General features: G+C 47.2%; 4 protein-coding genes and 1 pseudogene across 6 annotated transcripts; 1 reads left to right on the plus strand and 4 right to left on the minus strand.

The window, feature by feature from the left end:
* Nucleotides 1-16,987: 16,987 nt before the first annotated feature.
* On the minus strand, nucleotides 16,988-18,927 carry LOC144326769 (uncharacterized). The gene has a single exon (XM_077923561.1). The coding sequence runs from the start codon at nucleotides 18,925-18,927 to the stop codon at nucleotides 17,608-17,610; it is 1,320 nt and encodes a 439-aa protein (XP_077779687.1). The 3' UTR covers nucleotides 16,988-17,607.
* A 46,601-nt stretch (nucleotides 18,928-65,528) lies between these two features.
* On the minus strand, nucleotides 65,529-94,173 carry LOC144326169 (uncharacterized). 2 transcript variants are annotated; one of them, XM_077922462.1, is made up of 3 exons: nucleotides 88,856-94,173; nucleotides 81,294-81,480; nucleotides 65,529-68,901 (listed from the first exon to the last, which is right to left on the minus strand). In XM_077922462.1, exons 2-3 carry the CDS (start codon nucleotides 81,391-81,393, stop codon nucleotides 67,739-67,741), a joined length of 1,263 nt encoding a protein of 420 aa, XP_077778588.1. In that variant the 5' UTR covers nucleotides 81,394-81,480; nucleotides 88,856-94,173; the 3' UTR covers nucleotides 65,529-67,738. The 2 variants fall into 2 exon arrangements, with proteins under 2 accessions (XP_077778588.1, XP_077778590.1); XM_077922464.1 differs by lacking the exons at nucleotides 81,294-81,480; nucleotides 88,856-94,173 and adding an exon at nucleotides 78,811-80,152.
* A 588-nt stretch (nucleotides 94,174-94,761) lies between these two features.
* Nucleotides 94,762-114,395, minus strand: LOC144326017 (uncharacterized). Of its 2 annotated transcripts, XM_077921623.1 has the most exons (3): nucleotides 114,180-114,365; nucleotides 110,494-110,680; nucleotides 94,762-98,786 (listed from the first exon to the last, which is right to left on the minus strand). In XM_077921623.1, exons 2-3 carry the CDS (start codon nucleotides 110,591-110,593, stop codon nucleotides 96,811-96,813), a joined length of 2,076 nt encoding a protein of 691 aa, XP_077777749.1. In that variant the 5' UTR covers nucleotides 110,594-110,680; nucleotides 114,180-114,365; the 3' UTR covers nucleotides 94,762-96,810. The 2 variants fall into 2 exon arrangements, 1 of the variants encoding a protein (XP_077777749.1); XR_013391185.1 differs by lacking the exons at nucleotides 94,762-98,786; nucleotides 110,494-110,680 and adding an exon at nucleotides 112,629-112,827 and having other exon boundaries at nucleotides 114,180-114,395.
* Nucleotides 103,083-109,786, plus strand: LOC144327060 (uncharacterized). Its single transcript, XM_077925263.1, is given in 2 exon segments — nucleotides 103,083-105,194; nucleotides 109,778-109,786. Coding segments are annotated over 2 exon segments (1,770 nt in total). The 5' UTR covers nucleotides 103,083-103,433.
* Nucleotides 114,396-114,859: 464 nt separating the features above from the next.
* On the minus strand, nucleotides 114,860-121,361 carry LOC144326188 (uncharacterized; annotated as a pseudogene).
* Between the last annotated feature and the right edge of the window lie 21,271 nt (nucleotides 121,362-142,632).

Here is a 142,632-nt window from a genome sequence, read left to right on the forward strand (position 1 = left end):
CAATTGGCTAGAAGGCTGGCGGGGGGAGAAGCCTGCTCCTCCCGTCGCCAGCCCCGCAAACTCGGGGGACAGCGGGAGAGGCGCAGCTCGCCCTTCCCGCTGCCCCCGACTTGGCTGGAAGGCTGGCGGGGGGGAGAAGCCTGCGCCTCCCCGTCGCCAGCCCCCGCAAACTCGGGGGACAGCGGGAGAGGCGCAGCTCGCCCTTCCCGCTGCCCCCCAAATTGGCTAGAAGGCTGGCGGGGGGAGAAGCCTGCGCCTCCCCATCGCCAGCCCCTGCAAACTCGGGGGACAGCGGGAGAGGCGCAGCTCGCCCTTCCCGCTGCCCCCCGACTTGGCTGGAAGGCTGGCGGGGGGAGAAGACTGCGCCTCCCCGTCGCCAGCCCCGCAAACTCGGGGGACAGCGGGAGAGGCGCAGCGCGCCATCCCGCTGTCTCCCGACATGGTTTGGAGGCTGGCGGAGGGCTTCCTCCTCCCCCAGCCCCGCAAGCTCCCAGAGCGATGCCAAAGCTGCGCGCAGCTTCGGCATGGCTCTGGGTCCCGTTCTGGGGGAGGGGGAAGCTCGGGCTTCCCCCGCCCCAGCCCCACGCCTGGCGGTGGGGGCATAATTTTTTTCCCCTTTATTCCCCCCCCGCCAATTTTCCCCGCGGCACACCAGGCAACGTCTCGCGGCACACTAGTGTGCCGCGGAACACCGGTTGGGAAACACTGCCCTAAAGGACCAGGTGCGCAGACTTGGAGTCATTTGGGATTTGCAGCTGTCAATGGAAGCGCAGGTCAATTCCGTTTACCAGCTCCATCTGGTACGCAGGCTGAGACCCTATCTGCCCGCAGACTGTTTTGCCAGAGCAGTGCAGGCTCCAGTTATCTCCCACTTGGACTACTTCAGTACGCTCTACGTGGGGCTACCTTTGAAGGTGATCCAGAAACTGCAATTAATCCAGAATGCGGCAGCTAGACTGGTGACTGGGAGTGGCCGCCGGGACCACATAACACTGGTATTGAAAGAACTATTGTATTTCAATATTTTGTTGGAAGCCACCTAGAGTGGCTGGGGAAATCCAGCCAGATGGGCGTGGTACAAATAAAAAATATTATTATTATTGAAACAAACACTGCCAATTCTTCATACATTTATATGGTTTCCCACCTGTGTGAATTATCTTATGAATATTAAGGTCTCTACTCCCCCTGAAGCTTTTTACACGTTTCATAAATCTGGTTTTCCCCATGTGAGTTAGCGGGTGTTTCCTAAGGTTCCATATTGACTTAAGCTTCTCCCCTGTGGGAGTTCGCCAATGTAATGTAAGTTTATCCTCCCTGTCGAAGCTCTTCCCACATTCAATATGCTCCAAAGGTTTCTCCCCCGTATGAGTTAGTTGGTGTATTCTAAGTGCTCTACTTTTGCTGAAGCTCCTTCCACATGCCATACATTAAAATAGTTTCTTGCCCGTGTGTTCGTTGGTGTCTTATAAGGTGTCGATATGGACTGAAGCTCTTTCCACATTCAGTACATTTAAATGGTTTCTCCTGTGTGAGTTCGCTGGTGTATTCTAAGTGTTACATATCGACTCAAGCTCTTTCCACATTCAGTACATTTAAATGGTTTCTCCCGTGTGAGTTTGTTGGTGTCTTCTAAGGTGTCCACTATCACTGAAGCACTTTCCACATTCAATACATTTAAATGGTTTATCCCCTGTGTGAGTTCGTTGATGTATTCTAAGGTGTCCATTTTTACTGAAGCTTTTTCCACATTCAATACATTTAAATGGTTTGTCCCCCGTGTGAATTCGTTGGTGTCTTCTAAGTGCTCCACTTTCACTGAAGCTCCTTCCACATTCAATACATTTAAATGGTTTCTCCCCTGTGTGAGTTCGTTGATGTATTCTAAGGTGTCCATTTCGACTGAAGCTCCTTCCACATTCAATACATTTAAATGGTTTCTCCCCTGTGTGAGTTCGTTGGTGTATTCTAAGGTTTCCATTTTGGTTGAAGCACTTTCCACATTCAATACATTTAAATGGTTTCTCCCCCGTGTGAGTTCGTTGGTGTCTTCTAAGTGCTGCACTTTCACTTAAACTCCTTCCACATTCAATACATTCAAACGGTTTCTCCCCCATGTGAATTCGTTGGTGTCTTCTAAGTGCTCCATATCGACTGAAGCACTTTCCACATTCAATACATTTAAATGGTTTCTCCCCTGTGTGAGTTCGTTGGTGTATTCTAAGTGTTCCGTTTTGACTGAAGCTTTTTCCACATTCAATACATTTAAATGGTTTCTCCCCCGTGTGAATTCGTTGGTGTATTCTAAAGTGTTCACTTCTACTGAAGCTCTTTCCACATTCAATACATTCAAATGGTTTCTCCCCTGTGTGAATTCGTTGATGTGTCCTCAGTCTTCCACTGTGACTAAAGAACATCCCACATTCCATGCATTGAAACTGTTTCTTTGTTCTTCTCAATGAATTCAAAGTTGGCTCCATAGAATTCTGGCCATCATCTTCCTCACCTGTTTGGGAGTGGGGGAGGGGGAAGAGACTCCTGTTAAGACTTTCAAGAAAGACAAAAAAGGAACTGAACACATGTCAGTCCCAGTATGCACCTTCTCCTATTTTAACACTGTCTCCTTTCTCCACTGTCCTCTCTATGTTCCAAACTTTTAGGAATGCAGGTGAGATAATGGCAAGAAAAACACATGATCACTCCATTCACACTTACTAAACTGCATTATTTTATAATCTGTGGTGGAATTGGCTTCTTAGACACATCTCGGTATTTCTCTTTTCCCAGGGAGGAAATGATCACAGGCTTGAGTAGCAGTCTCTCCTATGACTAAGAAGTAAAACTTTAGTGTTACTATGCCACATGTAACTGTAAAAATATTGCAGTATATTAGAACAGGCATCTCCAAACTTGGCCCTCCAGATGTTTTGGGACTACAAAACCCATAATCCCTGACCACTGGTCCTGTTAGCTAGGGACGTTGGGAGTTGCAGTCCCAAAACATCTGGAGGGCCAAGCTTGGGGATGCCTGTATTAGAACATAAGAAAAGCCTGCTCAATTGGGCAAAGGCCCATCTAGTCCAGCATCCTGTTCTCACAGTGGCCTACTAGATGCCTGTGGGAAACCAGCAAGCAGGATTTGTGTATAAGAGTTTTTTTGCTGCTGATTGCTTAAATTTTATCCTTCCCGATTGCTGCACAGCAAATTTAAGTCGCACCCCCATTGTAATTAAGGCTTTTTTCATCCCAGTTGCATCCTTGAGCAGCAAATTTAAGCCCCCCACCTTATCAATATTAAAGCCGTTACTGGTTGCAGTGTTCTGAGGTGACATTTGGTGCTTTAGTTTTTCCCCATTATTTCATTTTTGTTTGTGTGGCCTTTTCATTTTTGACTGTGGCTTGTTTTTTGTCTTAATTTTAATTTTTATCATCTACAATGCTGTCTTATTTATTTTATGGTACAGAACATTGATTATTGTTTTCATTTTATGGATCAATGATCTTGTTAGATAGTAAAATTCATGTTAAATTGCTGTTTTAGGGGTTGTTTTTAAAAGTCTGGAACGGATTCATCCATTTTGCATTACTTTCTATGGGAAAGCACGCCTTGGTTTTGGAATGCATTGATTTTGGAAAACTTCCGGAACCGATTATGTTTGAGAACCAAGGTATACCACTATAACGCCTAAGATTTAAAATCCTGGAGGAAGAAAATCTGCCCCCACTACAGTGATACCCCTGGTTACGTACTTAATTTGTTCCGGAGATCCGTTCTTAACCTGAAACTGTTCTTAACCTGAAGCACCACTTTAGCTAATGGGGTCTCCTGCTGCTGCTGCGCCGTAGGAGCACGATTTTTGTTCTCATCCTGAAGCAAAGTTCTTAACCCGAGGTACTATTTCTGGGTTAGCGGAGTCTGTAACCTGAAGCGTATGTAACCCGAGGTACCACTATACTTTATGAAAGGGATTCAAGAAACAAAGAGCTGCTTTGGAGAAGGCCTCACCCCCCTCCTCCTTAATATCATGAACTTCGTTCCATTTGTCTCCTCTCCATCTTTTCCTCTTTCTCCCTCCACCATCTATCCCTGTCCCCATCTCCTCTCCCTTGGAACTCACCAGATTTCTCCAAGGGTCCTGGGAGGGAATGCTCAGAGGTTGTGGGGAGGGATGCGGGAGACAGCCTGACCAGGTCAACCGTCCATCTTCCTCCTTCCATCCTGGCCAGGCTTGCAGGTTCAGTCTCAGCTAGGTTTGCAGGTTCAGCTTCCTGAGGAGCGCAGAATCCAGAGCAAGTTGCAGCTTCCTGGGAGGGAGGGAAGAAGAAGAAGCCAAGGGAGTCTGAGAGCCCCTGCAGGGATTCTCCTGCCCAAGACATTCTGCTGCCCCTGGAGAAGCCCCAATTGGGCAACCCCTTCCCAAGAGCCCCCACCCATTTTCAAACACCTTTGGCAATTCCTTTCACCTGCCTGTCCCGCCTCCCTTCCTAAGGCTGGCATGGTATGCACATTAGTGGCCTGAGAGTAGACCCCATAGAACTTAAGAGTTAATCTGCAAAGGACTGCTCTGAATACATGGGTGGCCCTTGCATGGAGAAGAAGGAAGCCCCTTGCTTGCATCTGGACCCCCTGGGAGAGGCGGTGGATCCGCCCACTGCTCCCTCTGCCCTCGCTGCCTCCTCCTCTGTCCTCCAAACACCCTTTGCTCTTGTTCCTCAGGGGAGAGAGGCAGGAAGAGCCTTCAAACCCATCCCTTTCCTCCTCTGCTGCCTTTTCTTGCAGCAGCCCAGTGAGAGGGGAAGGAGCTGCAGCGCCTGGTTCACTTCATGGTTTACTGGGATTGTGAATAAACACGTCCTCTGCCTTCCATGCGGTGGGAGTGGGGGGGTTAAAAGTGGTGAGGAGACCCCCCCCCGACCTTTTGGGAAACAGGAGCTTTGGTCAGGAGTAAACAACTTAGATGGCAAGTTCACAAGAGAAGCACTTTGGAGCACTGCTTGCTCCTACTATGTGTTTGGACCTAGAGGACAACATAGACGTTTACACCACACAATTCCTTAAAGAGGGCATTTCTTTCTATTTGAAGGCCATTTCTACAAAATGGAAGTATTCTGATGGCATCCCTGTAAAGGGAAGTTTTTAATGTTTTAATTTTTTGTGTGTTTTTGTTGGAAGCCGCCCAGAGTGGCTGAGGCAACACAGTCAGATGGGAAGGGTGCAAGTGATGAATTATTACTATTATTATTATTATTATTATTATTATTATTATTATTCCCTCCTAAGCCCATCCAGTTCTGCATGCTGATCAGAGACGGGTCTGCATAAAAGGCGGATCTACACGGATCCTCATGGATCCTCCACTTTTTTAGAAATAATTCCAACAAATGCAGTGTCAAATCACACCTAGAAGGCATGCCTACAAACTGGACTATAAAAAACGTGGATCCAACACTTTGCCGCGCTGCAGCACCACAAAAACATGGATCCGAGGCACGGATCCTCATGAATTCATATGATTTTTATATTGAAACAAAATAAAAACACCATGATACTGTAGACAACATCATAGTCGGTAGGAGGAACCAAAAAAATCACGCATCCACTGTTTCGTGGTGCCGCAATGGCGCAAAAACATGGTTAAAAAACATGGATCCTCATGAATCCTCATGATTTTTGCACTAGATCAGCCCAAACTCACTGTCAAATTACACATCATGTCCAGGGGCACAGCATCCACCACAGAAATCACGGATCCATGGCTTCCTGGCCATACCATGGCCAAAAACGTGGTTTTCAAGAATGGATCCTCATGGATCCTCACACTTTTTGCATTGGGCCAACCCAAACTCACTGTCAAATCACACATCATAGCCAGGGGCACAGCCTACACCACAGAAAACTCGGATCCACTCCTGCCTTGCCATACTGTGGCCCAAAAACGTGGTTCCGAAGCACAGATCCTAATGGATCCTCATGATTTTTGCACTAAATCAGCTGAAAGTCATCATCAGATCAAACATCATGGCCAGGAGCACAGCATGCAACGTGGTTTTCAAGAACGGATCCTCATGGATCCTCACGCTTTTTGCATTGGGCCAACCCAAACTCACTGTCAAATCACATATCATAGCCTGGGGCACAGCCTACACCACAAAAAACTCGGATCCACACCTGCCTGGCCATACCGTGGCCCAAAAACGTGGTTTTAAAGCACGGATCTTCATGGATCCTCACGCTTTTTGCATTGGGCCAACCCAAAATCACTGTCAAATCACATATCATAGCCAGGGGCACAGCCTACACCACAAAAAACTCGGATCCACACCTGCCTGGCCATACCGTGGCCCAAAAACGTGGTTCCGAAGCATGGATCCTCATGGATCCTCCTGATTTTTGCACAAGACCATCCCAAAGTCACTATCAGATCAAACATCATGGCCAGGGGCACAGCATCCACCACAAAAATCACGGATCCACAGCTTCCTGGCCATACCGTGGCCCAAAAACGTGGTTCCGGACCACGGATCCTCATGGATCTTCACGCTTTTTGCATTGGACCACCCCAAACTCACTGTCAAATCACACATCATAGCCAGGAGCACAGCCTACACCACAAAAGTCACGGATCCATGACTTCCTGAAAAATCCATGGCCTGAAAATGTGGTTTTGAAGCACGGATCCTCATGGATCCTCACGCTTTTTGCATTGAGCTACCCTAAACTCACCGTCAAATCACACATCATGTCCAGGGGCACAGCCTACACAACAAAAAACTCGGATCCACGGTTATCTGGCAACGCCATGGACCAAAAACGTGGTTTCGAAGCACGGATCCTCATGGGTCCTCATTATTTTTGAACTAGATCAGCCCAAAGTCACCATCAGATCAAACATCATGGCCAGGGGCACAGCATCCACCACAAAAATCATGGATCCACGGCTTCCTGGCCATACCGTGGCCCAAAAACGTGGTTTTCAAGAATGGATCCTCATGGATCCTAACGCTTTTTACATTGGGCCACCCCAAATTCACTGTCAAATAACACATCATGTCCAGGGGCACAGCCTGCACCACAAAAATCATGGATCCACGGCTTCCTGGCCATACCGTGGCCCAAAAACGTGGTTTTCAAGAATGGATCCTCATGGATCCTAACGCTTTTTACATTGGGCCACCCCAAATTCACTGTCAAATAACACATCATGTCCAGGGGCACAGCCTGCACCACAAAAATCATGGATCCACGGCTTCCTGGCCATACCGTGGCCCAAAAACGTGGTTTTAAAGCACGGATCTTCATGGATCCTCACGCTTTTTGCATTGGGCCAACCCAAAATCACTGTCAAATCACATATCATAGCCAGGGGCACAGCCTACACCACAAAAAACTCAGATCCACACCTGCCTGGCCATACCGTGCCCCAAAAACGTGGTTCCGAAGCATGGATCCTCATGGATCCTCCTGATTTTTGCACAAGACCAACCCAACGTCACTATCAGATCAAACATCATGGCCAGGGGCACAGCATCCACCACAAAAATCACGGATCCACGGCTTCCTGGCCATACCGTGGCCCAAAAACGTGGTTCCGGACCACAGATCCTCATGGATCTTCACGCTTTTTGCATTGGACCACCCCAAACTCACTGTCAAATCACACATCATAGCCAGGAGCACAGCCTACACCACAAAAGTCACGGATCCATGACTTCCTGGTAAATCCATGGCCCGAAAATGTGGTTTTGAAGCACGGATCCTCATGGATCCTCACGCTTTTTGCATTGAGCTACCCTAAACTCACCGTCAAATCACACATCATGTCCAGGGGCACAGCCTACACAACAAAAAACTCGGATCCACGGTTATCTGGCAACGCCATGGACCAAAAATGTGGTTTCGAAGCACGGATCCTCATGGGTCCTCATTATTTTTGAACTAGATCAGCCCAAAGTCACCATCAGATCAAACATCATGGCCAGGGGCACACCATCCACCACAAAAATGACGTATCCACGGCTTCCTGGCCATACCGTGGCCCAAAAACGTGGTTTTGAACGTCAGAGCCTCACGGATCCTAACGCTTTTTACATTGGGCCACCCCAAATTCACTGTCAAATAACACATCATGTCCAGGGGCACAGCCTGCACCACAGAAAACTCAGATCCACGGTCATCTGGCAACGGCATGGCCCAAAAACGTGGTTTTGAAGGTCGGATCTGCACGGATCCTAACGCTTTTTGCATTAGGCCACCCCAAATTCACTGTCATATCAAACATCATGTCCAGGGGCACAGCCTGCAGCACAGAAAACTCAGGTCCACGGTTATCTGGCAACGGCATGGCCCAAAGACGTGGTTTTGAAGCACGGATCCTCATGGATCCTCACGCTTTTCGCATTGGGCCAACCCAAACTCACCGTCAGATCACACGTCATAGCCAGGGGCACAGCCTGCACCACAAAAATCACGGATCCACGGCTTCCTGGTCATACCGTGGCCCAAAAACGTGGTTTTGAAGCACGGATCCTCATGGATCCTTACGCTTTTCGCATTGGGCCAGGCCAAACTCATCATAAAAGCTGTTTGACACCTAATCGTCTCCGCCTCTCATTGCGCGGGAGTCTCCTGCGCAGGGTGGGCGTGGGTAGCGGAGTGCCTGGGCTCTCTTCACTGACTTCCAGGGAAGAATCCCGGAGCCCTTCCACCTCCTCTTCCCATTGCTCTCCTGGACTCTTGGTGTCACGCGTATTTCCTTCCCCTTCCACCAAGCTGAGTCTCCCCCTTGTGCTAGGACCTTCACCTGCAGAATCTGAGACCCTCTCCCTCTCCCGTGTCTCTGATGTCAATTCCCTGACAGCTGCCATTAGACCCTGGATTGCAAAAGAAATAATACAGTACTGTAGGAAAAACTATTTTGAAAGACAAGACAAATATTTTCAAGTGGAAATTGATGCTGTTCCTCCCAAGAAGAGACAAATCTTGAACGAGAGTTATATTACTGTGTCTCGACCATGCCCAGAGGGATGGAAGGATACACTAACCTATTGCTCAGATATTTTACCTTCCTTGTTTGAAGGCTGCTGGCCACTATGTTTCTTGAAGGAAGGGTGCAGGAGGCCCAGTGGTGACCTAACTATGGTTTACTGTGAAGGAAACTGCAAGGACTGGTACCACTGCTTTCACATAGGCATTGATTCAAAAGATCTTCCAGAGGTTTTCGTGTGTCCAGACTGTCAATCCACTGTGGCCAAATAGATTTTGAAACTGCGAACTGTCATATTCCACAGGTTGGTATAATACAGCAAAATCCAAACATATAGTTTTCATCATCATGGCAGGGATGGTCCTTTTCCGTAGAATTCTTATTTATGGAGTTAGTTTTTATATCCTGCTTTTCTCTACTTGAAGAAGTCTCAAAGTGGCTAAAAATCTCCTTTCCCTTCCACCCCCACAACAGACACCTTGTGAGGTAGGTGGGGCTGAGAGAGTTCAGAGAGAAGTGTGACTAGCCCAAGGTCACCCAGCAGCTGCATGTGGAGGAGCGGGGAAGCGAACCCAGCTCACCAGATTAGAGTCCACCCCTCTTAATCACTACACCACAGAATCGTATCTCTTAAAACTCTGGAGCAAGCTGTTCAGTTCAGCCTTGTAGTGATACTGATTTGTGGAGGAAAGGTTGGTGATGAGCAAGATCTGTTCCCATTTCCCAACACAGAGACCATAGAGCAGTTTCTTTTGGGAGCTGATCCTGCAGAGTGTTTCTGTTCAGAATTTCCGTGGCAGAAATCGGCTAAGTGCCTTTATAAACATTCAGCTTCTCAAATTGGAGGTGGAGGGCAGAGAAGGTGCTAGTCCTTACCTTCCTCCTCCCAGCCCCATGATCCGTTGCCCAATGGGCTGAATTTCAGGGCTTTTGCATGCAAAGGGCAAGCTTGTTCTTTACTTGTTTAGATCTTTAAACTTGGGAACAGATATTTGGCTCCATGACCAAAAGGGTCAGCTTCTAGAGGACTGGAAAGATCATGATTGTACTTCCCCTACCCTCAGCCCTAACTCCGTTGAGTATTTTTTGTTATGAGACTGAGTGTTTGGGGCTGATGCCGTGGCATTCTTGTCCGGGGGCTTGATGGAAAAACAGAAAAGTGACCCTCACCTAACTCTCCAATGCCCTTCAGCAAGAATGCTGTAGGAAATATTGCTAAGCCCAAAGGGAGGCAATTTGCTTCAGCTCACCTTGTTAATGGCAGAGCAAAAGCTATGCGTGTGTCATTCTCAACCAGTCTACTTTCAGGACTGATTTTAGAACCCTCTTATATCAGGCCACATGGTCACTGGGGTGGCTCCATCATGCAACCATGACTATCCACACAGGGAAAATCTATTTTTGTTTTTTTCTGATACTGGATTTTAAGTTACAGTTACATCTTTTAAAACAGCTGTCAGTATATCACATTGTATTCCACTTGCCTTCCAAAGGAACACATGGCTCTCCCCACATAGCGGGCTAGGTTGAGACTGCTGATCCAAAGTGATCAGTAATTTTTACGGTAATTACAATCCTGCTTTCCCTTGTACCAGCTTACCTTGACTTTGGTAAGGCCTTTGAAAAGGTCCCCCATGATATTATTGCAAAACAACTAGTAAAATGTGGGCTAGACAAAGCTACCGTTAGGTGGATTTGTAATTGGTTGATGGGCTGAACCCAAAGAGTGCTCATCAGTGGCTCACCTTCATCCTGGGAAAAAATGACTATTGGGGTTCCACAAGGTTCTGTCCTGGGCCTGGTGCTAGTCAATATTTTTATAAATGATTTGGATGATGGAATAGAGGGCGTGCTAATCAAATTTGCAAATGACTGCAAACTGGGAGGGGTTGTGTAGTGGTTTGGAGTTACTCGTGCGTAAACCGACCCCGTTTGGGTGCTTGGTTGCCTGGTTAAATCCTTCGGACTGCACAGCCCATCTCTGCTTGACTGCCTCAGTCACTGACAGAATCTGTCTGTGGGCGTTTCTTAAACCTCTGCCAGCATAAAAGCTGTTTGACACCTAATCGTCTCCGCCTCTCATTGCGCGGGAGTCTCCTGCGCAGGGTGGGCGTGGGTAGCGGAGTGCCTGGGCTCTCTTCACTGACTTCCAGGGAAGAATCCCGGAGCCCTTCCACCTCCTCTTCCCCTTGCTCTCCTGGACTCTTGGTGTAACGCATATTTCCTTCCCCTTCCACCAAGCTGAGTCTCCCCCTTGTGCTAGGACCTTTACCTGCAGAGTCTGAGACCCTCTCCTTCTCCCGTGTCTCTGATGTCAGTTCCCTGACAGGTTGCTAATACACCAGAGGACAGGGTCAGAATTCAAAATGACCTGAATAGCCTAGAGAGCTGGGCCAAAACCAACAATATGGAGTTCAATAGGGAGAAATGTAAGGTACTACACCTGGATAGAAAAAATGAAATGCACAGGTGGGGGACACTTGGCTTGACAACAGTACCAGTGAAAGGGATCTGGGAGTCTTAGTTGACCACAAGCTGAATATGAGTCAACAGTGTGATGTGGCAGCTAAGAACGCCAATGCAATTCTGGGCTGCATCAATAGGAGTATAGTGTCTAGATCAATGCTACCACACTATTCTGGTTGGTCAGACCACACCTGAAATACTGTGTCCAGTTGAAGAAGGATATTGTCAAGCTGGAACATGTCCAGAGGAGGGTGACCAAAATGTAAAAGGTCTGGAATCCAAGCCCTATGAGGAGAGACTTAGGGAGCTGGATTTGTTTAATCTAGAGAAGATTAAGGAGTGACATGATAGCCATGTTTAAATATTTGAAGGGATGTCATGTTGAAGAGGGAGCAAGCTTGTTTTCTGCTGTTCTAGAGACTAGGATGCAGAATAATGGATTCAAACTATGGGAAAAGAGATTCCACCTGGGCGCGGTAATCCAGTCAGGGAAAAAGGGAGGCATACTATGTTTAGGGCACCATTTCCAGCCTCTTCTCCTTTTTGGGGTGAGCATAGTGGATCCTAAAAAGGGCTGCTCAGTCATGGATACAGCTGCTGAGCTGCTCAACTGCCTTATTCCTTGAGTCAGAACGACTGAACGCCCATGTGTCGGTTCATGACTAGGGGCTTCACATTCCTGCCCTTGTAGCCATTTAGTGATCGCCATGGGGGTTGGGTTTGGGGGGGTTGGGTTGGGTTTTTGGAAGATGCCTGTGCGTGAATTTGTTTTATGTGTGTAGATCAGTGCACACTGACCAACGCACAGCCTTCGCAGTAGGGCTCTGTTCTGATGGCATGAGTAGTCACGACGAACTGGTGGATCCTATCTCATGCAGCCTTCATCCGCCTTCACAGCTGTTGTAACACACTGCTTGTTATCACCCGCCTGTTCTGCCATTGAGGACTTCTTGGCTCATTCTTTATCTAGCTCCTTCCCTGTTATGTACTAAGCTTGGATCCTAGAACAATAGGCAAGTAGGATCCTAGAATGCAAGAATTGATTGGCTTGCAGGAAAGACCAATCAGGCTCCAGGAGGAAAGCAGAATCAGCCATTCAGACGGGACTCATTGTGTAAATAATGTATATAAAAGCCTGAGGTTTTGGGGGAAATTCAGTCACTGTTTTACAAGCTGCAATAAAGAGCATGAAATCACTACAGGACTCTGAGCATATTTAATTTTCTTTGACCTTACCACCTTGGGTGACCCTGCTGGGAGTACGAGATTCCCAATGGCTTCACTCACAAGGGTCATAGGAATGTGCAAGCCCACTCACCATGACAAGTGAGAGAACTGAGATAGATTGCACTGAGCCCTGGTCTCATTAGACAAAGTGTTCCACCAAAAAGGCTCTGGCTCTGGTTGAGGACAGCTGGATATGTTTTGGGCCAGGGACCACCAGTAGGTTGCTGTTAGATGAGCGTCACACTCATGGGGGTGTATTGGAAGATAATTCCCACGATAAGAAAGGTCACAGACTGTTTAGGGCTTTAAAAATTAGCACCAAAACATTGAACCTGATTTGATACTCCACCTGGAGCCAATCCAGCTGATTAACAACCAACTGAATGTGGGCTCTCCACAAAGTCCAAGAAAGAACTCATGCATCTGCATTTTAGACCATTTGGAGTTTCTGGAGCAGTCTCAAGGGTAGCCCTGCATATCTCTCTCTCTCTCTCTCTCTCTCTCTCTCTCTCTCTCTCTCTCTCACACACACACACACACACACACATTTAAACCCTGCGCTCAGGTGTATAGCAAGTTAAAGTAGTCTAGTACAGTGGTGCCTCGCAAGACAAAATTAATTCGTTACGCGAGTTTTGTCGTCTTGCGATTTTTTTCGTCTTGCGAAGCACGGTGTCGGAAAAGTTTTGGAAAAGCTTCAAAAATCACCAAAGTCTTCAAAAACCTCAAAAAAGGCTACCACACCGCGTGCTATGAGTTGCTCCTCGAAGTCAAGTCGCAACTGTATTAACGGTGTTAAGAAAAAGGAAACAAACTTGCAAGACGTTTCCGTCTTGCGAAGCAAGCCCATAGGGAAAATCGTCTTGCGAAGCAGCTCAAAAAACAAAAAACCCTTTCGTCTTCCAAGTTTTCCGTCTTGCGAGGCATTCGTCTTGCGAGGTACCATTGTATGCAGGTAACTACTGCATGGATCACCATGGCTAGGTTGGAAAGGGACAGGTACAGTGCCGATTGCCTAACCTGACATAGATTCAAAAATTCCAGTTTGACTACATTTGTGACCAATGCCTCCATAGAGACAGAAGCATTCAGGATCACACCAGGACTCCTGATGGCAGCTACAGGTGACTATTGCACCCCATGAAGAGCTGGGAGCTGGCAAACCAAACTGAAATTATTCTGGCCCAGCCATTGGACGCCCATCTTTAAAGGATAGAGATTCAGCCAACACTGTTTCCTCCATCCCAGCACACCCACCTAAAAATTGGCCAATATATCCAGGGTAGCATCTGGCCAGGGCCATGAAGCAGTAGATCCATGATGTTTGTGGTCACATCTGTGGTTATGTACAAGATATGTGAATAAAGGGTGAATTTGGGGTTCCCCAATGCAAAAAGTGTGATGATCCATGAGGATCCGTGCTTCAAAACCATGTTTTTGAGCCATGGAGTGGCCAGGAAGCCATGGATCCGTGATTTTTCTGGTGCAGGCTGTGCCCCTGGCCATGATGTGTGATTTGCCATTGAGTTTTGGTTGGCCCAATGAAAAAAGCGTTAGGATCCATGAGGATCCGACCTTCAAAACCACGTTTTTTGGCCATGGCGTTGCCAGATAACCGTGGATCCTAGTCTTTTGTGGTGCAGACTGTACCCCTGGACATGATGTGTGATTTGATGGTGAGTTTGGGGTAGCCCAATGCAAAAAGCGTTAGGATCCATGAGGATCCGTCCTTCAAAACCATGTTTTTGGGCCCTGCTGTTGCCAGGAAGCCGTGGATCCCAGTTTTTTGTGGTGTAAGCTGTGCCCCTGGACATGATGTGTGATTTGACAGTGAGTTTGGGTTAGCCCAATGTAAAATGCATGAGGATCCATGAGGATCCGTGCTTCAAAACCACGTTTTTGGGCCACAATATGGCCAGGAAGCCGTGGATCCGTGATTTTTGTGGTGCAGGCTGTGCCCCTGGCCATGATGTGTGATTTGACGGTGAGTTTGGGTTGGCCCAATGCAAAAAGCGTGAGGATCCATGAGGATCCATGCTTCGAAACCACGTTTTTGGGCCAGATAACCATGGATCTCAGTTTTTTGTGGTGGATGCTGTGCCCCTGGACATGATGTGTGATTTGACAGTGAGTTTGGGTTGGCCGAATGCAAAAATCGTGAGGATCCATGAGGATCCGTGCTTGTAAACCACGTTTTTGGGCCATGGAGTGGCCAGGAAGCCGTGGATCTCAGTTTTTTGTGGTGGATGCTGTGCCCCTGGACATGATGTGTGATTTGACAGTGAGTTTGGGTTGGCCCAATGCAAAAAGCGTGAGGATCCACGAGGATCCGAGCTTGAAAACCACGTTTTTGTCCATGGAGTGGCCAGGCAGGCGTGGATCCGAGTTTTTTGTGGTGCAGGCTGTGCCCCTGGCCATGATGTGTGATTTGACGGTGAGTTTGGGTTGGCCCAATGCAAAAAGCGTGAGGATCCATGAGGATCCGTGCTTCAAAACCACGTTTTGGGGGCATGGAGTGGCCAGGAAGCCGTGGATCCGTGATTTTTGTGGTGCAGGTTGTGCCACTGGGAATGATGTGTGATTTGACGGTGAGTTTGGAGTGGCCCAATGCAAAAAGTGTGAAGATCCATGAGGATCCGTGGTTCGGAACCAAGTTTTTGGGCCACGGTTTCGCCAGGAAATTGTGGATCCGTGATTTTTGTGTTGCATGCTATGCTGCTGGTCATGATGTTTGATCTGATGGTGACTTTGGGCTGATCTAGTGCAAAAATCATGAGGATTCATGAGGATCCGTGCTTCGGAACCACGTTTTTGGGGCACGGTATGGCCAGGCAGGTGTGGATCTGAGTTTTTTGTGGTGTAGGCTGTGCCCCTGACTATGATATGTGATTTGACGGTGAGTTTGGGTTGGCCCGATGCAAAAAGCGTGTGGATCCATGAAGATCCGTGCTTCAAAACCACGTTTTTGGGCCACGGTTTCGCCAGGAAGCCGTGGATCCATGATTTTTGTGGTGGATGCTGTGCCCATGGCCATGATGTTTGATCTGATGGTGACTTTGGGCTGATCTAGTGCAAAAATCATGAGGATCCATGAGGATCCATGTTTTTTAACCATGTTTTTGCGCCCCTGCGCCCCCCCTGAAACAGTGGGTGCGTGATTTTTTTGATGCTTTCTACAGAGTAAGACATGGTCTCCTGTATCATGGTGGTTTTATTTAATTTGAATGAAAAAATCATATGAATTCATGAGGATCCGTGTAGATCCGCCTTTTACCTTTTTCCATCAGGGACTTTGTCTGAATCCCCCCCCCCCCCTTGAACGCAAGAGGGCTTGCATAGCAGAGTAAGAAATAAAAACAACAACCCTCCCGCCCCCCCATGCAGGTGTGCAGTCCATAGATTGTTTTTAATGTGCGAAACGCCTGGGAGAAGAGCAATGCTTTCGCCTGTTGCCTAAAGATAAGGTCCTCCTCCGAGGGGTCTTCTGATGGGGTATAGATACTAAATTTAATAGTATTAAGACGATCCTGGCCAGCAATGCCCGCCCCTCACCCCTCGCCGGCCTCCTGCCTTTGCACCAGATCCCTGCAGGAGGAAGCTTCTCCCCCCCTCCCCTTCAAGGCCCCCTTTAAGGAAACAGCTCCCTTCCCTCCCTTCTCTTCTCCCCGCCCGGATCTTGTGCAGGGCCGCCTCTCCCCGTCCGGGGGCTTCTCATCCTGGACCCCCTCGCAAAGCCCCTTCCCTCCTTCCCCGCCATTGGCTTTGCACTCACCCGAAATCCTGGGCAGCGGGGGCGGGAATGGGAGCCCCCGCGTGGGAGGCAGGGAGTGAGGGCGCTTAATTAGGAGGCTTGATTAGGAAGAAGCCCCCTCCTCCGCCTCCGCACAATGCAGCCCCGCTTCCCGCCTCCTTCCCTCCCTCCTTTGCCAGCTCCGATTTTATCTCTGCTGGTGAAGCCGGAAGTGGAGGCAACTCGGAGGTGGAAGGAGAAGTTTCTCTCCACGCTCAGCCTCTTTATTTGATAATTGGGGGAAGGAAAACCTTGCAGCACCCAACCAATGGGAAGACGAGGGAGGGAACGTGTGCATGGGGAATATAAACTCATTCTGTGCCCCAGCTGGACTGTGCCTGCTTTGGAGCCCCATATTGTCCTCAATAAGGGACGCTGGTGGGCTGTGGGTTAAACCACAGAGCCTAGGGCTTGCCAATCAGAAGGTTGGCTGTTCGAATCCCCGTGAAGGGATGAGTCCAGTTGTTCTGTCTCTGTGTTGCAAGGATAAGGATCAAGCAGACGCAGCAATGGAGAATAAGAAGGTGAAGTTTATTGCCGGGCAATAAGGACCCAGTTGGAATCTTTTCCAAAGAACTGGGACCCCGATTGACAGAAACACAGGGGTCTTTATACCTGAGCAAATCACAGCAAATCATAGATCATCAGACAATCATGAAGGACTCATACTTGGTCAGCAAAAATATCAGCCAATCAGCAAGCAGTTGTCACGCTCCTAGCTACTGGTATAGCACTGGTCAAGCGCTGGGTTCCAGTTCCGCTTTCCAATGCTCCCAGTGACGCTCAGTCTAACCTTTCCCCTAGTTATGACAGGACAGGGAGCTTGGACATTTTGTGGTTTTGCTCTTCCTGTTCTGTGGATTTATTTAGCCTGTATCTGAGGGGAATTTTGTACCAGAATCTCTGATTCATGTCTTTGTCCGGGGTACACAGATGTTTCTAGGGGAAAGGTCGGTTCCTAACTTGCTGTTTCAAGCAGTTTGCAGCACAGCTTCCCTTTTGATTCAAGTGGATTTATAAAGTACTGTAATCCTTGATTTGTGTAAGCATATATGAATATATATTGATTATTGATAACTGGTTATATGGATAATATAGGGGTAGCCCTTCCTTCCTTGCCTCATTCCCCCCTTTTCAAGCTCAGAGAGAAGATTCATCTGACTCCTGAGCTTGAACACCACTCAGGACATCAGAGTAAACCGTTGCTTCCTGCAATGGGGCCTGTTCCTGCACTGGGACCTGTTCCCCAGGCATTGGGACCTGCTCCCTATGCATTCGCTCATAACCATCGTCTTCCTCTGGCTCATCTGGCACTGGGGGCAAAGCTCTGTATATTGCCATAATGTGAGGGTCAGTGAGATGCTTAACATTGCGGGCTATCATTCCCCTAAGCAAAGACAGACAACAAGGGATTACAGAAAGAAACAACAGAAAAACAATTCCTCCTATGGCTAAGGCGGTCAGAATGCCATGCACCCACCCCTCTCCTGGTATCCACGACCATACCTTTTCCCAGGGATTCTGGGTGGGTGTGTTGTCAGCTACCAGAGACTGCAGTTTTTGCAATTGGTCCTCAATTGTCTTGTTGAGGTCGTGGAATTTAACCTGGCACCGACCTTTTGGGACAATTTTACAAAAACCGCCTGCTCGTGCAAGGAGGTAGTCCAAAACCAATCTATGGGTCATTGTCAGTTGGTTCAAATCCTCAACCTCTGACTGCAAGGAGCGCAAGACATGGGTGGTGGCATTGATAGTTTTCTCCAGCCTGCATGTAAGAGCAAACAGTGCCTTTCTATTTTGCTCAGCAACTACTCCTGGGTAAATCCCCATTGAGAGGAATCCTATAAATCCACCCCCAACGCTCCCTACAGAATTTGCCAGATAAATTTCATCTTCACAGTGGTCGCCCAGGGCCGCCCTTTTCCGTCTGCTTGCAAGATGAGGTACCTTGTGATTGACCTCCACTGCAACCGGAAAGGTAAATGCCCCCACTCCAACACACTGGAAATTTCCTGGGTGGAAATTTGTTGCCAATCCATCATATAGAAACCAGAGGTTAGGATCTTTAATCATCCAACCAGAACAAATGGACCCTTGTCCGGTGAAATTAACCGAATATTGAGGAAAGTATGGGTACAGATCTGAAGAGGTAGTATTGCCCTGGTAGGAGGCATTGTGGGAGCCCCAAAGCCAAAATTTATCCGAGCATTGGGTATAATTTCCCAGCCATCCTTTGTCCATGTGGTACTTAACTTGGGGCCAATACTTCCATTTGGAATTCCATACTCCAGTGGCATGACAGCAAAAACATAGACCTTTTGTGGTTCTGGTGTATCTGAGATATCTGTAGGGGATGTCATTCATTTCAATAGGTGGGGCTGCAAAGAGACCACTCTGATTGTAAAGTAGGCCTGCCAGCACGACATCAGGATCCTTGATTAAACCAGGTATAAGGGACATGTCTGCTACCTTCCTTGGGTGTTCATAATATAGGGTAGCATTTTCCCCATATATCTGGAACATGTGTTCAGCATGGTTTATAAAAACATTACCTACTACCATTGGGCCTCTCTGGAGCCACAAGCACATCAAAATCAACAGAAGCTTCATTTTCATTTTCCCCATGTATACCTTCAAGGTTGAATCTTATTAGTTCTGGCTCTAGGTCAATGTTAATACGATGATCCTTCTTATATACACAAAATACAATGATTAGGACCAGAAGGAGTGAAATTGCAACAATTATATAAGGTAGCAGGTACCAGAACATACCCTTTAGTGAGATATATCCTCCCGCTCGGCCGCACCCAGTGGACTTATTAGTGGTCCCCAGGTTCTGGTCGAACTGGCGAGGTCAACTCACACTGTATACACTCTGCAACTGCTACCTTGAAGGGACCTGTGGGTGGTGGAGGAAAAACAGCTACAGTGACCAGTATGGCACCGGGAAATGCTCCTTGGGGAGGTGGGCAGGAGAAGCAACGTATGGCTCTCCTAGGTTCCCCTGGCATGTACTTTCCCTTGTATGTGAACTATTGTCGTGGACCTGGTTGTGCCCAATCTGGTATGTAGAACTCCCAAAGAAAGAAAGGAATGTAACAACCGTACGTAGTTACCCAATCCACCCACCTGTCATGAATGTCCCCCCTTTTGTTCACCCTTGTTATTGTTATTTGTACTAAGGGTTTATGAGCAAGGTCTGGCTGGAATCTGGGATTAACTGAAATTTTAACTGGTAGGGGTCCTCCCATACGCTGGTGCAGCTCCTCAATCTTCCGGTGTGCGTAGACTCACTGGCTTCCGGGGTGCAGTGAGAGCAGACCTGTAGTCCCGTTGCCCGTGCTCCTGCCCGCTTCCGGTGGGGCTAGGTGCAGGGGTTCCTGGTGAGTTTCAACTTCAGAGGGTTAGATGGGTTCAGCTCACAGTTCCAATGACCCTCAGACCGCTTCAGACGAGAATGATGAATCCACGGGGTTACTTCCGCAACTTTCACCGCAGTTGGTGTGGCCAGCAGAACCGTGTAGGGACCTTTCCACCGAGCCGTCAGCGGTTCGTCTTTCCAGTCTCGAACCCAAACTCGGTCTCCTGGCCGAAAAGGATGTACCGGTTCGGATAGGCAGATGGGAATGCGTTGGAGACACCACCTGTTTAAATCAAGAAAAATACGAGAAAGAGCCTGGATTTGTTCTGCAGTTATTTGCCCCCCCACTTGAGTCAAGTCTGCTGTTCTCCCCACTGCTATTGGAGGTGGTCTCCCATACAAAAGTTCAAACGGAGAAAGTTTCAGTCTCTTTGTTGGTGAACATCTGATCCTAAACAAAGCAATAGGCAACATGTCTACCCATTTACAATGAGTTTCCTGGCACAATTTTGCTAACTGCGCTTTAAGAGTCCGATTCATCCTTTCTGTTTTCCCTGAGCTTTGAGGTCTATAGGCCGCATGTAGCTTCCATTGTATTTGCAAGGCTTTGCATACACCATCCACTATTGATGCAATGAAAGCTGGACCATTGTCACTGCCTATACACCTTGGTAGACCAAACCTTGGAATGATTTCCGTTAAGAGGCGTTTTATAACCTCCTGGGCTTTTTCTGTCCTAGTAGGATAGACCTCAGGCCAACCTGTAAGAGAACATGTGAAGACCAAGAGAGCCTTGTAACCCTTTGCCCTTGGCATTTCCGTAAAATCCACTATTAAATTTTCCATTGGCATTAGGCCTGTTTGCTGTATTCCTGGTGGAGGAACTGGGCCTTGCTTGGGGTTGTTTTTTGCGCACAGAAGGCATGCACGTGATACTGCTTCTGCCAGCTGGGAAATCCTTGTTATGTAGAATTGCCTATTCAGGCTTTCCCGCAATGCTGTGGCCCCATAGTGAGTGGACTCATGATATTGCTTCACTATGTTCCTGCCTAAGGCTTCTGGAACAAATACTCGTTGGTCTGGGAGGATAAACCATCCATCCTGTGGTGGCATTCTGTATCCCCCTTCCTGTTGTGCCCATTCCTGTTCTGCCTCCGTGTAGATGGGCTTTATTTGCTCTAAATCAACTGCTGTAGGAAGAAGAGATGCTGTTATAGAGGCAGGTGGTGGTGGCAATAAAGCTGCCCGTTTTGCAGCCAGATCCGCCAATTGATTTCCCTTTGCTGCTTTTGTGGTTCCCTTGCTGTGGCCTCGGCAATGTATGACCGCAACCTTTCTCGGAGCCCACACAGCTTCCAAAAGCGTTTCCAATTCCGGGCCATATTTCAGTGCTTTCCCTTCTGCCCCTATGAGGCCCCTCTCTTTCCACAAAGCTCCGTGGGCATGTAGAGTTAAAAAAGCAAACTTTGAGTCTGTGTAGATATTCACGCTACAGCCTGCTGCTAGCTGAAGAGCTCTGGTTAAAGCCACGAGTTCCGCTTTCTGCGCTGAGGAAGAAATTGGCAGAGGCTGTGCTTCAATGACATCAGTTAGAGTAACCACAGAATATCCAGCCCTCCTTTGCCCCTCCTTCACAAAGCTGCTCCCGTCCGTAAAATATTCTATATCTGGGTTTTTTAACGGTTCATCCTGCAAATCTGGACGGCTAGAGTAAATTGAGTCCATTACTTGTATGCAATCATGAGGTTCATGATCCACTGACTCAGGAAGGGGTAACAAGGAAGCGGGGTTCAAGGTGTTTACAACTTGCAAATGTACTTGTGGGTTACCACACAAAAGCCCTTGGTAATTTGCCATGCGCTCGTTGGAAAGCCAATAACTTCCTTTGTATTCCATTAATGTCAACACAGCATGAGGCACATTCACATAAATCTCCTGTCCAAAGGTGAATTTAAATGCCTTTTTGACCAATAGGGCTGTTGCAGCTACTGATCGCATACAAGGTGGCCATCCTTTTGCCACTGCATCCAGTTGTTCTGACAAATAAGCTACAGGTCTTTTCCAACTTCCCAACACTTGAGTCAAGACCCCTGCTGCAATTCCAGATTTCTCATGAACGAAAAGATAAAAAGCTCTTTCTGGGTTTGGCAAAGCCAAGGCTGGAGCCTGCATCAGTTTAGACTTTAATGTATTGAAAGCTTTCCGTTGCTCTGCATGCCATTCAAAATGAGCATTTTCTCTGCCTTTTGTGCTCTCATATAGAGGCTTTGCTAGGGTGCTAAAATCAGGGATCCAAATTCGACAGAAGCTTGCGGCCCCCAAAAACCCCCGCAATTGCCTGCGGCTTGTGGGTTCCTTAATGACACAAATGGCTTCCTTCCTTTCGGATCCCAATGCCCTCTGCTGGTGAGAAATGTGAAAACCCAAATATTTCACTGTCTCTTGGCAAATTTGTGCCTTTTTCCGAGACACCTTGTATCCTGCCTCCCAAAGGAGATAAAGCAAATCCTCTGTGGCCTTTTTGCAAGTCTCATAGGTATCACAACTGATCAATAAGTCATCCAAAAATTGCAAAAGAATTGTTTTCCCAGGTACTGAAGGGAATTTAGACAAATCCTGGGCAAGGGCTGTTCCAAAAAGTGTTGGCGAATTCTTGTAGCCCTGGGGCAATCTTGTCCACGTTAATTGGGTTTTTGTCCCCTTGTAAGGATCCTCCCATTGAAATGCAAATATTGGCTGACTCTGGGAGGCAATCCGGCAACAGAAAAAAGCATCCTTTAAGTCCAATACTGTAAACACCCTGGCCTCTGATGGAATTAATCCTAGGAGATTGTAAGGATTGGGCAAACATGGATGCACAGTCTGAATTAAATTGTTAATCCTTTTCAGGTCTTGGACTGGGCGGAACTGGTCCGAATTTGGCTTGCGCACTGGGAAAAGTGGAGAATTCCAGCTGGACTGGCACTTTACCAAAAGCCCGTATTGCAAAAATTTGTCTATATGCATCTGCATTCCCTCTGCTGCTTGTCTTGGAATTGGGTATTGTCTGGTTGCTATTGGCTTTGCCCCTGGCTTTAGGTTTATTATGAATGGGGCTATATTCTTTGCCATGCCTGGTGGGTTGTCCTCTGCCCATACTCCAGGTGGGGCTCTCAGATTTATAGGAATCTGTGAAATGTCCTTTTGGGAGTCTGTTTTTGATAAAGCCCCCATCATTTTCCATGCCTGTTCCCTAGGCACCTCCACTGTGACAATCCCTGATGCAGCCTGGGGTAATTTCATTTCTGCCCCTTTTGGTGTGAAGGTGATCTGTGCTTGAACCTTTGACAGAAAGTCACGTCCCAGCAAGGGGATTGGGCATTCAGGGACATACAGAAATTGATGTGTAAGGGTTTTCCCCCCAATCTGGCATTCTTGAGGTTGCAAAAACGGTGTAAGGACCCTGTTGCCTGTGGCCCCCACAATTGTCACTGCTTGGTTGCTTTTCGCTTTTAACGGCTTCGTGAGCACCGAAAATTGCGCACCTGTGTCTATCATGAAATTTACTAAGCGGCTCCCCAGTTTAACCGAGACCATGGGCTCTTGGGAGCCTAAAGAAAGAGTTGAGCCCGGTCTGTCCTATGCATTCTCATTCTCATATTCCTCCAATTGCGCTAATCCAACAAAATCTCTGCTACTTCCTCTGTTCCTCACATATCTTCCAGCTTGCATCCTTCCTCTCTGCGATCCCCATCCACGTCCACGCTCCCTCTGTTCCCTGAATTCACCTTCTCCCTCTGTTTCCCTCGCTTCAGGGCACTCCTGTTTCCAATGACCTTCCTTTCTGCAAATTGCACACTGATTCCTTCCCAATGGCAATCCCCTTCCTCTTCCTCTTCCTCGTGCCCTACTGGAACCTCTCCCTTGGGCACCTGTGTCAAATGCTGAGCCTTGGCTGATGGCTGCAGCCAAAAACACTGCCTTTTGTTTCATTTCCCGCACTCTGTCCTTCTTAACCTCATTTTCTCTGTTCAAATAAACCCTTTGAGCGATTGCTAGGAGCTGATCCATTTGCAATGTTTCAAAAGCGTCTAACTTTTGCAATTTCCTCCTAATGTCCGTAGCACTTTGAGCCACAAATGCCGCATTCACCATTTGCTTACTTTCTGGGGCTTCTGGATCAAAGGGGGTGTAAATTCTATAAGCCTCCATTAAGCGTTCCAAATAATTTGAAGGAGATTCATCTTGGAATTGAAGAACCTCAGCCACCTTAGAAATATTTGTAGGCTTTCTGGCAGCACCCTTTATAGCCTTTATAACTTCCTGCCGATAATTGTCCAAGGCGTCCTTATCCCTTTCTGGGTCCCACCCTGGATCTGTGAGTGGATACCTTGCACGGACCCAAGCATCTGGATTGTTTTCAGAGTTTGGCACCTGAGCCTTAAGATTGTTGTCTGCAGTTGTATCTATCCTTCTCCTTTCCTCAGAGGTGAAAAGAGTCATCAAAAGATGCCTGCAATCTTGCCATGTAGGCAGATGAGTTACCATAATGGAAGCAACTAAATCCAGCATGGCCTGAGGTTTTTCTGAAAAGGGTACCGTATGCGTTTTCCAATTCAATAAATCCGTGGTTGTAAAAGGGACATATTGAAGTGTAACTGCCCTAGAAGGCCAAGGACCCGTTGGTCTCCCATTTGCATCCACTGGCCGTGGCTCTTGGGGCCCCAAAACAGCCCTTAGGGGAAGCATTGGCGCTGGTGCCCCCTTGTTATTACGTAAGTAATAGCCTCCTTTTGAAAGCTTAGGTGAGGCTGGGCTTTGAGATGTACTAGGCAAATCACTTTCTCTCATTTTAAGGACCAACTTTTGTCCAGAATCTGTAATTGCATCCATCAATTTCCATAATTTAGAACTGTCATGGCTTTCTGGGGTTCTCAATGAATTAGTTTGTTCCCCCCATGCTCCAGACATTTGAAATGCGCTGGTTCCCCCTCCCTCTCCCTCCGTCTGTGTTTGCAAGGCTGACATGTCCTGGTTGTATTTTTCCTCGGGAGGGGAGGGTAACGTGCTTTGATCTAGAGCAGCTGTTTGTTTTGGCTGGGAAGGCAATTCTGCGAGGCTAGGCACATCCAGCGATGCTCGAGAGGGTGGGGCTGCCTGCGAAGCACCATTTGTGGCTTGCGGGGCTTTATTCATTGCAGGCTGAGATTGGCTGGGCATAAGGATCTGTCCTGCCATTGCATTTTGGTCTGGCCATGCTTGCCTTGAAGGCGGCTGTATTGCTTGATTCCTGCTGCTATAATTGTATGGAGGGGGAGGGATTCCTTCCTCCTCTGAAGGACCCACATAAATTTTCCTGTCAGCTGCAGAAACTGTTAAGGGTTTTCTGGCTTCCTGCCTTACAGCGAAAATCTCGCAGCTGTCACTTCCTTTTTTCATCCAATCTGGATTTTTTAAACAAATAGCAGTCCACTTCGAAATGTAATAGTACTGCTCCCTAAACAAATCCGGATTTTTCATTATTGAATCCATAACTGCTTGACATCTCTCAATCCTAAAGGAGCCATTTTGTGGCCAGGATTTGACCTGTTGGGGCCATATCTGTTGACAATATTTCTTTAAAACTTCCTTACTTGGTCTGACCTCCCCTTGTTCTTCTGGGAAAACCTTCTTAAAATTTTCTAACATGCATTCTAAGGGTGTACAGGCTTGAGCTGGTTTTGAGCATTTCCCCCCCATAGTTCTGCAGAAACTTTCCCTCTTCACCAGACAAACACTTCCAGCTAGGCAGTTTCAAAAATAGAACAAGGGAAAACCACAGCACACTTCCTTTTTCAACTCAGTTCTTACACATTCACCCGGCGTCCCGGGACTTTCACACAGACAAACACAGCCCTTCCTCCCCCCTTCGCCTGCGGCGAACAACTTGGCAGAAATCACACACTTTCATACAGCGTTTTTCTCCCCTTTTTCTTCCCTCCCCCACAGCTGTTTTTCCCCAACTTTTCCCTGCAGAACCTCTTCCCTTCCTTTGGTTGACCCAGCTTCTCCTCCCTCACCTTTTAGGTGATCCTTTCCCTTTAACGGGAGGTTACTGGTGGGTCACCCTGAGTGTTGATCAGCACTCATTTTTATCTCAACTCACCGTGAGTTCCTGTCGTGGCGCGCCTTTCCTGTTGGCTCCCCTTCAGATTGTCCTTGTTCGGTCCTTGCCTCCGTCTTGTTGGGATTCCGCGCCGAAGGCGATTGCCTTCCTCCCTCGGAAATGATGTCCGATAGGCGCCTGGAGAGAAGCCAAAAATCCTCCGGCGGTTCTCCCCCCAAGAACCGGAGGCCGGCTCTTTTTGGGTAAAAAACCCCTACTGGCCTGTGTGATCCGAGTCACGGCACCAAATGTTGCAAGGATAAGGATCAAGCAGACGCAGCAATGGAGAATAAGAAGGTGAAGTTTATTGCCGGGCAATAAGGACCCAGTTGGAATCTTTTCCAAAGAACTGGGACCCCGATTGACAGAAACACAGGGGTCTTTATACCTGAGCAAATCACAGCAAATCATAGATCATCAGACAATCATGAAGGACTCATACTTGGTCAGCAAAAATATCAGCCAATCAGCAAGCAGTTGTCACGCTCCTAGCTACTGGTATAGCACTGGTCAAGCGCTGGGTTCCAGTTCCGCTTTCCAATGCTCCCAGTGACGCTCAGTCTAACCTTTCCCCTAGTTATGACAGGACAGGGAGCTTGGACATTTTGTGGTTTTGCTCTTCCTGTTCTGTGGATTTATTTAGCCTGTATCTGAGGGGAATTTTGTACCAGAATCTCTGATTCATGTCTTTGTCCGGGGTACACAGATGTTTCTAGGGGAAAGGTCGGTTCCTAACTTGCTGTTTCAAGCAGTTTGCAGCACAGCTTCCCTTTTGATTCAAGTGGATTTATAAAGTACTGTAATCCTTGATTTGTGTAAGCATATATGAATATATATTGATTATTGATAACTGGTTATATGGATAATATAGGGGTAGCCCTTCCTTCCTTGCCTCATTCTTATATACACAAAATACAATGATTAGGACCAGAAGGAGTGAAATTGCAACAATTATATAAGGTAGCAGGTACCAGAACATACCCTTTAGTGAGATATATCCTCCCGCTCGGCCGCACCCAGTGGACTTATTAGTGGTCCCCAGGTTCTGGTCGAACTGGCGAGGTCAACTCACACTGTATACACTCTGCAACTGCTACCTTGAAGGGACCTGTGGGTGGTGGAGGAAAAACAGCTACAGTGACCAGTATGGCACCGGGAAATGCTCCTTGGGGAGGTGGGCAGGAGAAGCAACGTATGGCTCTCCTAGGTGTTTGATCTGATGGTGACTTTGGGCTGATCTAGTGCAAAAATCATGAGGATCCATGAGGATCCATGTTTTTTAACCATGTTTTTGCGCCCCTGCGCCCCCCCTGAAACAGTGGATGCGTGATTTTTTTGATGCTTTCTACAGAGTAAGACATGGTCTCCTGTATCATGGTGGTTTTATTTAATTTGAATGAAAAAATCATATGAATTCATGAGGATCCGTGTAGATCCGCCTTTTACCTTTTTCCATCAGGGACTTTGTCTGAATCCCCCCCCCCCTTGAACGCAAGAGGGCTTGCATAGCAGAGTAAGAAATAAAAACAACAACCCTCCCGCCCCCCCATGCAGGTGTGCAGTCCATAGATTGTTTTTAATGTGCGAAACGCCTGGGAGAAGAGCAATGCTTTCGCCTGTTGCCTAAAGATAAGGTCCTCCTCCGAGGGGTCTTCTGATGGGGTATAGATACTAAATTTAATAGTATTAAGACGATCCTGGCCAGCAATGCCCGCCCCTCACCCCTCGCCGGCCTCCTGCCTTTGCACCAGATCCCTGCAGGAGGAAGCTTCTCCCCCCTCCCCTTCAAGGCCCCCTTTAAGGAAACAGCTCCCTTCCCTCCCTTCTCTTCTCCCCGCCCGGATCTTGTGCAGGGCCGCCTCTCCCCGTCCGGGGGCTTCTCATCCTGGACCCCCTCGCAAAGCCCCTTCCCTCCTTCCCCGCCATTGGCTTTGCACTCACCCGAAATCCTGGGCAGCGGGGGCGGGAATGGGAGCCCCCGCGTGGGAGGCAGGGAGTGAGGGCGCTTAATTAGGAGGCTTGATTAGGAAGAAGCCCCCTCCTCCGCCTCCGCACAATGCAGCCCCGCTTCCCGCCTCCTTCCTTCCCTCCCTCCTTTGCCAGCTCCGATTTTATCTCTGCTGGTGAAGCCGGAAGTGGAGGCAACTCGGAGGTGGAAGGAGAAGTTTCTCTCCACGCTCAGCCTCTTTATTTGATAATTGGGGGAAGGAAAACCTTGCAGCACCCAACCAATGGGAAGACGAGGGAGGGAACGTGTGCATGGGGAATATAAGCTCATTCTGTGCCCCAGCTGGACTGTGCCTGCTTTGGAGCCCCATATTGTCCTCAATAAGGGACGCTGGTGGGCTGTGGGTTAAACCACAGAGCCTAGGGCTTGCCAATCAGAAGGTTGGCTGTTCGAATCCCCGTGAAGGGATGAGTCCAGTTGTTCTGTCTCTGCTCCTGCCAACCTAGCAGTTCGAAAGCACATCAAACTGCAAGTAGATAAAGAGGTACCTGTTGTAGACAAAATCTGCCCTTATTCCCTTATGGGGGACACAAGAGCCGTTGTAGAGTCCTTTGCAGGTTTTCCATCAGTTGGAGAAAATAACAAGAGGCCAACCAGAGAATATTGAGAAGCAAAGCAGCTAATAAGACTGATCTTTATTGAACTGGTTGCTCCCCTCACACGCAGGAGAAAGGAGGACCCCGAACAAAGGTGTGCCTGCCCTTATATAGACCTTTTAAATTCCCTGCCCTAGAGCTCAAGACCACCCCTCCATACATCATACCTACATCACAGAAGGGGTGTAACCCAAGACCACCCTCCACAAACATCATACCTACATCACAGAAAAGGCGGTCTACAACAGAAATTTGAATTTTGTTGTTTTTCATGCTGCCAGGTTATGTGATAATGCCTTATCTGATTGCCTTTCCTGGTAGTCTGACCATTCCTTTGAGACGGTGATTACTCAATTCCTGAGACAATGGGAAGGTTCCCTCACCGCTCCCTCCTTGCAGAGAAAACATTTGGTCAGTTTTGGAGTCAAAATGGTTTCAGGGCGGTCTTCCTGTGCTGCTCCAGACATGTGGTCCACATATCTATGTACATGATTGGTTTGTACACTTATGAACATTCATTTTATATATATATATATATATATATATATATATTTGCTTTCGTAGATTTTCACGGGTACAGGAATGCAGGTTTTGGTGTCCTCGGGTGTCTTCCCGTGTAAAAGTTGGGGTGTCTAGGCGACGTTTCGACGAGGTCTCACTCGTCATCTTCAGGCTGGTGCTTTTGGCTTCTTGTTACTGGAACAGAGCAGGATCTCAGTGTTTGAGTTCCTATAAATACTGTTGAGGGGTGTGGTGTATAGCCTCCAATGTTCTGGGCAGAGAGGAAGTTCCCAGGCTAGTGTGCCTTTTCTTCTTTTGTTCCTTAATTGCTTGAGGGATATCTTGAGTGATTTCTTGAGTGATATCCTGAGTACCACTTAGGTGGGTCATTAGGTGTGGATTAGTTGCTAAAGCCTTTGTGTCTTGACCTCTTGAACTTTGTGAAGAGTTTTTCTGAGAAGATGGCTGTACTGCATTTAGTTGTGCTCTGGCTTGGCTTCGTGTATAGGGGCGAGCTGTGGTTTTGTGGCCTGTGCCAGCCAGATCTGTGTAGGGATTGCAGGGGGGTGCAGCATCCGGAGGTGCCACCATGGTTTGGCTACTGGATGGTGTCTGTAATTTATCTGTGGAGAGGGTCTGGGTTTGGGTCTGGTGTGGTTGATTGGTGATGGCGTTCTGTGTGCCTCTGGATCTGGTGTCAGTTTTTGTGGGGAGGGCTAATTTCCAGATGTCTGGCAAGCGGGATGTGTCGTCACGCTTGTTCATGTTGTGAGGGTGTTTCTCTATCTCGATGGCTTCCATGATTATTCTCTTGTGGTGATGTTCCATGTTGGAGAGCAATTTGGAATCTGCAAAATTAATTTCGTGTCCTGTTTCTTTCATGTGTTGGAAAAGAGAGGAAGTTTTTTCTTCTTTTTTGACGGCATTCTTGTGTTCTGCGATACGTGCATTTATTCGTCTGTTTGTTTGTCCAATGTACGTGGCTGGGCAGACTTTGCAGGGTATTTCATAGACCCCTTGGTTTTCCAACTGGATTTTATCCTTGGGGTTTCTGAGGATATTGGCTATTTTTTGGTTGGCGCAAAAGGCTGTTTTGATATTGTGTTTATGGAGGATTTTGCTAATTTTATCTGTAGTGCCCTTGATATAAGGAAGGAGGGCCATGCCATTGTTTTCTTCTGTGTCTTGGTTTTTGGGGGGTGTTTCTTTTTGGATTAGCTTCGTAACCCTGTTTTGCTGGTATCCATTGGCAATTAACACATTTGAGAGATTCTGTAACTCAGTTGTCAAGTGGTCTTTGTCAGCCAGGCGTTTGGTTCTGGAGATGAGAGTCTTGGCTACGGAGTTTATTTGTGCAGGGTGGTGGTGTGATTGTGCATGTAAGTAGCGGTTGGTGTGTGTTTTTTTCCGGTAGATAGTGTGTCCTAGGGAGCCATCAGGTTTTTTGTAGATTAGGACGTCAAGGAAGGGAAGTTGGTTGTTGGCTTCTATTTCCATAGTGAATTGTATTTTGGGGTGTAGGCTGTTGAGATGTGTGAGGAAACAATAAAGAAGCAAAACCTACATCCCAATGACCTACTTGTGAGCTTCGATGTTGTATCTCTCTTCACACAAGTGCCCATTAATGAAGCCTTGACAGCCATTCAAAACAAATACAATCCCCCCGAATACATCTTGGACCTGACCAACCACTGCCTAACCAACACGTACTTCATCCACAATGGACAAAGATACAAACAGATAGAAGGAGCACCTATGGGATCACCCCTCTCACCGGTCATCGCAAACCTGTACATGGAACACTTTGAAACCTATGCTTTAGACAAGTCAGAACACAAACCTAAACTTTGGCTCAGATATGTTGACGACACCTTTGTAATTTGGCCACACGGGAAGGAAAAACTGGACAGCTTCCTCACACATCTCAACAGCCTACACCCCAAAATACAATTCACTATGGAAATAGAAGCCAACAACCAACTTCCCTTCCTTGACGTCCTAATCTACAAAAAACCTGATGGCTCCCTAGGACACACTATCTACCGGAAAAAAACACACACCAACCGCTACTTACATGCACAATCACACCACCACCCTGCACAAATAAACTCCGTAGCCAAGACTCTCATCTCCAGAACCAAACGCCTGGCTGACAAAGACCACTTGACAACTGAGTTACAGAATCTCTCAAATGTGTTAATTGCCAATGGATACCAGCAAAACAGGGTTACGAAGCTAATCCAAAAAGAAACACCCCCCAAAAACCAAGACACAGAAGAAAACAATGGCATGGCCCTCCTTCCTTATATCAAGGGCACTACAGATAAAATTAGCAAAATCCTCCATAAACACAATATCAAAACAGCCTTTTGCGCCAACCAAAAAATAGCCAATATCCTCAGAAACCCCAAGGATAAAATCCAGTTGGAAAACCAAGGGGTCTATGAAATACCCTGCAAAGTCTGCCCAGCCACGTACATTGGACAAACAAACAGACGAATAAATGCACGTATCGCAGAACACAAGAATGCCGTCAAAAAAGAAGAAAAAACTTCCTCTCTTTTCCAACACATGAAAGAAACAGGACACGAAATTAATTTTGCAGATTCCAAATTGCTCTCCAACATGGAACATCACCACAAGAGAATAATCATGGAAGCCATCGAGATAGAGAAACACCCTCACAACATGAACAAGCGTGACGACACATCCCGCTTGCCAGACATCTGGAAATTAGCCCTCCCCACAAAAACTGACACCAGATCCAGAGGCACACAGAACGCCATCACCAATCAACCACACCAGACCCAAACCCAGACCCTCTCCACAGATAAATTACAGACACCATCCAGTAGCCAAACCATGGTGGCACCTCCGGATGCTGCACCCCCCTGCAATCCCTACACAGATCTGGCTGGCACAGGCCACAAAACCACAGCTCGCCCCTATACACGAAGCCAAGCCAGAGCACAACTAAATGCAGTACAGCCATCTTCTCAGAAAAACTCTTCACAAAGTTCAAGAGGTCAAGACACAAAGGCTTTAGCAACTAATCCACACCTAATGACCCACCTAAGTGGTACTCAGGATATCACTCAAGAAATCACTCAAGATATCCCTCAAGCAATTAAGGAACAAAAGAAGAAAAGGCACACTAGCCTGGGAACTTCCTCTCTGCCCAGAACATTGGAGGCTATACACCACACCCCTCAACAGTATTTATAGGAACTCAAACACTGAGATCCTGCTCTGTTCCAGTAACAAGAAGCCAAAAGCACCAGCCTGAAGATGACGAGTGAGACCTCGTCGAAACGTCGCCTAGACACCCCAACTTTTACACGGGAAGACACCCGAGGACACCAAAACCTGCATATATATATATATATATATATATGGGACTTTAAATGTTTTTATTACATACCACTCCAGCGGGCAGGTAAATGGCGTTTCCGTGCACTGCTCTGGTTCGCCAGAGACGGCTTAGTCATGCTGGCCACATGACCCGGAAGCTGTACGCAGGCCCCCTCGGCCAATAAAGCGAGATGAGCGCCGCAACCCCAGTCGTCCGCGACTGGATATAATGGTCAGGGGTCTCTTCACCTTTACCTTACCCAGATACTTAGGAATTGGTAAGTAATTTGAATCTGGGTGGACCTAGCAGACAACACAGAGATTTCTCCAAGTGGTTCTTTATAGTAAGCTGGAACTGAACTCAACAGCAAAGAGCTCAGCCGGCCTGCTTTTATAGGCAGCTGGCTGCCAACATTGTAACAACAACCACCTAGAGTTTCCCGCCTAAATTAACTGACGTGGACCTGAGTGAAAACTATATACACAATACCTCTGGTGGCCAGGGTGAGAACTTCAATACATAACACTTAGTCCCCACTTTCAGCTCAGCAAAGAAATTTTTATACAGAAATCTCCTGGACAGAAGTCTCCCTGTTTGCATTACAGGGTCTTTTGCAGTGTCCTGTATTCTCTTCAAAGAAACACTCCAGAGACACAGGAACAGTGACAGGCAGCAGCAGCTAGACAGATTAGCTGGGGATTTTGATCCAGAAAAGGAGCAGATGGGGAAAGGTTAAGCAGAACCCCCCCCCCCCCCGGTGTTGCCCTTAGGTGTGCTCAGTCTTCACCTGCTTCATGACTCCACCTTGCATGAGAAAGAAGGATGGAGCTCCAGGAAACAGAAAGAGGTCCTTCAACCAGCCAGGACATCTCACCATCACATACAGATCCAGTCTCCTGCTGGGGAGTGAAGAGTGGCCCTGGGATGGCAGAGAGAGGGGAGTGGCCATGGACAGAAGGAACGGCAGGACTCCAGATGCTCCCTTGGACCCCCCCCCCCTTGACACCAAGGGGAGCTCCTCTTCTGGGGCTGAAAGCATTGGCGTGGAGGTTTGGTTTTTGTCAGGATTGCAAGGAAGGGGGGAAAGGAAACGTAAAACACACCCACCCATGGACACACTAAGAACTGAATGAAAACAGGCCTGGCTGAAGGAATAGCTACTGGAGAGCATAATGTGGGGTGTAGCTATAATGCTCACCTGCCTCCCTGGACTGGTCTTTTCTTGGGGTCAGGGAGCTGGGGTGGTCGATCAACATGAAGTTCCCAGGTTACCTTTCCTTCTGGTCAGCTATTCCAGCTCTTGTCTCCCCCCCCCATTTCTTTCTTTATGGAGGGGCAAAGTCACTTTGTATAGATGTAACTACAACCAATATCTGGTATCTTCTGGGTGCACTTGTTGCAACGTGCAAAGGGTACCAGTGATCAATTAAGAAAGTTCAAGAATTGACAGACGCAGCAATTGGAGAAAAAGAAGGTGAGGTTTATTGCTGAGCAATAATTGACCCAGTTGGAATCCTTTCCAAAAGACTGGGCCCCGAGCTCTGTCGCTCTGGGGTTATATACCTGAGTGAATACATCACAGATCATGACATAATCAGATACATTTGCAGACAACAGCGAAAATTAAGCTAATGCACGCATCCCAGCCTTGCTCCTGACTGTACAAAGAGTTCTTCTCCCAACTTCTGCTTTTCTCAGTCTGTACGTCTGCCAACCTTTCCCACAGATTTTATCGGTGCAGAATAGAAACTTAAGGCAAGGAGGAACTCTGACTGCTACTCCCCAACGGCCATCTGTTCATTTAAGGACATTTGCGGTTACCACGTTCCTGGTTCGTCTGGACGGGGGGGGGAGAGAGATGTACCAGCATCTCCTGATTTATCGCTTCCCCTCTCGTAGAGAGCAAGAAAGCACTGGGACAGAGTTCATCTAAACTTTGCAGATTCAGGCAATTTGCTGTTAAGCTAAGCAGAAGCTTTCATGATTCAAATATGGTTTATAAAATCACTGTAAAAATCTCTGGTTATATGTGAATATATTGATAACTGATTAACTGGATAACTGGTTATGTGAAAAGCATAAGGGTAAAATTCCTCCAGAACCTGCTTCACACTGAGCTCCCCCCACCCCAGATAGTATAGATTCCTTCAGCATCTTGCCCCACCTCCCAGAAGGCAAGTTTTTCTGGTTAAAGTGTTTGTTTGGGACAGCATTATATTGTATGCAAAATCACCTTATTTCTCTGAAGGATAGACTCTTTATATCAGCAGTAATAAATATATTAACTGGGTTATGAATAACAGTTTTGATACTGTCAACATGAACTTAGTCTGAGGTTTCAGACATCCCATTTCGTTCAAGAAAAGATGCAGAAAATACTTTTCCTTTTTTATTCTGGGCACTTGACTTCTCCCATCCTGCTACCATCAAGGCAAATGTTTGGGGCAGATATCCAGGGCCCCACTCATCAGAAGCAACAGGGGGAGGGGGAGGCCCCACAAACATTTCCCACATTTTGAAGTTAAATGATACAAAGCCCCCTCAAGAATCGACAGAAGCTTACCAGGGTACCTTTCCTTCTGTTCAGCTATTCAGGCTCCTCATTCCTCCCCATTTCTCTATGGAGGGTCAAAGGCTATGCACTTTGTATAGATGTAACTACAACCCCTTCATGGATCACTGCCTTGCCGTGGCGAAGGGGCTTGAATAACTCAGAGAAGCTATGAACTATGCCGAGCAGGGCACCCAAGATAGACAGGTCATAGTGGAGAGTTTTGACGAAACGTGTTCCACCTGGAGGAGAAACCGGCAAGCCACTCCAGTATCCCTGCCAAGAAAACTCCATGGACAAAGACAACAGGCATATAAAAGTTATGACACTGGAAGATGAGCCCCTCAAGTCGGAAGGCGTCCAACATGCTACTGAGGAAGAGCGGAGGACAAGTACAAGTAGATTCAGAGCTGATGAAGCAGAAGTTGGGAGAAGAACTCTTTGTACGGTCAGGAGCAAGGCTGGGATGCACACATTAGCTTAATTTTCACGCTCAGTTGCGGATATGCCTGGAAGCGAAAGGAAAGTCCAATGCTGTAAAGAAAAATATTGCATAGGAACCTGGAATGTAAGAACCATGAACCTGGGTAAGTTGGATGTGGTCAAAAATGAGATGGCAAGAATAAATATTGACATCCTGGGCATCGGTGAACTAAAATGGACGGGAAAGGGCGAATTTAGTTCGGATGACTATCATATCTACTACTGTGGGCAAGAATCCTGTAAAAGAAATGGAGTGGCCCTCATAGTCAACAAAAGAGTAGCGAAAGCCGTACTGGGTGGAAGCATCGAAATCAGATTGATTATATTCTCTGCAGCCAAAGATGGAGAAGCTCTATACAAAAACAAAACCTGGAGCTGACTGTGGCTTAGATCATCAGCTTCAAATCCCTTATGAATACACAGTGGAAGTGAGGAACAGGTTTAAGGATTTAGATTTGCTGGACAGAGTGCCTGAAGAACTATGGGTGGAGGCTCGCAACATTCTACAGGAGGCAGCAACGAAAACCATCCCAATGAAAAAGAAATGCAAGAAAGCAAAGTGGCTGTCCAACGAAGCCTTACAAATAGTGGGGGAGAGAAGGCAAGCAAAATGCGAGGGAGATAGTGAAAGATACAGGAAATTGAATGCAGATTTCCAAAAAATAGCAAGGAGCGACAAGAAAGCCTTCTTAAACGAGCAATGCAAAGAAATAGAGGAAAACAACAGAATGGGGAGAACCAGAGATCTGTTCAAGAAAATTGGAGATATGAAAGGAACATTTTATTCAAAGATTACCATAATAAAGGACAAAAGTGGAAAAGACCTAACAGAAGCAGAAGACATCAAGAAGAGGTGGCAAGAATACACAGAGGAATTATACCAGAAATATATGGATGGCTCATACACCCCAGGTAGTGTGGTTGCTGACCTTGAGCCAGACATCCTGGAGAGTGAAGTCAAATGGGCCTTAGAAAGCACTGTAAATAACAAGGCCAGTGGAAGTGATGGTATTCCAGCTGAACTATTTAAAATTTTAAAAGATGATGCTGTTAAGATGCTACACTCAATATGCCAGCAAGTTTGGAAAACTCAGCAGTGGCCAGAGGATTGGAGAAGATCAGTCTACATCCCAATCCCAAAGAAGGGCACTGACAAAGAATGCTCCAACTACCACACAATTGCACTCATTTCACACGCTAGCAAGGTTATGCTTAAAATTCTACAAGGTAGGCTCAAGCAGTATGTGGACCGAGAACTCCCAGAAGTGCAAGCTGGATTTAGAAGAGGCAGAGGAACCAGAGACCAAATTGCAAACATGCGCTGTATTATGGAGAAAGCTAGAGAGTTCCAGAAAGACATCTACTTCTGCTTCATTGACTATGAAACCACTTTGACTGTGTCGACCACAGAAAACTATGGCAAGTTCTTAAAGAAATGGGAGTGCCTGATCACCTCATCTGTCTCCTGAGAAATCTCTATGTGGGACAAGAAGCTACAGTTAGAACTGGATATGGAACAACTGATTGGTTCAAAATTGGGAAAGGAGTACGGCAAGGCTGTATATTGTCTCCCTGCTTATTTAACTTATATGCAGAATTCATCAGGCGAAAGGCTGGACTGGATGAATCCCAAGCCAGAATTAAGATTGCCAGAAGAAATATCAACAACCTCAGATATGCAGATGACACAACCTTGATGGCAGAAAGTGAGGAGGAATTAACTTCTTAATGAGGGTGAGAGAGGAGAGCGCAAAATATGGTCTGAAGCTCAACATCAAAAAACGAAGATCATGGCTACTGGTCCCATCACCTCCTGGCAAATAGAAGGGGAAGAAATGGAGGCAGTGAGAGATTTTACTTTCTTGGGCTCCATGATCACTGCAGATGGTGACAGCAGCAACGAAATTAAAAGAGGCCTGCTTCTTGGGAGAAAAGCAATGACAAACCTAGACAGCATCTTAAAAAACAGAGAAAGCAGAGACCTTGCTAACAAAGGTCCATATAGTAAAAGCTATGGTTTTCCCAGTAGTGATGTATGGAAGTGAAAGCTGGACCATAAAGAAAGCTGATTGCCAAAGAATTGATGATTTTGAATTATGGTGCTGGAGGAGACTCTTGAGAGTCCCATGGACTGCAAGAAGATCAAACCTATCCATTCTGAAGGAAATCAGCCCTGAGTGCTCACTGGAAGGATAGATCGTAAAGCTGAGTGTGCTGGTCCCGGGGGGGGGGGGGAGTTACCGTGAGGCGTGGTCAAAGTCCGGTCCTGGGCCGAGGGTCTGGAGATTGTCCACCAAGGGGGAAGCTGGGTTCAAAGCAAAAAGCCGGGCGTGGTAGGGAACTCCGGAAAGACAGGTCTGGGTGCTGGCAGAAACAGGTTTCCAACGTCATTGCTCCCGCATCCTGGGACCAGGCTGACTGGCCTTTATCTCCTCTGAGGCCAGGGGCTGTCCCGGCCCACAGGTGACCCGCCTCTCCTGGCCTTAAGGCAAGCACTCCTCCTGAGAGAAACCAGTTCCCTCCGCCTCTCTGTCCTGAGCCTCTGCAGCTTAGGAGAAGCTGGAGGGTTACTGGACCCGGGGGAGGCTCACCTTCCCCTGACAGGGCTGGGAGAGGCGCACCTGTAGGCAATGTGTTATGTACTGAATTGAATAGGATCCAAACTGCAGCAGTCTGATTGGTCCTAGAACAATAGGATCCAAAAGGCAGCAGTCTGATTGGTCCTAGAACAATAGGATTCAGAATGCAGCAGTCTGGTTGGTCTTAGAACAATGCAGCAGTATGATTGGTTGGCAGGAACCACCCAATCATGCTCCAGATAGAAGTGAATCCACAACCTGATTGGCTTACAGTAGAATTCCAGAATTAGCCAATCATGTGCAGCCCATTGTGTAAATAATGTATATAAAGCAGACCCCTCAGACATTCATTCATTCCTCCTCACCACTATGAGCTGAATAAAGAGCATGAAATCACTTTGCGACTCTGAGTATATTTCACTGGCGACGAAGGTGGGATCCCGCTGAGCTGACTGCCACACACAGCACCGCAGCACCGCCACCTGCCGCACCGCTGCCTCGCACCGTGTAACCAGGCTTCAGCTCCGGGACACAAGGAACTCAGAATGGCAACCGACAGCAGCTTCTCGCCTTTCAACCCAGCATCTGGAGACTGGGAAGCGTACGCCTCCCGTTTCACCTTCCTCCTAGAAGCCAAAGGGGTCACCGATGCAGAAGACGCCAAGAAGAGGGCAATATTCTTAAGTGTCTGCGGAGAGGAGACGTTTGAAATCGCCCGGGCTCTCCTTGCACCTGAAGACGTCGCTACTGTTCCATACAAAACAATAATGGAACAGCTGAAGGGGCACTTTTCGCCACAGCCCTCAGTCGTGGCTTGTCGAAATGCCTTCTACGCAAAGCGGCAAGCCCCTGGGGAAACCATAACTGGGTTTGTGACCTCTCTCCGCCAAGCTGCCCGGTTCTGCAACTTCTCAGAGCTGGAGAACATGCTTCGTGACCGCCTCGTCGGTGGCCTGAAGGATGAGAAGCTGCAACGACGCCTCTACGCTAAGAAGAACCTAACGTTCCAGGTCGCTCTGGAGGAGGCCCTGGCAATGGAAGCTGCCGAGAGGTCAACGCAAGAGGCACGGCCGAGCCAGCCGTCCCAACCGAGGGTCCACCACGAAGACCTCACCGACGACTCAGGATCCGACAGGGAGGAGGTGCACAGAGTACAGCAGCGCACTCAAGCAGCCCACATACCACAGCTGCCTCGACGAGAAGGAGGGAACTGCGCAAGCTGTGGAGAAAGTCACGAGAGGAGGACCTGCCGTTTCCGCAACACAGAGTGCAGGCAGTGCAGAAAATTGGGACACATCACCCAGGTGTGTCGGGCTCGGCCCACCCGACGCCAGGCACCAGATGACCAATCCAAGAGCCCCAGGTCCCGGGCCCCAACGCACCAAGGCAACTCAACGGAGCTCACGGACTTCCAGGTATACCAGTTGCCCCACCCCAACGTAGAGAAAATTTATGTAGAGGTACAGATAGAGGGGGCCCCATGCCGCATGGAGCTTGACACGGGTTCAACTCTATCCATAATCTCGGCAAGGACCTTAAGGAAACTGTGTCCTACTGGGGGTCCCAAACTCAGGCCAGCCCCATTCACCCTCCGGGACTTCCAGAAACGTAAGGTCCCCACAATGGGGGTGGGGACCTTCAGGGTGCAATACCGAGGGCGGACGCGGCAACTGGACTTGCTTGTGGTCAAGGGCCCCTACATTAGCTTACTGGGATTGGCATGGTTTGGACCACTGGGGCTAGCCATCACCGGGGTGAACCACATGAGCTTACAAGTGGACATGGACGCCATATGCAAGGAATTTCCGGGGGTTTTCGATGGGAAATTGGGACAGTATACGGGGCCCCCCATTGCTCTACAGCTTGACCCCGCAGTACGACCGGTCAGGCTCAAAGCCCGCCGGGTCCCGTTCGCCCTGAAACCCCGTATAGATGAGGAATTGGACTGACTCGTGGAGCAAGGAGTGCTGGAGCCGGTGCCTAATGCCCCCTGGGAAACCCCAATCGTCACACCCGTCAAGCCTAATGGTTCGGTCCGCATCTGCGCAGGCTACAAATGTACCATAAACAAGGCCCTCACGGCCCATGCATACCCAGTGCCAGTGGTCAGCCATGTCCTTGCCACCCTGGCTGGGTCGAAAATTTTTGGCAAGCTGGACTTGGCCCAAGCATATCAACAGCTGCCAGTAGATGAGGCTACAGCAGAGGCACAGACGATTGTGACGCACAGAGGAGCGTTCAGGGTAAAGCGGCTGCAATTCGGGGTCAGCGTGGCACCAGGCATATTCCAGAATCTAATGGACTCTCTCCTTAAAGGGATTCCTGGTGTCACCCCCTTCTTCGATGATGTGTTGATTGCCGGGCCCACACCAGAGGAGTTTGAGGACCGCCTCCGCACCGTTCTGCACCGTTTCCAGACGGCGGGTCTCAAGGTGAAGCGGGAAAAATGTCTACTAGGAGTGCCTCAGGTGGACTTTCTGGGATTTATGGTGGACGCAGAAGGGGTCCACCCGACTGGGGACAAGGTACGGGCCATTTGTGATGCCCCAGCGCCCAAGAACAAGACTGAACTTCAGGCCTTCTTGGGACTATTGAACTTTTACCATTCCTTCCTTCCCCACAAGGCGGCGGTAGCGGAGCCCCTACACAGACTCCTGGACAAGCGGGCCCCTTGGGTGTGGGGCCAGCGTCAGGAGGCCGCATTCCAGGCAGTCAAGGACTTGCTTGTCTCAAACTCTGTCTTGGCACACTTCGACGAGAGGCTGCCGGTGGTGCTAGCATGTGACGCCTCACCCTATGGCATTGGCGCTGTCCTGGGACACCAACTCCCAGATGGAAGAGAGGTACCAGTGGCATACTTTTCCCAGACACTCAACGCAACCGAGCGGAACTACTCGCAAATCGACAAGGAGGGTCTGGCAATCGTGAAGGGAGTAAAAAAATCCCATGATTTCTTGTACGGGCGGCCCTTCACCGTGGTGACTGACCACAAGCCGTTGCTTGGCTTGTTTGCCCCTGAAAAGCAGACCCCCCAAGTGCTGTCTCCTCGCGTCCTCAGGTGGTCAATTTTCCTTGCCAGCTACCAGTATGCACTGATTCACCGCCCTGGGAAGGCGATGGGCCATGCGGACGCCCTCAGCAGGCTACCACTACCGGAAACAGGCCCCGACCCAGCACCTGCACAAGAGGTTATGAGCCTGGAGCTGCTTCCCGACCGCCCCATTCAGGCACAAGAAGCCGCACACCATTCCAAGAAAGATAGGGTCATCTCTCGGGTCCTGGACTGGGTGTGGAGGGGATGGCCCAGCAGCAGCCCCGGGCCAGAATTCGCCGGCTACACAACCCGCAAACATGAACTGTCAGCCCACAAGGGGTGCCTGTTATGGGGAAGCAGGGTCGTTGTTCCCCAGCCCCTCCGCAAAAGGGTCCTCACAGCCCTACACGAGACACACCCAGGGGTAGTAAGAATGAAAGCCCTTGCCAGGAGTTATGTGTGGTGGCCGGGGATCGACGGAGAGATAGAGGCCTGGGTCAAACACTGCCAGGCCTGCCAAGAATCCCGCCCACATCCCCCAAGGGCCCCAGTCCAGTCCTGGGAGTCCGCCCGAGCACCATGGTCACACCTGCATGTGGACTTCGCTGGCCCCTTTCAGGGGAAAACATTCTTCATAGTGGTGGACTCCTACACCAAATGGCTGGAAGTCGCACTGGTACCGTCCACTTCTACGTCCGCAGCCATCCGGGTACTACGCAGGCTGTTTGCAACCCACGGGCTCCCTGACACTCTCGTCTCAGACAACGGGACTGCATTTACGTCAGGAGAATTCCAAACCTTCACAGCGCAGAACGCCATCCGCCACATCCGTTCAGCGCCATTCCACCCTGCCACCAATGGCCAAGCAGAACGCATGGTGCGGACCACCAAGGACACCCTTCGCCGCATGACGCAAGGGGATTGGGAGTACCGCCTTGCCACATTCCTTCTAGCACAGCACAGCACCCCCAGCTCAACGACTGGCCGGAGCCCCGCTGAACTACTAATGGGTCGGCGCCTTGCAATCAGATTGGACCGCCTTCACCCCGATAGAGCTCAGGATGAGGTAGGGGTGGGGGAAGGCAGGAACCCCCGGACCTTCGAGGCCCAGGACCCAGTGTACGCAAAGAATTTGGGGGCAGGCCCTGCATGGGTACCCGCCACAGTCACCAGGGTCACTGGCCCCGTGTCGTACGAGGTGCTAACAGATGGGGGGCAATGCTGGCGCCGCCACTGCGACCAGATACGGCGACGATTCCCGGGAGAAAACCAGGAGGAGGAGGACAGGTCAAAGGAGTCCCAAGGGAACAGTGGGGCAGTGAGGCCCATAGAGCAGCAAGGGCAAGCAGGAGAGGCAGAATCAGTAAATACAGAGAGGACCCGTGAGGCCGAAAGGACACCGGAACCAGAACTACGACTGAGCGAGCAGGTTGCACCAGACCAAACAGCCCCATCACAGCCAGCATCCTTGGAACGCGAGCCAGAACCTGAACCCCAGACCAGGGAACACCCCAGGCCGCAACACACACGTAGGCTGCCGGCGTACCTTGAGGACTATGAATGCTACCTCCCGGGCAGGACTGGAACTTAGAGGGGAGGGGTGTTATGTACTGAATTGAATAGGATCCAAACTGCAGCAGTCTGATTGGTCCTAGAACAATAGGATCCAAAAGGCAGCAGTCTGATTGGTCCTAGAACAATAGGATTCAGAATGCAGCAGTCTGGTTGGTCTTAGAACAATGCAGCAGTATGATTGGTTGGCAGGAACCACCCAATCATGCTCCAGATAGAAGTGAATCCACAACCTGATTGGCTTACAGTAGAATTCCAGAATTAGCCAATCATGTGCAGCCCATTGTGTAAATAATGTATATAAAGCAGACCCCTCAGACATTCATTCATTCCTCCTCACCACTATGAGCTGAATAAAGAGCATGAAATCACTTTGCGACTCTGAGTATATTTCACAATGGGTCCTCAATCACCTCCGGAGCCAGAGTGGATTCATCTGGTGTCTGCTCCTGAGGATCCGGCACAGGTGCAGGTGCTTCAGATTCAAGGCCCTGCCCCAGCTCAGCCGGCCCTGGAGGCGGGGACTCCTGTGCAGGCTGGGATTCCTCCGGTTCAGCCTCTGAATCAGATTCCCAGGCCATCACACTGAGGCTCCAATACTTTGGCCACCTCATGAGAAGAGAAGACTCCCTAGAAAAGACCCTGATGTTGGGAAAGATGGAGGGCACAAGGAGAAGGGGATGATAGAGGACGAGATGGTTGGATAGTGTTCACGAAGCTACGAACATGAGTTTGACCAAACTGCGAGAGGCAGAGGAAGACAGGAGTGCCTGGCGTGCTCTGGTCCATGGGTTCACGAAGAGTCGGAAACGACTAAACGACTAAACAACAACAAACTACAACCAATATCTGGTATCTTCTGGGTGCACCAAGGTGGCCTCCTTCTGCATTGTCAGCAAGTGAGAACTGTCATGGAACAATCCCCATTGTATCTACAGAAAATTTTACTGATGGGCTTGTAGGGGCAGGGGAGAGAGGCAGTCTGCTAGGTGGATAGGGTTGTGGGATAGAAATGTCAATAACCAAAGACTGAACTGGAATAAATGTGTAACCTCCCTCAAGATTCTTTCTGGTTGTTTTGTGCTTTTACATTAACTAAATCTGCTGCAAAACAACAACAGAAATGGAAATGAGCTGGAAGAACTTGAAGAAAAAATAGGATTTTTTTTTTATAAACAATAGACTGGCAAAAATAAGAGAAAGAATAGAAATACTTAAATGCCCCTATTAATATTAATGAAATAAAAGAAGGAATTGTGACTTCTAAGAATGGTAAAGTCCCTGGTCCAGATAGTATATCTATAATGAATTACAAAAAATTGGAAGAGACCATATTACCGGTGTTAGAAAAAATAATGAACAAACTTTTAGAAGGAGGACAAGTGCCAGAATCATGGCAAGAGGCCCTAACTACATTGATACTGAAATATGGATCCAATTTAGAGTAAATAAAAAATTATAGACCAATCTCATTTCTAAATTCAGATTATAAATTATTTGCAAAAATTTTAGCCAATAAATTAAAAAAGATCCTGGCAAGATTAATAAAGAAATAAATCAGTCAGGCTTCCTATGCAGAAGACAAATTCATGTAAGACAAATTTACAGCAACGTAAGATTCACAGTAGATACAATAGAATACCTAGAAATGAGACCAAATAAAAAGGCTGCCCTGATCTTGGTGGATGCGGAGAAAGCATTGGATCATGTTTCGGGGGCATTCATGCAAAAAACTTTGGAAATGATGAGTTTGGGTGAGAAAATATGTAGTAGTATAAAAGCGATTTATAATTGGACTGTGTTGCATTTAAAATAACTCTGAAGATAATTGATACTGTGGCTTCTTAGGAGACATGGGGGATTTTTAAAGAATACTTTTGTTTCAAAAATTGTAAAGTGAAGCTGGAGATTTCTTCCCCTAGAGGAGACTTTGTTGCAACAATAATAACTGAGCCACTAGCTGCTGAGCCATTGGAAAATTCCTATTCAAAACAATTTTACAGGCGTGAGACTGACCTTGGCTTGGCATGAGAGTGTTATGGCAGATGGTAAAGGGAAAGTAGAGCTACAGGAAAAAGGTCTTAGATCCGGCAGACAATACAAGACTGATATCTTACAACAAAGAAGGGCCTCAACATCCGGAGGCACAGGAGCAGCTGCTGCCTCGCAAATAAAATCAAAAACGATGTCATCTGAAGGCGCACTGGCAAAGGCACTTGGCAAAATTAATGAATCTTTGGAATATTTAACGAAACAAGGGGCAGAGACAAGTAATCAAGTTGCAGAAACTAACAAGCAAATAGCAGAAACTAACAAGCAAGTAGCTGAGGTCTCAGCAAAAATTGACTTAAATACCACAAGTATAAATGAACTCGGAAAGAAGGTGAATTCTAACACAGAGACTATTGAAAAACTTCTAGAGGAATCGGCTACAACTCGAAAGATTGCAGAGGAGGCAAAAGAAATTGCAATTACTACCCAGGAGAAAATTCCACCGGTCTTTAAGAAATTGGAGGACCATGATCTGACACTGTCCATGATTGATTTGCAAAGAAAAGAGAGAAATCTAAGAATTAGAGCAGTACCTGAAAGTGAAAAGGATACTTTGGCGGACTTTCTTACAAAATAATTTTCGGACTTTTGGCAACAGGGCCTAGAGAAGGAAGAATTCAAGATAGTGAGTGCATTTAGACTCAGCACAAGACAAAGAAGGAACAAGGCAAGAGACTGTTTGATAACTTTAAGATCAAAAGAAGAAAGAGACAAAATTCTGAATTTGCACTACCAAAAAACACTGGAAATTGAAGACTCTTATGTGGAGATCTTCAAAGATATACCGAAACACATTTTGGATGTAAGAACCCACTACAGAGATCTGGTTGTTCTACTGAAAAGAAACAGCATACTTTTCAGGTGGGAGTTCCCACAAGGCCTATCCTTTAAATACAAAGGAAGGAAAATAAGAATAAGGACAGTGAGTGATAAAGACAAGTTTTTGAGAGACCACGAAGAGGATCTTCAGAAAGAGGCGGAATCTGGAGAGGAGCCAATCTCATCAGGAAAAGGAATACTGGACATAGCAAATTTATCATTTGGACTGCAACCACCGACAGAAGAAGAACAATTACTTGGAGCAGTAGGAGGGAAAAGTAAATAATCCCATCATGGCTCTGCAACTTCTAAGTTGGAATTGTAATGGTCTGAATATACCCCGGAAGAGAAAAAGCGTTTTTCATATATTAAAGAAAGAACAATTGGACTTGATTTGCTTACAAGAGACACATGTGATGAGGTCACATAGGAAAATACTTATTAATAAAAGATTGGGACAAGAATTCATTTCATCTGACAGAGTAAAAAAAAGAGGAGTGGTGATATATGCAAAGGAAAGATTGCTGCCGAAATTAATTTTTAAAGATGACCAAGGAAGATTCTTGGCAATTGAAATTTAAGTTCAAGGAGAGAAATTTTTGATTGTAAGAATTTATGCACCGAATGAGGGGAAATCTGAATTTTTTAAGAAGTTGCATGAGATTTTGTTGGATTATCTGGACTATAACTTAATTTTGATGGGAGATATGAATGGAGTAGTATCTACAAATATGGACAAAGCGCAAAGACAGGTAGTTACTAAAGATGGAAGACTACCAAAAACTTTCTTTGAAATGACTGACAATATGGACTTGGTTGATATTTGGAGAACAAAAAACCCTCTTGAGAGAGAGGGAACCTTCTTCTCTGAAGCCAAAATAACATGGACTAGAATTGACCAAATATGGGTTACTAGAGGAATGGCACCAAAGATAAAAAAAGTTGAAATCTGCCCAAAAACTTGCTCCGACCACAATGCCGTAAAGATGGAGATGAAGCAAATAACAGCTGGCTCCTTCAGATGGAGGATGAATGACACCTTATTTAGAGATGAAGAAGTATACAAAAAGGCCCAAAAAACTTTGAGAGACTATTTTGAAATAAATATGAAGACCAATGTTGAAAAAAGAGTAATCTGGGACGCAAGTAAAGCCGTTATGCGAGGATTCTTGATACAACAAAATGCAATAAAGAAGAGAAGCCAAAATGAGAAGAAAGACAAGATTTTGGAGAAGATAAAAGAAGGGGAAAGGAAATTAAGATCAAAACCAAAGTCTCATGAGATTCTGAGAGAAATTAAGTTATATCAAACACAATACATGGAATTGATGAATCAAGAAATAGAATGGAAAATTAAACAAATGAGACAAAAGACTTTTGAATCAGCAGATAAATGTGGTAAATTATTGGCTTGGCAAATGAGGAAAAGACAAAAACTGAATACGGTTACAAATTTAGAAGTGGAAGGAAATAACATTTACAACCCAATTGAGATTAGAAACTGCTTCCAGAGATATTTTAAACAACTATATTCACAAGGGCCGCAGAAAGAACTGGACATAGAACAATTTATTGAGAAAAATGGATTAAAAAAAATCTCTCATGAAAGTAAAATAGTTTTGAATCAGAAAATAACTGAACAGGAAATAGAAGGTGCCATTCAAAACATGCAATTGGGTAAATCTCCGGGACCGGATGGGCTGACTTCCAGATACTATAAAGCTTTGAAGGAAATCTGCAATGAAATTTTGGAGGGGAAAAGGGCACCAGAATCGTGGAAAGAGGCTTTTATTACACTTATACCGAAGACAGAGACTGAAAAGACTCAACTTAAGAACTACCGCCCTATTTCTTTCTAAATGTGGATTACAAAATCTTTGCTGACATTCTGGCTAAGAGACTGAAAAAAGTTTTGATGGAGGAGATTCACAGAGATCAAGTGGGCTTTCTCCCAAGAAGACATTTGTCAGATAATGTAAGGAATATAATTGACATTTTGGAAAAACTAGAAGTGAATATAAACACTAAAGCAGTTTTGATATTCGTGGACGCAGAGAAAGCCTTTGACAACATTTATTGGAGTTTTATGAGAAAGAATCTCCGGGGGATGGGGGTAGGCCAAGGGTTTGAAAATGGTATAGGTGCAATATACTCTAAACAAAAAGCAAAGTTAATTGTAAACAATGTGGTTACGGAAGAATTTAAGATAGAAAAAGGGACACGACAAGGCTGCCCAATTTCCCCATTGCTTTTTATATCAGTCCTGGAGGTTTTGCTGAACATGATTAGAAGGGACCAGCTGGTTAAAGGGGTACAGGTCGGAGCTAAACAGTACAAACTGAGAGCATTTGCAGATGATCTGGTACTTACATTACAAGAGCCTGAATCTAGCACTAAAAGGGTCTTAGAATTAATTCAAGAGTTTGGTCAAGTAGCAGGATTTAAATTGAATAAGTTAAAAACTAAGGTATTGGAGAAAAACTTAACAGCTATTGAAAAAGAGAGGTTTCAGAATGAGACAGGATTAACTGTGGTTAAGAAAGTGAAATATTTGGGGATAAATATGACAGCTAAAAATGTGAATTTATTTAAAGATAACTATGAGAAATGTTGGACAGAAGTGAAAAAAGATTTAGAAATATGGTCAAATTTGAAGCTTTCCATGTCTGGTCGAATTGCGGTTCTAAAGATGAATGTATTGCCTAGAATGTTGTTTTTGTTCCAAACATTGCAAATTGTGGACAAGATGGACTGTTTCAAGAAGTGGCAGAAAGATATTTCGAAATTTGTCTGGCAGGGCAAGAAACCCAGAATAAAATTTAAGATTTTAACTGATGCAAAGGAAAGGGGGGGATTTGCCCTGCCAGACTTTAAACTATACTATGAATCGGCAGCTTTCTGCTGGTTGAAAGACTGGCTGCTTCTTGAGAACACAGACATTTTGGACTTAGAAGGTTTTAACAATACTTTTGGGTGGCATGCATATTTGTGGTATGACAAGGTTAAAGCTCACAAAGCCTTTAAAAATCATATTGTCAGGAAAGCATTATATAATGTCTGGATTAGATATAAAGACTTGCTGGAAAATAAAACCCCAAGGTGGTTGTCGCCAATGGAGGCAAAGGCTGTGAAAAGGCTCAATATGGAATCCAAATGGCCGAAATATTGGGAAATTTTGGAACAAGAAGGGGACAAACTGAAATTGCAGAGTTTTGAGAAACTAAAAGATAAAGTGCGAGACTGGCTTCATTATTATCAAATAATGGAGGTTTACAAGTTGGACAGGAAAAGTGGCTTCCAGGTGGAAAAATCAAAATTGGAAACAGAATTGTTAGAACCCAATACTAAAAATTTGTCAAAAATGTATAACTTGCTGTTGAAATAGAATACGCAGGATGAAACGGTGAAATCAGCCATGATTAAGTGGGCACAAGATATTGGTCATAACATTATGTTTGCTGACTGGGAAAAGTTGTGGACCACCGGTATGAAATTTACGGCATGTAATGCCCTAAGAGAGAATATTATGAAAATGATTTATAGGTGGTACATGACCGCAGTCAAACTTGCAAAAATTTACCACTTGCCTGATAATAAATGTTGGAAGTGTAAAGAAAATGAAGGTACATTCTTTCACCTTTGGTGGACGTGCCCAAAGATTAAGGCGTTCTGGGAAATGATATATAATGAACTGAAAAAGGTATTTAAATATACCTTTCTGAAGAAACCAGAGGCCTTTCTCTTGGGTATTGTCGGCCAATTGGTGCCAAAGAAGGATAGAACATTCTTTATGTATGCTACAACAGCAGCAAGAATACTCATCGCAAAGTATTGGAAGACACAAGATCTACCCACCTTGGAAGAATGGCAGATGAAGGTGATAGACTATATGGGACTGGCAGAAATGACTGGCAGAATCCGAGACCAGGGGAGAGAGACAGCGGAAGAAGACTGGAAGAAATTTAAGGACTATCTTAAGAAACATTGCAAAATTAATGAATGTTAGAATGACGTTGGTTTATAAATTACGTGGTTTCCAGCTGTAATGGATAAGTAAAATGAAAAGAAAGGTCAAAAATTAAATGAAAAACAAGGGAAAAGAATTTGCTGAATTATTAAATTAGAAATTGGAATACAGAAAGGGGAGGTATGAGGAAGTCGGGGAAGTAAGTTATAAGAAAATAAGGGATTGAAATTATACTTGTTTTTGTTTTTTGTTTGTTTGTATTTTTGTTTTGTTTTTATATAAATCTCTGAAACTTCAATAAAAATCTTTTAAAAAAAGAGAAAATATGTAGTAGTATAAAACGATTTATAATTCCCAAAAAGTCAGACTAATTATAAATGGTGAAACATCAGAAGCTTTTAATATCTCTAAGGGAACAAGACAGGGCTGCCCTCTTTCTCCTCTGCTCTTTATCACACTTTTGGAAGTATATTTGAAAGCAGTAAGAGAAGACCTTAGAATAGAAGGAATTAAAGTTGGACAAAGGGCCTATAAGGTCAGAGCCTTTTCAGACAATCTAATATTTACAACAGAAAACCCTCTAGAGCAGCGGTTCTCAACCTGTGGGTCCCCAGATGTTGTTGGACTACAACTCCCATCATCCCTGAGCTCTGGTCTTGCTAGCTAGGGGTGATGGGAGTTGTAGTTCAGCAACATCTGGGGGCCCACAGGTTGAGAAAGGCTGCTCTAGAGAGTACTATACACTGGTACCTCGGGTTACATACGCTTCAGGTTACATAAGTGTCAGGTTACAGACTCCGCTAACCCAGAAATAGTACCTTGGGTTAAGAACTTCGCTTCAGGATGAGAACAGAAATCGTGTTCTGGCGGCGGGGCAGCAGCAGGAGCCCCCATTAGCTACAGTGGTGCTTCAGGTTAAGAACAGTTTCAGGTTAAGAACAGACCTCCGGAACAAATTAAATACTTAACCCGAGGTACCACTGTAGTAATCTTGGAAAAAACAAGACCAAGTATAAAATACAAAATACTTACAGACTTAAAAGAAAGGGGAGGCTTTTCCCTTCCAGATCTCAAAATTTACTATGAAGCAGCTTGTCTTACTTGGATTCAGGATTGGATTAAATTGGAGAAAGAAGAGGCAATAGAACTGGAAGGACATGACAACAGATTTGCTTGGCATGCATATTTGTGGTATGGGAAAACAAAAGCACACAAAGGATTCCACAATCCTCTAATAAGAAAGTCTTTAATAAAGATATGGGGAAAATACAAAGATTTATTGGAACCCCAAACTCCGTGGTGGCTATCACCCATTGAAGCATTATCACTTAATACGTCAACAATGAAAGGAATATGGCCAACATACAGCGAATTACTAATAGAACAAGAAGGAATTACTAATAGAACAAGAATTGAAAGACTATGATGAGATATAGGAATGTTTAGTGATGGTGATGGATATTTGTTGTAAGAAAGAAAATCAATAATAATTATTACAAAAAGGCAAAGGAAAAGAGAAAGGCGTTTGGTCAATTATCATGATTCAAAATTAATAAAGAAAAAACAAAACTCCTGGTAAAATAATTAGATATACAAGAAAAAGAAAACTTAGAAATAGAAACAGGACTTAAAATTACTAACAGAGCAAAGTATTTCGGAATTTGGATAACCAAGGAAAGACTTAGAAATCTGGAGTAAATGAAAACTCATGTTGTGGGGAAGAATTTCTACAATCAAGATGGTAGTTTTACCAAAAATGCAGTTCCTTTTTCAATCAATTCTGGTTCTTAATGGCTTAAATTGTTTTAAAGAATGGCACAGGTATTTGGCGAAATACCTTTGGCAGGGCAAAAAAACCAGAATTAAATGTAAATTATTAACAGAAACCAAAAACAAAGGAGGGTTTGGAATGCCAGATTTTAGGATCTACTACGAAGCTGCCTGCCTGGACTGGCTCAAGGAATGGATGATCTTGAAGAATACTAAATTATTGGATATTGAGGGCTGGGATAATATAGTGGGGTGGTACGGCTACCTGGGTTATAATAAAGCAAAAATCCACAAGGGATTCCTAAATCACATTATTAGGAAAGCCTAATAATGAATAATATATGAAGTTTGGGAAAGGAACAAAAAATTATTAGAACCAAGAACCCCATGGTGGTTGTCACCAATGGAGGCAGAGGCAGTAAAAAGAAAAAAATATGGATTCAAATTGGTTGACAAATAAAGTAGAGGAAGTAAATAATAGATTACAAATGAAAAATATATATGAAACAATCAGACATACAGGAATAGGCTGGTTTCAATACCATCAATTAAATGCAATTTTTGAGGAAGACAAGAAAGTAAATGGATTTGATACAAAATTATTTGAAATAGACAAAGAATTGATTATAAATGATGATAAGCCATTGCTTCCCTGTTTCAGGTGGTTAATGTGCTTTAAAATGTCCTCAAGCAGTCGGTGGCAATTTAAATTTTTATTTCTTTTTTCCCTTTTTTCCTTTGTTGGGGGTGGGTGGGATGGATATTTGGTTGGGGATTAATTTTAGTATAATCGTTCTGTTCCTTTTGTTGTTGTTGTTGTTTATTGGTTCTGTATAGTTTGTGTTTTGTTTTTAAGGGGCGGTATCAGGGCTGCCTGGGAGTGGGGCCCCAGCCAACACGATGGCTGGGACAAGTTCCACAGGGGGGGAAGCACTGGGACATCCGATCTCGGTGATCATGGGCAGGAGGCGGAGTTGCGCTAAGACCAGACCGTGTCATTACCTAGGAGGCAGGTTTAGTCGTTGTTTTTGAGGACTATCCCTGCCTCTGGGTCTGGTTTGGTTGTCCTAGGGGATTTTAACATCCATGCCGACATGACCTTACAAGGGGCCGCTCGGAACTTCGTGGAAAGCATGGCCTCCATGGGGCTGTCCCTGAATAAGTTTGGCCCAACTCATAGTCATGGACATGCCTTAGACCTGGTGTTCACCTCTAGTGACGTGGGTGATCTGACACTAAGTAAAAGTGAAACAAAAGAAGTGCCATGGTCAGATCACTTCCTGGTGCAACTGGACTTCTCCGCGACCCTTCCCCTCTGCAGGGAGGTGGGACCAATTCGGATGGTCAGCCCCCGCCACTTAATGGATCCAAATGGTTTCCAGAGAGTGGTAGGGGATGCTTTATCCCATGTTGATGTCCTTTCAGCTGATTCCCTGGTGGCCCGCTGGAATGCGGAGTTAACCAGGGCTATCGACTGTCTGGCTCCGAAGCGCCCTCTCTGATTGCATGGAGCCCGGACAGCCCCATGGTTTTCTTCGGAGCTGAGGGCGATGAAACAATCGCTGAGACGGCTAGAGCGTCAGTGGCAAAAAACTCACTCCGAATCTGACCGGACAGAGGTTAGAGCTCAACGTCGAGCCTACCAAGTGGCGATAGCGACGGCGAAGAAGACTTTCTATTGCATCTGCAGAAAATAGTAGCAGGAGACTCTTTCAGGTGGTTCGCAATTTAACGGAACCACCTTTACCACCGGGGCCTTGTAAAGACCCCAAGATCTGCAACGATTTTGCAGTGTTTTTTGCAGATAAAATCACTCCTATTCGGAAGGAGCTAGACACCACCGTGGGAGCAGGGCTGGGGCGGGAGAGTGCTAGAGCTCTGTCTGGTCAAGTTGCATGGAATCAATTTCAATCCGTTACCCCCGAGGATGTGGACAGGCTGCTTGGACGCATGAAACCAACCACCTGTCTCCTTGATCCTTGCCCATCCTGGCTAATAAAAGCAAGCCGGGAAGGGCTGGGCGATGGGCTCTGCGTGGTGGTGAATGCTTCCCTCTGTGAGGGAACATTCCCAGATCCGCTGAAAGAGGCGGTCATTAAACCGCTTCTTTAAAAACCATCTTTAGACCCGGACAGTATGGCCAACTATCACCCAGTCTCAAATCTTCCATTCTTGGGCAAGGTGATTGAGTGCATGGTTGCTGAACAACTCCAGGCACGCCTGGAGGATGCGGACCATTTGGATCCCTTCCAATCGGAATTCAGGCCTCATCATGGGACTGAAACTGCCTTGGTCGCACTGGTTGATGATATCCGGCGAGCTAGGGACAAAGGTGAGAGCTGCTTCCTAGTTCTGCTGGATCTCTCAGTGGCCTTTGATACAATCGACCATAACATCCTTCTGGACCGTCTAGAGGGGCTGGGAGCTGGGGGCACTGTTATGCAGTGGTTTCGCTCCTTCCTCCTGGGCCGCGTTCAGAAAGTGGTGGTGGGGGATGAGTGTTCAGACCCCTGGGCCCTCACTTGTGGGGTGCCTCAGGGTTCCGTCCTCTCCCCCATGCTTTTTAACATCTATATTGTGGGAGTCATAGCCACGGTAAAGGCTTGTAATATTGCAGGGTGCCCCCTGACCTCGGCTGACCAGCACTCTGAGCTTTACAATGCATTGGAATGCATTGACCTTATAAGGAGTTATGTTCCCCCCCTCTGGGGAGTGTAACCCTATATTGTTTGTGGGTGGGTTAAAGCTTGACCGGATGAGGTAACGTGAGACATTGGAATGCAGCCATGCGGCTGGAGAGGAACAAAGAGTAATAAAAAGTGACCGGAGAGGAGAGAAGTCTGAAATGAGCTGTCCTCCGTCCATGGGAATATTGTTGGCCTCTGTGTCTTTATTTTATGCTAAAAAGCACCATTTGTAACGGCGGGCTCCGACACTATATGAAGCCGCTGGGAGAGATCATCAGGGGGTTTGGACTGGGTGTCCATCAATATGCAGATGATACCCAGCTCTACCTCTCTTTCAAATCAGAACCAGTGAAGGCGGTGAAGGTCCTGTGTGAGTGCCTGGAGGCAGTTGGAGGATGGATGGCGGCTAATGGATTGAGGTTGAATCCTGACAAGACAGAAGTACTGTTTTTGGGGGACAGGCTGGTGTGGAGGACTCCCTGGTCCTGAATGGGGTAACTGTGCCCCTGAAGGACCAGGTGCGCAGCCTGGGAGTCATTTTGGACTCACAGCTGTCCATGGAGGCGCAGGTCAATTCTGTATCCAGGGCAGCTGTCTACCAACTCCACCTGGTACGCAGGCTGAGACCCTACCTGCCCGCGGACTGTCTCGCCAGAGTGGTGCATGCTCTGGTTATCTCCCGCTTGGACTACTGCAATGCGCTCTACGTGTGGCTACCTTTGAAGGTGACTCGGAACTACAACTAATCCAGAATGCGGCAGCTAGACTGGTGACTGGGGGCGGCCGCCGAGACCACATAACACCGGTCTTGAAAGACCTACATTGGCTCCCAGTACGTTTCCGAGCACAATTCAAAGTGCTGGTGTTGACCTTTAAAGCCCTAAATGGCCTCGGCCCAGTATACCTGAAGGAGCGTCTTCACCCCCATCATTCTGCCCGGATGCTGAGGTCCAGCTCTGAGGGCCTTCTGGCGGTTCCCTCATTGCGAGAAGCAAAGCTACAGGGTACCAGGCAGAGGGCCTTCTCGGTAGTGGCGCCTGCCCTGTGGAACGCCCTCCCATCAGATGTCAAAGCGATAAATAACTACCTGACATTCAGAATACATCTTAAGGCTTCTGTTCAGGGAAGTTTTTAATCTGTGATATTTTAGTGTATTTTTGGTTTCTATGGAAGCCGCCCCAGAGTGGCTGGGGAAACCCAGCCAGATGGGCGGGGTACAAATAATAAATTATTATTATTATTATTATAAAAATTTATCCAAAATGTATAAACCATTATTAAATTGGCACTTAAGAGACAAAGAGATTAAAGATGTCATGGTCAAATGGGCACAATATTTCGGTCATACAATTGATTTAGAAAAATGGGAAAACTTATGGAAAAGAGACATAAGATTTACAGCATGTTATACAATAAAATATTTTTTTTTAAAAAAAAATGATGTACAGATGGTATCTTAAACCCTCGAAATTGGCTAAAATGTACCAAAACACCAGTGGAAAGTGTTGGAGGTGCAAACTTAAAGAAGAGAATTTATTCCATATGTGGTGGACGTGCCCTAAAATTAAATAATTTTGGGATACCCTTAATGAAGAATTAAATAAAATGTTAAGACATACTTTCCCCAAAAAAACAGAAATGTTTTTTGGGGGCTATTAACAACAGACATCCCAAAAGAAACCAAAAGAATATTTTTGTATGCAGTAATGGCGGCCAGGATAGTAATTGCTAAAAATTGGAAAAGTAACATAACACAAACAAAAGACGAAAGAGTTCTTAAATTGTCAGATTTCCAGATTCTTACTTGATTAGTTTAGAATAAAAATCTCACAGTTAATTAGAATCATTCTCCAAAAAATCAATCATTACAGACAACCAGTGATATGAAGAATAAAGAGCCACATGGAGTTACAGTAGTTAGAAGTCATTTCCCCCCTTTCTTTTTCTTCTTTTTTGGTGTTTTTCGTTCTTTTTCCTTATTGGGGGAGAATATAATGTTTTGTATTTTTGATTGCATATTATGTTTAGATCCTTGTAATTTTGTTTTGGCATTTTCTTCTCTTTTCTATTGTTTGTTCGTTTTATTCAATGCTTGTTTGTGTGATGTAGAAGTATAAATGAATAAAAAAAGAAAAAAAAGGGTCACCAAATAGCATGGCCCCCCCATTTCAGTTTGAGGACTATCCCTGCCTCTGGGTCTGGTGTCACTTGGAAGGATACTGAAATCAGCAAGGGAGACCCACATGACCCGAAGGTGCTGCTGTGCAATGCCAGGTCAATGATTCATAAGACCACTGCCACCCATGACTTGATCGTGGATGGAGAACTTGACCTGGCATGTGTAACAGAGACTTGGTGGGATGAAGCAGGTGGACCTGTCCTTGCCGCTGCTTGTCCACCAGGTTTCTCTTATGCACAGCAACCCAAGTCATGTGGGCAAAGGGGTGGGTGGTTTGCAGTGATTTGTAGGAAGTCATTAATTTGCACCAGGTGTCCTATTGGGAAGACCCAGTTCTCTGAGTGCATGTTCTTGAAGTTGGACAATAGGGGCAGTACAGGATTCCTTTTGGTGTACCGACCACACCGCTGCACCAAGGATTCCCTGCCCAAGCTGCTTCAGGTCGTGGCAGATGTTCTCCTGGAGAGACCTAATTCGGTTGCCCTGGGAGATTTTAACATTCACGCCGACACAACCTTACAAGGGGCTGATTGGGACTTTGTGGAAAGCATGGCCTCCATGGGCTGTCCCTAAATAAGTTTGGCCCAACTTATAGTCGCAGAAATGCCTTAGACCTGTTTTTTCTCCTCTATGGATGCTGGTGATCTGACACTAAGTAAAAGCGAAACTAAATAAGTGCCATGGTCAGATCACTTCCTGGTGCAACTGGACTTCTCCACAACCCTTCCCCTCTGCAGGGAGGTGGGTTCAATTTGGATGGTCCGCCACCGCCATTTAATGGATCCAAATGGTTTCCAGAGAGTGGCAGGTGATGTTTTATCCCATGTTGATGGCCTTTCAGCTGATTCCCTGGTGGCCCGCTGGAATGTGGAGTTAACCAGGGCTATTGAGTATCTGGCTCCAAAAAGCCCACTCCGATTGCATGGAGACCGGACAGCCCCATGGTTTTCCAAGGATCTGAGGGCAACGAGACGGCTAGAGCGCCAGTGGCAGAAACCTCATTCTGAATCTGACCGGACACGGGTTAGAGCTCAACGTTGAGCCTACCAAATGGAGATAGCGAAGGTGAAGAAAACCTTCTTCACCCCCTCTATTGCATCTGCAGAAAACAGCAGGAGGAGACTTTTTCAGGTGGTTTGCAATTTAATGGAACCATCTCTCTGTGAAGAGAATCAGAACTTACAGGGTTAAACAGTTCTGAGTGACGTCTCACATTCTGAGGCGTGGCTATGTTCACAGAGGGGAGTGTTTCTCTGTCTTTTTTCCTTTCGCTTTTGCGGCGAGGCAGCAAGATGTGCGCTCTCTCGCCGGGGTGATTTAAGATGTTTTTCTACACGATTAAAGACTGTTGGAGTTAAGCAAGAACACTTGCGTGCAGTCTGATTTATTACACACACATTGCAATAGTTTCTACCGCTGCGAGGACTCTGCTACAGGAAGCTGACGGAGAGCTATCCACGGGAGTCCAGTGGGGCACAGGGAAGCCTGCTGGACCCCATCCAACAGCCACACTGTCCAATGGCCCGGTACAGGCCACATGATCTCCTGAAATGATTTTGCAGTTTTTTGCAGATAAAGTCGCTCAGATTCAGAGAGGTAAGACTCCCCCATGGGAGCAGGGCGGGGGCTGGTGAGTGCTAGAGTCCCGTCTAGTAAAGTTGTTATGTCCGAGGATGTGGACAGGCTGCTTGGATGAGTGAAACCAACCACCTGTCTCCTTGATCCTTGCCCATCCTGACTCATAAAATCTAGCCGGGAAGGGCTGGGCGATGGGCTCCATGCGGTGGTAAATGCTTCTCTCTGTGAGGGACCCTTCCCAGACACACTGAAAGAGGCAGTTACAGTGGTACCTCAGGTTAAGAACTTAATTTGTTCTGGAGATCTGTTCTTAACGTGAAACTGTTCTTCACCAAAAGCACCACTTTAGCTAATCGGGCCTCCTGCTGCCGCTGTACGATTTCTGTTCTCATCCTGAAGCAAAGTTCTTAACCCAAGGTAATATTTATGGGTTAGCAAAGTCTGTAACCTGAAGCGTATGTAACCCAAGGCACCACTGTATTAAACTGCTTCTTAAAAAAAATATCTTTAGACCCAGCCAATACGGCCAACTATCGCCCAGTCTCAAATCTTCCATTCTTTGGCAAGGTGAATGAGTGGGTGGTTGTTGAACAAGTCCAGGGACGCCTGGAAGATGTGGACCATTTGGATCCTTTCCAGTTGGGATTCAGGCCTCATCATGGGATTGAAACTGACCTGGACACGATAATTTCCGGCGGGCTAGGGACAAAGGTGAGAGTTATTTCCTAGATCTGCTGGATCTTTCAGAGGCTTTTGACACCATTGGCCATAACATCCTTCTGGACCAACTAGAGGGGCTGGGAGCTGGAGGAACTGTTATACACTGGGCCGTGTTCAGAAAGTGGTGTTGGGGGTTGAGTGTTCAGACCCCTGAGCTCTCACTTGTGGGGTGCCTCAGGGTTCCGTCCTCTCCCCATGCTTTTCAGATTTCTACATGAAGCCGCTGGGAGAGATCAGGGGGTTTGGGCTGGATGTTCATCAGTATGCGGATACCCAGCTCTACTTCTCTTTCAAATCAGAACCAGTGAAGATGATGAAGGTCCTGTGTGAGTGTCTGGAGGCGGTTGGAGGATGGATGGCAGCTAACATATTAAAGTTGAATGCTGACAAGGTAGATGTCCTGTTTTTGGGAGACAGGAGGCAGGCAGGTGTGGAGAACTCCCTGGTCCTGAATGGGGTAACCGTGCCCCCAAAGGACCAGGTGCACAGCCTGGCGGTCATTTTGGATTTGCAGCTGTCAATGGAAGCACAGGTCAATTCTGTGTCCAGGGCAGCTGTTTACCAGCTCAATCTGGTATGCAGGCTAAGACCCTATCTGCCCTCAGACTGTCTTGCCAGAGTAGTGTATGCTCCAGATCTCTCCTGTTTGGACTACTGCAATGCGCTCTACATGGGGCTACCTTTGTAAGTGGTCCGGAAACTGCAACTAATGTAGAATGCAGCAGCTGGTGACGGGGTGCAGCCACCAAGACCACATAACACTGGTATTGAAAAACCAACATAGGCTCCCATTGCATTTCTGAGCACAAATCAAAGTGTTGGTGCTGACCTTTAAAGCGCTAAACGGCCTCGATCCAGTATACCTGAAGTAGAGTCTCCACCCCCATCGTTCTGCCTGGACATGGAGGTCCAGCACCAAGAGCCTTCTGGCGGTTACCTCACTGCGAGAAGTGAAGTTACAGGGAACCAAGCAGAAAACCAGATGTCAAAGGAAAAAACAGCCAGCAGACTTTAAGAGACATCTGAAGGCTGCCCTGCTTAGGGAAGCTTTTAATATCTGAAGGACTATTGTATTTCAATATTTTGTTGGAAGCAACCAAGAGTGGCTGTGCCGCGGGGGAAATCCAGCCTGATGGGTGTGGTATAAATTATATTATTATTATTGTTGTTGCTGTTGCTATTATTATTATTGAAAAAAACACTGCCAAATTCTTTTCTGTAGACTTGACAGTAATCTTCACTTCCCAGGAAATCTGGTAAAACCTGAGTGGAAAACTCCATACATTTATATGGTTTCCTGCCTGTGTGAATTTTCTTATGAATATTAAGGTTTCCACTCCCTCTGAAGCTTTTTCCACGTTTCATAAATCTGGTTTTCCCCATGTGAGTTAGCGGATGTTTGCTAAGCTTCCATATTGACTTAAGCTTCTCCCCTTTGGGAGTTCGCCAATGTAATGTAAGTTTATCCTTCCTGTTGAAGCTCTTCCCACATTAAATACGTTCCAATGGTTTCTCCCCTGTATGAGTTAGTTGGTGTATTCTAAGTGTTCTACTTTTGCTGAAGCTCCTTTCACATGCCATACAGTATAGAATGGGGTTTGGGGTTGCTTGTGTGTAAACCTCCAGCTGTTCCCAACTGATTGGGGTGGTTGCGTTTCTCCCCCTGGCTGAGCAGCCCTCTTGCGCGGCTGGCTCAGTCACTGCTAGAATCCGTCAGTGGGCGGTGCTTAAACTTTCTCCAACATAAAAATTCCTTAATGGACAACCTCCTGCGCGCCTCCCTGCGTGGAAGCCTCCTGTGCAGAGTGGGCGTGCCCAGAGGTGGTCCTCCACTCTGCTCACTGACTTCACTGGAAGAGTCTCGGAGCCTCCCCTCCGAAGTGCTCTCTACCTCTCCCTTCTTCCTGGTGTCACCTGAATTTCTTTCCCCAGAGGACGTTCTCGCTCTTCTCTGGACGGTGACGCAGGAAACCCCTTGAAGGAACTCTCCCCTTCATCTGATGATTCAAACACTTCTCCCCATCGGCTGCTGTCTCCTCTCGCTCCCCACTCTCCCCAGTCGGATTCTTCTTCTTCTTCAGATAATTCCCCTCCTTCCGCTTCGGAAGCGGGAAACCCCACAAACTCCTCCTCCTCGTCGGTGGTGCCAAATTGCTCCCCCCAAAACATGTCAGGTGGTTTGGGCTTTCTCGGATATCTGTTATGAAACTCCTCCTGCAGATACTCCTCCCTCATTTCTTCTGCTGGGACCCATGTGTTCTCCTCTGTTGGCTCCCCCTCCCACGCCACTAAATATTCCACTCGACCCCCTCTCCACCTGGAATCGAGAATTTCAGCTGCATGTCCACTGAATTCCCTCTCCTCTATCTGAGGATGCACAGGTGTTTCTCTTTGCTGACCCAGAAGTTCCCTTCCCTCCCTGTACGGTGAAAGTAAGGACCTGTGGAAAACTGGGTGCAGTTTCATGTGTGATGGCAGTTTGAGCCTGAAGGCCACCGTATTTACTTGCTGAGCTACTTCGAACGGTCCCAGCCTCTTAGGTCGTAGTTTCTTACACCCTCCTTTGAATGGTAACCCCTTAGTAGACAACCACACCTGGTCCCCCACTCTTATGTTTTCCCCTTCTCTGCGGTGTTTGTCTGCCTGCTTCTTATACTCTTCCTTTGCCCTTTCTAGGTTGATCTTAAGCTGTTGGTGTAACGCCTGCATTTCTTCCACAAATTGTTCAGCCACGGGAACACTCCACCTTCCCTCTCCTTCCCCGGGGAAAGCTCTGGGGTGACATCCGTAATTCGCCATAAACGGACTCATCCCCGTTGACACATGTTCAGCGTTATTGTACGCAAACTCAGCCAGCGCTAATTTGTCCACCCAATCAGTCTCCCTCTCGTTGACGTAACAGCGAAGGTATTGTTGTAATATGCTATTGGCTCTCTCTGCCTGCCCATTGGTCTCTGGATGTCTGGCCGTTGAGAAGCTCACTTCGACATCAAGCAGATTCATCAGCTTCCTCCAGAATCTGGAAGTAAATTGCTGGCCTCTGTCGGATAAAATCCTCAAGGGGGCGCCATGCAACCTGAAAACATGCTCTACAAACAGTTTTGCGGTGTCTTCTGCCGACGCCGCATGCGAGCATGCAATAAAATGGCACATTTTGGTCATCAAGTCCACCACCACCATAACTGCCGTTTTACCCTTGGCCTTGGGTAAATCAGTCATGAAATCAATTGATACCACTTCCCATGGTCTCTCTGGTGTGGGTAAGGGCTCTAGTAACCCCGCAGGTGCTGCTCTCTCCCCTTTGGCTCTCTGGCAGCGCTGGCACCCACGTACGTATTCCCTCACATCCTCCCTCACCAGTGGCCACCAGAACTGCCTGGTGACCAGTAACATTGTCTTGTGTTGTCCAAAATGTCCCGCCGTGGGCTTGTCATGTAATTGTTTGAGTATCCTCCCCCTCAAATCCCCCTCCGGTATGTACAAGGCACCCTTATAGTACAATGCCCCATCTTTCACTTCAAAATCCCCTTGATCTTCCTCCTGACTTCTGATTTCCCTCATCTTGGTTTGTGCATACTGGTCTTCCCTCGTCAAACCGGCTAGCTCTTGCTTTCCTACTAACACTCCCCCACACACCCATCGGTCCTCAGGTATGACATAACGTGCTTCTGGTCCTCCCTCCCCTTCTGCGTACTCAGGTTTGTGGGAGAGGGCGTTGGCTCGGACGTTTTCCTTTCCCGGCACATACCTAATTTCAAAATTAAACTTGGAAAACTCCTGTGCCCACCGCACCTGTCTTTGGTTCAGAACTCTCGCCGTTCTCCAATATTCCAGGTTCTTATGGTCTGTGCATACCTGGATCTTGTGCTGCGCACCTATAAGAAAATGTCGCCAGCGTCGAAAGGCCTCGTGAATAGCTAGCAGTTCCCGATCATACACCGTGTAGTTTTGCTCTGACTGGTTCAGCTTCCTGGAAAAGAAGGCACACGGCTTCCACCCCCCCGCGTCAGGCTGGAGCAATATGCTTCCTATAGCTCTATCTGATGCGTCAGTCTCCAGCCGCATTGGCCTACACAAATCCACATGTAGGAGCTGCTCTTTCGAAGCGAAAGCCCTCTTCAGCTTTTCAAAGGACCGCTGGGCCTCCTCCGTCCATTGGAACTTCTTCTTGCTGCTGAGACAATCCGTGATGTGTGCCGTTAGATGGGCGAAGTTCTTGATGAACTTCCTGTAGAAATTTGCAAACCCCAAGAACCTCTGCACGACCTTCCGGTTCTTGGGAGGCTTCCATTCTAGCACTGCTTGCACCTTCCCCAGGTCCATGGCCAAACCCTTGTCCGACAACCGATAACCAAGGAACTCCACCTCTCGCGCGTAGAATTGGCACTTCTCCAGATTGACCCACAGCCGGTGCTCCTGCAGTCTCTTCAGCACTTCCCTGACGTCCTTTACATGCTGCTCCTCACTTTCTGAGTAAATTAGGACGTCGTCCAAGAACGCTACACAATTCTTGTAAAGCAGAGACCCCAGCACATGGTGCATGAAGCTTTGAAATGTGGCGGAGCCTGATTGTAGTCCGAAGGGCATAACTAAGTACTCAAAGGCTCCCAGAGGGGTGAACATGGTGGTTTTCCATTCATCCCCCTCCCTCATCCTTATCAAGTTGTACGCCCCTCGAAGGTCCAGCTTGGTAAAAATCTTTCCCTTCCTTACCCTGGTTAAAATGTCATCGATTCTGGGCATTGGGAAGGTCACTGGTTCCGACACTTTGTTCAAGCCCCTGAAGTCTACGACCAGCCTGGGCTCCTTGGAGTCCCGCTTGTCCACAAAGAACACTGGACTGCCTCCCACTGCCCTGGATTCCCGTATGAACCCACGCTTCAGATTCTTGTCGATAAACTTCCGCAGTTCCTGCATCTCCCTATCTGACATAGCATACAGCTTACCCACTGGCAGCTGAGTGTCTGGGAGTAAATTGATCTGACAGTCAAAGGGCCTGTGGGGGGGTAACCTATCCGCCTCCTTCTCACTGAAGACTTCTTCCAAGTCCGCATACTGAGGTGGTACCTTCCCCTTTTCCTCTGCTGCCACCCCTGCCACCCTGGCTACTGCCATCCTCAGGTTTTCCCCTCCATGGCAGTGTTCTACGCAGTGGGCTGACCCAAAGGTGACTGTCCGCTGATGCCATCCCACGACTGGGTCGTGCAATGCCAGCCAACTCATTCCCAGTATGATGGGTGGTCCTGCCAGGGTTGCTACGTGAAAGGCAATCTCAGTGTGTCTGGAGACTGTCATTTTCATGGGTGGGGTCTGGTGGGTCACTTCCCCTCCCAAGAGTTCTCTCCCATCAATAGTAGTTACTTGCAGGGGCTGTTGTAAAGGCACAACCTGTAGCTGGTGTTCTAGCGCAAACTCCTTGCTAAAAAAGTTGCAAGAGCTGCCAGAATCCAGCAGCGCCTTCACCTTGATGGAGTGTCCATTTGGGAGCTCTAGCACCACCTCTAAGGCGATGGCTGCTCGGGGAGGGTCTGGTTTGGGCACTTCTACTGGTTGCTCGCCTGGCTGCTGTGCCAGCCTTCCTGCAGCCAAGCACTCCCGTTTCCCGCCAGCTCCTTCCTCTCCTCCTCACTCCCTACTGCCCCCACCATTCCTTGCCACGCCTTCTTCTGGGTACATACTCTGGCAAAATGCCCCAGCTGCTGGCATAGGAAACACTTCTTACTTGTCTTTCCCTCCTTCTTACGCACCTCGCTGGAGTTTGAAACCTCACGCGCGCGCGCTCCTCCGATCTCCATTGGCTCCGGGGGAGGCACCGTTGACGCTCGCACGTCTGGAATGCGGTAGTCCTGCCAACACTCTGCTCGCCCTTCCCGCCTTTCCAGAGCACGCGTTTCTTGTCGGACTCCTACAGCGAGCGCCAACTTGGTCAGCTGGTCCATTGACTCCGGGCGGGGTGAGCGGGCAAGTTTGTCTCTCACCCAAGGGGATAACCCCTCCTCAAATAGCATTTGAACGGGTTCGGAACTCAGATCCCACCCAAGTTTATGAATCAACATCGCAAATCTCGACCAGTACTCTCTCACTGACTGGTTCCCTTGTTTGCACCCCATCAGTTCTTTGCGCGTCACACTATGTTCCACATCGCTCGAGAACATGTGGTCCATGGCGCTAAAAAACTTTCTTACGTCCTTCAAAGCCGCGTTCTCCGCCGCCATTAAGGGTCGAACCCAGTCTCTGGCCCGCCCTTCGAGGTGCCCCACCACGAAAGCAACTCTCCCCCCATCGTCGGCAAAGTCATCATACTGCAGATCCAGCGCGTACTGCACCTCTGTCTTAAAAGCGTTGTAATCTCTGGGGTTCCCCCCAAACTTCTGCACGAGTCCCGGTACCTTTCTTGCGATGGGGGTAATCTTTCCCTGGGCGTCATGGGTCCTCCTTTCATCCAGCCGCGCCGCTAGTAGAGCCAGTTGCTGTTCCAAGTCTCGGTTTCTCTCCTCCAGACTCTGTCCGCCTTTGGCTCCCTCTCCTGCGCCGGCTCCTCCGGTCTGACTCATGACTGTGCCCCTCTCCTCTTGCACACAAGCAATGTAAAGGACTGACGGATGGCTATCATGGGGTTTGGGGTTGCTTGTGTGTAAACCTCCAGCTGTTCCCAACTGATTGGGGTGGTTGCGTTTCTCCCCCTGGCTGAGCAGCCCTCTTGCGCGGCTGGCTCAGTCACTGCTAGAATCCGTCAGTGGGCGGCGCTTAAACTTTCTCAAACATAAAAGTTCCTTAACGGACAACCTCCTGCGCGCCTCCCTGCGTGGAAGCCTCCTGCGCAGAGTGGGCGTGCCCAGCGGTGGTCCTCCACTCTGCTCACTGACTTCACTGGAAGAGTCTCGGAGCCTCCCCTCCGAAGTGCTCTCTACCTCTCCCTTCTTCCTGGTGTCACCTGAATTTCTTTCCCCAGAGGACGTTCTCACTCTTCCCTTACTTGTCCCCTCTCCGGCAGAACCTGGGAGCCTTGCCTCTCCTTTCTGCTCCGATGTCAGTTCCCTGACACAGTAAAATGATTTCTTCCCCATGTGTTAGGTGGTGTCTTAGAAGGTGTCTATATGGATGGAAGCACTTTCCATATTCAGTACATTATTTTTTTTTTATAAATATTTTATTAGGTTTTCAAATACAAAATTAGAAACATACACTGAAGAAAAAAGTAAAAGAACAGAAAAAAGAAGAAAAGAATAAAGAGTAAAAACCAACCATTCAACAAATTTTTTATATAACTAACTGAACTTCCTCACATCTCCCTTACCCTGCATTCTTTATAATAAAAATATCAGCAAATTATTACCTTGTTTCATACCTTATTTTGTACTTTTCAAATACTATACCTCTAAGATTAGCATACTTTTCATCAATTACTTATATCTTAAATTAAACATAGTATTACCTTAGATTTTAACCTTTTCTTACTTAAAATATAATTTCCTATTTCCCAGTTTTAATTGCTGAAGCTATAGTTTCCGAATCGTGTAAATTTTTAACATTCATACAACTTATATTGTTTTTGTAAATAGTCCTTAAATTTTTTCCATTCCTCTTCCGTTGTTTCTTCTCCCAAATCTTGGATTCTGCCAGTCATTTCAGCCAGTTCCATGTAGTCCATCAATTGCGTCTGCCACTCTTCCAGTGTGGGCAAATCTTGTGTCTTCCAATATTTTGTGATAAGTATTCTTGCTGCTGTAGTTGCATACATAAAGAAAATTCTATCCTTCTTTAACACTTTCTGGTCAACAATGCCCAAGAGGAAGGCCTCTGGTTTCTTAAGAAAGGTATACTTAAATACCTTTTTTAACTCATTATAGATCATTTCCCAAAAGGCCTTCACTCTTGGACAGGTCCACCAGAGGTGAAAGAATGTCCCTTCAGCCTCCTTACATTTCCAACATTTATTATCAGACAGGTGATATATTTTTGCAAGCTTGACTGGGGTCATGTACCACCTATATATCATTTTCATAATATTTTCTTTCAAGGCATTACATGCCGTGAATTTCATTCCGGTGGTCCATAACCTTTCCCAGTCCTCAAACATGATGTTATACCCAATATCCTGAGCCCATTTTATCATGGCTGATTTGACTGTCTCATCCTGAGTGTTCCATTTAAGCAGCAAGTTATACATTCTTGAAAGTACCTTAGTCTTGGGTTCTAACAGTTCTGTCTCTAGTTTCGATTTTTCCACCTGGAATCCTGTTTTTTTGTCCAATTTAAAAACCTCTTGAATTTGGGCGTAATGAAACCAATCTTGCACTTTATTCTTTAATTTTTCAAAGCTCTGCAACCTCCAATTGTCTCCAATTTTTTCTATTATTTCCCAATATTTCGGCCAACCGGCCTCCATATTGGGTCTTTTTCGAGCCTTAGCCTCCACTGGTGATAGCCATCTCGGGGTCTTACCTTCTAATAAGTCTTTATATTTTGTCCAGACAATAAATATTGCTTTTCTGACAATATGGTTTTTGAACATTTTATGAACCTTTACCTTGTCGTACCACAAGTATGCATGCCATCCAAAAGCATTATTGAACCCTTCCAGATCTAGGACATCAGTGTTCTCAAGAAGTAACCAATCTTTCATCCAGCAGAAGGCCGCAGCTTCATAATATAACTTTAAGTCTGGCAGGGCAAACCCCCCTCTTTCTTTTGCATCAGTTAGTATTTTAAATTTTATTCGGGGCTTTTTGCCCTGCCAGACAAACTTATAGATATCTTTCTGCCACTTTCCAAAACATTCCACTCTGTCCACGATCTGTAGGGTTTGAAACAAAAACAACCTCTTCGGCAATACATTCATTTTTATAGCTGCAATTCGACCCAACAAGGAAAGTTTCAATCTTGACTAAGTTTCTAAATCCTTTTTAATTTCTGACCAACATTTTTCATAATTGTCTTTAAATAAATTCAAGTTTTTAGCAGACAAATTAACCCCTAGGTATTTCACCTTTTTGACCACATTTAACTCTGTCTCTTTCTGAAACCCCTCTGCTTCTAAAGGTGTCAGATTTTTCTCCAAAACCTTAGTTTTTTGCTTGTTCAATTTGAACCCCGCCACCCGACCAAACTCATAAATTAATTCTAAAACTCTCTTCGTACTAGATTCTGGCTCCTGTAATGTTAAAACCAAATCATCTGCAAAAGCTTTCAGTTTATATTGTTTCTCTCCGACCTGTATTCCTTGCACCAACCGGTCCTCCCTAATCATATTCAAAAGCACCTCCAGGACAGAAATAAATAACAGAGGGGATAGGGGACAACCTTGTCGTGTTCCTTTTTCAACATATTCAGTACATTTAAATGGTTTCTGCCGTGTGAGTTCGTTGATGTTTCCTAAGGTGTCCATTTTGACTGAAGCCTTTTCCACATTCAGTACATTCAAATAGTTTCTCCCCCGTGTGAGTTCGTTGGTGTATTCTAAGTGCTCCACTTCTAATGAAGCTCTTTCCACATTCAATACATTTAAATGGTTTCTCCCCCGTGTGAGTTCGTTGGTGTATTCTAAGGTGTTCACTTCTACTAAAGCTATTTCCACATTCAATACATTTATATGGTTTCTCCCCTGTGTGAGTTCGTTGATGTTTTCTAAGTGTTCCATTTTGACTGAAGCACTTTCCACATTCAATACATTCAAATGGTTTCTCCCCCGTGTGAGTTCGTTGGTGTCTTCTAAGTGCTCCATTTTCACTGAAGCACTTTCCACATTCAATACATTCAAATGGTTTCTCCCCCGTGTGAGTTCGTTGGTGTCTTCTAAGTGCTCCATTTTCACTGAAGCTCCTTCCACATTCAATACATTTAAATGGAGCCTCCCCCGTGTGAGTTCGTTGATGTTTTCTAAGGTTTCCACTATCATTGAAGCTTTTTCCACATTCAATACATTCAAATGGTTTCTCCCCCGTGTGATTTCGTTGGTGTATTCTAAGGTGTTCACTTCTACTAAAGCTCTTTCCACATTCAATACATTTAAATGGTTTCTCCCCCGTGTGAGTTCGTTGGTGTATTCTAAGTGTTTCATATCGACTGAAGCACTTTCCACATTCAATACATTCAAATGGTTTCTCCCCCGTGTGAGTTCGTTGGTGTCTTGTAAGTGCTCCATTTTGACTGAAGCTCCTTCCACATTCAATACATTTAAATGGAGCCTCCCCCGTGTGAGTTCGTTGATGTTTTCTAAGGTTTCCACTATCATTGAAGCTTTTTCCACATTCAAGACATTCAAATGGTTTCTCCCCCGTGTGAGTTCGTTGATGTTGTCTAAGAGTTCCATTTTCCCTGAATCTCTTTCGATAGTCAGTACATTTAAATGGTTTCTCCTCTATGTGAATTCGTTGATGTGTCCTCAGTCTTCCACTGTGACTAAAACACATCCCACATTCCATGCATTTAAACTGTTTCTTTGTTCTTCCCAATGAATTCACAGATGACTCCATAGAATTTTGGCCATCATCTTCCTCACCTATTTGGGAGTGGGGGAGGGGGAAGAGAATCCTGTTAAGACTTTCAGGAAAGACAAGAAAGGAACTGAACACATTTCAATCCCAGTATGCACCTTCTCTTATTTTAACACAGAAAGCAATTTTTTTTTTATTAATGGAGAGTTTGGAGAAGAAATCAACATCTTTAAAGGTACTAGACAACGATGCCCCCTATCCCCAATGTTATTTACAATAGTATTAGAGGTTCTATTAAAGAAAATAAGGCAGGACAACCAAATAAGAGGAATAGCAGTTGGTGAAAAAAGATACAAGAGCCTTTGCAGATGATGTTATGATCACAACAGAAAATCCCCTACAATGTACACCTAGAATATTGGAATGCATAAACAAATATGGCAGATTAGCAGGATACAAATTAAACTATGGGAAAAGCAAAATACTAGTGAAAAATATGGAAGAAAAAAATAAATTTAACAACACTATAGACTTAAGTAATGAGAACTATGGGAAAACATGGAATGAAATAAAAAATGACTTGCAAGTATGGGGGAAATTAAATCTTTCCTTACTAGGGAAAATATCGGTAATAAAGATGAACATATTACCAAGGATGATGTTTTTATTTCAAAGTATCTCAATACTAGGAGGAGATAAATGTTTTAATAAGTGGAAAAGAGATTTGGCTAAATTCGTATGGTCAGGGAAAAAGCCAAGAATAAAACACAAAATGATGATAGATAAGAAGGAGAGAGGAGGATTTGGTCTCCCAGACATGGAGTTATATCATGATTCGGTGGGTCTGACCTGGCTAAAAGAATGGATCAAATTAGTTGACTCGGATGTACTGGATTTAGACGGAGTAGAGACGAGATTTGGATGGCATGCCTATCTAATAGATGAAAAAGTCAAAGTACATAAAGGCTTCCTAGGGCATATAGTCAGAAAGTCTATATATAAAATATGGGAGAAATATACAAGACTCCTAGAACCGAAAACTCCCTGGTGGGCATCGCAAGCAGAAATTGTCGCAGTGAAAAAATTAAATATGAAAGAAAATTGGGTTACCTATGAAACTGTATTAAAGGAAGAAAACGGAGAATTGGAATTAAAGGATTATACAGAAATTAAAACTCATATTAGTGATTGGTTTCAATATATTCAAATTAAGTATAGATTAGCGAAAGACAAAATGCTAGGATTTGAAAAAGAAATATCAAAATTCGATAAATATTTAATACAAGAAAAATCAAATAATATTTCTAAATTGTATAATCTGATTTTAGAGTGGGAAACTGTAATGGTTCTAGGGGTTGCTCGTGCGTAAGCCGGTGCCAACACCTGGCTGGGTTGCCGTCAGTGGGCGTTTCTTGCACTTCTTCCAGCAAAGAAGCTCTTTGACGCCTAGTCTCCTCCTACTCTCCCTGCGCGGAAGCCTTCTGCGCAAGGAGGGTGTAGGCAGCAGAGGACCCTTACTCTCCCCGCTGGTCCCCGGCAAGGAGTCATGGGACCGCCTCACCGATTCCCCCATCTGCCCCCCTTCTCCACTGGTGCTACGCTGATTCTTTTCCCCAGAAGCTGGGCTGCCTCTCCCCATCCTGGGACGCTCTCTGGAATCCCTCTGGAGCCCGCTCTCTCCCTCCAGCACTGATGGCACTTCCCTGACATCCACCTCCTCCTCAGGACCCCCCCACCCCGGCACGATTTTCTGATACAACCTCCTCTCCTCAGCCGACGATGCGGGGAATCCCCTGAAGGAGCTGTCATCATCTTCTGAGGATTCAAAACCCGCTTCCCACCTGCTCTGATCTCTTCCCGCGGGGTGGGCCTCCCAGTCTGATTCTTCTCCCTCTGACGCCTCCCCTCCCTCCTCTTCGGAGGCAGGAAAACCCACAAAGTCCCCTTCGTCGTCTGTGGGTCCAAATTCTTCCTCCCAGAATCTAGCTAGTGGTTTGGGCTTATCTGGGAACAAACTGTGGAATTTTTCCACCAGATACCCGTCATTGATTGATTCAGCGGGGACCCACGTGTTTTCCGACCTAGGTTCTCCCTCCCAGGCTACCAAGTACTCTACCTGGCGACCTCGCCACCTTGAATCAAGTATTTCCGTGGCTTGGTTACAGTGTTCCCTCTCCTCTACCTGCGGGTGGGTGGTAACCCCTCCCTCTTGTCCCGGGAATTCCCACCCCTCCCTGTAAGGTGAAAGTAGGGACCTATGGAACACCAGATGTATCTTCATGCTGTCAGGCAACTTGAGTTTAAATGCCACTGGGTTAACCTGCTGTATTACCTCAAAAGGCCCCAGCCGCCTCGGCTGCAGCTTCTTGCACCCTCCCTTTAGGGGCAACCCTTGGGATGACAACCACACCCGGTCTCCCACCCGTATGGCCTCCCCCTCTCGACGGTGCCTGTCTGCCTGCCTCTTGTAAACTTACTTGGCCCACTCCAAGTTCAACCTGAGTTGCTGGTGCAAGGCCTCCATTTCCTCCACAAATTGCTCAGCCGCAGGTACACTCCATCCTTCCTCCCCCTGCCCCGGGAAGGCCCTGGGGTGACAGCCGTAATCGGCCATGAAAGGGCTCATTCCCGTGGACACGTGTTCAGCATTATTGTATTCAAATTCAGCCAAAGCTAATTTCTTTACCCAGTCGTTCTGTCTCTCGCTGACATAGCAACATAGGTATTGCTGGAGTATACCGTTCGCTCTTTCGGTTTGTCCGTTGGTGCCTCGTTGTCGAGAAGCTCACCTCGACCTGTAGCAAGCTCATGAGCTTCCTCCAGAACCGGGAAGTAAATTGTTTCCCGCGATCTGAGATTACCCTCAAGGGAGCTCCATTCAGTCTAAAAATGTGATCCATAAACAGCCTGGCTGTCTCCTCTGCCGTTGCTGCATGTGAGCAAGCTACGAAATGGCACATTTTAGTCAGTAGATCGACTACCACCATGACTGCTGTCTTCCCCCTTGACCTGGGCAGATCTGTCATAAAATCAATGGACACCACCTCCCAGGGCTTTCCTGGTGTAGGTAAGGGTTTCAGTAACCCCACGGGGGCAGCCCTTTCCCCCTTAGCCCTCTGGCATCAGTCGCACCCTCGTACATATTCTTGTACGTCTTCCCTCACCTTTGGCCACCAGAACTGCCTGGTGACAAGCAGCATGGTCTTGTGCTGTCCAAAGTGCCCAGCTGTTGGGTTGTCGTGGAGTTCTTTAAGTACCTTCCCCCTCAAAGTCTCCCCCGGTACATACAGCGCCCCCTTATAGTACAGTAGCCCTTCCTTTTCCTCAAACCCTCCATTGTCTTCCTTTCCGTCCCGGAGTTCCCTGATTTTTGTCTGAGCGAACGCGTCGTCTCTGGTGAGCCCTGCCAGTTCTCGTTTCCCAACCAACGCTCCCCCACACCCCCACCGGTCCTTGGGGAACATGTGCCTGGTCTCCGGTGGTCCCTCTCCTTCCATGTACTCCGGTTTCCGGGAGAGAGCATCTGCCCTTACGTTTTCTTCTCCCGGCATGTATCGGATCTCGAAGGAAAACTTGGCGAACTCCTGGGACCATTGGATCTGTCTCTGGTTGAGCACTCACGCGGTCCGCCAGTATTCCAAGTTCTTGTGGTCAGTTTGGACCTGGATCTTGTGCCGCGCCCCTATCAATAGATGTCTCCATTGCCGAAACGTCGCATAGATCGCAAGCAGTTCTCGGTCATACACTGTGTAGTTTTGCTCTGACTTGCTCAGCTTCCTTGAGAAAAAGGCACAGCTCTGCTTAGCCCCGGGCTGCAAAAGGACCGCTCCAATGGCGCGGTCGGACGCATCCGTCTCCAGTCTCATGGGCTTCTCCAGATCCACATGCAGGAGCTGCTCTTCCGAAGCAAACGCCTTCTTCAGTCTTTCAAAGGATTGCTGTGCACCCTCTGTCCATGCGGTCTTCTTTTTGCTACTAAGACAATCCGTTATGGGCGCTGTCAAGTGAGCGAAGTTCTTTATGAACTTCCTGTAGAAGTTGCTGAAGCCTAGGAACCTCTGCACATCCTTTCTGTTTTGGGGGGCTTTCCTTTCCAGCACTGCCTTCACTTTGCCCTGGTCCATAGCTAGTCTTTTGTCTGACAACCTGTACCCCAGGAACTCGACCTCCCTGGCGTGGAATTGGCATTTTTCCAGCTTGACCCACAACTGATGCTTCTGCAATCCCTGCAGCACCTCCCTGACGTGTTGCTTCTCATTGTCCGAATAGATTAAGATGTCATCCAAAAAGGCTACGCAATTCTTGTACAGCAGTGGTCCCAACACATGGTGCATGAAGGCTTGAAAGCAGGCGGACCCCGATTATAATCCAAATGGCATGACTAAGTACTCAAAACCCCCCGGGGGGTGAACATGGTTGTTTTCCATTCGTCCCCCTCCCTTATCCTAATCAGATTGTATGTTCCCCTGAGGTCCAGCTTGGTAAAAATCTTCCCCTGCCTCACACGTGTTAAAATGTCATCAATCCTGGGCATTGGGAAAGTCACAGGTTCTGACACCAGCTTTAGGGCCCAGTAATCCACGACTAATCTGGGCTGATTAGTCTCTTTTTTGTCCACAAAGAACACCGGACTGCCCCCCACCGCCTTTGATTCCCTTATGAAACCTCTCTTCAGGTTCTTGTCAATAAACTGCCGCAACTCCTGAATCTCCCGGTCGGACATGGCATACAGCTTACCCACCGGCAACTGAGCCCCTGGGAGCAGGTTGATTTGGCAGTCAAAGGGCCTGTGGGGAGGTAGTCTATCTGCCTCCCTCTTGCTGAAGACCTCCTTCAAGTCAGCATATTGTGGTGGCACCTCCCCTTTTTGCTCCAGGGCCAACCCAGCCACCCTGGCCACAGTCATTCTTGGTTCCTTCCCTCCCAGTGTTCTAAGCAGTAAGCTGACCCAAAGGTGACCGACCGCTGATGCCATGACACCACTGGGTCATGTATTGCCAGCTAGCTCATTCCCAGTATTATTGGGGGTCATGCCAGCATGGCCACATGAAAGGCAATGGTTTCCATGTGCCTGGAGACCCTCATTCACATTGGCGGTGTCTGGTGTGTCACTTCCCCTCTCAGGAGTTCCCTGCCATCGATGGTGGTCACTTGCAAGGGAAAATCTAGTGGTAACAGGTGGAGTTGGTGCTCCAGATCAAAGTCTCTGCTGAAGAAATTACACGAGCTGCCAGAATCTAGCAGTCCCTCCAGTTTGACGGGGTGCCCATTTGGGAGTTCTAGCACCACCTCTATCGCTATAGCTGCCTTGGGGGAGTCAAGCTGGGGCACTTCTATTGGTCGCTGGCCTGGCTGCTGCCCCTGCTGGTTGGCAGCCAGGCGTTGTCATTTCCCTGCACCGGCCCTTCTTCCCCCTTCTGGTCATGGCCTGCAGCCCCCATCATGCCTTGCCAGGCTTTTCGTTGAGGGCAGACCTTAGCAAAATGTCCCGGTCGCTGACAGAGGAAACACTTCTTGGTAGTTTTCCACTCCTTTCCCTCCCTTTTCCGACCTTCACCAGCGTTTGAAACTGTGCGTGCGCGCTCCATCAATTTCCATCGGATCCGCCTCCTGGGAAGGCTCCCTCGGCATCTCCGGAATGCGGTTGTCATGGAAACGTTCCGCCCTTATCTCCCGCTTCTCCTGAGCCCGTGCTTCCAGGTGTACACCGATCGCAAGCAGTCTTTGTGAGTTCGTCCATCGACCGCGGGCGGGGTGCTCAGGACAACTCGTCTTTCACTTCGGGGGATAAACCCACTTCAAACAACATTTGCATTGGTTCAGAGTCCAGATCCCACCCGAGCTTGTGGACTAACATCGCAAAACGCGACCAGTAGTTTCTGACGGACAGGCCCCCCTGCTTGCACCCCATCAGTTCCCGCCGTGTCACGCTTTGCTCAACCTCGCTGGAGAACATCGCGTCCATTCCCTGGTAGAATTTCTTAAGATCCTTCAATGCATCATTCTGCGTCGCCATTGAGGCCTGATCCATTGGCGCGCCCCATCCTGCAGATGTCCCACAATGTAAGCCACCCTCTCCCCGTCATCAGCAAAGTCATTTTTCTGCATTTCCAAAGCGTACTGAAATTCCATTCGGAAAGCATTGTAGTCTTGGGGCTTTCCCCCAAACTTGTGTACCAGCCCCGGGACCTTCCTCCCTATCGGGGTGGCTCTGACCTGTGCATCCTGAGCCCCTTTCCTCCAGCCGCGCAGACAGGGTAGCTACATGCGCCTCCAGGTCTCGGTTCCTCTCGACCAGACCTCGCACCAAGGCTTCTTGCTCTGTCTCTCTGGCTGGCCCTGTTTGGCTCATTGTGCTGCCTCTCCGGGGCTGCGCACAAGCAACGTCAGGGACTGACGGATTGCTGTAATGGTTCTAGGGGTTGTCCGTGCGTAAGCCAGTGCCAACACCTGGCTGGGTTGCTTGAGTGAACCTTTTCTGTCCGGACAGCCACTCACCCGTGGCTCTCTCAATCGCTGGCAGAATCCGTCAGTGGGTGTTTCTTGAGCTTCTTCCAGCAAAGAAGCTCTTTGACGCCTAGTCTCCTCCTACTCTCTCTGTGCAGACGCCTTCTGCGCAAGGAGGGTGTAGGCAGCAGAGGACCCTTACTCTCCCCGCTGGTCCCTGGCAAGGAGTCATGGGACCGCCTCGCCGATTCCCCCATCTGCCCCCCTTCTCCACTGGTGCTACGCTGATTCTCTTCCGCAGAAGATGGGCTGCCTCTCCCCATCCCGGGACGCTCTCTGGAATCCCTCTGGAGCCCGCTCTCTCCCTCCGGCACTGATGGCACTTCCCTGACAGAAACAAAGGATGAATTGGTTAAAGCATCAATGATTAAATGGGCGCAAGATATTGGGATAAATATTATGTTCGAACAATGGGAAAAATTGTGGAAAGAAGATATGAAATTCACTATGTGTTATATACTGAAAGAAAATTACCTCAAAATACAACATAGATGGTATTTAACACCTGAAAGAATAACAAAAATGAATAAAAATTGTAGCGATGTCTGTTGGCGATGCAACACTGGAAAAGGTACTATGATACATATATAGTGGAATTGTTTAAACATCAAACAATTTTGGGAAATAATATATAACGAAATGAAAAAAAAATGTTTAGATATTCATTTAGGAAAACACCAGAAGGTTTTCTATTGGGAATACTACCAGGAAGCCTAAAGGAAGAAGACAAGATCTTATATTTATACGCAACAGTAGCCGCAAGGCTATTGAGTGCAAAAAACTGGAAAAGTGGTATTGTACTGACAAAAATAGAGTGGCTTGCCAAATTATTGGAGTCCTACAATATATCCAAAACAATGGGAGAAATTGGAAGGACCTCAAAAGAGAAGATAGATAGGGACTGGAAGGTGTTTAAAAGATACTTGAAAAACCATATCGAAAAATCAGAACTCCTATTAGAATAAACAAGTTCCGTTTCAAACACTGAAATACTAAATAAGATGGATTACAATGTGTAATAGAAAAAGAAGTATGCAATTAGGCTAAAGGTATGTGAAAGAAAGTAATAGAAGTGGAAAGAAATTGCAATTGAGTAGATTGGAAGTCTAACACAAAGGTGGGGTGAGGGGTGGTGGATGGTGATGGGAAAAGGAATTATTTGTGGGATTGAGTGTAAGTACCGTACTTTTCGGACCATAACACGCAGTCCCCCCCCCCAAAGATAAAGGGAAATGTGTGTGCGTGTTATGGAGCGAATGCAGGCAGGAGGAGCCGCTCTTGCTGGCTTTACAGCAGCCTCTCCTCTCCTCCTCCGTCGCTGGGAGGTAAGCCGGCAACAGCTGAGCGCAGCCTCTGCCTGCTTGCTGGCTTTTCTGCAGCCTCTCCTCTCCTCCTCCGTCGCTGGGAGGGAAGCCGGCAACAGCTGAGCACAGCCTCTGCCTGGTTGCTGGCTTTTCTGCAGCCTCTCCTCTCCTCCTCCGTAGCTGGGAGGGAAGCCGGCAACAGCTGAGCGCAGCCTGTCTGCCTGGTTGCTGGCTTTTCTGCAGCCTCTCCTCTCCTCCTCCGTAGCTGGGAGGGAAGCTGGCAACAGCTGAGCGCAGCCTCTGCCTGCTTGCTGGCTTTTCTGCAGCCCTTCCTCTCCTCCTCCGTCGCTGGGAGGGAAGCCGGCAACAGCTGAGCGCAGCCTGTCTGCCGGCTTGTCTACTCTATGGCTTTTCTGCAGCCTCTCCTCTCCTCCTCCGTCGCTGGGAGGGAAGCCGGCAACAGCTGAGCACATTCAGATTCTCAGTGTCTGCCTGCTCTATGGCTCTCCCTTACACACATGTAAGCGGCTCTGCTTTCTTTACAATGAGCCGGAAGGAGGGACAAAGAGGGCATCCCCTTCCGTCCATCCCCCAGCACCTCACCGGTAAATTCAAACAAAGCGGCATACAAGGCTTGTGTCCCTGTGTCTCCTCCTCCTCTTTTTGCTCCCGTTCGAGGCAAGGCAGCTGCACAAATGTGAGTTCCCCCTCTCTCTTCCTTCCCTCCCTCCCTTCCTCTTCCAACTTCAAACAATATTGGGGGGCAGCCAGGTAAGCCCCACCTCACATACCACAATGGGGGGTAGGGGATGACTCCCTCAAATATTTAATGGGGGGTGAAGGCACCTAGGCCCATAGGAGTTGGCTGCTTTGCCTAGGACAAATGTGAGCTCTCCCTCTTCCAACTTCAATAAAATATGGGGGGGGGGCAGGTACAGGTAAGCCCCATCTCACAGACTGCAATGATCTCAAGACAAAGTGCATGCACACTGGTACCTTATATGAATGGCAATGCCCATCGACATGGGGGGAGGATGACTCCCTCAAATATTAATGGGGGGGGGAGGCACCTAGGCCTATAGGAGTTGGCTGCTTTGCCTAGGAGAAATTTGAGCTCCCCCCCCCCTTCCTTCATCACTGTATTGGAGATACCATACATTACTGACAGTTCCTTCATCATTTTCTTGAAAAAAACTGTACCAGTATTTTCTTGCAGAAAACCTCCCCCGTTCTGATAAGGATGATAAAGCAGAGAAGACTAGCATATAAGATTCCTTTTAAACTAGAGGTAGTAAAATATGCTAAGGAGCATGGAAACAGAGCAGCAGAGAGACATTTTGGGCCACCTCCAACAGAAAGAATGATAAGAGATTGGAGGAAACAGGAGGATCAGCTGCAAAAAGCAGATAAAAATAAGCACACTTTTCGTGGACATGCTGCAAAGTGGCCACAGTTGGACGTGGCCATGAAAGAATGGATCACACATCACCGCAATAATGGCTTCACAGTCTCCACAAAAATGATAATATATGAAGCCAAACGCATTGCTTTAGAGAAAGGCATTCATGATTTTACTGGCTCACCATCATGGTGCTACAGATTTATGAAGCGATGTGGCCTTGCTATGCGCACGAAAACTAGAATTGCACAAAAAATGCCAGAAGAATATGAATCTAAGATTCTGTCTTTTCATAAATTTGTAATTGATGCTAGGAAGAGAAATGGATTTGAAATTGGCCAGATTGGGAATATGGATGAGGTCCCGCTAACCTTTGATGTGCCATCTAATAGGACTGTTGATCTGAAAGGTGCCAAAACTATTGCTGTGAAAACCTCCGAACATGAGAAAACCCATTACACGGTTGTGTTGTCTTGCTGTGCAGACGGCACCAAATTGCCACCCATGTTAATTTTCAAAAGGAAAACATTTCCAAAAGAAGTGATTCCACGAGGAATTGTTGTACATGTTCATGAGAAAGGATGGATGGACGAAAATGGAATGAGAGTATGGGTTGAAAAAGTGTGGTCCAAACGTCCTGGAGGGCTTTTGAAAAAACCTGCCTTATTAGTACTGGACCAGTTTAGAGCGCATATTAGCGAAACTACAAAAAAGTGCTTTAAAGAAGCAAAGACTCATCTAGCTGTAATTCCTGGAGGTCTTACCAGCCAGTTGCAACCTCTCGACGTTTCCATCAACAAGCCATTTAAGGTCTTTATGCGAGAAGAGTGGAACAAATGGATGGCTGCTGGTAATCATGATCTGACACCTACAGGACGAATGAAGAGGCCCACTATCACTCAAGTTTGTGAATGGGTGAAAACATCATGGCACTCGGTGAAGGAGGAAATCGTTGCACAGTCATTCAAGAAATGTGGCATTAGCAATGGTTTGGATGCAAAAGAAGATGAGATTTTATATGAAGATGGCGAAGAAAGTGATGCCAGTGATTGTGAGCAGCTGAACTTCATAGATTCTGACTCTAGCACTGATGAGTTCTTGGGGTTCACAGAAGACTAGAAGAGTACTCGAACCTAAAATTCTCTCTTCATTTGTTAATGACAGTGATGATGGTTCTTAATGCCACTGTTGACTGCTGTTCACTTTACATGGTTGTAATATGATTCTGATATACCGGTTGTTTATTAAATAGTTTAGTACAACACTTGATTCAGAATATTTTTTTTCTTGTTTTCCTCCTCTAAAAACTACGTGCGTGTTATGGTCAGGTGCGTGTTATAGAGCGAAAAATATGGTATGTTTGAACACTTTTAAGGATTGTATGAGATATATGTTTGTATGCTTGTATATCTGTAATATATGTGGATTAATGATGAACTATTTTAACAATAATTTTTTTAAAAAAAATTAAAATAAAAAAAGGTTTTAGTTATGAGACATCACAATTTCAAAAAGAATTCTTAGGAAGTAACATTAAAAAATCTGTCTAAAATGTATAACTTGCTCCTAGAATGGCATACAAGGATGAACAGGTCACTTCAAAGAAGAAGTGGGTACCTTTTGCTATATGTGGTGGTTATGTAAAATAACAGTATCATTTTGGGAAATGGTATATAATGAATTGGAAAAAAATGTTTAAAATAAATTTTGTTAAGAAACCAGAAGTTTATTTCTTTGGAATTACAAGTACTGAGATCCCAAAAGACCAGGAAAGACTATGTATGCGACAACAGCTGCACAGATGTTATTATCTCAAAGATGGGAAGATGCAATAATCCGAACTAGGGAAGAATGGTGAGCTAAACTGCTGGACTCTGCCGAAATGGCAAAATTAGCCATGAGACTCAGGAATCAAGAAAACAAGGACTTTAAAAAAGAATGGGGAAATTTTATAATTTACCTATGAGATTACTGCACGCATATCAAAACGTTAGCTGGACTTTAGGAATCACTTGTAAATAAGTTTATGGACACTTTAGATAAATGAGAACTGTGGAGAATGTATCTATACAGTGGTACCTCATGTTACGTAACCCTCTGGTATTTTTACGGGTTTCGCCACTCGCACGTGTAGAAGCACTCTATTGCGCCGTGTGCAGAAGCGATCCTCTGGTTTGCAAAAACCTCGGGATCTGTCATTTAAAATGCTATAAAAACATTATATAAATGTCTTTGATATAAACTTGCATTTGTAAAAACCAATAAAAATATTTCAAAAAAAGGGGAAGCCCATAGATTGACTATGCTTCTGTTGATTCATCATTTGCAAACCCAGAAATAGGTGTTCCTGTTTTTGAAGTTTGCCGCGGAAACCGAACGTGCTCCTGAGCTCCATTTTTACTGTTGCGCAGCAAATTTAAGTGCCCCCATCCTAATTAATGCTTTTTTTCATTCCGTTTTACCCTTGAGCAGCTAATTTAAGTCGTCTCCATCGTAATCAAGGTTTTTTTCATCCCATTCGTTCCCTTGGACAGCTAATTTAAGGCCCCCCCATCAATATTCAAGCCGTTTCTGGTTGCAGTGTTCTGAGGTGACATTTGGTGCTTTAGTTTTTTCCTATTTTTTGCATTTTTGTTTGTGTGGCTTTTTCATTTTTGACTGAGGCTTAGTTTTTTGTTTTATGATTGATTGATTGACTGACTGTGGAAAGGGATAAAAGCTCCCCATTCAAACAATGACTATCATCAATGCAGGTACGAAAAAAAATAATTTTAATTTTTATCATCTACAATACTGTCTTATTTATTTTATGGTACAGAACATTGATTATTGCTTTCTTTTTATAGATCAATGGTCTTGTTAGATAGTAAAATTCATGTTAAATTGCTGTTTTAGGGGTTGTTTTTAAAAGTCTGGAATGGATTAATCCATTTTGCATTACTTTCTACGGGACAGCACACCTTGGTTTTGGAACGCTTTGGTTTTGGAAGACTTCCGGAACCGATTAAGTTTGAGAACCGAGGTACCACTGTAACTCCTAAGATTTAAAATCCTGGAGGGAGAAAATCTGCCCCCACTACTTTATGAAAGGGATTCAAGAACCAAAGAGCTGCTTTGGAGAAGGCCTCACACCCCTTCCTTCTTCCAGTCAGGAACTTCCTTCCATTTGTCTCCTCTCCATATTTTCCTCTTTCTCCCTCCACCATCCATCTATCCCTCTCCCCATCTCCTCTCCCCTGGAACTCACCAGATTTCTCCAAGGGTCCTGGGAGGGAATGCTCAGAGTTTGTGGGGAGGGATGCGGGAGAGAGCCTGACCAGGTCACCTGTCCATCTTCCTCCTTCCATCCTGGCCAGGGTTGCAGGTTCAGTCTCAGCTAGGTTTGCAGCTTCAGCTTTCTGAGGAGTGCAGAAGCCAGAGCAAGTTGCAGCTTCCTGGGAGGGAGGGAAGAAGAAGCCATGGGAGTCTGAGAGCCCCTGCAGGGATTCTCCTGCCCAAGACATTCTGCTGCCCCTGGAGAAGCCCCAATTGGGCACCCCCTTCCCAAGAGCCTCCAACCATTTTCGATCACCCTTGGCAATTCCTTTCATCACCTCCTTTCCTTTTTTATTTATTTTATTATGTTTATTCAATCTTTATTGGTTTAAAATCAACACACACACACACCAAAAGCTTATAAATAGGAAAAGAAACAAAACAAAAAAGCACAATACATTTCTTACAAAAAGAAATAGAACCATACATCACGAATGCACAAAATTATTCCAGCCATCAACTTCCGACTTCCTTGATATAGGTTATTTATTTTCTTAATTAGGTAAAGGTACCCCTGACCATTAGGTCCAGTCACGGATGACTCTGGGGTTGCGGCGCTCATCTCGCTTTACTGGCCGAGGGAGCCGGCGTTTGTCCGCACTCAGCTTCCGGGTCATGTGGCCAGCATGACTAAGCCGCTTCTGGCGAATGCTGGTGAACGGAAACGCTGTTTACCTTCCCGCCGGAGCGGTACCTATTCATCTACTTTTGATGTGCTTTCGAACTGCTAGGTTGGCAATTTTCTTAATTACTTGCCTCTATTTTTCAATAAACTTTATCTTTGTTAAATCTTGTCTGAATTCTTTGTACCTTATTCAATTGTGAGAGTTATTCAAAGCATTTTAAAGTTTTTATAAGGGGACACTGTTCTTTTAAATATTATCTATAGCTTTCTCATTCCCTTTTAAACTTTTGGGTCGATCGATTTCTTATCTTTTCCGTCATCTGTGCTACTTCTATATATTGAAGGATTTTTACTTGCCACTCCTCTTCTGATGGAATTTTATCTCCTTTCTATCCCTTGGCAATCAGCATCCTCACTGCAGTTGTTGCATAGAAAAAGACCCCTTCCCAAGAGCCCCCGCCCATTTTCAAACACCTTTGGCAATTCCTTTCACCTGCCTGTCCCACCTCCCTTCCTAAGGCTGGCATGGTATGCACATTAGTGGCCTAAGAGTAGATCCCTTGGAACTTAAGAGTTCATCTGCAAAGGACTGCTCTGAATACATGTGTTATGTACTGAGTTGAATAGGATCCAAACTGCAGCAGTCTGATTGGTCCTAGAACAATAGGATCCAAAAGGCAGCAGTCTGATTGGTCCTAGAACAATAGGATTCAGAATGCAGCAGTCTGATTGGTCCTAGAACAATGCAGCAGTATGAATGGTTGGCAGGAACTACCCAATCATGGTCCAGATAGAAGTGAATCTACAACCTGATTGGCTTACAGTAGAATTCCAGAATTAGCCAATCATGTGCAGCCCATTGTGTAAATAATGTATATAAAGCAGATACTTTGAGGGGACATTCATTCATTCCTCCTCACCACTATGAGCTGAATAAAGAGCATGAAATCACTTTGCGACTCTGAGTATATTTCACTGGCGATGAAGGTGGGATCCCGCTGAGCTGACTGCCACACACAGCACCGCAGCACCGCCACCTGCCGCACCGCTGCCTCGCACCGTGTATCCAGGCTTCAGCTCCGGGACACAAGGAACTCAGAATGGCAACCGACAACAGCTTCTCACCATTCAACCCAGCATCTGGAGACTGGGAAGCGTACGCCTCCCGTTTCACCTTCCTCCTAGAAGCCAAAGGGGTCACCGACGAAGAAGACGCCAAGAAGAGGGCGATATTCTTCAGCGTCTGCGGAGAGGAGACGTTTGAAATCGCCCGGGCTCTCCTTGCGCCTGAAGACGTCGCTACTGTTCCATACAAAACAATAATGGAACAGCTGAAGGGGCACTTTTCGCCACAGCCCTCAGTGGTGGCTCGTCGAAATGCCTTCTACGCAAAGCGGCAAGCCCCTGGGGAAACCATAACTGGGTTTGTGACCTCTCTCCGCCAAGCCGCCCGGTTCTGCAACTTCTCAGAGCTGGAGAACATGCTTCGTGACCGCCTCGTCGGTGGCCTGAAGGATGAGAAGCTTCAACGACGCCTCTACGCTAAGAAGGACCTAATGTTCCAGGTCGCTCTGGAGGAGGCCCTGGCAACGGAAGCTGCCGAGAGGTCGACGCAAGAGGCACGGCCGAACCAGCCATCCCAACCAAGGGTCCACCACGAAGACCTCACCGACGACTCAGGATCCAACAGGGAGGAGGTGCACCAAGTACAGCAGCGCACTCAAGCAGCCCGCACAACACAGCTGCCTCGACGAGAAGGAGGGAACTGCGCAAGCTGTGGAGAAAGTCACAAGAGGAAGACCTGCCGTTTCCGCAACGCAGAGTGCAGGCAGTGCAGAAAATCGGGACACATTGCCCGGGTGTGTCGGGCTCGGCCCACCCAACGCCAGGCATCAGATGACCAATCCAAGAGCCCCAGGTCCCGGGCCCCAACACACCAAGGCAACTCGACAGAGCTCACAGACTTCCAGGTATACCAGTTGCCCTACCCCAACGTAGAGAAAATTTATGTAGAGGTACAGATAGAGGGGGCCCCATGCCGCATGGAGCTTGACACGGGTTCAACTCTATCCATAATCTCGGCAAGGACCTTAAGGAAACTGTGTCCTACTGGGGGTCCTAAACTCAGGCCGGCCCCATTCACCCTCCGGGACTTCCAGAAACGTAAGGTCCCCACAATGGGGGTGGGGACCTTCAGGGTGCAATACCGAGGGCGGACGCGGCAACTGGACTTGCTGGTGGTCAAGGGCCCCTACATTAGCTTACTGGGATTGGCATGGTTTGGACCACTGGGGCTAGCCGTCACCGGGGTGAACCACACTAGCTTACAAGTGGACGCGGACGCCATATGCAAGGAATGTCCGGGGGTTTTCGATGGGAAATTGGGACAGTATACGGCCCCCCCCATTGCTCTACAGCTTGACCCCGCAGTACGACCGGTCAGGCTCAAGGCCCGCCGGGTCCCGTTCGCCCTGAAACCCCGTATAGACGAGGAATTAGACCGGCTTGTGGAGCAAGGAGTGCTGGAGCCGGTGCCTAATGCCCCCTGGGAAACCCCAATCGTCACACCCGTCAAGCCTAATGGTTCGGTCCGCATTTGCGCAGACTACAAATGTACCATCAACAAGGCCCTCACGGCCCATGCATACCCAGTGCCAGTGGTCAGCCATGTTCTTGCCACCCTGGCTGGGTCAAAAAATTTTGGCAAGCTGGACTTGGCCCAAGCATATCAACAGCTGCCAGTAGATGAGGCCACAGCAGAGGCACAGACGATTGTGACGCACAGAGGAGCATTCAGGGTAAAGCGGCTGCAATTCGGTGTCAGCGTGGCACCAGGCATATTCCAGAATCTAATGGACTCTCAACTTAAAGGGATCCCTGGTGTCACCCCCTTCTTTGATGATGTGTTGATTGCCGGGCCCACACCAGAGGAGTTTGAGGACCGCCTCCACACCGTTCTGCACCGTTTCCAGACGGCGGGTCTCAAGGTGAAGCGGGAAAAATGTCTACTAGGAGTGCCTCAGGTGGACTTTCTGGGATTTATGGTGGACGCAGAAGGGGTCCACCCAACTGGGGACAAGGTACGGGCCATTTGTGATGCCCCAGCGCCCAAGAACAAGACTGAACTTCAGGCCTTCTTGGGACTATTGAACTTTTACCATTCCTTCCTTCCCCACAAGGCGGCGGTAGCGGAGCCCCTACACAGACTCCTGGACAAGCGGGCCCCTTGGGTGTGGGGCCAGCGCCAGGAGGACGCATTCCAGGCAGTCAAGGACTTGCTTGTCTCAAACTCGGTCTTGGCACACTTCGACGAGAGGCTGCCGGTGGTGCTAGCGTGCGACGCCTCGCCCTATGGAATTGGCGCTGTCCTGGGACACCAACTCCCGGATGGAAGAGAGGTACCAGTGGCATACTTTTCCCAGACACTCAACGCAACCGAGCGAAACTACTCGCAAATCGACAAGGAGGGTCTGGCAATCGTGAAGGGAGTAAAAAAATTCCATGATTTCTTGTATGGGCGGCCCTTCACCGTGGTGACTGAACACAAGCCGTTGCTTGGCTTGTTTGCCCCTGAAAAGCAGACCCCCCAAGTGCTGTCTCCTCGCGTCCTCAGGTGGTCAATTTTACTTGCCAGCTACCAGTATGCACTGATTCACCGTCCGGGGAAGGCGATGGGCCATGCGGACGCTCTCAGCAGGCTACCACTACCGGAAACAGGCCCCGACCCAGCACCGGCACAAGAGGTTATGAGCCTGGAGCTGCTTCCCGACCGCCCCATTCAGGCACAAGAAGTTGCACACCATTCCAAGAAAGATAGGGTCATCTCCCGGGTCCTGGACTGGGTGTGGAGGGGATGGCCCAGCAGCAGCCCCGGGCCAGAATTCGCCGGCTACACAACCTGCAAACATGAACTGTCGGCCCACAAGGGGTGCCTGTTATGGGGAAGCAGGGTCGTTGTTCCCCAGCCCCTCCGCAAAAGGGTCCTAACAGCCCTACACGAGACACACCCAGGGGTAGTAAGAATGAAGGCCCTTGCCAGGAGTTATGTGTGGTGGCCGGGGATCGACGGAGAGATAGAGGCCTGGGTCAAACACTGCCAGGCCTGCCAAGAATCCCGCCCAGATCCCCCAAGGGCCCCAGTCCAGTCCTGGGAGTCCGCCCGAGCACCATGGTCACACCTGCATGTGGACTTCGCTGGCCCCTTTCAGGGGAAAACATTCTTCATAGTGGTGGACTCCTACACCAAATGGCTGGAAGTCGCACTGGTACCGTCCACTTCTACGTCCGCAGCCATCCGGGTACTACGCAGGCTGTTTGCAACCCACGGGCTCCCGGACACTCTCGTCTCAGACAACGGGACTGCATTTACGTCAGGAGAATTCCAAACCTTCACAGCACAGAACGCCATCCGCCACATCCGTTCAGCTCCATTCCACCCTGCCACCAATGGCCAAGCAGAACGCATGGTGCGGACCACTAAGGACACTCTTCGCCGCATGACGCAAGGGGATTGGGAGTACCGCCTTGCCACATTCCTTCTAGCACAGCACAGCACCCCCAGCTCAACAACTGCCCGGAGCCCCGCTGAACTACTAATGGGTCGGCGCCTTGCAATCAGATTGGACCGCCTTCACCCCGATAGGGCTCAGGATGAGGTAGTGGTGGGGGAAGGCAAGAACCCCCGGACCTTCGTGGCCCAGGACCCAGTGTACGCAAAGAATTTTGGGGCAGGCCCAGCATGGGTACCCGCCACAGTCACCAGGGTCACTGGCCCCATGTCGTATGAGGTGCTAACAGATGGGGGGCAATGCTGGCGCCGCCACTGCGACCAGATACGGCGACGATTCCTGGGAGAAAACCAGGAGGAGGAAAGGGCAGAGGAGTCCCAAGGGAACAGAGGGGCAGTGAGGCCCATAGAGCACGAGGGGCCAGCAGGAGAGGCAGAATCAGTAAATACAGAGAGGACCTGCGAGGCCGAAAGGACACCGGAACCAGAACCACAACTGAGCGAGCCGGTTGCGCCAGACCAAACAGCCCCATCACAGCCAGCATCCTTGGAACACGAGCCAGAACCTGAACCCCGGACCAGGGAACACCCCAGGCCGCAACGCACACGTAGGCCGCCGGCGTACATCGAGGACTATGAATGCGACCTCCCGGGCAGGACTGGGGCTTAGAGGGGAGGGGTGTTATGTACTGAGTTGAATAGGATCCAAACTGCAGCAGTCTGATTGGTCCTAGAACAATAGGATCCAAAAGGCAGCAGTCTGATTGGTCCTAGAACAATAGGATTCAGAATGCAGCAGTCTGATTGGTCCTAGAACAATTCAGCAGTATGATTGGTTGGCAGGAACTACCCAATCATGGTCCAGATAGAAGTGAATCCACAACCTGATTGGCTTACAGTAGAATTCCAGAATTAGCCAATCATGTGCAGCCCATTGTGTAAATAATGTATATAAAGCAGATACTTTGAGGGGACATTCATTCATTCCTCCTCACCACTATGAGCTGAATAAAGAGCATGAAATCACTTTGCGACTCTGAGTATATTTCAACATGGGTGGCCCTTGCATGGAGAAGGAAGCCCCTTGCTTGCATCAGGACCCCATGGGAGAGGCGGGGGATCCGCCCACTGCTCCCTCCGCCCTCGCTGCCTCCTCCTCTGCCCTCCTGCCCTGCAAACACCCTTTGCTCTTGTTCCTCAGGGGAGAGAGGCAGGAAGAGCCTTCAAACCCATCCCTTTCCTCCTCTGCTGCCTTTTCTTGCAGCAGCCCAGTGAGAGGGGAAGGAGCTGCAGTTCACTTCAGATACACACATTGTTTACTGGGATTGTGAATAAACACGTCCTCTGCCTTCCATGCGGTGGGAGTGGGGGGGGGGTTAAAAGTGGTGAGGAGACCCCCCCCCCCGACCTTTTGGGAAACAGGAGCTTTGGTCAGGAGTAAACAACTTAGATGGCAAGTTCACAAGAGAAGCACTTTGGAGCACTGCTTGCTCTTACTATGTGTTTGGACCTAGAGGACAAGATACACGTTTACACCACAGAATTCCTTAAAGAGGGCATTTCTTTATATTTGAGGGCCATTTCTACAAAACAGTAGTCTTACGATGGCAGCCCTGTACAGGAAAGTTTTCGATGTTTTAAATTTTTTGGTGTTTTTGATGGAAATCGCCCAGTGGCTGAGGCAACACAGTCAGATGGGCAGGGGGCAAGCAATGAATTATTTATTTTTATTTTACTCTTATTCTTATTAGTATTATTCCCTCCTAAGCCCATCCTGTTATGCATGCTGATCAATGACTTTGTCCCAACCCCCCCCCCCCTTGAACGCAAGAGGGCTTCCTATTTTTACAGCTATTCTTCACATTTCTATACTGCCCTTCCTCCAAAGATCACAGGGCAGCTTACAAGAGAAAAACACAGAGATGCATAGCAGAGTAAAAAATAAAAACAACACCCCCCACCCCCCCCAATTCAGTTGTGAAGTCCATAGATTGTTTAATGAGCCAAACGCCTGGGAGAAGAGCAAGGCTTTCGCCTGTTGCCTAAAGATAAGGTCCTCCTCTGAGGGGCCTTCTGCTGGGGTATAGATATTAAAATTAAAACTATTATTAAGGCGATCCTGGCCAGCAATGCCCACCCCTCTCCCCTCGCCCGCCTCCTCCCTTTGTACCAGATCCCTGCAGGAGGAAGCTTCTCCCCCCTCCCCTTCAAGGCCCCCTTTAAGGAAACAGCTCCCTTTCCTCCCTTCTCTTCTCCCCGCCCGGATCTTGTGCAGGGCCCCCTCTCCCGTCCCGGGGCTTCTCATCCTGGACTCCCTCGCAAAGCCCCTTCCCTCCTTCCCCGCCATTGGCTTTGCACTCACCCGACATCCTGGGCTGCGGGGGCGGGAATGGGAGCCCCCGCGTGGGAGACAGGGAGTGAGGGCGCTTAATTAGGAGGCTTGATTAGGAAGAAGCCCCCTCCTCCTCCTCCGCAGGATGCAGCCCCGCTTCCCGCCTCCTTCCCTCCCTCCTTTGCAAGCCCCAATTTATCTCTGCTGGTGAAGCCGGAAGTGGAGGCAACTCTGAGGAGGAAGGAGGTTCTCTCCACGCTCAGCCTCTTGTCTGTTATTCGATAATTGGGGGAAGGAAAACCTTGTAGCACCCAACCAATGGGAAGGCGAGGGAGGGAACGTGTGCAGAGGGAATAAAAGCTCATTCTTTGCTCCCGCTGGACTGTGCCTGCTTTGGACCCCCGCTTTTGCAAGAACGTATTGTCCTCAATAGGGACGCGGGTGGCGCTGTGGGTAAATCCTCAGCGCCTAGGGCTTGCCAATCAGAAGGTTGGCTGTTCGAATCCCCGAGAAGGGGTGAGTCCTGTTGCTCTGTCTCTGCTCCTGCCAACCTAGCAGTTCGAAAGCACATCAAACTGCAAGTAGATAAAGAGGTACCTGTTGTAGACAAAATCTGCCCATATTCCCTTATGGGGGACACAAGAGCCTTTACAGAGTCCTTTGCAGGTTCTCCATCAGTTGGAGAAAATAACAGAGGCCAACCAGAGAATATTGAGAAGCAAAGCAGCCAGTAAGCCTGATCTTTATTGAACTGTTGCAACAGGGTGCTCCCCTCACACGCAGGAGAACGGAGGAGGACCCAGAACAAAGGTGTGCCTGCCATTATATAGCCCTTTTAAATTCCCGGCCCTCAAGACCACCCCTCCATACAGCATACATACATCACAGAAAAGTCGGTCTTCAACAGAAATTTGAATATTGTTGCTTTTCCTGTACTGCTCCAGACATGTGGTCCACATATCTATGTATGTGCTTGGTTGGTACATTTATGAACATTTATTATATATATATATATAAAAGACCTTAATTTTTTTTATTACATACCGCTCCAGTGGGAAGTTAAATGGCGTTTCCGTGCACTGCGCTGGTTCAGAAGCGGCTTAGTCATGCTGGCCACATGACCCGGAAGCTGTACGCCGGCTCCCTCGGCCAGTAAAGTGAGATGAGCGCCGCAACCCCAGAGTCGTCCGCAACTGGACCTAATGGTTAGGGGTCCCTTTACCTTTAGTCCTCAATAAACTCTTTACTGCTTCACCAATTTTGTTCAGATGGTGTTTTAAGGAAGGGGATCAAGGGTCTCAGGACCCACTTCTTACAATGTATGAAGTAGTTTACGGCAAAAAATAACTCTTCTCGGTAACTGAATAAATTATTTTAATAAATATTTAAATGGAGAACATATTTTGCCTTCTCATGTTCATGTAAACATGGTTCCACTCCATCCTCACTTAGTATTAAATTGTTGGTGGACATATCAGACGACACAGAGATTTCTCCAAGTGGTTGTTTATACTAAGCTGGAACTGAACTGGTCTAAAACAGCTCAGCCGGCCTGCTTTTATAGGTAGCTGGCTGCCAACATTGTAACAACAACAAGAAGCCAGGGTCTCCCGCCGAAATTAACTGATATGGACCTGAGTGAAAACTATATACACAATACGTCTGGTGGCCAGGATGAGAACTTCAATACATAACACTTGGTCCCCCCTTTCCACCTCAGCAAAGAATTTTTGATACAGAAATCTCCTGGACAGAAGTCTCCCTGTTCGCATTACAGGGAGGGCTCCGCCTCTGTCTACCTTATTGCACACTCATTACACACAATGTCTTTTGCAGTGTCCTCTATTCTCCTCAAAGAAACACTCCAGAGACACAGGAACAGTGACATGCAGCAGCAGCAGCAGCAGGAGCTAGACAGATTAGCTGGGGAGTTTGATCCAAAAAAGGAGCAGATGGGAAAGGTTAAGCAGAACCCCCCCCCCATGTCACCCTTAGGTGTGCTCAGTCTTCACCTGCTCCATGACTCCACCTTGCAAGGGAAAGAAGGATGGAGCTCCAGGAAACAGGAAGTGGTCCTTCAACCGGCCAGGACATCTCACCATCACAGACAGATCCAGTCTCCTGCTGGGGAGTCAAGAGTGGCCCTGGGATGGCAGAGAGGAAGGGAAGGGACCAGCGCCAGAAGGAATGGCAGGGCTCCAGATGCTCCCTTGGACCCCCCTCCCTTGACACCAAGGGGAGCTCCTCTTCTGGGGCTGAAAGCATTGGCGTGGAGGTTTGATTTTTGTCAGGACTGCAAGGAAGGGGGGAAAGGAAACCTAAAACACACCCACCCATGGACACACTGGAGACTGAATGAAAATAGGCCTGTCTGAAGGAATAGCTGCTGGAGAACATAATGTGGGGTTTAGCTGTAATGCTCACCTGCCTCCCTGGACTGGTCTTTTCTTGGGGTCAGGGAGCTGGGGTGGTCGATCAACATGAAGTTCCCAGGTTACCTTTCCTTCTACTCAGCTATTCCAGCTCTTGTCTCCCCCCCATTTCTTTCTTTATGGAGGGGCAAAGGCTGTGCACTTTGTATAGATGCAACTACAACCCACAACTGGAATCTTCTGGGGGCACTGTGCTCCCCCCCCAGATAGAATAGATTCCCCTCTGCAGGGAGGTGGGTTCTATTTGTATGGTCCGCCCCTGCCACTTAATGGATCCAAATTGTTTCCAGAGGGATGTTTTATCCCATGCTGATTTATCCCATGCTGTAGGGGATGTTTTATCCCATGCTGATGGCCTTTCAGCTGATTCCCTAGTGGCCCGTTGGAATGTGGAGTTAACCAGGGCTATTGCCTGTCTGGTTCTGAAGAGCCCTCTCCGATTGCATGGAGCCCGGACAGCCCCATGGTTTTCCATGGATCTGAGGGCAACGAGACAGCTAGAGCACCAGTGGCAGAAACCTCATTCTGAATCTGACCAGACACAGGTTAGAGCTCAACGTTGAGCCTACCAAATGGTGATAGCGAAGGTGAAGAAAACCTTCTTCACCCCCTCTATTGCATCTGCAGAAAACAGCAGCAGGAGACTCTTTCAGGTGGTTAGCAATTTAATGGAACCAACTCTCCAATTGAGTGCGGTACAGGCCACATGATCTCCTGCAATGATTTTGCAAAGTTTTTTTTTGCAGATAAAGTCACTCAGATTCAGAGAGGTAGACTCCCCCGTGGGAGCAGGGCGGGGGCTGGTGAGTGCTAGAGTCCTGTCTAGTAAAGTTGTGTGGGATCAATTCCAATCTGTTATGTCCGAGGATGTGGACAGGCTGCTTAGATGAGTGAAACCAACCACCTGTCTCCTTGATCCTTGCCCATCCTGGCTCATAAAATCTAGCCGGGAAGGGCTGGGCGATGGGCTCCGTGGGGTGGTGAATGCTTCCCTCCGTGAGGGAGCCTTCCCAGACACACTCAAAGAGGCAGTTACAGTGGTACCTCTGGTTAAGAACTTAATTCATTCTGGAGGTCTGTTCTTAATGTGAAACTGTTCTTAACCTTAAGCACCACTTTAGCTAATCGGGCGTCCTGTACGATTTCTGTTCTCATCCTGAAGCAAAGTTCTTAACCCGAGATAATATTTCTGGGTTAGCGGAGTATGTAACCTGAAGCGTATGGCACCGAGGCACCATTGTATTAAACTGCTTCTTAAAAAAATAATAATCTTTAGACCCAGCCAATACGGCCAACTATCGCCCAGTCTCAAATCTTCCATTCTTTGGCAAGGTGAATGAGTGGGTGGTTACTGAACAACTCCAGGGAAGCCTGGAAGATGCGGACCATTTGGATCCCTTCCAGTTGGGATTCAGGCCTCATCATGCGACTGAAACAGACCTGGGCACGCTGGTCAATGATCTCCGCCGGGCTAGGGACAAAGGTGAGAGCTATTTCCTAGTTCTGCTGGATCTTTCAGAGGCTTTTGACACCATCAGCCATAACATCCTTCTGGACCAACTAGAGGGGCTGGGAGCTAGAGGCACTGTTATACACTGGGGCGTGTTCAGAAAGTCGTGTTGGGGGTTGAGTGTTCAGACCCCTGAGCTCTCACTTGTGGGGTGCCTCAGGGTTCCGTCCTCTCCCCATGCTTTTCAACATCTATATGAAGCCGCTGGGAGAGAAGAGGGGGTTTGGGCTGGGTGTTCACCAGTATGCGGATACCCAGCTCAACCTCTCTTTCAAATGAGGACCAGTGAAGATGGTGGAAGTCCCGTGTGAGTGTCTGGAGGCGGTTGGAGGATGGATGGCGGCTAACATATTAAAGTTGAATGCTGACAATGTAGATGTCCTGTTTTGGGGGGACAGGAGGCAGGCAGGTGTGGAGGACTCCCTGGTCCTGAATGGGGTAACTGTGCCCCTGAAGGACCAGGTGCGCAGACTGGGTGTCATTTTGGACTCATAGCTGTCCATGGAGGCACAGGTCAATTCTGTTTACCAGCTCCATCTGGTATGCAAGCTGAGACCCTATCTGCCCGCAGACTGTCTTGCCAGAGTACTGCATGCTCCAGTTATCTCCCGCTTGGACTACTGCAATGCGCTCTATGTGGGGCTACCTTTGAAGGTGATCCGGAAACAACAACTAATCCAGAATGCGGCAGCTAGACTGGTGACGGGAGGAGAGAGCAAAGTTCTCACTGTGAGAAGCAAAGTTACAGGGAACCAGGCAGAGGGACTTCTCGGTAGTGGTGCCCTCCCTGTGGAATACCTTCCCACCATATGTGAAAGGAAAAAACAGCCACCAGACTTTAAAAGACATCTGAAGGCTGTCCTGTTTAGGGAAGCTTTTAATAACTGAAGGACTATTGTATTTCAATATTTTGTTGAAAGCCACCAAGATTGGCGGGGGAAATACAGCCAGATGGACGTGGTACAAATAAAAAATATTATTATTATTATTTAAATTCTTTTCTGTACATCCAGAGACTTGACAATCATCTTCACTTCCCAGGAAATCTGGGAAACCTGAGTGGAAAACTCCATACATTTATATGGTTTCCCGCCTGTGTGAATTATCTTATGAATATTAAGGTCTCCACTCCCTCTGAAGCTTCTTCCACGTTTCATAAATCTAGTTTTCCCTATGTGAGTTCCTAAGGTTCCATATTGACTTAAGCTTCTCCCCTGTGGGAGTTCGCCAGTGTAATGCAAGTTTATCCTCCCTGTTGAAGCTCTTCCCACATTCAATACGTTCCAATGGTTTCTCCCCTGTATGAGTTAGTTGGTGTATTCTAAGTGCTCTACTTTTGCTGCAGCTCCTTCCACATGCCATACATTAAAATGGTTTCTTCCCCATGTGTTAGTCGGTGTCTTATAAGGTGTTGATATGGACTGAAGCTCTTTCCACATTCTTTCCACATTCAGTACATTTAAATGGTTTCTCCCCCGTGTGAGTTAGTTGATGGCTTCTAAGGTGTCCATTTTGACTGAAGCTCTCCACATTCAATACATTTAAATGGTTCCTCTCCTGTGTGAGTTCGTTGGTGTATTCACAGAGGAGTCCAAGATGGCAACGGAGGTAGCAGCCTAATTAGAGCCTCCGACTTCAACTAAGTGTTTCTATTAGTTTTAGCCTCTTCAAGACCCCAAAACTGCACCTTAAGGACTTTAAAGACTATTGGTTGTCTGGTTTGTTGCCTCGTTTTAATTAGTCTATTCTTTTATTGTTTTATTGTTTTACCGTCGCACTGTTTACTGATACTGCCACACGGATTTACAGCCTTGGAGCTCCCGGACGACGGATTGATTTGAAATACACCCAAAGAAGCAGAGGAAACCGCTGAACTCCATTCAGCCTAACTTCGATAAGTCCAAGAACTCCCCCATGAATACCCTCCCGCCCCAAGTTAAGGCTTAAAGAGGGAAAGGTTGGGAGGCTCCCTGAACCAACAGCCTGGATACCGGTTTTCCAAACTTTACTCTACCTTTATTTCTACAACAAAGTGCCCAATAAGGAAAGCTTTCAACCTAGAGAATGGTGCTCACAAGACAGAGTTATAAAGAGTTGGGAATCCCCCTCACCAAAGCGGCTGAACCCTCTACAAGAGGAAGGCAGGTGAAAATCTCACAATATTTTAAACCGAAAACAGACAAAATAAATAATGCTGACAAACGACACCCCCACGAATGGTCCATAGACCGCACCAGGTACGGGGAGCTTATGGAAACAGACGAAGAAGGGGTGGGAGTCAATCTGGCAACGGAAATAAAACAAGTTGCCATAGAAGATGAAACCTTAGTGAATCAACCGGGGCTGGAGCAGGAACAAGAGTCACAAGAGGAAAACCCAGTAATTAAGACAGATGAGCCCTCCCAAAGACCCAGGCCCGGGGACAAGATGGGGTTTCTCACTGTGACGAATGAGGACCTGGAGGACACAAGAGCCCACTATCTGGACTTGGAATGCCTCCCCTACATACTAACAGGACTATATAATGATCTGTTAAATGAACAGAAGTTGCAGATAGGCAGAGAACTGGGACACATCAAAGACTTCCTCTCAGAATGCTTGGGCCTACTTACCACCCTGACTGAAATAACTAGGAGAATAGACAACTTGCATTCATACAAAGTTCTCTCTAGTACACCAAACAATAACAACATCAAGGACAATAAAACCTGACATGATGTGGAAAAAAGGAAAACATTTAGGATTAAAGCAAACCAGAAGGGAAATTTAATTGACCCTAAGAAACCCCTCTTAAAGAGGAAGTGTCCCAGGAATAAAGAGAAGAAGCCCAAGAACGTAAAAATGGGAAGGAAGACAAAGCCCCCATCTCGAACAAAGAAAGTGAACTTCACAAGACTATTTAAGCTATTAGAGAATTCAAATCCAATGAGCCCAGCTAACCCAGTTCTGCCACCCCTTGATAAAAGCCCAAGCCCAAGCCCAAATAAAAACCTCCATAAGGCTGGGCTATTCAATCCAACAGAGGAACTCCATAAGGCTAGGCTTCATAATTCAACAGAGCAACTAGCACTCCCGAATGGAACCGCGGGAAAATCAAGGGAAAACCCGATCCCTAAGCAAGCAACTATTCCTAAAACAACATACTCTAGCAGAAATCTAATTCTAAATAAACAAAAACTTATCATCCTACCTGTACACATGCACAAAGATCTCCTTTCCCCAGCACAACAGAGAATCTATATTCTCAAGAAAACTGAATTAGCCGTTAGAGGGCTCGTCCCAGCAGAAAACATCATTAATGTTAAATTTCTGCCATCAGATAAGGACCTACACAGAGTTGTGATAACATTCAGAGACTGGCACACAACCAAACTAGTCTCAGACAATAAGGACAAGCTACAAAGGGTTGGATTGCAGGTGACTCGGCTATTCGAAGTGTCCGGTACTCCCACCCCTCTCATCGAAACAATCAAGACTGATAAGATAAAAATAAAGCCGACAATGTCTATGATGGACGAGAACTTCAAGATGCTTCAATTAGAGGCAGATAAAGCCTCGAACCAGCTGGCTAAAAGACCTAAAACCCTATCCCCAAATCACGTACCAGACGAAAGCTCCAGCATAGAGAAGGAAAACCGCTTCATAGCAACTATTGAACAAATACATAAAGCTCAGGACGTACTAATTGAAAGACTAGCATCCATAAGGAAATCTATTACCCTCCTAGCCACACCGGTCACCAGGGAATTTAACTATGCAACTTATACCACAAAACCTTTATCCAACAGTGAGTGGATACTAAGGCTATTCCTATTGCCTGACGAACTGGGACCTACGGAACCACCTATAACAAAGAAAACAATATTCCCCAGTTCTGCTCCCAGTTTTATACAGTCTGTATATGATGCTTGTTTGACAATGTGTGGTGTATTATGCCTAATAAAGGATTAGAATTGAATTGAATGGTTTCTCCCCCGTGTGAGTTTGTTGATGTTTTCTTAGTGCTCCACTTTCACTGAAGCTCTGTCCACATTCAATACATTTCAATGGTTTCTCCCCTGTGTGAGTTCGTTGGTGTCTTCTAAGGTGTCCACTTTCACTGAAGCTCTTTCCACATTCAATACATTTAAATGGTTTCTCACCCGTGTGAGTTCATTGGTGTATTCTAAGTGTTCCATTTTGACTGAAGCACTTTCCACATTAAATACATTTAAATGGTTTCTCCCCGTGTGAATTTTTTGGTGTTTTCTAAGGTTTCCACTTTCACTGAAGCTCTTTCCACATTCAATACATTTAAATTGTTTCTCCCCTGTGTGAGTTCGTTGGTGCATTCCAAGTGTTCCATATAGACTGAAGCACTTTCCACATTCAGTACATTTAAATGGTTTCTCCCCCGTGTGAGTTAGTTGATGGCTTCTAAGGTTTCCATTTCGACTGAAGCTCTTTCCACATTCAATACATTTAAATGGTTTCTCCCCTGTGTGACTTTGTTGGTGTATTCTAAGGTTTCCATATCGACTGAAGCTATTTCCACATTCAATACATTTAAATGGTTTTCCCCGCGTGTGAGTTCGTTGGTGCATTCTAAGTGTTCTATTTTGACTGAAGCACTTTCCACATTCAGTACATTTAAATGGTTTCTCCCCCGTGTGAGTTAGTTGATGGCTTCTAAGGTGTCCATTTTGACTGAAGCTCTTTCCACATTCAATACATTTAAATGGTTTCTCTCCTGTGTGAGTTCGTTGGTGTATTCGAAGGTGTCCATATTGACTGAAGCTCTTTCCACATTCAATACATTTAAATGGTGTCTCCCCTGTGTGAGTTTGTTGGTGTATTCTAAGTGTTCCATTTCGACTGAAGCTCTTTCCACATTCAATACATTCAAATGGTTTCTGCCCCGTGTGAGTTCGTTGGTGTCTTCTAAGGTTTCCACTTTCACTGAAGCTCTTTCCACATTCAGTACATTCAAATGGTTTCTCCCCCGTGTGAGTTCGGTGGTGTACTCTAAGGTCTCCACTTTCACTGAAGCTCTTTCCACATTCAGTACATTTAAATGGTTTCTCCCCCGTGTGAGTTAGTTGATGGCTTCTAAGGTGTCCATTGTGACTGAAGCTCTTTCCACATTCAATACATTTAAATGGTTTCTCCCCCGTGTGAATTCGTTGGTGTATTCTAAGGTGTTCACTTCTACTGAAGCTCTTTCCACATTCAATACATTTAAATGGTTTCTCCCCTGTGTGAGTTTGTTGATGTTTTCTTAGTGCTCCACTTTCACTGAAGCTCTTTCCACATTCAATACATTTAAATGGTTTCTCCCCTGTGTGAGTTCGTTGGTGCATTCTAAGTGTTCCATATCGACTGAAGCACTTTCCACATTCAATACATTTAAATGGTTTCTCCCCCGTGTGAGTTAGTTGGTGTATTCTAAGTGTTCCATATCGACTGAAGCACTTTCCACATTGAATACATTCAAATGGTTTCTCCCCCGTGTGAGTTCGTTGATGATTTCTAAGGTTTCCAATTACACTGAAGCGCTTTCCACATTGAATACATTCAAATGGTTTCTCCCCCGTGTGAGTTCGTTGGTGTATTCTAAGGTGTTCACTTCTACTGAAGCTCTTTCCACATTCTATACATTTAAATGGTTTCTCCCCCGTGTGAGTTCGTTGATGTTTTCTTAGTGCTCTACTTTCACTGAAGCTCTTTCCACATTCAATACATTTAAATGGTTTCTCCCCCGTGTGAGTTCGTTGGTGTATTCTAAGCTTTCCATTTCGACTGAAGCACTTTGCACATTCAGTACATTCAAATGGTTTATCCACTGTGTGAGTTCCTTGATGTTTCTTTCGATAATCAGTACATTTAAATGGTTTCTCCTCTATGTGAATTTGTTGATGTGTCCTCAGTCTTCCACTGTGACTAAAACACATCCCACATTCCATGCATTTAAACTGTTTCTTTGTTCTTCCCAATGAATTCACAGATGGCTCCATAGAATTCTGGCCATCATCTTCCTCACCTGTTTAGGAGGGGGGAGGGGGAAGAGAATCCTGTTAAGACTTACAATAAAGACAAGAAAGGAACTGAACACATGTCAGTCCCAGTATGCCCCTTCTCTTATTTTAACACTGTCTCCTTTCTCCACTGTCCTTTCTTATGTTCCAAACTTTAGGAATGCAGGTGAGATAATGGCAAGAAAAACACATGATCACTCCATTCACACTTAATAAGCTGCATTATTTTATAATTTATGGTGGAACTGGCTTCTTAGACACATCTCTGTACAGTGGTACCTCGGGTTAAGTACTTAATTCGTTCCGGAGGTCCGTTCTTAACCTGAAACTGTTTTTAACCTGAAGCAGCACTTTAGCTAATGGGGCCTCCTGCTGCTGCTGCGCCACCAGAGCACTATTTCTGTTCTCATCCTGAAGCAAAGTTCTTAACCTGAAACACTATTTCTGCGTGAGCAGAGTCTGTAACCTGAAGTGTATGTAACCTGAAGCGTATGTAACCTGATTTCTCTTTTTCCAGGGAGGAAATGATCACAGGCTCAAATAGCAGTCTCTCCTATGACTAAGAAGTCAAACTTTTGTGTTACTTTGCAACATGTAACTGTAAAAATATTGCAATCTTAGAACAGGCGTCCCCAAACTTGGCCCTCCAGATGTTTTGGGCCTACAAATCCCATCAGCCCTGACCACTGTTCCTATTAGCTAGGGATGATGGACGTTGTAGTCCCAAAACATCTGGAGGGCCAAGTTTGGGGATGCCTGTATCAGAACATAAGAAGAGCCTGCTCGATTGGGCAAAAGCCCACCTAGTCCAGCATCCTGTTCTCACAGTGGCCAGATGCCTGTGGGAATCCAGCAAGCAGGATTTGAGTACAAGAGCCCTCTGCCTTCCTGTGCTTTCCAGGAACTAGTATCAAGAAGCATTATTGCCTAGGACTGTGAGGGCAGAGCACAGACATCAGTCTAATCCTCTTTTTGAAGCTATCCAAGGGACAAAATCAAGGATTAAAAATAAATTATTAACAGATGTAAGAGAGAGAGGAGGTTTTGCCCTGCCGGGTTTGAAACTTTATTATGAAACATCCTGTATCTGCTAGAACCGGGAATGGATTACATTGGAAAACACAGATACTGTATTTTAGATCTGGAAGGACACAAATAATGGATAGCATGCATATTTATGGTAGGGAAAGGCCAAGGTGCATAGAGCTTTTCAGAATCATATAGTAAGAAAATCAATTTTTAGGGTATGGGAGAAGTATAAAAATTTGCTTGAGTAAAAAACACCCTGGTGGCTTTCTCCCTTGGAAGCAATATCTCTGAAAAAAATTGAATATGAGAAGTTATCAGCCGACTTATAGAGAGCTGTTAACTGAAGTTGAAAACCAACTGAAATTAAAATATTTTGAAGAGATAAGGAAAGCTGTAACTGACTGGTTACAGTACCACCAACTAAATGATATCTTAAAGATAGACAAAAAGAAAGGTTTAATTATGAGACATCACAATTTCAAAAAGAACTCTTAGGAAGTAACATAAAGAGATCTCTGTAAAATGTATAACTTGCTCCTAGAACGGTATACAAAGGATGAACAGGTCAAATCAGTTATGACTAAATGGGAAAGGGACTTAGGATATAACATACAAATGGCAGATTGGGAGAGGCTTTGGAAAACAGATCTGAAATTCACAGCTTGCTGTTCATTGAAAGAAAACTACATGAAAATGATGTACTGATGGTATTTGACTCCTAGTAAGTTCAAATATCTAATAATAATAGGGCGGGATATAAATAAAATTTATTATTATTATTATTATTATTATTTGTACCCCGCCCATCTGGCTGGGTTTCCCCAGCCACTCTGGGCGGCTTCCAACAAAGATGAAAAATACACTAAAATGTCACATATTAAAAACTTCCCTGAACAGGGATGCCTTCAGATGTCTTCTGAATGTCAGGTAGTTGTTTATCGCTTTGACATCTGATGGGAGGGCGTTCCACAGGGCGGGTGCCACTACCGAGAAGGCCCTCTGCCTGTTTCCCTGTAACTTGGCCTCTCGCAGTGAGGGAACCGCCAGAAGGCCCTCGGAGCTGGACCTCAGTGTCCAGGCAGAAAGATGGGGGAGGAGACGCTCCTTCAGATATACTGGACTGAGGCCGTTTAGGGCTTTAAAGGTCAGCACCAACACTTTGAATTGTGCTCGGAAATGTACTGGGAGCCAATGTAGGTCTTTCAAGACCGGTGTTATATGTCTCGGCGGCCGCTCCCAGTCACCAGTCTAGCTGCCGCGTTCTGGATTAGTTGTAGTTTCCGGGTCACCTTCAAAGGTAGCCCCACGTAGAGCGCATTGCAGTAGTCCAAGTGGGAGATAACCAGAGCATGCAGCACTCTGGCGAGGCAGTCTGCAGGCAGATAGGGTCTCAGCCTACGTACCAGATGGAGCTGGTAAACAGCTGCCCTGGATACAGATTTGACCTGTGCCTCCATGGACAGCTGTGAGTCCAAAATGACTCCCAGGCTGCGCACCTGGTCCTTCAGGGGCACAGTTACCCCATTTAAGACCAGGGAATCCTCCACACCTGCTCGCCTCCTGTCCCCCAAAAACAGTACTTCTGTCTTGTCAGGATTCAATCTTAATCTGTTAGCCGCCATCCATCCTCCAACCGCCTCCAGGCACTCACACAGGACCTTCACCGCCTTCCCTGGTTCTGATTTAAAAGAGAGGTAGAGCTGGGTATCATCCACATACTGATGAACACCCAGCCCAAACCTCCTGATAATCTCTCCCAGTGGCTGCATGTAAATGTTGAAAAGCATGGGGGAGAGGACAGAACCCTGAGGCACCCCACAAGTGAGAGCCCAGGGGTCTGAACACTCATCCCCCCCCACTTTCTGAACACGGCCCAGGAGGAAGGAGCGGAACCACTGTATGACAGTGCCCCCAGTTCCCTGCCCCTCAAGACGGTCCAGAAAGATGTTATGGTCGATGGTATCAAACGCCACTGAGAGATCCAGCAGAACTAGGAAACAGCTCTCACTTTTGTCCCTAGCCCGCCGGAGATCATCAACCAGTGCGACCAAGGCAGTTTCAGTCCCATGATGAGGCCTGAATCCCGACTGGAAGGGATCCAAATGGTCCGCTTCTTCCAGGCGTGCCTGGAGTTGTTCAGCAACCACTCGCTCAATCACCTTGCCCAAGAATGGAAGATTTGAGACTGGGCGATAGTTGGCCATCGTGGCCACATCTAAAGATAGTTTTTTAAGAAGCGGTTTAATAACCGCCTCTTTCAGCAGGTCTGGGAAGGCTCCCTCACGGAGGGAAGCATTCACCACCCCACGAAGCCCAGCCCTTCCCGGCTAGTTTTTATAAGCCAAGATGGGCAAGGATCAAGGAGACAGGTGGTTGGTTTCACTCGTCCAAGCAGCCTGTCCACATCCTCAGAGGTAACAGACTGGAATTGATCCCACACAACTTGACTAGACAGGACTCTAGCACTCTCCCGCCCTGGCCCTGCTCCCATGGTGGAGTCTACTTCTTCCCGAATCTGAGCGATTTTATCTGCAAAAAACTTTGCAAAATCATTGCAGGAGATCATGTGGCCCGTACTGGGCCCCGATGTTGCAGGTGCTTCCGCTAAATTGTGAACCACCTGAAAAAGTCTCCTGCTGCTGTTTTCTGCAGATGCAATAGAGGCGGCGAAGAAAGTCTAAGGATGATTAGAAATGACTCTGTTAACAACTCACCAACTCAAACTATGGATGAAGTGAGGTCCTGTCAAGTCTTGCAAACGAACCAGATAATGCTTGAGATTCACCAATATACTCATAGGTGGATGAACCGCAGACAAATTACTATGTCCTTGTCTCAGCTCCTGAATTACCATTACCGAAATGTAGATCTAGAAAATTTCCACTTCCTGCCTACCTTGAGATACACCATGAGCCTTTAGGTCATCAACCCTCCCATCTCGACTCATGGAGATAAAGGATCCCCATGGTGGTTCCATTCTCTCCGCCCAGTGAGGGTATTTAAGGACAAAAATAGGAGGCAATTGGTCCCTTGCATAGAGTCAAAGCTAATGCGGAGAAAGGAAACCAAGCTCAACACTAGAAATACTAATTGCCCGAAGGAAGAAAAGAACTCTCTAAGCCTAGAATTACAAGACCTGAAGAAGAGGCTAATGAGTATAAAGACTGAGATTTCTACCCAAACATATAAGGACAGTAGAGCCTAGAGCACGATATTTAAAGACGTCCAACAGCTCTTTATTCCATAGAAAGACATCAGTGCAACTCCCTGTTCCCTTTTCAAACGACACCAAATTAGATGAGGAATTTGGCGCCTCCGACATTTCTATGGCAACAACACCAAAGAACTCTATGTTGCTGACAATCTGGAGATATCCACCACCAACTCTACATCTGGACCTTTGCCTAATGTTCCAAAAACTTATCAGAATGATCAGCCTACTCTACTGTACTCCTGGCGAGACAGGATGGACAGATCTTCCGAATTTGAATCTGGCTCTTTGTTGGCCAGTGATCCACATTTTATAACACATACCTCATTAATACTTCCACAGCCACAGATAGAACCAACAATCCTCCAATTAACCCAGGAGGGAGAGGGGGATTGACAGTTAATGAAACACCATGGGACTGTCTCTCCCCCCCCCCCCCGCTTGGGGTGCGGTTGGTTGGGTTTTATCTTCTAGGGATACTTACCCTATCAGACCTCCACCTCTTTCCCATACCATTTTGACCCAGGAGTACTGGCCCAAGGATGACTTGTTATTGAGGGGATGTTACCCATCTATTGGGGAGGCTAGTATGGGATCTGGGATTTCCACAATTGAAGGGCTAGGGAGGAATGGCGGTGGGGCTAGATATCTCTATCGGCGAAGGGTTTCGAGATGCAGTGATCCTCGAACCCCTTCCAATCTACGCCCCATCCCAAGGGATGAGGGTAGGGAGAGCAAGGATTACACACCTCCGTCATTGGTGCTGTGCAATGCCAGGTCCATAGGCAACAAAACCGCCACCATACGTGACTTTTTTGTCTCGCAGGGGATTGACCTGGCTTGCGTGACGGAGACCTGGGTACGGGAAGGCGAAGTAGTCTCCCTACATGAGATAACACCCCCAGGTTTCTCTGTCCTCCATCAATCGCGGACTGTGGGTCGGGGGGGAAGAGTAGCGTTATTCCGGGAGGATTGCTCTTTCAGAGCTCTGCCATCACCAGCGATCTCCGGCATTGAATGTATTGGTCTCGTGTGGGGCACCAAGGAGAGCTTGGCTGTCTGGCTGGTATACCGACCACCCAGCACACCTGCAGCCACCCTGTCAGATCTGCTGGAGGTGGTGGCGAGCTGGGCCTTGGAGTTCCCAAACCTACTGGTTTTGGGAGACTTCAACGTCCATGCCGATGCCGCTCCCTCCTCAAAGGCTCTGGACCTAGTGACTTCCATGGCAACACTAGGGCTCTCCCAGTTTGTTTTGGGCCCCACTCATCAAGCAGGCCACATGCTGGATCTGATCTTTGGGGCTGGCATAGATGTGATCATGCTCCCCGCTGTGGAAGTGCCATGGTCTGATCACTACGCTTTGAAAGCCAAGATTGACTTCCCGCTCCTCCCCGGCTCGGGTGGCGAACCTATTTGGGCTCGTCCGCGAAAACTGATGGATCCTGATAGATTCTGACAAGCCTTGCGGAACCCTGCTCCTCCTGGTGACTCATTAGATGACCTTGTTGAGGACTGGAATAACCGGCTCTTGGCAGCCATTGATGAGATCGCGCCTAAGCGCCCTCTGCGACCCCGTCGAAACCAGGCCCCTTGGTTTACTGAGGAGCTCCGGAAAATGAAGCGGGATCTCAGACGGCTAGAGCGAGTATGGCGACGGACTCGTGACGGAGCCTCAAGAACATCTTATAGGACGCTTATGAAAGCCTATGAGATGGCTATAAAAGCTGCTAAGAAATCTTACTTTGCAGCTTCCATTGCATCCGCTAGCTCTCGCCCGGCACAACTTTTTAAAATAATTAGGTCAATAACGTCCTTAGGAGGACAACCAAATTTAAGCACAAATTCGACCCACAGCTGTGAGGCATTCGCGAGCTTTTTTGCGGAGAAAGTCCTGTTGCTCCGCCGTGACCTCCCTGCCAATTTAGATACAGTGACTGAACTGGAGGCCCCTCGACTGACTTCAGGTCCAGTGTTGGACCATTTCGATCGGATACTACCTACTGATGTGGATAGATTCCTTCAAGTTGGTAGGCCCACCACCTGCCTCCTTGATCCGTGCCCGTCTTGGCTGATTAGGGAGTGCCCAGATGTTGCGCGGACCCCCCTGGTTGAAAATATCAATTTGTCCCTTGACACGGGGACATTCCCAGGGGAACTGAAGGAAGCAGCGGTGTGTCCACTCTTAAAGAAAACTTCATTAGATTCCTTAGACCTATGTAATTACCGCCCAGTTTCAAATCTTCCATACCTGGGTAAGGTAATTGAGAGAGTGGTTGCTGAACAGCTTGGTAGGTTTTTGGAGGAAACATCGGCATTAGATCCATTTCAGTCCGGTTTCCGTCCTGGTTTTGGGACGGAGACGGCTCTGGTTGCCCTAACAGATGATATCCGTAGACAACTGGATCGAGGCGGGTCAGGCAGCTGATCCTTTTAGATTTGTCAGCAGCCTTTGACATGGTCGATCATGATCTTCTGGACCATCGCCTCGCAGACGTGGGGATACAGGGCATGGCCCGTAACTGGTTGTGCTCTTTTATCTCTGGTCGGGGACAGAGGGAGGCAATAGGGAGGGAAATGTCATCGCGCCACTCCGTGGTGTGTGGAGTGCTGCAGGGCGCAATTCTCTCCCCGATGCTTTTTAACATCTTTATGCGCCCCCTTGCCCAGATTATCCAGAGCTTTGGGCTGGGCTGTCATCAATATGCTGATGACACTCAGCTCTATCTGCTGATGGATGGCCACACCGACTCGGCCCCGGACACACTGACCAGATGCTTGGAAGCTGTGGCTGGATGGTTTCGTGGGAGCCGATTGAAACTAAATCCTTCGAAGACAGAGGTCCTATGGCTGGGTTGGGATGGCATGGGGATGAGGGACCAACTCCCTTCTCTTGCGGGGGCCCAATTAGTGCCATTGCCTTCCGTTAAGAGTTTGGGTATAATCCTTGACGCCTCCCTTTCCAGGGAGGCGCAGGTTACAGCAACAGCCAAGGCGACATTTTTCCACCTTCGCCGCATCAAGCAATTGGTCCCTGACCTTTCCCGCCCCGACCTGGCCACAGTGATCCATGCGACGGTCATCTCCAGGCTTGACTACTGTAATTTGCTCTACGCGGGGCTGCCCTTGAAACTGTCCCAGAAACTCCAGCGGGTACAGAATGCTGCAGCGAGGCTCCTCACGGGGTCTTTGCCATGGGAGCATATTCACCCAGTGCTTTTCAAGCTGCACTGGCTCCCGGTGGAGTACAGGGTCAGATTTAAGGTGCTGCTTTTGACCTTTAAAGCCCTTCACGGCCTAGGACCCTCGTACCTACGGGACCGCCTCTCCTGGTATACCCCACGGAGAGCCTCAAGGTCCATAAATAACAACACCCTAGTGGTCCCAGGCCCTAAGGAAGTTAGATTGGGCCTTTTCAACTCTGGCTCCGGCCTGGTGGAACGCTCTGCCTCATGAGACCTGGGCCCTGCAGGATCTGATTTCTTTCCGCAGGGCCTGTAAGACAGAGTTGTTCCGCCTGGCCTTTGGCTTGGAGACAATTTGATTCCCTCCCTCCCTCTCTTTCTTTTTTCTTTTCCTTCTCCTCCTGCAATGAGGCTACATTTTAATATTTTAATGTTCCATTATTTTAATGTTGTATTTTATTTTTGTTTTTAAGTTGTAATCATTCATCGTTTTTATTATTGCTTGTAAGCCGCTCTGAGCCCGGCCTTGGCTGGGGAGGGCGGGGTATAAATAAAAAAATATTATTATTATTATTATTATTATTATTATCACCACTTGGTAGGCTCGACGTTGAGCTCTAACCTGTGTCCAGTCAGATTCAGAATGAGTTATTCGCCACCAGCGCTCTAGCCGTCTCAATGATTGTTTCATTGCCCTCAGATCCGTGGAAAACCATGGGGCTGCCCGGGCTCCATGCAATCGGAGAGGGCGCTTCGGAGCCAAACAGTCAATAGCCCTGGTTAACTCCACATTCCAGCGGGCCACCAGGGAATTGGCTGAAAGGCCATCAACATGGGATAAAGCAGTGTTTCCAAACCGGTGTTCGAGACGTTGCCTGGTGTGCCGTGGGAGGGAGGCGGGCGAGTCGGGCGGCGAGAGGCGGGGCGGCGGCGGCGAGGAGAGGCCGCCCAGCACGGGGCTCTCGCCGTCTGCCTGCCTGGCTGCCTGCATGGCGCTGACGTCACGGGGCTGTAACGTGCCCCACATAGGCACACGCGGGGCGGCGAGCGAGCTCCCTCCCACATCCCATCGCCGGCTCTGCACCAGGCGGTAGAGCTCGGCGAAGTCGCCGCGCTGGAAGGCCAGCAGCGCGCGCGCCTTGGCCAGGCTCTCGCCCGCCTGCGCCTCCAGGCAAGGCGCCTCGGCGTCGGGCGGCAGCGAGCCCAGGAAGCGGCCCAGCCGGCCGGGGTCGCCCGCCTGCAGCAGCGCCTCGCACCCGCACGAGACCTGCTCCGCCGAGAAGCGCGGCGAGCGTGGAGGATCGGGCGCGGCGGAGGCCAGCCCCGCGCTTGGAGAGGACGCAGCAGCCGTCGCCAAACCCGATCCTCCTCCTCCGCCGTCCTCTGGCTCTCGGCCGGGAGGAGCCTGCGGCGACGGGGCGGGCGCCGAAGTTGGCAGAAGTTGGCGCGCCTCCTCGGCAGCGCCTTCGTCCTCCTCCTCCTGCCTCTGCTCTCCTCCGGCGGCGGGGGCGTGCCGCCCTCCCCGGCCGGGGGGCTCGGCGGGGCCCGCGGGGAAGGAGGCCATGTTCGCGGCGCGCGGGATCGCGGCCCCCCTCGCCCGCATCCGGCCCGCTCCCCTCCCCCTGCGCGCTGCCCTAGCCGTGCGGGTCTCCTCCCCCTGCGCCGCCGTCCCCTTTCCACATCCTAGGAGCCGCGGTCCGCCTACCGCCCCCGGGCCGCGGCGCGGCTCCCAGCCCGGGCTGGCCTCCGCCTCCTGGGACGCGCGCCCACCCCCGCGGCCCCCCAAACTTCGGAGCAACTCTCCAGACGCTTCTCCCCCGCCTCGGTCTCCCTCCTTTCCACTTCTCTTCCCCCCTTCCTTCCCTCTTTCTTTCTCTTTCTCTCCCACCCGCCTTTCCTTCTATTAACTTTCCTTTCCCCTCCCTTCGTCCTTCCTACTTTTACTCCTGGGCTCCTCCCCCCTTTGTGCAGCCACAAATCAATCTCTCTCTCTTTTTCCCCCTCTCTCTCTTCTTTGCTCAGACGCAAAAAAGCGCCGCTTTTTGGAAATCCGGACTGCTGTCCCCGCTGAAACGATACTTTAAAAAAGGAAGAACCCACTGGCTCTTATTTCTGTTTAAAGCAGTAGATCCCGAACTCTTTTGGCCCACTGCCCCCTTGGTTCCACATCCCCCAGTGTCCCCTATGCTTACTCTATAGAAAGCATTACAGGGGTTAACGCGGCTCGCTAAGGAAGATATTAATAGAATTCTGCATTTGGGGGGAGACCCTAACAGTCATCTACCATTACCTTCTATGCTGTTACTATTTTTTTTTTTTTTTTTACATAAGTAAAAAGTGACCTTTCCCCATCTGGCATGGTGGTGTGCCTCGAGATTTTTTTCATGAAACAAGTGTGCCTTTGCCCAAAAAAGGTTGGGAAACACTGGGATAAAGCATCCCCTACCACTCTCTGGAAACCATTTGGATCCATTAAGTGGCAGGGGCGGACCATCCGAATTGGTCCCACCTCCCTGCAGGAAATGTAAAGAAGAAGTGGGTACCTTTTGCTATATGTGGTGGTCATGTAAGATAACAGTATCATTTGGGTAAATGGTATATAATGAATTAAAAAAAATGTTTAAAATAAAATTTGTTAAGAACCTAGAAGCTTATTTATTTGGAATTACAGGTACTGAGATCCCAAAAGACCAGGAAAGACTATGTATGCGACAACAGCTGCACAGATGTTATTATCCCAACGATGGAAAGATGCAATAATCCCAACTAAGGAAGATTGGCAAGCCAAACTGCTGGACTCTGCCGAAATGGCAAAATTAGCCGCGAGACTCAGGAATCAAGAAAACAAGGACTTTAAAAAAGATTTGGGAAATTTTATAATTTACTTATGAGATTATTGCACACAAATCAAAATGTTAGCTGGACTTTAGGAATCACTTGTAAAGAAGTTTATGGACAATTTAGATAAATGAAAACTGTGGAGAATGTATCTATACAGTGGTACCCCGTGTTACGTAACCCTCTGGAACTTTTACGGGTTTCGCCGCTCGCACGCATAGAAGCACTCTATTGCTCCGCGTGCGTGTGCAGAAGCGGTCCTCCGGTTTGCTAAAACCTCGGGATCCGTCTGGAGCTCCAGAACAGATCCTGTTTGCAACCGGAGCCACCACTGTATGTAGTTTTGGAAAAATTAATATAAGGACCCATTAAAGGGATGGAGCGAAGTCATGTTATTCAGAGAATCTCATGAAATGATTATATAAATGTCTTTGATATAAACTTGTATTTGTAAAAACCAATGAAAATATTTCAAAAAAAGGGAAGTCCATAGATTGACTATGCTTCTGTTGATTCATCATTTGCAAACCCAGAAATAGGTGTTCCTGTTTTTGAAGTTTGCCTCGGAAACCAAACATGCTCATGAGCTTCCATTTTTACTGTTGCGCAGCAAATTTAAGTGCCCCCCACCCTAATTAATGCTTTTTTTATTCCGTTTTACCCTTGAGCAGCTAATTTAAGTCGTCTCCATCGTAATCAAGGTTTTTTTCATCCCATTCGTTCCCTTGCACAGCTAATTTAAGCTCCCCCGCCCCCAATCAATATTCAAGCCGTTTCTGGTTGCAGTGTTCTGAGGTGACATTTGCTGCTTTAGTTTTTTCCTATGTTTTGCGTTTTTGTTTTTGTGGCTTTTTCATTTTTGACTGAAGCTTGTTTTTTGTTTTATGATTGATTTATTGATTGATTGACTGTGGAAAGGGATAAAAGCTCCCCATTCAAACAATGACTATCATCAATGTAGGTATGAAATTTTTTTTTTTAATCATCTACAATACTGTCTTATTTATTTTATGGTACAGAACATTGATTATTGTTTTCATTTTATGGATCAATGGTCTTGTTAGATAGTAAAATTCATGTTAAATTGCTGTTTTAGGGGTTGTTTTTAAAAGTCTGGAATGGATTAATCCATTTTGCATTACTTTCTACGGGACAGCACGCCTTGGTTTTGGAACGCTTTGGTTTTGGAAGACTTCTGGAACCGATTAAGTTTGAGACCCGAGGTACCACTGGAACTCCTAAGATTTAAAATCCTGGAGCGAGAAAATCTGCCCCCACTACTTTATGAAAGGGATTCAAGAAACAAAGAGCTGCTTTGGAGAAGGCCTCACACCCCCTTCCTTCTTCCTGTCAGGAACTTCCTTCCATTTGTCTCCTCTCCATCTTTTCCTCTTTCTCCCTCCGCCATCCATCTATCCCTGTCCCCATCTCCTCTCCCCTGGAACTCACCAGATTTCTCCAAGGGTCCTGGGACGGAATGCTCAGAGGTTGTGGGGAGGGATGCGGGAGACAGCCTGACCAGGTCAGCCGTCCATCTTCCTCCTTCCATCCTGGCCAGGGTTGCAGGTTCAGTCTCAGCTAGGTTTGCAGGTTCAGCTTCCTGAGGAGCGCAGAATCCAGAGCCAGTTGCAGCTTCCTGGGAGGGAGGGAAGAAGAAGCCAAGGGTGTCTGAGAGCCCCTGCAGGGATTCTCCTGCCCAAGACATTCTGCTGCCCCTGAAGAAGCCCCAACTGGGCACCCCCTTCCCAAGAGCCCCCACCCATTTTCAAACACCTTTGGCAATTCCTTTCATCACCTCCTTTCCTTTTTTATTTTATTTTATTTTGTTTATTCAATCTTTATTGGTTTCAAATCAACACACACACACCAAAAGCTTATAAATAGGAAAAGAAACAAAACAAAAAAGCACAATACATTTCTTACGAAAAGAAATAGAACAATACATCACGAATGCACAAAATTATTCCAGCCATCAACTTCTGACTTCCTTGATATAGGTTATTTATTTTCTTAATTAGGTAAAGGTACCCTTGACCATTAGGTCCAGTCACGGATGACTCTGGGGTTGCGGCGCTCATCTCGCTTTACTGGCTGAGGGAGCTAGCGTTTGTCCGCACTCAGCTTCCAGGTCATGTGACCAGCATGACTAAGCCGCTTCTGGCGAACGCTGGTGAACGGAAACGCCGTTTACCTTCCCGCCGGAGCGGTACCTATTTACCTACTTGCACTTTTGACGTGCTTTCGAACTGCTAGGTTGGCAATTTTCTTAATTACTTGCCTCTGTTTTTCAATAAACTTTATCTTTGTTAAATCTTGTCTGAATTCTTTGTACCTTATTCAATTCCGAGTTATTCAAAGCATTTTAAAGTTTTTATAAGGGGACACTGTTCTTTTAAATATTGTCTATAGAGCTCCCATTTCCTTTTAAACTTTTGGGTCGATCGATTTCTTATCTTTTCCGTCATCTGTACTACTTCTATATATTGAAGGATTTTTACTTGCCACTCCTCTTCTGATGGAATTTTATCTCCTTTCTATCCCTTGGCAATCAACATCCTCACTGCAGTTGTTGCACACAAAAAGACCCCTTCCCAAGAGCCCCTGCCCATTTTCAAACACCTTTGGCAATTCCTTTCACCTGCCTGTCCCACCTCCTTCCTAAGGCTGGCATGGTATGCACATTAGTGGCCTGAGAGTAGACCCCATAGAACTTAAGAGTTCATCTGCAAAGGACTGCTCTGAATACATGGGTGGTCCTTGCATGGAGAAGAAGGAAGCCCCTTGCTTGCATCAGCACCCCCTGGGAGAGGCGGGGGATCCGCCCATCTCTCCCTCTGTCCTCCCTGACTCCTCCTCTGTCGTTCTGCCCTGCAAACACCCTTTGCTCTTGTTCCTCAGGGGAGAGAGGCAGGAAGAGCCTTCAAACCCATCCCTTTCCTCCTCTGCTGCCTTTTCTTGCAGCAGCCCCGTGAGAGGGGAAGGAGCTGCAGCACCTGGTTCACTTCATGGTTTACTGGGATTGTGAATGAACATGTCCTCTGCCTTCCATGCGGTGGGAGTGGGGTGGGTTAAAAGTGGTGAGAAGACCCCCCCTCCAGTCCTTTTGGGAAACAGGAGATTTGTTCAGGAGTAAACAACTTAGATGGCAAGTTCACAAGAGAAGAACTTTGGAGCACTGCTTGCTCTTACTATGTGTTTGAACCTAGAGGACAACATACACGTTTACACCACAGGATTCCTTAAAGAGGGCTTTTTTTAAAATTCAAAGGCCATTTCTACAAAATGGAAGTATTCTGCTGGCAGTCCTATATAGGAAAGTTTTCAATGCTTTAATTTTTTTGGTGTTTTTGTTGGAAGCCGCCCAGAGTGGCTGAGGCAACACAGTCAGATGGGCAGGGTGCAAGTAATGAATTCTTTATTCTTATTCTTATTCTTCCCAACTGTAGCAGGAACCCCCCCCCCCCAATCATTCTGCTTGTACAAACTTCATACACACACACACACACACACACACACACACACTCACTCACACACTACATACGCCACATTTCTGTTATAAATTCATAGAAAATCAACCATACATCGGATTTGCACTGTTCCATTTTTATTTTACTCCATATGACAAGAACTAACAAAGGGGGGTGACTTAGTCCTGGTCAGCCATAATCCCTCCACCATCTCAGCACATCTCAGCACATCTGCAGGAGCCCTGCCCAGATGATCCCAGACAGAAGGCAGTCAAGATCACAAAGAACTTGCATATGGGAGTGGATTCAGCATGGACTGAAACAAAGGACAATGATCAGATCTTCCCTCAGGGGGCAGGAAACTGCAAACTCCCCTTTGTCTCCTGGAAGTGACTCATGGGGAGGGGGGAAAGGAGGAACCAGCCAGGTGACAAGATACTCAGGTTACCACCAACTCCTCCCTCAACTCCTCCTTTCTGTAATATATGCATGATGTTTCTGGGGGGTGGGCTTGACCTAAAGGTAAAGGTAAAGGTACCCCTGCCCGTACGGGCCAGTCTTGCCAGACTCTGGGGTTGTGCGCCCATCTCACTCAAGAGGCCGGGGGCCAGCGCTGTCCGGAGACACTTCCGGGTCACGTGGCCAGCGTGACATCGCTACTCTGGCGAGCCAGAGCCGCACACGGAAACGCCGTTTTTACCTTCCTGCTATAAAGCGGTCCCTATTTATCTACTTGCACCCGGGGGTGCTTTCGAACTGCTAGGTTGGCAGGCGCTGGGACCGAGCAACAGGAGCGCACCCCGCCGCGGGGATTCGAACCGCCGACCTTTCGATCGGCAAGCCCTAGGCACTGAGGCTTTTACCCACAGCGCCACCCGCGTCCCTTTTGGGCTTGACCTAGAGGAGGGGAATTTCAAAAGTTTTTATAAGACCTGGAACACTATTTTTCTGGGTCTTTCCTCTCTCCTGCAAGTGAGGGGAACACCCTGATGCATCAGTTCAATAAAGGCCAAGCCTACAGGCTGCTGTTTTGCTCCAAGCTATCCTGGTTGGTGTCTTTGTTTTGTCCAAGGGAGCCCTCGGATTTTTCCGGTAACACTTCTAAGCCCATCCTACTATGCATGCTGGTCAGAGACTCTGTCCCAACCTCCCCCTTGAACACAACAGGGTTTTCCTAGTTCTACTGCTATTCTTTACATTCCTATACTGCCCTTCCTCCAAAGATCACAGGGCAGCTTACAAGAGAAAAACACAGAGATGCATAGCAGAGTAGGAAATAAAAACGACAACCCTCCCCCCCCAATGCAGTTGTGAAGTCCATAGATTGTTTAATGAGCCAAACGCCTGGGAGAAGAGCAAGGCTTTCGCCTGGTGCCTAAAGATAAGGTCCTCCTCCGAGGGGTCTTCTGCTGGAGTATAGATATTAAATTTAAATTAATACTATTAAGGCGATCCTGGCCAGCAATGCCCACCCCTCTCCCCTCTCCTTCCCTGCAACTCCCTTTGTACCAGATCCCTGCAGGAGGAAGCTTCTCCCCCCCCCTTCAAGCCCCCTTTAAGAAAACAGCTCCCTTCCCTCCCTTCTCTTCTCCCCCTCCCGGGGCTTCTCATCCTGGACCCCCTCGCAAAGCCCCTTCCCTCCTTCCCCGCCACTGGCTTTGCACTCACCCGAAATCCTGGGCAGCGGGGGCGGGAATGGGAGCCCCCGCGTGGGAGGCAGGGAGTGAGGGCGCTTAATTAGGAGGCTTGATTAGGAAGAAGCCCCCTCCTCCTCCTCCGCAGGATGCAGCCCCGCTTCCCGCCTCCTCCCCTCCCTCCTTTGCAAGCCCGGATTTTATCTGTTGGTGAAGCCGGAAGTGGAGGCAACTCTGAGGGGGAAGGAGAAGTTTCTCTCCACGTTCAGCCTCTTGTCTGTTATTTGATAAGTGGGGGAAGGAAAACCTTATAGCCCCCAACCAATGGGAGGGCGAGGGAGGGAACGTGTGCATGGGGAAAATAAGTTCATACATTGCCCCAGCTGGACTGTGGCTGCTTTGGACCCCCGCTTTTGCAAGAACGTATTGTCCTCAATAAGGGACGCAGCTGGAGTTGTGGTTTAAACCCCAGAGCCTAGGGCTTGTCAATCAGAAGGATGGCAGTTCGAATCCCTGCAATGGGGTGAGCTCCCGTTGCTGTTTCTGCTCCTGCCAACCTAGCAATTCGAAAGCACAAAGTGCAAGAAGATAAAGAGGTACCTGTTGTAAACAAAATCTGCCCTTATTCCCTTATGGGGGACACAAGAGCCTTTACAGAGCCCTTTGCCGGTTCTCCATCAGTAGGAGAAAATAACAGAGGCCAACCAGAGAATATTGAGAAGCAAAGCAGCTAGTAAGCCTGATCTTTATTGAACTGTTGCAACAGGGTGCTCCCCTCACATGCAGGAGGATGGAGGAGGACCCCGAACAAAGGTGTGCCTGCCCTTATATAGACCTTTTAAATTCCCTGCCTTGATCGTGGATGGAGGACTTGGCATGTGTAACAGAGACTTGGTAGGATGAAGCAGATGGACCTGTCCTTGCCGCTGCTTGTCCACCAGGTTCTCTTCTCAACCCAGTCATGTGGGCGAGCAGGTGGGTTGCAGTGATTTTTAGGAAATCATTAATTTCCACCAGGCGTCCTATTGGAAAGACCCAGTTCTCTGAGTGCATGTTCTTGAAATTGGACAATAGGGGCAGTACAGGATTCCTTTTGGTGTACCAACCACCCCGCTGCACCAAGGATTCCCTGCCCAAGCTGCTTCAGGTCGTGGCAGATGTTCTCCTGGAGACACCTAATTTGGTTGTCCTGGGGGATTTTAACATTCACGCCAACACAACCTTACAAGGGGCTGATTGGGACTTTGTGGAAAGCATGGCCTCCATGGGGCTGTCCCTGAATAAGTTTGGCCCAACTCAGTGTCGCAGACATTCCTTAGACCTGGTGTTCACCTCTATGGATGTTGGTGATCTGACACTAAGTAAAAGCGAAACTAAAGAAGTACCATGGTCAGATCACTTTCTGGTGCACCTGGACTTCTCCACAACCCTTCCCATCTGCAGGGAGGTGGGACCGATTTGGATGGTCCCCCCCGCCACTTAATGGATCCAAATGGTTTCCAGAGAGTGGTAGGGGATGTTTTATCCCATGCTGATGGCCTTTCAGCTAATTCCCTGGTGCCCGGTTGGAATGTGGAGTTAACCAGGGCTATTGACTGTCTAGGGACGCGGGTGGCGCTGTGGGTAAAAGCCTCAGCGCCTAGGGCTTGCCGATCGAAAGGTCGGCAGTTCGAATCCCTGCGGCGGGGTGCGCTCCCGCTGCTCGGTCCCAGCGCCTGCCAACCTAGCAGTTCGAAAGCACCCCCGGGTGCAAGTAGATAAATAGGGACCACTTACTAGCGGGAAGGTAAACAGCGTTCCGTGTGCTGCGCTGGCTCGCCAGATGCAGCTTGTCACGCTGGCCACGTGACCCGGAAGTGTCTTCGGACAGCGCTGGCCCCCGGCCTATAGAGTGAGATGGGCGCACAACCCTAGAGTCTGTCAAGACTGGCCCGTACGAGCAGGGGTACCTTTACCTTATTGACTGTCTAGCTCTGAAGCGCCCTCTCCGATTGCATGGAGCCTGGACATCCCCATGGTTTCCCATGATCTGAGGGCAATGAGATAGCTAGAGCACCAGTGGCAGAAACCTCATTCTGAATCTGACCGGACACGGGTTAGAGCTCAACATCAAGCCTACCAAATGGCGATAGCAAAGGTGAATAAAACCTTCTTCACCCCCTCTCTTGCATCTGCAGAAAACAGCAGCAGGAGACTGTTTCAGGTGGTTTGCAATTTAATACAACCAACTCTCCAATGGGGCCCCGTATGGGCCACATGATCGCCTGCAATGATTTTGCAAAGTTTTTTTGCAGAAAAGTCACTCAGATTCAGAGAGGTAGACTCCCCCGTGGGAGCAGGGCGTGGGCTGGTGAGTGCTAGAGTCCTGTCTAGTCAAGTTGCGTGGGATCAATTCCAATCTGTTATGTCCGAGGATGTGGACAGGCTGCTTGGACGAGTGAAACCAACCACCTGTCTCCTTGATCCTTGCCCATCCTGGCTCATAAAAGCTAGCCAGGAAGGGCTGGGTGATGGGCTCTGTGGGGTGGTGAATGCTTCTCTCTGTGAAGTAGCCTTCCCAGACACACTCAAAGAGGCAGTTACAGTGGTACCTCTGGTTAAGAACTTAATTCGTTCAGGAGGTCTGTTCTTAACGTGAAACTGTTCTTAACCTGAAGCACCACTTTAGCTAATCGAGCCTCTTGCTGCCGCTGTACAATTTCTGTTCTCATCCTGAAGCAAAGTTCTTAACCTGAAGTAACACTCTATGGCAAGGTGATTGATTGATTGATTGATTGATTGATTGATTGGGTGGTTGCTGAAGATGTGGACCATTTGGATCCCTTCCAGTTGGGATTCAGGCCTCATCATGCGACTGAAACTGACCTGGGCACGTCGGTCAATGATCTCCGGCGGGCTAGGGACAAAGGTGAGAGCTGTTTCATAGTTCTGCTGGATCTTTCAGAGGCATTTGACACCGTCAGCCATAACATCCTTCTGGACCGTCTAGAGGGGCTGGGAGCTAGAGGCACTGTTATACAGTGGTTCCGCTCCTTCCTCTTGGGCCGTGTTCAGAAAGTGTTGTTGGGGGATGAGTGGTGTTGGGGGATGAGTGTTCAGATCCCTGAGCTCTCACTTGTGGGGTGCCTCAGGGTTCCGTCCTCTCCCCATGCTTTTCAACATCTACATGAAGCCGCTGGGAGAGATCATCAGGGTGTTTGTGCTGGGTGTTCATCAGTATGTGGATACCCAGCTCTACCTCTCTTTCAAATCAGAACCAGTGAAGATGGTGAAGGTCCTGTGTGAGTTCCTGGAGGTGATTGGATGGATGGCAGCTAACATATTAAAGTTGAATCCCGACAAGGCAGATGTCCTGTTTTGGGGGGACAGGAGGCAGGCAGGTGTGGAGGACTCCCTGGTCCTGAATGGGGTAACTGTACCCCTAAAGGACCAGGTGCGCAGCCTGGGAGTCATTATGGACTTGCAGCTGTCCATGGAGGCACAGGTCAATTCTGTGTCCAGGGCAGCTGTTTACCAGCTCCATCTGGTACGCAGGCTGAGACCCTATCTGCCTGAAGACTGTTTTGCCAGACTAGTGCATGCTGCAGTTATCTCCCACTTGCACTACTGCAATGCATTCTACGTGGGGCTACCTTTGAAGGTAATCCAGAAACAACAACTAATCCAGAATGCGGCAGCTAGACTGGTGACGGGAGGAGAGTCTTTACCCCCATCGTTCTGCCTGGACATGGATGTCCAGTACCAAGAGCCTGCTGGCGGTTCCCTCACTGAGAGAAGTGAAGTTACAGGGAACCAGGCAGAGGGCCTTCTCAGAAGTGGTGCTCTCCCTGTGGAATACCTTCCCACCAGATGTCAAAGGAAAAAACAGCCACCAGACTTTAAAAGACATCTGAAGGCTGCCCTGTTTAGGGAAACTTTTAATATCTGAAGGACTATTGTATTTCAATGTTTTGTTGGAAGCCACCCAGAGTGGCTGGGGAAATCCAGCCAGATGGGCGTGGTACAAATAAAAAATATTATTATTATTGAAAACAAACACAAATTATTTTCTGCACATCCAGAGACTTGACAATCATCTTCACTTCCCAGGAAATCTGGGAAACCTGAGCGGAAAACTCCATACATTTATATGGTTTCCCACCTGTGTGAATTATCTTATGAATATTAAGGTTTCCACTCCCTCTGAAGCCTTTTCCACATTTCATAAATCTGGTTTTCCCCATGTGAGTTAGCAACAGTTTCCTAAGGTTTCATATTGAGTTAAGCTTCTCCCATGTGCGAGTTCGCCAGTGTAATGTAAGTTTATCCTTACAGTTGAAGCTCATCTCACATTCAATACGTTCCAATGGTTTCTCCCCCGTATAAGTTAGTTGGTGTACTCTAAGTGCTCTACTGCAGCTGAAGTTGGTGTCTTATAAGGTGTCGATATGGACTGAAGCTTTCCACATTCTTTCCACATTCAGTACATTTAAATGGTTTCTCCTGTGTGAGTTTTTTTGGTGTTTTCCAAGTGTTCCGTTTTGACTGAAACACTTTCCACATTCAATACATGCAAATGGTTTCTCCCCCGTGTGAGTTCGTTTGTGTATTCTAAGGTGTCCACTTCTACTGAAGCTCTTTCCACATTCAATACATTTGAATGGTTTCTCCTTTGTGTGTTAGTTGATGTATTCTAAGTGCTCCACTTTGACTGAAGTTGTTTCCACATTCAATACATTGAAATGGTTTCTCCCCCGTGTGAAAACAAAAAAAATTCCTTCCAGTAGCACCTTAAAGACCAACTAAGTTAGTTCTTGGTATGAGCTTTCGTTTGCATGCACACTTCTTCAGATACACTGAAACAGAAGTTGCCAGATCCTTCTATATAGTGAGAAGGTGGGGAGGGGTATTACTCAGAAGGGTGGTGGGAATGGGTGATTGGCAGATGGCTGTGATGAGCCTGTTGACGACTTTTAACGACTGCAATAGGTCTTACAGGAAAGAGTAAGGGGTGAGAAGGTGAAAAATGGCTTTGTCATGTATAATGAGATAAGAATCCAATGTCTTTGTTCAGACCAGGTTTCTCCATGGTTTTAAGTTTGGTAATGAGATGCAATTCAGCAGCTTCTCTTTCCAGTCTATTTCTGAAATTCCTTTGTAGTAAAACAGCTACTTTGAGATCTTGTATAGAATGTCCTGGGAGATTGAAGTGTTCTCCTACTGGTTTCTCTGTCTTGTGATTCTTGATGTCAGATTTATGTCTGTTTATTCTTTGGCGTAAGGTTTGGCCTGTTTGTCCAATATAGAGAGCTGAAGGACACTGCTGGCATTTGATGGCATACACAATGTTAGACGATGAGCAATTAAATAGTCCCGAGATGGTATGTGTGATGTTGTTGGGGCCTGTAATGGTGTCGTCCGGGTGTATGTGGCAGCAAAGTTGGCATCTGGGTTTATTGCAGGCTCTGGTGCCAGTGTCCGTGTTAGGTCTGGTTGTAGTATTATTGTGGGTTAGGAGCTGTTTAAGATTGGGTGGCTGTCTGTAGGCAATGAAAGGTCTTCCTCCCAGAGCTTGAGAAAGAGAACTGTCATTGTCCAGGAGAGGTTGTAGATCTCTGATGATGTGTTGTACTTTTTTTGACTTGGGAGCTGTATGTGATGACTAGAGGTGTTCTGTTATTTTCTTTTTTGGGTCTGTCTTGCAGCAAGTTCTCTCTGGGTATCAGTCTGGCTCTGCTGATCTGTTGTCTAACTTCATCTGCTGGGTATTTTAGTTCTAAAAAGGTTTGCTGTAGATCTCTTAGGTGAGAGTCTCTGTCTGTAGAATTGGAACAGATACGGCTGCAACGTAGTGTCTGGCTATATACAATGGACTGTTTGGTAAGTTTGGGATGGTAGCTAGAGGCATGTAGATATGTTTGTCGGTCAGTAGGTTTACGGTATAAGGTGGTGTCTATGTGCCCATCCTGTATTTTTATAGTAGTGTCCAAAAAATGTATTTCTTGCATAGATTGATTCATTGTTAGGTTGATTGTGGGGTGAAAATCATTGAATTTCTGGTGGAAGGTGTCCAGGGTCTGTTGACCATGTGTCCAGATGATAAAAATATCGTCAATGTATCGCAGGTACAAGAGAGAACTAACCCGTGTGAGTTAGTTGATGTCTTCTAAGGTGTTCACTTCTACTGAAGCTCTTTCCACATTCAATACATTTAAATTGTTTCTCCTCTGCGTGAGTTCGTTGATGTCTTCTAAGTGTTCCACTTCTACAGAAGCTCTTTCCACATTCAATACATTTAAATGGTTTCTCCCCCATGTGAGTTCCTTGGTGTATTCTAAGGTCTCCACTCTTACTGAAGCCCTTTCCACATGCAATACATTTAAATGGTTTCTCCTCTATGTGAGTTTGTAGATGTCTTCTAAGTGCTCCACTTTCACTGAAGCCCTTTCCACATTCAATACATTTAAATGGTTTCTCCCCTGTGTGAGTTCATTGGTGTCTTCTAAGTGTTTCGTTTTGACTGAAACACTTTGCACATTCAATACATTCAAATGGTGTCTCCCCCGTGTGAGTTCGTTGATGTCTTCTAAGGCTTCCAGTTACACTGAAGCACTTTCCACATTCAATACATTTAAATGGTTTCTCCCCCGTGTGGGTTCGTTGGTGTCTTCTAAGGTGTTCACTTCTACTGAAGCTCTTTCCACATTCAATACATTTAAATGGTTTCTCCTCCATGTGAGTTAGTTGGTGTATTCTAAGTGTTCCACTTTCACTGAAACTCTTTCCACATTCAATACATTTAAATGGTTTATCACCTGTGTGGGTTCGTTGGTGCCTTCTAAGGTCTCCACTTCCACTGAAGCTCTTTCCACATTCAGTACATTCAAATGGTTTTCCCGTGTGAGTTCCTTGATGTTTTCTAAGAGTTCTATTTTCCCTGAAGGTCTTTCGATAGTCAGTACATCTAAATGGTTGCTCCCCCGTGTGAGTTCGTTGATGTGTCCTCAGTCTTCCACTGTGATAAAAGCACATCCCACATTCCCTGCATTTAAACTGTTTCTTTGTTCTTCCCAATGAATTCACAGATGGCTCCATAGAATTCTGGCCATCATCTTCCTCACCTGTTTGGGAGTGGGGGGGGGGTGCGGGGAGAATCCTGATAAGACTTTCAAGAAAGACAATAAAGGAACTAAAAAACACGTCAAAAGGCACCTGAATCGTGGAAAGAAGCATACATTACACTGGAATCGTGGAAAGAAGCATACATTACCAAAAACAGAGACTGAAAGGGCCAGATTAAGAACTACCGCCCTGCCCTATATCATTACTTAATGTGGATTACAAAATTTTTGCAGACATTTTGGCAAAAAGATTGAAGAAAGTGTTGGTGGGAGAGATTCACAAGGACCAGGCTGGCTTTCTTCCAGGAAGACATCTGTCAGACAATGTGAGAAATATAATAGATATTATGGAATTGTTAGAAGCCAATATTAATACTAAGGCAGTATTAATATTTGTGGATGCGGAGAAAGCCTTTGACAATATCTCTTGGAGCTTTATGAAAAAGAATCTACAAGGGATGGGGGTAGGCCAAGGCTTTGAGAATGGTATAGGTGCAATTTACTCTGAACAAAAAGCAAAGTTAATTGTAAATAACGTGGTTACTGAAGAATTTCCTATTGAAAAAGGGACACGACAGGGGTGCCCAATATCCCCATTACTTTTTATATCTGTCTTGGAGGTTTTGTTAAATATGATCAGAGGGGTTCAGGTCGGAGCTAAACAATATAAATTGAGGGCTTTTGCAGATGATTTAGTACTAACTTTACAAGAGCCAGACACTAGTACGAAAAGAGTTTTAGAGTTAATTCAAGTATTTGGTGAAGTAGCAGGATTTAAGCTGAATAAGCAAAAAACGAAAGTACTGGAGAAAAATCTAACAGTTGGTGAAAGAGAGAGGTTTCAGAGTGAAACTGGATTAACTGTGGCAAAGAAAGTGAAATACTTGGGGATTAACATGACATCTAAAAATGTGAACTTATTCAAAGACAACTATGAGAAATGTTGGACAGAAGTTAAGAAAGATTTAGAAATATGGTCAAATTTGAGACTTTCCTTGTTAGGCGAATTGCTGTTATTAAGATGAATGTTTTGCCTAGAATGCTGTTTTTGTTTCAAACATTGCAGGTTGTGGACAAAATGGACTGTTTCAAGAAGTGGCAGAAAGATATACAGTGGTGCCTCGCAAGACGAAATTAATTCGTTCCGCAAGTCTCTTCGTCTTGCGAGTTTTTCGTCTTGCGATGCACGGTTTTCCATAGGAATGCATTGAAAATCAATTAATGCGTTCCTGTGGAAACCGCCTTCCCCCGACCTCTTCTGGCGGGCGGCATTTTAAAATCGCCCGGGACAGCGGAGGACTTCTCCGCTGTCCGGGGCGATTTAAAAGCCCCTGGGAAGGCAGGCAGGGGGGACAAAGACTTTTGCCCCCCGCCTGCCTTCAGAAGAGGTCCAGGACAGGCTTCGCCGACCTCTCCGCAAGCAGCGGGAGCGCTCCCGCTGCTTGCGGAGAGTTGCCAGCGTGCCCAGGCTTCGCGGCCCCGCCGCCCGGCTTCGGGAGGCTTTCCCGCCCCGCCGCCCGGCATCGGGACGATGCCCCGATGCCTGGCGGGGGAAGCTTTCCCGCCCCGCCGCCCGGCATCAGGACAATGCCCCGAAGCCGGGCGGTGGGGGGAGGCGTTCCCGCCCCGCCGCCCGGCATCGGGACGATGCCCCGAAGCCGGGCGGCGGGGGGAGGCGTTCCCGCCTCGCCGCCCGGCATCAGGACGATGCCCCGAAGCCGGGCGGCGGGGGGAGGCTTTCCCGCCCCGCCGCCCGGCATCAGGACGATGCCCCAAAGCCGGGCGGCGGGGGAGGCGTTCCCGCCTCGCCGCCCGGCTTCGGGGCATTGTCCCGATGCCAGGCGGCAGGAGGAGGCGTTCCCGCCTCGCCGCCCGGCTTCGGGGCATTGTCCCGATGCCGGGCGGCGGGAGGAGGCGTTCCCGCCTCACCGCCCGGCATCGGGGCATCGTTCCAATGACGGGCGGCGGCGGGAGGATTTCCCGCCCCGCCGCCCGGCATCGGGGCATCCTTCCGAAGCCCGGCAGCGGCGGGAGGAGGTGTCCCCGCCCCGCCGCCAGGCTTCGGAGGAGGTCCGAGGACAGCGGGGAAGACGCGCTGCGCTTCCCCGCTGTCCCGGAGATTTCCCTATGGGCTGTCGTCTTGCGAAGCAAGCCCATAGGGAAATTCATCTTGCGAAGCGCCTCCAAAACGGAAAACCCTTTCGTCTAGCGGGTTTTCCGTCTTGCGAGGCGTTCGTCTTGCGAGGTACCACTGTATCTAGATTTGTCTGGCAGGGTAAAAAGCCCAGAATAAAATTTAAGATATTAACTGACGCAAAAGAAAGAGGGGGGTTTGCCCTGCCGGACTTAAAATTGTATTATGAATCAGCAGCTTTCTGCTGGCTGAAAGACTGGCTACTTCTTGAGAACACAGACATTTTAGATTTGGAAGGGTTTAATAACAGGTTTGGTTGGCATGCATATATATGGTATGACAAGGTAAAAACTCACAAAGGTTTTAAAAACCATATTGTCAGGAAAGCACTATATAATGTTTGGATTCGTTATAAAGATCTGTTGGAAAATAAAACCCCTAGGTGGCTGTCGCCAATGGAAGCCAAGGAGGTGAAAAAAATTAATATGGAATCTAAATGGCCAAAATATTGGGAAATTTTAGAACAAGATGGTGAAAAAGTAAAATTACAGAGTTATGAGAAATTGAAGTATAAAGTACGAGACTGGCTCCATTATCACCAAATAATGGAGGTGTATAAACAAGACAGGAAAATTGGCTTCCAGGTGGAGAGATCAAAATTAGAAACAGAATTGTTAGAACCCAATACTAAGAATTTGTTAAGAATGTATAACTTGCTGTTGAAGTGGAATACACAAGATGAAACAGTTAAATCAGCTATGATTAAGTGGGCACAAGTCATTGGTCATGACAGTTATGGACCACCGGTATAAAGTTTACGGCATGTAATGCCTTAAGAGAGAATATCATGAAAATGATTTATAGGTGGTACATGACCCCAGTCAAGCTTGCAAAAATCTATCATTTGCCCAATAATAAATGCTGGAAATGTAATGAGACTGAAGGTACTTTTTATCACCTTTGGTGGACATGCCCAAGCATTAAGGCCTTCTGGGAAATGATCTATAATGAAATTAAGAAGGTTCTTAAATGTACCGTATTTTTCCCTCTATAACACGCAGATTTTTTCTCCTAAAAAGGAAGGAGAAATGTCTGTGCGTGTTATGGAGCGAATGTGTGGTCCCTGGAGCCAAAAAATCAGACAAAAATCAAATTGCGAATCACAGAGAAGGGAAACCTGAAAAGAGGAAGTGGCTGCTTTCCTGCATTCTGCCTCAGGGTCTTACTGCCCACCCTCCTCTGTTTCGTTGCTGTGTTTGCTCAAACGAAACAAAGAGCAGGGAAAGCCCCTCCCCTCCAGGCAAGCAGAGGGGAAAGCAGAGTCGTTCCTTCTAATTCCTCTCTGTGCTCCGGTGCTGCGTCTAGGGACTAGCAGGCAACATGCAGGTGGGGGGGGGGAGAGAGAGAGCTGGCTGGTTTGGGTGCTTGGGTGGGGGGAAACTTTTGCCTTTCTTTCCTCCCTCCCATTAAATCCCTCTCCTGCATTCTTAGCCAGCTGCTTCCCTGCACACCCCTCTCATGCTCCTTTTCCCTTCTTTGTTTTTCCTTCCCTCCCCACTTAAAATGTGGTTACAAAGCACAGATCCACATGGATCCTCAGGATCTTTGCATTGGATCACCCCAAATTCACCCTCAGATCACATAGCATGTCCATGGCTACAGCCTGCCCGCCAAAAATCACACACCCACTGTTGCCTGGGGCTGCAATGGTGCAAAAACATGGTTAAAAAGCATGGATCCACATGGATCCTCAGGATCTTTGCATTGGGTCACCCCAAATTCAGCATCAGATCACATAGCATGTCCAGGGCTACAGCCTGCCCCCCAAAAATCACGCACCCACTGTTGCCTGGGGCTGCAATGGTGCAAAAACGTGGTTAAAAAGCATGGATCCACATGGATCCTCAGGATCTTTGCATTGGGTCACCCCAAATTCACCATCAGATCACATGTCTGTGGCCACAGCATGAAGCACAAAAATGATACATCCACTGTTTCATTCAGAATGTTTTTCCCTTGTTTTCCTCCTCTAAAAATGATGTGCGTGTTATGGTCAGGTGCGTGTTATAGAGCGAAAAATACGGTACCTTTCACAAGAAACCAGAGGCTTTTCTCCTGGGCATGGTCGGTCAATTGGTGTCAAGGAGAGATAGGAAGTTTTTTATGTATGCTACTACAGCAGCAAGGGTTCTTTTAGCAAAGTATTGGAAGACACAAGAACTACCCACGCTGGAAGAATGGCAGACGAAGGTGATTGACTACATGGGATTGGCTGAGATGACTGGCAGAATCCGCGACCAAGGAAAAGAGACGGTGGAAGAAGATTGGAAGAAATTTAAAATATATCTCAAGAACTGTTATAAAATTAATGAGTGCTAAAATGTCAAGGGTAATGAAAAAAGAGGATTACAGCTGTAAATGATTAGGTAAGAGAGGAGGGGGGAAAAGAAAATGAGTAATTAGTTAAATTAAGCGAGGGGTTGCTGAAGAAATTTTAAAACAGGGATGCAGAAAGGGGAGGTACGGGGAAGTCAGTGAAGTAAGATTTATGAAAAAAAAAGGTTTTGAAATTATACGTGTTTATATGTTTGTTTGTTTATGTATGGTGTATTGTATTGTGTTTGATTTATGTTGGAAAATTAATAAAAATATTTAAAAAAACAACAACACGTCAATCCCAATATGCACCGTCTCTTATTTTAACAGTCTCCATTCTCCACTGTCCTCTCTTACGTTCCAAACTTCTAGGAATGTAGATGAGATAATGGCAAGAATGAGACATGATCACTCCATTCACTTAATAAAATGCATTCATGTTATAATTTATGGTGGACCTGGCTTCTTAGACACATCTCTGTACAGTGGTACCTCGGGTTAAGTACTTAATTCGTTCTGGTGGTCCGTACTTAACCTGAAACTGTTCTTAAGCTGAAGCAGCATTTTAGCTAATGGGGCCTTCACCGCCGGAGCACGATTTCTGTTCTCATCCTGAAGCAAAGTTCTTAACCTGAAGCACTATTTCTGGGTGAGCAGAGTCTGTAACCTGAAGTATATGTAACCTGAAGCGTATGTAACCTGAGGTACCACAGTATTTCTCTTTTTCCAGGGAGGAAATGATCACAGGCCCCCCCCCATGCAGTTGTGAAGTCCATAGATTGTTTAATGAGCCAAACGCCTGGGAGAAGAGCAATGCTTTGGCCTGGTGCCTAAAGATAAGGAAGGACACTGAGGTCCTCCTACGAGGTTCTTCTGCCAGTTCTCTCACTGCGAGAAGTGAAGTTTCAGGGCAGGCAGAGGGAGTTCTAGGTAATGGCGCCCTCACTTCCAGCGTCAAAGGGATAAAGAACTACAGAACTTTTAGAAGACATATGGAGGCAGCCTTGTATTGGGAAGTTTTTAACATTTGACATTTTATAGATGTTGTTAGCTGCCCAGAGAGGCTGGTGAAACCTAGCCAGATGGTCGGGATATAAATATCAAAATTATTATTGTTATTATTATTTTTATTGCAAACCTGGCCAGCAATGCCCACCCCTCTCCCCTTTCCCGCCTCCTTTCCTGCAACTCCCTTTACACCAGATCCCTGCAGGAGGAAGCTTCTCCCCCCTTCCCCTTCAAGGCCCCCTTTAAGGAAACAGCTCCCTTTCCTCCCTTCTCTTCTCCCCGCCCGGATCTTGTGCAGGGCCGCCTCTCCCCGTCCCGGGGCTTCTCATCCTGGACCCCCTCGCAAAGCCCCTTCCCTCCTTCCCCGCCACTGGCTTTGCACTCACCCGAAATCCTGGGCAGCGGGGGCAGGAATGGGAGCCCCCGCGTGGGAGGCAGGGAGTGACGCACTTAATTAGGAGGCTTAATTAGGAAGAAGCCCCCTCCTCCGCACGACGCAGCCCCGCTTCCGGCCTCCTTCCCTCCCTCCTTTGCAAGCCCCGATTTTATCTCTGCTGGTGAAGCCGGAAGTGGAGGCAACTCTGAGGAGGAAGGAGAAGTTTCAGTTAAGTTGTGGGTTGACATAGCAGACGACACAGCGATTTCTCCAAAGCAGCTCTTTATTTTGTAAGCTGGAATAGAACTGACTAACAAACAGCTCAGCCGGCCTGCTTTTATAGGCAGCCGGCTGTCAACATTGTAGCAACAATAACTCAGAGTTAAACTATCTACAGACCTGAGTGAAAACTATCTACAGTATCCCCCTGCTGGCCCAGGGTGAAACTTCACTACATAACACCCCTCCCCACCGAGATAAGGCATTAGTTACAATCGTAATGGTTTCCTTATATACAGCACTACGCGTAATGGTTCAATTAGGCACAAAAGCATATCGGTTACATTTCCCATACTTAGACCAACAGTGATACATGTCCAACAACATAGTCCTTTAAATAAGTTGGGCGCTTGGAAACTCTGCCAGACCGCCGGGGACTGGTAGCCAAGTCCGGAGGGCCACACAGTTCTTGCTGAGGCTGTGGTGCGACCCTAGGTGGTGTTGAAACCAAATCCCCTGGATCCGCTGCTGTGGGTGGAGCCTCCGCAAGTGGAGTGGTCTGAGTCTGTGATAAGTCTGGCAGACCCTCTGAAGTGGCTTGGTTCGGCTCCACGCTGGCAGTTTGCGAGGGAGGTGTAGGTGGAGCCTCGCCATCTGTAAGTGTCTCTTCTGGAGCCACAGGCGCAGTTGGGGGCACCATGGTAGTGTCCAAGTCCCCAACCCTGCGCCTAAGCTGGTCTATGTGCCGGCGCCACAAGCGTCCGTCTTCGAGTGCCACCTGGTACGAGCGAGGTCCAGTGACTCCCACTACTGTGGCTGGCACCCAAGGAATGTCCCCCACATAGTTCCGGGCAAAGACCTGGTTTCCTGGGACAAATGACCGTGGCGTGTTGGCACAGCCTGGGGGTTCAGCCACGGCAAAGTCCGGGTGCAGCCGGTCGAGCGGTGACCTGAGGCGGCGGCCCATAAGCAGTTCAGCAGGACTCCGCCCTGTGGTCGCATGAGGGGTGATGTGTTGCACGAACAAGTATTCAGCGACCCGCTTGTGCCAGTCTCCCCGGTCCAGGCGCGCCAGTGCCTCTTTTGCCGAGCGCACCATTCTCTCCGCTTGTCCGTTGCTGGATGGATGAAAGGGTGTCGTTAGGGCATGGCGGATGCCAAGTCCCCAAAGATACCGCTCAAATGTGCCTGACGTGAACTGTGGTCCATTGTCGGAGACAAGGACATCAGGACACCCATGCGTTGCAAACAGGCCTCGCAGCACCCGGATGACGGCCTCGGTAGTGGTGGAGGGCATCAGGGCCACCTCCAGCCATTTGGAATAGGCGTCCACCACTACCATAAAGGTCCAGCCGTGAAAGGGGCCAGCCAGATCGATGTGCACCCCCGACCAGGGTGTCTTTGGCATCTCCCAGGTGTGTCCCTTACTTGCCGGTGGTGCAGGCCTCGACTCTTGGCACGCTTGACAGGCGGACACCCAGGCAGTGATGGCATCATCCATATTAGGCCACCAGACGTAACACCGAGCCAACGCCTTCATTTTGACAATTCCCGGGTGGCCAAGGTGCAGAGCCTCCAGGACGCGCTGACGGAGTCCCTGGGGAATCACGACACGGTCTCCCCACAGCAGACAGCCGCAATGAGCCGAGAGTTCATGTTGTCTGGTTGCAAAGGGCTGGAACTCTGATGCAAAAGGCCCTTGCGGCCACACCCTCCACACCCAGTTGAGCACCCGGCTGATGGTGCAATCCTGGGCAGACGCGGAGGCCACAGTGGCAGCCGATACAGGCGCTGCCGGAAGATCCTCAATCAGGAGGAGCGATGAAGCTGGAGCCGGGTCTTCCACAAATGCTGGAAGAGGGCAACGGCTGAGGGCGTCAGCATGGCTCATTGATTTCCCCGGGCGATGGACGAGCCGGTAGTGGTTGGCAGCCAGGAAAACAGTCCATCGCAGCATGCGTGGTGAGAGGACTGGTGGAGTTGGACGATCACCGGTGAGGAGGCCCAGGAGTGGCTTGTGGTCAGTGATGAGGTCAAAAGTCTTGCCATAGAGGTATTCATGGAACCTCTTCACTCCAGCCACAAGTGCCAGTGCTTCCTAGTCGAGATGGCTGTAATTCCGTTCCGTCAGAGATAGTGTCCTGGAAAAGTAGGCGAGCGGTGCTTCTCTTCCGTCTGGAAAACGGTGACTAAGGACAGCGCCGATTCCAAAAGGTGAGGCGTCGCAAGCAAGGACCAGCGGCCTGGATTCACTGTACTGTACCAGCACACGGTCCGATGAAAGGAGAGCCTTGACCACGTTGAAGGCCGCCGTCTCCCGATGACCCCAGGCCCAAGGCGTCTTTGTGCTAAGGAAGGTGAGGAGGCTCAGCCACTGTGGCTTTGTGGGGCAGGAACATGTTATAAAAGTTCAGCAGCCCCAGGAACGCCTGCAACTCCGTCTTGTTCTTTGGGATGGGGGCCTGCTGGATAGCGCGGATCTTGGATGTGGTCGGGTGGAGGCCGGAGGTGTCGATAAGATAGCCCAGGAACTCTACCTGTGGAACGGCGATCTGGCACTTCTCCCTCTTTACCTTGAGCCCGGCCTCTTGGAACCTGGTCAGCACGGCACGGAGGCGCTCGAACAGCTGCTGGTGTGAGTCTGCGGACACCAAGACGTCATCAAAATATGGTACCACGCCCGGAAGCCCTTGCAGGAGACGCTCCATAAGGCTTTGGAAGATGCCAGAAGCCACACTCACCCCGAACTGCAACCGGCGGCAACGGAATGCCCCTTGGTGGGTGGCGATCGTCTGGGCTTCAGCAGTGGCATCATCGACGGGCAGTTGTTGATAGGCTTGGGCAAGGTCCAGCTTAGCGAAGACCTTACCCTCACCCAGGGAATGCAGCAGGTGTTGGACAACAGGAACCGGATAAGCGTGCTGCTGAAGTGCCTTGTTGATCGTGCACTTGTAGTCAGCGCAGATTCTCACCGACCCGTCTGGCTTGACAGGCGTGACGATGGGGGTTTCCCACTTCGCGTGGTCAACCGGCTCCAAAACTCCTTGGGCAATCAGTTTGTCCAGTTGTTCATCCACCTTAGCCCTGAGAGCAAAGGGAACCCGGCGTGGCTTTAGCTTGATGGGGGCGACTTGTGGATCAAGGCTAAAGGAGATGGGCGTACCTGTATATTGCCCCAAGGTGCCATCAAAAACCTCGGCAAAGTCTTTGACCAGACCCTCAGTCTCTGCATTAGAGATGCAGTTGATGCCGGTGACTTCCAGGCTGAGGGCATCAAACCAGTCTAGCCCTAGGAGGCTTGACCGCTGACCTTCGACCACCACCAACCGGAGCAGGCCCGAAAAATCCTTGAAGGCGATCCAGAACCGGCCAACGCCTACCACAGGAATGTCGTTTCCCTGGTAGTCTCTCAGGTGTACGCGGTGAGAGTCGAGTTGCCTTTTGGACACTCTGGGCACCAGTCTTTTGATGATGCTCCAAGACACGATGGACAGGGCAGACCCGGTGTCGATCACCATGTCACATGGAGCTCCTTCAATGAGCACCGTGACGTTCAGCTTGCATTGCGTAGGCGAGTCAGTTTGGCCAATCGTGGTTCCAGACTGGCAGCGGCAGTTGGTGAGAGCGAAACAACTTTCCTTGGCAGACTGGAGTGAAGACTTGGACTTGCGAGTAGTGAAGGGGGGGTGTCAGACGGAGCCGATCGGCAGACCTTAGCGATGTGGCCCCTTCTGGAACACTTCCTACAGATGGCGTCTCTGAATCGACACTTGGCACGGGAATGGTTGCCTCCGTAGACGGCACATTCTGGTTGGCCCTTGGACTTCTGTTGGAACTTCCTGCGCTCCCGCTTTGTCTGGTGCACATCATCGTCTTCACTGGAGGATGCTTAATCACTGCTGGCCTCTTCATGATGCACCGGAACTGGCTTCCTATCAAGACACAGGCTGCTGGACTTGCGGATCTCCTGGGCAGAGCGTTCAGCAGCTTCTGAGGCCACAGTCTCCTCAATGGCTTTCTGTAGCATGAGGTCTGGCTTGGCGAGGAGACGCCATTGCAGATAGATGTCCCGGACCCCACAGGCGATTCGATCCATCAGGGCATCGTCTAAGTCTCGGAACTCGCAGTGCATTGCAGCCTGTCGCAGGGCGGTGGTGTAGTTGTTGATTGACTTCCCCTCTGCCTGGTTCCGGTGGTAGAACGCATGGCGGGCAGCAATCTTGGATGGCTTTGGTGCATAGTGGTTGAGGAGCTTCTCTTAGATCGTGTCCCATGGTGTTGCCTGGACTGCTTCAGGCGCAACCAATGCTCGGGCCGTCTCAAACACCTCAGGCCCACAGAGGCTGAGGAATAGGCCCCGCTTCCGCTCCTTTGAGACTTCTGTCAGCTCGTTGGCTTGGAGGTAGCAGTCGAACCAAGCGAGGTAGGAGTCCCATGATTCAGAGGCTGGCGCAAACAGCAGTAGAGGCACAAGTGAAGCCATGATTCCGATGCCGGCGTGAAGGGCGATGGATGGAACACAGTGCTCTAGCCAGAACAGTCAGCTCTGAATTAGTTCTGTCCAGTGATTTCGCTCTGTGATTCAGCTCAGTTCAGAGGCTGGCCGCATCTGGCTGTGCTCTGATGTCCATCGATCCCATCCTCGTCGCCAGAGTTAAATTGTGGGTTGACATAGCAGATGACACAGCGATTTCTCCAAAGCAGCTCTTTATTTTGTAAGCTGAAATAGAACTAACTAGCAAACAGCTCAGCCGGCCTGCTTTTATAGGCAGCCGGCTGTCAACATTGTAGCAACAACAACCCAGAGTTTCCCGCCTAAACTAACTGACGTGGACCTGAGTGAAAACTATCTACAGTATCCCCCTGCTGGCCCAGGGTGAAACGTCACTACATAACAGTTTGTCTCCACGCTCAGCCTCTTGTCTGTTATTTGATAATTGGGGGAAGGAAAACCTTGCAGCACTCAACCAATGGGAAGGCGAGGGAGGGAACGTGTGCAGAGGGAATATAAGCTCATTCTTTGCCCCAGCTGGACTGTGCCTGCTTTGGAGCCCCGCAAAAGTATTGTCCTCAATAAACTCTTTACTGCTTCACCAATTTTGTTCAGATGATATTTTAAGGAACTGCACTGTAGAGAGATACTTAGGATGGATTGTGTTTTGGCTTGTGTTATTTTGTTTATATTTATTAATTGAATAAAATTTATTTTAAAAAACCTGCAGAGGGGTTTCCCAAAACAAACAAAAAGAACACCACAGCAAAGAAAAAATTAGAACCCTACTTTAAAACATACAAAAGCTAAAATATTAAAACAGATTAAAATTACTTCCACTTCCTAAGTATCTGGTAAAGGTAAAGGGACCCCTGACCATTGTGGCCGACTCTGGGGTTGTGGCGCTTATCTCGCTTTATTTTCCGAGGGAGCTGGCGTACAGCTTCCAGGTCATGTGCCCAGCATGACCAAGGCGCTTCTGGTGAACCAGAGCAGCGCACGGAAACGCCGTTTACCTTCCCGCTGGAGCAGTACCTATTTATCTACTTGCACTTTGACGTGCTTTTCGGCAAGCCCTAGGCTCTGTGGTTTACCCCACAGCGCCACCCGTGTCCCTGGGTATGCTTGCCTAAACAAGAATGCTTTTAGCAGGTGCTTGAAAAGAGTCTAGCAAAGGCACGTGCTTTATTGTAATAGGCGGGGAGTTCCAAAGTGCAGGTGCTGCCACAGTAAACAATGCAGTGCAGATATTATGTGGAACCTGTAGTAGTGCTTGAAACTACTGAAGGGTAGATTTTATTTATTGTGATTTCACCATGCTCTGTATTATCTGAAAAGGAACATTTATTTAAAAAGCAGGACTGCACAGCAGCAGTCTATTCGCCTGCGAGGCTCATCATGATCAGTGGGACTTATTCCCAAGCCGACGGTGCATAAGATGGACTGCAATCCTATGCACCCCTTGCATCCAACTTGTACCTAAAAATCTGCACAAACCTGCACCAGAGAACTGTAGAGTTGGGAGGTGAGAGCTGTTTCATAGTTCTGCTGGATCTTTTAGAGGCATTTGACACCATCAGCCATAACATCCTTCTGGACCGTCTAGGCCTGGGAGCTAGAGGCACTGTTATACAGTGGTTCCGCTCCTTCCTCTTGGGCCGTGTTCAGAAAATGTTGTTGGGGGTTGAGTGGTGTTGGGGGATGAGTGTTCAGATCCCTGAGCTCTCACTTGTGGGGTGCCTCAGGGTTCCGTCCTCTCCCCATGCTTTTCAACATCTACATGAAGCCGCTGGGAGAGATCAGGGGGTTTGGGCTGGGTGTTCATCAGTATGCGGATACCCAGCTCGACCTCTCTTTCAAATCAGAACCAGTGAAGATGGTGAAGGTCCTGTGTGAGTGTCTGGAGGCGGTTTGAGGATGGATGGCAGCTAACATATTAAAGTTGAATGCTGACAAGACAGGTGTCCTGTTTTGAGGGGACAGGAGGCAGGCAGGTGTGGAGGACTCCCTGGTTCTGAATGGGGTAACTGTACCCCTAAAGGACCAGGTGCGCAGCCTGGGAGTCATTTTGGACTTGCAGCTGTCAATGGAAGCGCAGGTCAATTCCATGTCCAGGGCAGCTGTTTACGAGCTCCATCTGGTACGCAGGCTGAGACCCTATCTGCCCGCAGACTGTCTTGCCAGAGTAGTGCATGCTCCAGTTATCTCCCACTTGCACTACTGCAATGCACTCTACGTGGGGCTACCTTTGAAGGTGATCTGGAAACAATTAATCCAGAATGTGGCAGCTAGACTGGTGATGGGGTGCAGCCGCCAAGACCACATTACACTGGTATTGAAAGACCAAGATAGGCTCCCATTGCATTTCTGAGCACAAATCAAAGCATTGGTGCTGACCTTTAAGGCGCTAAACGGCCTCGATCCAGTATACCTGAAGTAGAGTCTCCACCTCCATCGTTCTGCCTGGACATGGAGGTCCAGCACCAAGAGCCTTCTGGCAGGTCCCTCACTGTGAGAAGCAAAGTTACAGGGAACCAGATAGAGGGCCTTCTCAGTAGTGGTGCCCTCCCTGTGGAATAACTTCCCACCATATGTCAAAGGAAAAAACAGCCACCAGACTTTAAAAGACATCTGGTGGGCTGCCCTGTTTAGGGAAGCTTTTAATATCTGAAGGACTATTGTATTTCAATATTTTGTTGGAAGCCACCCAGAGTGGCGGGGGAAATCCAGCCAGATGGGCGTGGTAATAAATATTATTATTATTGAAAACCAACACAATTTTTTTTCTGTACATCCAGAGACTTGACAATCATCTTACTTCCCAGGAAATCTGGGAAACCTGAGCGGAAAACTCCATACATTTATATGGTTTCCCACCTGTGTGAATTATCTTAAGAATATTAAGGTCTCCACTCCCTCTGAAGCTTTTTCCACATTTCATAAATCTGGTTTTTCCCATTTGAGTTAGCAGAAGTTTCCTAAGGTTCCATATTGACTTAAGCTACTCCCCTTTGGGAGTTCGCCAGTGTAATGTAAGTTTATCCTCCCTGTTGAAGCTCGTCCCACATTCAATACGTTCCAATGGTTTCTCCCCCGTATAAGTTAGTTGGTGTATTCTAACACATGTGATAAGGCTACACAGGAAGGTATTGAGTAATAAAAGACTGGGCCATGAATTTATTTCATCAGACAAAGTTTAAAAAAGAGGAGTAGTAATTTATGCCTATCACCAAAATTTATATTTAAAGATGACCAAGGAAGATTTGTTGCAATTGAAATTCAATCACAAGGAGAGAAATTTTTGATAGTAAGCATCTATCCACCAAACGAGGGGAAATCGGAATTTTTTAAGAAGTTACATGAGACTCTGATGGACCATATGGATTACAATATGATTTTGATGGGGGACATGGAGTGGTGACTACAAATATGGACAAGGCACAGAGACAGGTAGTTACTAAGTATGGTAGACTACCAAAAACTTGTTTTGACATGACTGACAATATGGATTTAGTTGACATTTGGAGAACGAAGAACCCCTTGGGAAGAGAGGGAACTTTCTTCTCTGAGGCCAAAATGACATGGACAAGAATTGACCAAATTTGGGTAACTAGAGGGCTGGCTCCGAAGACTAGAAAAGTGGAAATCTGCCCTAAAACTTGCTCCGACCACAATGCTGTGAAGATGGAAATGAAACTAACACCAATTGGTTCCTTTAAATGGAGGATGAATGACACTTTGTTTAGGAACGAAGATGTGACTAAGAAGGCCCAAAAAACATTGCGGGACTACTTTGAGATAAATATGAACACCACTGTTGAAAAAGAGTAATCTGGGACGCAAGTAAAGCAGGTATGAGAGGATTTTTGATACAACAGAATGCAATTAAGAAGAGAGCGCAAAATGAAAAATAAAGATAAGATTTTGGAGAAAATAAAGGAAGGAGAGAAGAAACTGAGAGTGAAACCAAAGTCACAGGAGATTCTGAAAGAGATAAAGTTATATCAAGTACAATATATGAAAATGATGAACCAGGAAATAGAATGGAAAATTAAACAGATGAGACAAAAACTCAATACCATTACGAATTTGGAAGTGGAGGGAAATAATATACAGAATCCAGTGGAGATCAGGAAGTGCTTTCAGAGGTACTTTAAACAACTATATACACAGGAGATGCAGAAAGAAATGGACATTGATCGTTTTTTGAAAATAAATGGACTACAAAAAAATCTCTCAAGAAAATAAGCTAATGTTGAATTACAAAATAACGGAGCAGGAGGTAGAAGGGGCCAATCAGAACATGCAATTAGGCAAATCTCCAGGGCCGGATGGTTTGACTTCAAGATATTATAGATCCTTGAAAGAATGGTTAGTACAACCTTTAAAGAAAGTTTGCAATGAAGTTTGGAAGGGAAAAAGGCACCAGGGTTGTGGAAGCTTATATTACACTTATACCGAAAACAGAGTCTGAGAAGGCACAGCTTAAGAACTACCGCCCCATATCTTTGCTCAATGTGGATTATAAAATTTTTGCAGATATCATAACTAAAAGACTAAAAAAGGTTTTAGTAGAAGAAATACATAAAGATCAAGCGGGCTTTCTCCCGGGCAGGCACTTGTCTGACAATACGAGGAATATAATTAACATTTTAGAAAAATTACAAGTGAATATTAACACCAAAGCAGTTTTGATATTTGTGGACGCGGAGAAAGCCTTTGACAATATTTCCTGGAGTTTTATGAAGAAGAATTTACAGGGGATGGGGGTTGGCCAAGGTTTTGGAAATGGTATAGGTGCAATCTATTCAGAACAAAAGGCTAAATTAATTGTCAACAATGTGGTGACGGAAGAATTTAAGTTAGAGAAAGGAACACGACAAGGTTGCCCAATTTCTCCTTTGCTTTTTATATCGGTCCTGGAGGTCCTTTTAAATATGATTAGAAGGGATCCATTGGTTAAAGGTATACAAGTCGGAGCTAAACAGTACAAATTGAAAGCATTTGCCAATGATCTGGTATTGACATTACAGGAGCCAGAATCTAAAGTTCCAAAAGAGTATTGGAACTGATTCAAGAATTTGGTCAGGTAGCGGGATTTAAGTTGAATAAGATGAAAACAAGATTACCATAATAAAGGACAAAAGTGGTAAGGACCTAACAGAAGCAGAAGACATCAAGAAGAGGTGGCAAGAATACACAGAGGAATTATACCAGAAAGATATTGATGTCTCGTACACCCCAGGTAGTGTGGTTGCTGACCTTGAGCCAGACATCCTGGAAAGTGAAGTCAAACGGGCCTTAGAAAGCACTGCAAATAACAAGGCCAGTGGAAGTGATGGTATTCCAGCTGAACTATTTAAAATTTTAAAAGATGATGCTGTTAAGGTGCTACACTCAATATGCCAGCAAATTTGGAAAACTCAGCAGTGGCCAGAAGATTGGAGAAGATCAGTCTACATCCCAATCCCAAAGAAGGGCAGTGCCAAAGAATGCTCCAAGTACCGCACAATTGCACTCATTTCACACGCTAGCAAGGTTATGCTTAAAATTCTACAAGGAAGGCTCAAGCAGTATGTGGACCGAGAACTCCCAGAAGTGCAAGCTGGATTTAGAAGAGGCAGAGGAACCAGAGACCAAATTGCAAACATGCGCTGGATTATGGAGAAAGCTAGAGAGTTCCAGAAAGACATCTACTTCTGCTTCATTGACTATGCAAAAGCCTTTGACTGTGTCGACCACAGCAAACTATGGCAAATTCTTAAAGAAATGGGAGTGCCTCATCACCTCATCTGTCTCCTGAGAAATCTCTATGTGGGACAAGAAGCTACAGTTGGAACTGGATATGGAACAACTGATTGGTTCAAAATTGGGAAAGGAGTACGACAAGGCTGTATTTTGTCTCCCTGCTTATTTAATTTATATGCAGAATACATCATGCGAAAGGCTGGGCTGGATGAATCCCAAGCTGGAATTAAGATTGCTAGAAGAAATATCAACAACCTCAGATATGCAGATGACACAACCTTGATGGCAGAAAGTGAGGAGGAATTAAAGAACCTTTTAATGAGGGTGAAAGAGGAGAGCGCAAAATATGGTCTGAAGCTCAACATCAAAAAAACGAAGATCATGGCCACTGGTCCCATCACCTCCTGGCAAATAGAAGGGGAAGAAATGGAGGCAGTGAGAGATTTTACTTTCTTGGGCTCCATGATCACTGCAGATGGTGACAGCAGCCATGAAATTAAAAGACGCCTGCTTCTTGGGAGAAGGGCAATGACAGGCCTAGACAGCATCTTGAGAAGTAGAGACGTCACCTTGCCAACAAAGGTCCGTATAGTTAAAGCCATGGTTTTCCCAGTAGTGATGTATGGAAGTGAGAGCTGGACCATAAAGAAGGCTGATCGCCGAAGAATTGATGCTTTTGAATTATGGTGCTGGAGAAGACTCTTGAGAGTCCCATGGACTGCAAGAAGATCAAACACATCCATTCTTAAGGAAATCAGCCCTGAGTGCTCACTGGAAGGACAGATTGTGAAGCTGAGGCTCCAGTACTTTGGCCACCTCATGAGAAGAGAAGACTCCCTGGAGAAGACACTGATGCTGGGAAAGATGGGGGGCACAAGGAGAAGGGGGCGACAGAGGACGAGATGGTTGGATAGTGTTTTCGAGGTTACCAGCATGAGTTTGACCAAACTGCGGGAGGTAGTGGAGGACAGAGGTGCCTGGCGTGCTCTGGTCCATGGGGTCACGTAGAGTCGGACACGACTAAACGACTAAACAACAACAAAAGATGAAAACTAAGGTTTTTGAGGTTACCAGCATGAGTTTGACCAAACTGCGGGAGGTAGTGGAGGACAGAGGTGCCTGGCGTGTTCTGGTCCATGGGGTCACGAAGAGTCAGACACGACTAAACGACTAAACAACAACAAGGTTTTAGAGAAAAATCTAACAGTGATTGAGAGAGAGAGGTTTCAGAAGGAGACAGGATTAACACTGGTTAAGAAAGTGAAATACCTAGGGGTTAATATGACTGCCAAGAATAAATAATAATAATAATAATAATAATAATAATAATAATAATAATAATAATAATAATAAATTTTATTTATATCCCGCCCTCCCCTGCCGAAGCCGGGCTCAGGGCGGCTAACAACAATCAAATAATCAAACAGTCAAATAATCACACATTCTAAAAATATTTCATTATAAAAATTAATTAAAATCAAATTGATGGCAACCGATTAAGCAAAATTCTGTGCGGGTTGCCAGAGGAGGGAGTCAGGCTGCGCCCTGACCAAAGGCCTGGTGGAACAGCTCTGTCTTGTAAATTTATTTAAAGACAATTATGAAAAATGCTGGATGGAAGTGAAAAAGGATTTAGAAATATGATCAAATTTGAAGTTATCATTGCTAGGCCGGATTGCTGTGATAAAAATGAATGTATTGCCAAGGATGCTGTTTTTGTTTCAAACATTGCAAATTGTGGATAAAATGGATTGTTTCAAGAAGTGGCAGAGAGATATTTCTAGATTTGTCTGGCAGGGCAAGAAGCCTCAAATAAAATTTAAGATATTAACTGATGCTAAAGAAACAGGTGGATTTGGACTTCCGGGTTAGCACCATCGGCGAATGGCGGAGTTCCTCCGACCGGAGGAATGGGCTCCGTGGAAACTGGGTCTTCCCACTGCGGCGAAGGTGGGGACCCGCTAGAAACCCCAGGTGGAGAAGCCTGGGGACGTGGGGTTCGGCAGAGCACCAAGAGCGCCTCCCCTACTCGCAAGGAAACCCCCTTTTGGGGCTCCGGAGCAAAGTGGGACGAGCAGCGCGGTGCAGCGGACCGATTGCTATTTTCACGGAGGAAAGCAGCCGCACAGCCATCGCTGGAGAGCGCTGACTTTTTCCTGATGACATTTGGACTCTAAACAAGTACCCGTGAGTAAAAACGGAAGATTTGACTAAGGAAAAATCTTTGAATTAGGTAACGAAGCGGGAAGGTCTAAACAGGAAGTCTGCCTTCCGCTTTTTGTAAACAGACTGAAGCAAAGATCGTACAAGCTAAATAGCCTGGAATTTGATCTTAAGATTGAAATTTCCTGCACCCATGACCACCAAAACCCTCTTAACAACAGGAGGAAAGGGGGGGGGGGAAGAACTTTGACCATCTAACCCTGCAGAAAGAGAGTAAAGGAATATAAATTTCCAACGTCCCAAACCCGGGGACGGGACGTCAGGACAGTAATCTTTGAAGAAAACGGAATATTCTTGGACAGGAGGAAAGGGGGGGGGAAGAACTTTGACCGTCTAACCCTGCAGAAAGAGAGTAAAGGAATATAAATTTCCAACGTCCCAAACCCGGGGACGGGACGTCAGGACAGTAATCTTTGAAGAAAACGGAATATTCTTGGACAGATAGAAATAAAAGAGAAACAAATTAACTTTAATGTTGCTCTCTGCTTTTTTGTATTGTAAGGAAACAAAGTACTAGAAAATTGAAAGTAAATTTTCCTTTGTTGGATACATTTTAAAGATGGGCGTTAAATAGAAACTGTGTCCCCTAGAGGGAGCTTGTCAATTTTTTTGCTGCAGTCTACAGGGAGACATAACAGCTGTGAGAATCAGCGTGGGACCAGATACTTGACCTTGAACAGAAATGAGCAGGGAGGAAATTCCACCTTCTGCCCTTGGCAAAGTGAATGCTTTGCTGCAGCAGCTGCATGAGGATATGAACTTGATGAATGAAAAGCTGGATTTTATGGCTGCTGTAGCCAGAAAGTATGAACTGACAGGAAAAGAAGAGAAAGAAACTTCACTACAACCAATTCAGGAAACTGACTCAAGGCAAGTCCAAGGGCAGTGGAAGATGGAAGAGGTTGCGATTGCACCTCAAAAGTTACAAAGGGAGAGATCTAAAGTCATCGAACTTGAAGAGTGTCTGCAAGTTTTTGGAGTTATGGAAATTCTTAGCTCTAGTGGGACTGTGAAGCAAAATGATAAGTATCTCTGGAACAACTATTGCTTGGATTACAAAATCAGCATAGGGGAGTGGGACTGTGGGGAATGGAACAACCTGATGAAAGAAAATGGAGACTACGACTGCATGGAATTCCCCAGAGACCCACTCCCCAAGGAGAAAGGGAAGAAACTACGAAAGAATTCAACAAGGGACAAGGAAGTGTCTTATCATAAACAGGAACAAGAAAACGAGCAGAGGGGACATGGAAGTGACCTGAGAGCCTCAGACATCAGAACACCGGATTGATGGTTAAGACTTAAAGGGAAGAAAGGACTGACACAACCCGAAACCAGGAAGAAGGGACGACGGACAAAATTAGAAGAGAACCTCTTTTTATATATCTTTTTATTTCTGTGTAATATTAATGAAATAGCAGATTGTGCTGGAAAGGAACCAATTGGCTTTAGCAGAAAGGCTTGAAGGAGTTAAGTATAAATATGGTTTAAATTCTAAATTTTGAAGTCTATGGTCTTGAAGGTAAGATAAAGTTAAAGACAATAATGGTAAATTGAGAAAGATTGCTAAGATAAATTATTTAAATAAAAATTGAGAAGTATGGGAAGAATTTGCTGAAATAATGAACAAATTAGAATACAAAAAGGGAGGTGTGAGGAGGTCTAAGACACAAGCTAATGAGATGATGCAATTTGAATCTATACCTTTTTTGTTTTTTCTGTTTTATCTTTTTTCTTCTTTTATGTTATTTTGTTGATGTTTTTAATTTTTTGTATTTTTGAAAATTTGAATAAATATTACTTTTAATAAAATAAAATAAAATAAAGAAAGAGGTGGATTTGCCCTGCCAGACCTTAAGCTTTATTATGAATCAGCCGCATTTTGTTGGCTGAGAGAATGGCTGCTTCTTGAAAACACTGACATTCTGGACTTAGAAGGTTTTAATAATGTATTTGGGTGGCATGCATATTTGTGGTATGATAAGGTCAAAGCACATAAAGCGTTTAAAAACCATATTGTTAGGAAAGCACTGTTTAATGTCTGGATAAGATATAAGGACTTGCCTGAAAACAAAACTCCAAGGTGGCTGTCACCAATGGAAGCGAAGGCTCAGAAAAAGCTCAATATGGAGGCCAAATGACCGAAATATTGGGAAATTTTGGAACAAGAGGGAGATAGATTAAAACTGCAGAGTTTTGAAAAACTAAAAAACAAAGTGCGAGATTGGATTCATTATTACCAAATAATGGAGGCTTACAATTTGGACAAGAAAATTAGCTTCCAGGTGGAAAAATCAAAATTGGAAACAGAACTGTTAGATCCCAAAATTAAGAACTTGTCAAGAATGTATAACTTGCTGTTGAAATGGAACACTCAGGATGAAACGGTGAAATCTGCTATGATTAAATGGGCACAAGATGTTGGACACAACATTATGATGGCTGACTGGGAACAGTTATGGACCACAGGTATGAAATTTACGGCATGTAATGCCTTAAGAGAGACCTTTGTTGACAAGGTGATGTCTCTACTTCTCAAGATGCTGTCTAGGCCTGTCATTGCCCTTCTCCCAAGAAGCAGGCGTCTTTTAATTTCGTGGCTGCTGTCACCATCTGCAGTGTTCATTGAGCCCAAGAAAGTAAAATCTCTCACTACCTCCATTTCTTCCCCTTCTATTTGCCAGGAGGTGATGGGACCAGTGGCCATGATCTTCGTTTTTTTGATGTTGAGCTTCAGACCATATTTTGCGCTCTCCTCTTTCACCCTCATTAAAAGGTTCTTTAATTCCTCCTCACTTTCTGCCATCAAGG

The sequence above is a fragment of the Podarcis muralis genome, chromosome 2, assembly GCF_964188315.1.
Source record: "Podarcis muralis chromosome 2, rPodMur119.hap1.1, whole genome shotgun sequence".
Classification (NCBI taxonomy): Eukaryota; Metazoa; Chordata; class Lepidosauria; order Squamata; family Lacertidae; genus Podarcis; species Podarcis muralis.

What these genes read in the sequence shown, in the direction of transcription:
- LOC144326769 (XM_077923561.1), bottom strand. Translation starts at nt 18,927, where the DNA reads ATGTCCCTTATACCTGGTTTAATCAAGGATCCTGATGTCGTGCTGGCA.
- LOC144326169 (XM_077922462.1), bottom strand. Translation starts at nt 81,393, where the DNA reads ATGGAAGGAGGAAGATGGACAGGTGACCTGGTCAGGCTCTCTCCCGCA. An exon ending in AGGACCCTTGGAGAAATCTG is followed by an intron (nt 68,902 to 81,293) that starts GTGAGTTCCAGG and finishes ACTCCCAAATAG; the next exon opens with GTGAGGAAGATGATGGCCAA.
- LOC144326017 (XM_077921623.1), bottom strand. Translation starts at nt 110,593, where the DNA reads ATGGAAGGAGGAAGATGGACGGCTGACCTGGTCAGGCTGTCTCCCGCA. An exon ending in AGGACCCTTGGAGAAATCTG is followed by an intron (nt 98,787 to 110,493) that starts GTGAGTTCCAGG and finishes CCTCCTAAACAG; the next exon opens with GTGAGGAAGATGATGGCCAG.